This window comes from Perca fluviatilis, chromosome 18, assembly GCF_010015445.1.
Source record: "Perca fluviatilis chromosome 18, GENO_Pfluv_1.0, whole genome shotgun sequence".
Lineage (NCBI taxonomy): Eukaryota > Metazoa > Chordata > Actinopteri > Perciformes > Percidae > Perca > Perca fluviatilis.
The window spans coordinates 1,563,470-1,707,648 of NC_053129.1; the positions used below are offsets into that span (position 1 = coordinate 1,563,470).

At 41.4% G+C, this 144,179-nt stretch overlaps 2 protein-coding genes across 5 annotated transcripts in view; both read right to left on the minus strand.

Annotated features, from left to right (window-relative positions):
* The window catches only part of tube1 (tubulin, epsilon 1), a 37,371-nt gene extending 23,377 nt beyond the window's left edge, over window positions 1–13,994 (minus strand). For all 4 annotated transcript variants that reach the window (XM_039782609.1, XM_039782610.1, XM_039782611.1 and 1 more), the window contains exons 1-9: window positions 13,812–13,994; window positions 13,471–13,544; window positions 11,092–11,144; window positions 10,936–10,993; window positions 9,778–9,893; window positions 8,042–8,163; window positions 6,835–7,022; window positions 4,015–4,187; window positions 92–232 (exon numbers count right to left, since the gene is read on the minus strand). In XM_039782609.1, the coding sequence (XP_039638543.1) occupies window positions 92–232; window positions 4,015–4,187; window positions 6,835–7,022; window positions 8,042–8,163; window positions 9,778–9,893; window positions 10,936–10,993; window positions 11,092–11,144; window positions 13,471–13,544; window positions 13,812–13,836 (950 nt within the window). In that variant the 5' untranslated portion in view covers window positions 13,837–13,994. The remainder of the gene's footprint in view (window positions 1–91; window positions 233–4,014; window positions 4,188–6,834; window positions 7,023–8,041; window positions 8,164–9,777; window positions 9,894–10,935; window positions 10,994–11,091; window positions 11,145–13,470; window positions 13,545–13,811) is intronic.
* A 27,479-nt stretch (window positions 13,995–41,473) lies between these two features.
* lama4 (laminin, alpha 4) lies at window positions 41,474–97,089 on the minus strand. Its single transcript, XM_039782072.1, has 40 exons — window positions 96,766–97,089; window positions 89,817–89,918; window positions 89,374–89,501; window positions 89,197–89,277; window positions 86,561–86,775; window positions 85,427–85,527; window positions 84,756–84,936; window positions 84,213–84,296; window positions 83,946–84,097; window positions 82,988–83,098; window positions 82,553–82,664; window positions 81,057–81,221; window positions 80,034–80,227; window positions 75,529–75,645; window positions 74,770–74,918; window positions 73,789–73,930; window positions 72,531–72,624; window positions 72,313–72,429; window positions 69,922–70,107; window positions 67,114–67,253; window positions 66,118–66,282; window positions 64,111–64,256; window positions 63,059–63,221; window positions 62,821–62,954; window positions 61,768–61,939; window positions 60,748–60,879; window positions 60,526–60,668; window positions 57,978–58,107; window positions 57,591–57,728; window positions 56,476–56,609; window positions 55,820–55,984; window positions 51,296–51,449; window positions 50,709–50,890; window positions 49,389–49,578; window positions 49,117–49,272; window positions 47,564–47,723; window positions 46,443–46,570; window positions 45,712–45,805; window positions 43,977–44,096; window positions 41,474–42,672 (listed from the first exon to the last, which is right to left on the minus strand). Exons 1-40 carry the CDS (start codon window positions 96,865–96,867, stop codon window positions 42,527–42,529), a joined length of 5,625 nt encoding a protein of 1,874 aa, XP_039638006.1. The 5' UTR covers window positions 96,868–97,089; the 3' UTR covers window positions 41,474–42,526.
* Between the last annotated feature and the right edge of the window lie 47,090 nt (window positions 97,090–144,179).

Here is a 144,179-nt window from a genome sequence, read left to right on the forward strand (position 1 = left end):
CCCGGCCCTAATACCCAGGATTCAAAACAACTGTGAGGTAAAAAAAAAATAAAAAATAAAAAATAGCTGCAATGAGAGCCAGAGAGCTGACCTTCTGGTGGGGACACGGACATCTGCCAGTGTGTAGAGGGGGGTGAGGCTGGGCACCAGGTAGTGTAGACGGGGGAAGGGGACCAGGTTCATTGCAATCTCGTTCAGATCCATGTTGAGAGAGCCCTCAAAACGAGCTGAGCTGAAACAAAAAGAAAACTTAAGGTTACTTAAGTCTTAACTCTTTCTGAACATTTCAATATCTTTAGTTTTCTGTACTATTTGGTTTTGCCTTACATTTGCACTGTTTAAAATGTATTACTGTATTGTACATATTACTTATCTTTTTTAATTGTATATATTACTTATCTTTATCTTATTTGTACATAGTACTTATCTTTTTTTATCTTTATTTGTATAAATTTCTTATGTTTTATATTATACTTGTTGGATGTGTCCTTATTGCACCGTGGGTCAGAGAGAAACGTATTTCCAATTGCTCTCTCTGCTGTCTGACACATGTTGCAGAACTGACAATAAAGTCGACTTGACTTGATAAGCAACATTTAAAAAAGGTATGGAAAAACAGTGTTGCGATTTAGCATGAAAAGGAATTTTCGTTATGAGACCCTCACTGTTTAACAATGCAATGCTCAATGAATTGGTAATAACTCCGCACAACTCACTTCACATATGTGAAGAAAGGTTCGGGAGATTTTGATGAATTACACAGAAGCATTTAATGAACACTCAATTGAGGAAAGAATTTAGGCAGGCAGTACAGTTTAACCACCATGTGTCATGCTGTCCAAACTCTCTCAAGTTCCTGTGTATTTAATTTATAATTAATCATTTAATAATAATAATTCATACTGTTTATTGATCCCCAGTGGGGAAATTACAATTTACACTGTGTTAGAAATCACTACACACACAGGCCTGAAATACACACACAAATGCTCAGGACTTATTCATGCACAAATGGTGAGATGTGAGTGAGTGAGTGGGCTGCCAGTGCTGGACCAGCGCCCTGAGCGGTTGGGGGGGTACGGTGCCTTGCTCAAGAGCACTTGGCAGTGCCCAGGAGGTGAACGGGCATCTCTCCAGCTACCAATCCACACTCTGTACTTTGGTCCATACTGGGACTTGAACCAGCGACCCTCTGGTTCCCAACCCAAGAGGCGTTACTTTTAGCTGAACGTTCAAGGTAAACAAAGATATTGCGGGCCCCCCAAATACCTCAGCACAGACATAATGTGTTATGTGTTTACTTTCTCTATGGCCTTGGCAGGCTGAGCAGCACTGTCTTACAGTTTTTCACGATCGCTGTGACAATTTCTTCAATACTTTTAACAACTTTCATAAACTATTAACGCACCAACACACCTACAACACACGATTGGCAAAACAGTTAATTTCATGCTCAAAATCACACATTGTAAACTAAACTCCAACACTGATTTTCAAAATACAATAATTCACTAACACAATACACCATGTTTACCAAAACAATGCAATCATGTCTCAAAATCAAATAATTCTTCCAAAACACTAACACACGTTCTCTCCCAATAGGAACATTTAGTCAATCATAGCACAATGTCATACAAAACACTAACATCCCATGGAATTACAGAAACTGCATTATTTTAAATGCGTCAGTCAGGTCTGCCATTATACAACAGACAAAAGTGATATTGTGTTTTGCACTGCAGTTTCTCTTGAAGCCTCTCTACATTTTTGTTTTGTTGGGTTCAGTAAAAAAAATGTAAAGATTATTTTTGGGGGTTTTCCGCCTTTATTTGACAGGACAGCGAGTTGAGAAAGGGGAGAGAGAGAGGGGGAAGACATGCAGGACATCGTCACAAGTTGGATTTGAACCCTGGACCTCTGCGTCGAGGCACACACCTCCAAGTATATGTTCGCCTGCTCTACCCACTGATCCAACCCGGTCACCAATTTGTTTCTTTTGCTCAATTTAATACAAAAGATTATTGACCCATCTCAGAGTAGCTTTATAGAATGTACAGTTTATGAAAAAAAGGAGACAGAGACAATTGTCCTGGTACTCCTCTTCCTCTCCCTCGTGAAGTCATTTTTCTTATTTTCTGTGTTCATCTACAGTATATTGTTCAAATAGGTCCTCTTTTACTCTACTACCATATGATCATGCGATTGAAAGAACCTCAACACCTGGGTGTGTTTCCTAGAAGGGAATCAGCTGTGATTGATCTATTTGCATAACTTCAATCAGCGGTTTCTCAATAAATGCATGTATAAAATGCAGGGGATATATTTGTGTTTCAATTCACAATATGATCAGAACATTAGGTTATCTGTTCTGACATACAGTGTGAAAGCATTTGTAAATTTGGCAGTAAAGATCCATTGTTTTGGTGGAGTTTGTGTGTAAAAGAAGTTCAAGCATTTTAAATGTGTGTTAACTGTATGCATTTTGTGTCAAAGCAACAATAGATGTGTTAATTGTATAGCCTACACAGACAGACGTTGTGCTAACTGTGTTAAGAGTTTAGGAAAGTTAAAAGTATTGAAAAAAGTGTCATAGCGATCGTAAAAAACTGTATCATCCAGCTGCTATGTCTCCCATCATCTATGGAGGCACAAAGTGAAAGCATTCCTCTGCCTGGAAAGGTTATGAGGTTATGTTGGACACTGACCTGAAGGACACCTGGGTACCACTGTGTCAACTTACATAGCATGAGTTCATAAGCTGGAAATTCCACCCCAAAGCCTTTAAACTGGACTCTGGTTTAAATGTTCATACTGGCAACACAACAACAACGCAGAGCCTTGCTGTAATCTGCCGAGGGCTATAGTCTGAACAGCCCTACCGGCATTCCGGTTGGTCAGTTAGTCAGAAAAGGTAATTGCAATATTCTGCTTTCTTAGTGGGACTCTGTTCTCTCCTGTCTTTCCATCCTTATTGTCTTCATCTACTTCAATCTAAATAGGCAAAACATGACCTAATGAGCAAGCAAAAATGTATGCCAATAAGTATATAATAAGCTGGAAATTCCACAACTAGGGCTGTGTATCGTTCCAAAAATTTCGATACCAATACCGTGACTTTGATACTGGTTCCTAAACGATACCTTTTTCCATACCAATTTTATAAAACAAAAATAAATTGCATTATGCCACACATTCTTTTAAATCTGACTACGTGAGCCATCTCTGTGTAACAGAGTTTTTCCAGCACGCCTCTACGACATGTAACGTTAGACAGCCAATCATAAACATTATTAGATCTTGGTAGAAGCATGCTGCATGATTGCAAACATTTACTCCTTATGTACTGAAATTAGGTATTGAATGACATGCCTTTTTTTTAATACTTTAGAGGCAATTCGGTTGGTGCCTAAAAGTATTGGTATTTGGTACCCAGCCCTATCCACAACAACACTATCCATGTCAGACCAGACTTTAAATTGCTTTCAGGTGATTTACAAAACTGTAAAGGGACACGCCCCTTCCTATTTCCTTAAATCTTATACTCCAATCTGAATTTTCTGCTCTCAGAATACAGGGGTCCCTGTATGTCCCAGAGTTAAAAATAAGTCAGCAGGCCACAGAGCCCTTTCCCCTTTCCTCTGGAATAACCTTCCTATGGACATGAGTCAGTTGAGGCCTTTGAATCCAAACCCAAGACTTATCCGTTTGCTTTTACTTTCAGGTAATTGGGTATTATTTTATTATTGGGCTGGCGGGCCGCTTTCAGCCTCAATGTATCATTAAAGCCTAGTAGTTATAGCTCTTGTTTGTCCTGCCGACTGCTGGACCATGGGACGTCTCTCTGCTTGACATTATCCCGGGATCAATCTTTTTCAGATATGTCCACATTCTGTCTGTTTAGATTAAACTTCACCCAAAACAAACATGTCTAGTGGTGAAATAAACAGGCAGACTCCTGTCTCCCTATGCAGACAGGGGTCTTCTGTATATGAGCAAACAGAAATACTATACCTGGTAATATTGAGCAACAGGTTAGCCACAATGTTATTCATGGCATCAAAGGGCTTCTCTGCCCCACTGAGCCCGCCCTGCCCAGAGATGATGGTGCTGTCTCTCTTGATCGCCGACCCTGGCTTTCCACTGTGAGACATATTTTTAATCTTGTCCACAATGTCGACCAATGACTGAAGGAGGAGAAGTGAGAACAAATACTCGTTAATATTGATTAGGGCTGCCCAATAATATACAGTTTTTTTATCATCATCGCAATATTAACTGGTGCGATAAAGACATGGCGAAAGGCTGCGACATATCGCAAAAAAAATTGCACTTTTAGTGGTGCCTTTTATGTTCAATTTGTTCAATAAAAGAATATTGGAAATGATTTCCTTTGTTTTAAATTTTTAAGATTTTAGCAGAATATTGAAAGCAGCAGAAATGCAGAAGAGTACACTTTACGGGTTTCTGCAGGTTTCAGCAAGTCAAATTTCAGACTTTTTAAGACCTTTTTAAGACCAGTGAAATTTAAGAGCCATATCACGACATCAAAACCAAAGTGGGATGTCAGAGTGCGGAAACATTGTCTGAAACAATTCCCTGCTTTCCTCATTGGTATTATAGGACTGGTGTCTAGATCGGCTGCAACATAAGTTGCACGTTGGTCTCATTTCTAGTCGTAATACAGCAAATTATATTTGGAGTAGCAACAGAAAAAACTACAACACCACAGAATTAATAAAATAAACATTCTAAAGCACTGCAGGAACATTTCAATGAGCATTACAGGTAGCGTTACATGGAGGTTGGAAAATTAAGACCGGTTTAAAAGTATTAAAGATCTAGAACACAAAACGACTTTTTAAGGCATAAAATGTTGACCCCGCAGAAACCCTGCTTTAATATCTGATCATTTATCGCAAGTGATATCATTATCGCAATAATCAGGAACGTTATATGCCATATTTTCCTCATATCGTGCTGCCCTAATATTGATAGGGCTGGGTATCATTCAAAAGTTTTTGATCCGGTGCCAATTTCGATACCTCAGTTTCGATGCCGGTTCCTAACGATACTTTTTTCGATACCATATGTTTTAAAATCCATTTCAACATCAACAAAAATACATTAAACACAAAACTTTTATTTTCCACCTTAACTGTGAATCAAAACAGTTATCAAAAGTAAAACATTCTGGTAAAACTGCTCACTCATTAACAGTACCTAACAGTAACGTTATTAAAAGTGCCTTGCAAGCTCAGCCTGTCAGTCAGTCATCAGGGCAGAGAAACCACCGTTCTGCCTGCTTGTCTTAAAGGAACACGCCGACTTATTGGGAATTTAGCTTATTCACCGTAACCCCCAGAGTTAGACAAGTCGATACATACCCTTCTCATCTCCGTGCGTGCTGTAAGGCTGTCTGACGGCTCCAGCATTAGCTTAGCCTAGCACAGATCCTGCAGGTAACTGGTTCCAACTAGCCTACTGCTCCCAATTGTGACAAAAGTGACAAAATAACGCCAACATGTTCCTATTTACATGTTGGGATGCTGTGACTCTACAAATCACAACATGTAAATAGGAACATGTTTGTCACTTATTTGGAGCAGTAGGATTACTGGAACCATTCACCTGCCTGTTCTGTGATGGGCTGATGCCGCTGGAGCCGTCAGACAGCGTTACAGCATGCACGGAGATGAGAAGGGTATGTATCGACTTGTCTTACTCTGGGAGTTACGGTGAATAAGCTAAATTCCCAATAAGTCGGCGTGTTCCTTTAAGGCCGGGACACATCAGGCCGATTATCGGCCGTTAGACAGTCTGGTGAGGTCAGTGACTCAAATCTGTTCGCTATGTCCCGTGCCGTCGTCCGTCTGGGGGGCTGTCGGCGTTCATTTTGGCCGACCTGACATGTTCGGTCGGCGGCAGGGAAGTCAGGACTCACCCGGAAATGACGAGCGGAATGAGATGACTAGAGTCTCTCAAAATCTGATGAAAATCTTTTAAACTGACCTTTGTTGAGCTGAAATGAAGACAGATTCAGCAACTGCACGGGCTATTTCTCGCTTCAAATGTTTTCAGAAACATGTTTCAGTGAACTATTTTAGTACAATATGAGATCTTATTCTGGACGGCTGCCTTGACAGTCTGGCTTTGAATTTCCGGAGAAAACAAACCCATGTGACGCGTTAGTCCAATCAGCTGCCGGTTTTCATTTCTTGGGCAACATTACAGATTAGCGCCCCCTGCTGTTATGGAGATGTATTACGTCTTGTCTCCTCTCGTCTTTTTGGTCTGTTCTGTGGCAGTTTTTTGGACCTCAGGGACGCGACATGATCATATCGACGGGGTTTTCTGTCAATGGTCGCCCGTCGGCTATATGTGTCTACACCATTAGAGGAAGTGTAACGTCAACAGCACAGCGACCGCTTTCAGCTCGCCATTAATATCATATCACAGCAAACGCTGTCTGCGTGAAGTTTTAAAAAACTGTAACCACACTAAAACCAACCATGACTCTCTGTGACTTCAAAAAAAACTGCAGACAGTTTACTCCGACCGCACCTCTGTGTGTGTGTGTGTGTGTGTGTGTGTGTGTGTGTGTGTGTGTGTGTGTGTGTGTGTCTCGGTCGGAGCTCCGCTCTGTGTCAATATGCAGAGAGGACAGATAAGCTTGCGCTTACGCACTCAGACGCTTTTGGAACCGAAATTTGGCATTTTTCGGTGCCATAAAAGTATCGAATTTCGGTACCCAGCCCTAAATACTGATGAGTTCAATTTGTACATACTGCAGGGATTTTTGTAGAGAGAGGGTAAAAATAAAAATGTACAAACTTGGTTTTCAACAGGGAGGACACAGTCGGCGTGCTCTGTGAGCTCCCTCATGGCCAGAACGCTGTTGTAGGGAGAGGTGATGACATCATCCTCCGCAGACGGATAGATGGAGGTGACAATTCGACACACCTCAGGAAACTCCTCCTCCAGCAGGCTCAACACTCTGGTCCCCAGGCCAGAGCCCGTACCTTCAATTCAGAATTGATGCATTTACTTTCTGCTGTAACTAGATTTCTTCAATGTCATGTAATTGGTGTCTGTAATTATTGTAGAATATTGTCGTGACCTGGTTTTCCCATCTCAATTTCCCCCAGACAAACCACATTTCTTGGGCATGTATACCTATAACAAGGCAGTCGTAAAACTGAGACATATAGATGCTATGAAGAAAACGTGTTAGTCCAAATGCTTGGACATACTCACTCACAAAATATATAAATAAAATCCCAAAGCTGAGTCTCAAACCACTAATACGTTGAGCTCCAACATCTAAAGATCACTGATTTCAAAATAAAGGCTTGTTGGAGCTAAGATTTAATGATTGAATGCAGAGTGATAGGAAAAGCATCCACACACTTCATTCTGTACATGTCATGTATAGGGGCACCAATGCTTCCATGGAGTGAAAAGTGTTTAAAACCATTCCTTCATTCCCTCACTCACTATTCCCTAAATAGTGTTTATTAAATAGTGAACTATATCGGGAATGACCAAACGAGGTTTCGGACCCTAACTGAAAACATCGTCGCATGCGCCAGTTATTTGTGTGACAGAAGAGGGTGCGCCCAGCATCATGTAAACAAACCGAAAAACAAAAATACTTCTAAAACTTCCCTGAAACAAACCGAGCACTCGGGAGAATAATTAAAGGTTGGATATATGTTGCATGTTACATTTCCTCTGTTTAGAAACAAAAGCCCGCTCCATTTTTCCTTTACAGTTTTCGCGGGTCCTTCTGCTTCTTCTTCTTCTCCGGGAAAACACGAGCGCGTTGCATTGTGGTATACGTGGAAAAAAAAAATGTAGGGTACATCGTATGTACACTCAAAATAGCTGTGCATTGTGGGTTTTTATAGTGGACTATATAGTGAATACAATTAACCACGGAGAATTTGGAAACCACTACAAAATGGCGAATGTATAGTAGTACACTATTTCTGTGATAGGGAACGGTCTCCAACCCAGCTCAGGTGTCTTCGTGCCTTACCTCCTCCCATAGAGTGAATGAGAAAGAAGCACTGCAGACAATCACAGTGTTCTGCTGCCTTCCGCAGCTTATCTACTATCTGCTCCCTGTAGGCTGAGCCATACGTCATGTGTCCAACTGCCCTGGAGAAGAAGAGGCATATTAATGAAGGGAAAAATTGTTAAACAATGTCTTTGTTTGGGATGCAGGTAGGGCTGCTCGATTATGGAAAAAAATCATAAACACAATTATTTTGGTCAATATTGAAATCACGATTATTTAATTTAAGTTCACAGCAGACAGATTTTATCCCCCTAACCTTTAAAAATGTTGTGGGAGGATAGGGCTTAAATTGAAGAGAAATGTAGGAGATTTAATTTTGAAAATGTCCTAGAAATGTGGGACCATTGGGCTGTGGGGACATAGGGCTGACCCAGCTGTGTGACTGTTTGAGAGAGAAAGGCATAGTGGAGACTGAAAACATTGGTTTTCTTTCAAACTTGTTTAGTAGGTGTGGTATTTGCAGGATTTTCCGAATATTTATAAAGATATTTTGTATAATATAATTTAAAGGTGCTTCATAATTAGTAAACAAAGAATGACTTCTCAAATTTAATATCAGTTTGTTCGGGCTCACACTTACAAACTAAGCTGGTGGAACCACAGAAAAAATGAAGGTGCCTAAATGTTATGTAACAGAAGATGCAACCAATTGTTGTAAGAATGTAGTCAGTTAGCTGTGCATGTGCACTTCAGAATAAGAGGCTGAACAAGGCCTTTGTTGGAGAGGAAATCAATATGCTGTGATAATCACAGCTCCAACATAGTTAGATAGCGAAGTGGAAAAACATCCATTGTTGAGACTACTAAGCTACTCATCATCATTTGTTATATTGCTGGGAATTTGAAATGTGGTGGCTGTATGAGATAGTAGCTTTTAATCTTCCAGCCAAGGACAACACATATTATTTAGAACTCATGACACAAAGTGTAGCCAAGGCAGCTAGTGTTTTTGCATTTTATTTTTTTACTATAAAACAGCCTTGAGTGTGGTGTTTTTCTTTGGGTTGTTGTATTTTCTCTGCTTGCCTGAGCGCTGAAGACGTCTGGGCAGATTGGTGCACCAGCACTGCACGGACCAGGAAGAGTCGGCTGATACTCCCTGCCTACTGTCAGGGTAGACTGTAGTCCCTTCTTTTGTTGCATTTTATTGTACAGTAAAAGAAAACCATATAGACAATTTTAAAACCATGCGTGTGTGTGTGTGTGTGTGTGTGTGTGTGTGTGTGTGTGTGTGTGTGTGTGTGTGTGAGAGAGTGAGTGAGTGAGTGAGTGTGTGTGTGTGAGTGTGTGAGTGTGTCAGGCCTGGGGATATAAAGTACCTAAATGTCAACTTTGTGACAATTACAGAAAATTACTCTGGCAATCCAATGGACCTTTTTCACAGCAGACATGTTGACTTGTCATAGTAGGAAAAGCACAGCTGAAATTGATAACCTTAACAATGGTTCAATTCCATCAAGTGTCCCAGTAAGCTATTTCAGTGAGTCAGCATGCACAATACCAGGACCTCTCCTAAGTGGAATGCAGCCATCATTAATGGTTTGAATACACCTGTACTTTTCCTACTATGACATGTCAACATGTCTGCCGTGAAAAAGGTCTACTGCATTGAATCCCTGAACACCTCTCCATCACAACAACTTTTTTGCTACCAGCCTTGTGAGCTTGTGTCCTGTGTCTAGTCTGTCTCTCACCAGTTGTTGCCTGAACCTGACACGTCTGTGAGGAGCTGAGTGCTGTCGAACATTTCTCTCAATGGGCCCTGCAGGATCTCGTTGACCACACCCTCCTCCATGTCCACCAGCACTGCCTGTGGATTCAAATGTATGAGTATAACGCCAGCACATACAGTGGCTTTCTTTGTGAATAAATAATGTATCGTAAAAAACCAAACCTAGAGATTGGCATGGGGTACTTTCCATAAGATCATCTCTCAATGCAAATCAAACCAGCTCTCAGGCTAATTGAAACAAAACCATGCCAATATCTAGTTATGGTGAAGGGTATGTGATGATGTGGGGCTATTTTAATTCCAAAGGCCAAGGGAACTTTATCAGGATGCATAGTATCCTGGATCCATGAAATAACTGGCCTTTAAAAATAAAAATCTGCCTGCCTCTATGGGAATTTAACATAGTGGTGTACTTACTTATGCCCCCTGTATTTTAAGGAAGAACATTTATTTATTTACGATACATTATTCATTCACAAAGAAAATTGGTGTCCTTAAAAGGTTGGATTTTTTCAAATTTTTTAATTAAGGCATTAAGATCAATTTCCAAAAGATGTTTTTTTTATTCCTCTTTTTAGTCAACTTTAGCATGGGTGTGTAAACTTATGCAAGCCACTCGATGTTCCAATGCTATATTATACTGAGCACATATGCCTTTGACCCCCTGCCACAATTCCATAACTCCTCTATGTAACTTGAATCGATGAATGCCAAACCTGAAATGCAGAATTCAACTCTGACTTACAATCAGCAGTTACCTCTGTGAAGACCAGAGGATAGAGAATGTTCTCTCAAGCAGATTCCTATTAACCCTTGTGTTGCCCTTCGGGTCCCAGTGACCCGAAGGACAACACAAGGATTATGTACTTCCGTTTACTTTGTTAAGAATTGCTCTCTAAACAAGGGTTAATACAGCACCTTAGTTCTTGTTTGTACAGCATTTTGGTCAGCTTAAACTGTGTCTAGAACTGTGTTCTAGAAATAAACTTTACTTACTTTACAAGAAACAGGGTTTAGAGAGCAATTCTCAACAAAGTAAACGGAAGTACATAATCCTTGTGTTGTCCTTCGGGTCACTGGGACCCAAAGGACAACACAAGGGTTAATGAGCAGAACTTACCCTGGCCTTCAGATGTTGGATTCTCCCACCAACAACGTGGGCTCCCCCATCACTTTCCCTGGAAACAAAATATAACAGAACTACATTCGGGCATCTGTATGGAGGCACATGTCTCAACCCATGGAGCAATAACTGGGTGAAAGCAGGTGTGATTACCTTGAGTCCACATTTCGGAAAAAGCTACTGAGGGCCTCATCGTACAATCCTTTCTGAATAGGAGAGAAACACAGGATATTAGAGATGCCCTAACAAGTCGTGGTAGGTGATTAACATGTCTGTTCTTAGAAGCTGTGTTAGGGCACAACAACAGTGGGCTTCCCTTAGGATAATTCAGATTAAATCATTCCTGTCCATCAGATTTTGTTCTAGCAATTTAGTTGTGTTCGCAGTTCTCAGCAATTATTTTGGTGAGTACAATGGTATCATAACTGATGGGAACAAAGGCAAAAAACAAAAAATTAAAAAGACCCAAGTTGTAATAAACTGGAACCATTAATGTTCTAATGAAAACATTATTTCTTTTGTCTGTGTAATCAAACAATAATTCTGTATAAGAGTGTGTATATGCACTGTCTGTCTGTCTCTCTGCCTGCCTGTCTCTCCATATGTCTCTCTGCCTGTCTGTCTGTCTCTCTCTGCCTGTCTGTCTGTCTGCCTGCCTGCCTGTCTGTCTGTAGTGTAAGGTTCTAAGGATCTAAACTACACTGTTTGAGGGAAAACAATACTTCAGTTAAAACCATGGTGGTTAAAATGGAAAGAAACTTTTGTTTTATTTTATATTATTTATATTTATTTATATTTATATTATATCTATTTTATTATTTTGTTTTTTGTATGTGTTGTTGTTTTAGCTGGTGATATTGTTATACCATTCCTTTATATGTGTGTGTATGTATCCTATTGGCCTTATAACATTTTACATTTGCCATAGTGTAACTAGGACTGCAACTAACCATTCTTGTCATTACTGATGAATCTGTAATGGTTTTTTGACTAACTAAGTAACTAACTGACTGACTTGTTTCAGCCAAATATCCACGAAGTAAGAAATACACAGCAAATTATGTTTCAGAAATTCTCCTAATAATTGTGATATGATTGGAATAATTTATATATATATATATATATATATATATATATATATATATATATATATATATATATATATATATATATAGATATACACACACACACACACACATACACATTATATATATATATATATATATATATATAAATAAAAAAAAGCACAGGTGTAAGTAATTAAACTAATTAATGTTTGCGCCATTCCATTCAAAATCCTAGTCCCAGTAAAAAAGTACATCATCCATCATTATTACTATTAATATTAATTAACGCTACACCTGTGCTTTTCTTGTTATGCCATGTAAAAATGTCTTGTGAAAAAGCCTCTTATTAGGATCCTTCAGTCTTATCAAATACAACGCATTTAAGAGGACAGTGTAATGTTACAGTCCGTAGGATGTATGTATGTGTATGTGTGTGTATGTGTGTGTGTGTGTGTGTGTGTGTGTGTGCTGCATGACACTGGCAGGACGGCATGCTGGGAGCGCAGAGACGAGGCTTTCCCCTGGCAGACACCCGGAGCCCATCATTAGCTCCTTTTGTCAAGAGTCTGGGCGCTCACTCCTCTTCTTCCCCATCTTCCTGTCTATCCATTCAATCCCCCCCGCCCCACACTATAAGCCACTGTTCTTTCTCCTCTGCTCCATGCCCTACTCTTTTGCCCCTGTAATCTTTTTCTATCTCATAACACCATGCATACTGTTAGTTTTCACTAAATGACGTGTTCTTAGATTTCTGAGGATGAAGGAGAGGCTAGGTTCGGATGGAAAGATTAAGCAAGATGGTTTAATAAAACAACATGAAAAACGATAGTCAACAGAAAACACAAATGTTACACTGCAGCTGACAGCGGACTGCTCTCATGCTTCTCTTGTGGAGTCACAGAAGAACAGTCCTGAGATCGTCTCAGGAGCCCCCATTTATCCTGTCCCTCAGGATAAAGACACACCTGAATTTAGGTTTACTCCAGGTCACAGACTAAGGTTGATTATCATGGAAGTGTTGATTGTATTCAAGTTTACAGAGTTTGCATTTCCTTTGTTCTAATCACGTCTAGCGGTTACCTTTCCTGTGGGGACAATGAGTCTCCTACAGTATGCTAAATAACAGCCATGACCTAATTAATTCTTTAGAAGCTAGCTTTTGGGTGAGGCAGTCAAATGCTGATTAGTGTGGTGTGATGAAATCGGTTGATTCAGTGCTTCCTCCAGCTACAGTGTTCATTCAACCAAAAGTACATTTTTATCAGACATCACCAATGCTTTAACTTTTTTTTAAACCTAACAATACCTCTCTCTCTTTTTGTCTTTCTCTATCTCTCTGTCTATTTTGGTGTTCCTCCTGATGAAGGGCACAGCACAGGGACTATAAAGTGAATCATTATTTCAAAATGTGTTGTCGGTGTGTGTGTGTGTGTGTGTGTGTGTGTGTGTGTGTATTAGCACTTACTTTATTGACGTGGGCATGTTCTCGCAAGGCAAGATCCCAAAACCTGCAGCCAACCTGGTTCCCACACTGACCAACTGAAGAACACGAATTCAAAGTGTAACGTTAGTTACAGTAACAACATAGCTAGGTTAGGGAAATGTTTCCACGAGTGAACGTTAATGTTATGTTAATTAAAAGTGTAACGCTAGTAACAGTAACGACGTAGGTTAGGGAAATGTTTCCACGAGTGAACTCTAATGTTACCTAGCTACAATGCCTACCTACCAACACAGCAATTGACAGCTAAGCTAACGTTAGCTAGCTACGTCTATTTAACGAGATGCACTGGAGTTTGAACTCACCTTGGACAACAACTGACTGTGTCATGGCGGCAGCCACACGCAGACCCCTGTATAAGGCGGATTTAAGTCATACGTAATGTTAACATTTGTCCATAACTCTCCATTGAAACTACTTTGTGTAAATAGTTTTGAACGCTTCTTTCATCTCGCGCCTCCCCTGTGTTTGGTCGAGTGCTAATGACGTATTACCATGGAAACAGCGTACACGTAACGTAGCTTCCGCATAAAAAAGCAGCCAAAGCATATTTGGTAATAACGAAGGGAATCATGTACAAAAATGGGAATATTTTAAGTTTAAAATTAGAGAAATAGCAATCAAACGAAGTAATAAAGAAAAATAACTTGGCTAATGAAATAAATATTATGGATAAACTGAATGTTTTAATGACTAAAGATAATATTTCAGAGGAAGAAATAACGTTGAAAAAATTAAAAGAGGAAATAGATAATGTGTATATTGAAATGGCTAAAGGGGCATTTGTAAGGTCTCGAGCAAAATGGTTGGAACAAGGGGAAAGAAATTCAAGCTACTTCTTTGCTTTAGAGAAGCAAAATCGTAAGAGAAATAATTTAACTACTCTTAAAATTAATGATAACATCACTTCTAATTCTTTAGACATTTCAAGATATGTTGGTACATTTTATAGCAATATATATAAGTCAAATATTCAGTTTGATGAATGTGATAGATTTATCGAGTCAGTTAAAGGGGTGATAGAATGATTATATAGGGTATTTCACACTGTTCCTTATGGTCTCCTAATGGGGTATGTAACATTGGTTGGGCTGAAAATGGCCTGGTTGATATTTTATTGGCCCTTATGCATCCCTGTGTTTTGGCCCTATTTGTAACAAGAGCTTTTCTTCCAAATATGGTATGGTCATGAATATTTAGATGAGCTGCGCGGTGATTGGTTGAGCGACTTGCCATACGCAGACATTAGAGACGCGCGCTGATTGGTTGAGCGAATCCCCAATACACATACATTAGAGAAGCGACAGAATCTCATATTCCAGACACTGCAATGTTTCATTACCAAATTCACTTCTGAGACTTTTTTAAGCGAGAAATCAACTATATAAAGCTGAAATATGGGCTGTTTTACAAAAATTGATGGCTAATTGCAAATTTGGTAAGCGCGTTCGGGACTTTAGGAGCTCCACACAGTCTGACGGAGCGACAGCCTGCTGGGCTCCATACCCAGGGCAAAGTCACCCTTTGTGGATACTGCATACGGGGCTCCGCGGCCCGCTGCCGGCATAACTATATCTATAAATAATACATTTACGGTTTTGAATGTCCCAATGTCTTATAAAGCTAACCGTTGTGTCCGATTTGATTTTAAGGTATTTTATGAACGCGGGGCTCTTTGTAGGACAAGCAGCTGCTTGCTATATGTCTCATTCATTACAATGGGGAAATACCGCAGCTAGCTAGGTACACTTTCGCCATAACTAAATTATATTTACTGTTTGAATTTCGTCCGCCACTTATACAACACATTCCCCAATGTCTTATAAAGCTAACCGTTGTGTCCGATTTGATTTTAAGGCATTTTTATGAACGCGGCGTCTTTGTAGGACGAGCAGCTGCTTGCTATATGTCCCATTCATTACAAAGGGGAAATACCGCAGCTAGCTAGCTACATTGTCGTCAACGAAATTATATTTACAGTTTGAATTTCGTCCGCCACTTATACAACATCATTCCCCAATGTCTTATAAAGCTAACCGTTGTGCCCGATTTGATTTTAAGGCATTTTTATGAACGGATGCGCGTCTTTGTAGGACAAGCAGCTGCTTGCTATATGTCCCATTCATTACAATGGGGAAATACCGCAGCTTGCTCACTTTCGCATAACTAAAGTATATTTACAGTTTGAATTTCGTCACGGCATGAATATTACAGGTTCCTCAAGGTCTTACAAAGCTTAGCTAACACTTGTCCGATTTCGGATTCCAATTGAATGTATTTTTGTGAATGTCAGAGTTAGGAGGAGGCTAGCTAGCTCTCATTGATGGACTCCATCTCACCGCGGATCTATCAATGAGACTCGCGGACAAGAGGCGTTTATTTCCCGATTGTTTGTTTAAATAACTCAACACACATACCCATTATAAGATTAACTGGAACCTGCGGGCTGCGGTAAAAGATTGCGGGCGTAACAAGCTCGCTGACACTGCGGTCAGGGTGGCGATGTAGCAACCCAGGCAGCACCAACACCGGCACTAAACTCCGACACACAGTCGGAGAAAATTTGCAATTAGCCATCCATTTTCGTAAAGCGGCCCATATTCGAGCTTTATATGGTTGATTTCTCGCATAAAAAAGTTTCAGAAGTGAATTTTGTAATGGAATAGCAGAGATCTGCGTGACCTAGCTAGATTCAGAAGACTACCTGATCTCAGGTCAGTTGTGTAGCCTATGTAAATGTTGGGGCGTGACTGTTCCTCTTAAGGTTCCGGATTTTGAGACGCTTACGCAAGCAACTCAGCTTTGTTGGGATTCGGTTTTCAGAGGCAGTTTCAAAATATGAGATTTTCATAGTAAAGGGGTGTCAGTGGGATTTTGAGCTTCTATGTATGTCCTATTTACCCACCAAACTGTCGTTATTCAACTATGACAGGGTAAAATCGGTTTTGCATTCTATCACCCCTTTAAAGCATTTACACCAACTATATCTGAACAATTTAAATTGGAATGTGAACGTCCCATTACTAAAGTGGAAATCTCAGAGGCTGTTGGCTCAATGAAAAAAGGGAAATCTCCGGGTAATGATGGGCTTTCAGTCGAATTTTATTTGCATTTTTGGGAAATTATTGAAAATTCTCTATTCGATTTATTCAAAGAATGCATCTTAAAAAAGGAAATGTCCACAAGTATGAAACAACGTTTAATATGTCTTCTCCCTAAACCTGATAAAGATCACTTATTGATAGAAAATTGGAGACCTATTACGCTCTTAAATATTGACTATAAAATGTTATCATTAATTTTTGCTAAACGATTAAAAAGAGGTCTTCATGAGATAATAAGTGAAACACAAACAGGCTTTATGTCTAACCATCATATTAGCTCTAATATAAGACTTGTTCTCGACCTGCTGGACTACTCTGATAACATCAATACTGATGCACTGATAGTATTTCTTGATTTTTATAAAGCATTTGATACGGTAGAACACTATTTTTTACTCAAAGCACTTAAAATTTTTGATTTCAGACAAAATTTTATATCTACAGTTGAAATGTTTTATAAAAATATTGATAGCTCTGTGATATTATATCCTAACACCACAAAAAGATTTCCTGTACTGAGATCAGTTCGCCAGGCCTGCCCTATTTCACCGTTCTTGTTCCTGCTAGTGGTTGAATTACTGTCATTACATATTAGACATAATCATATTATTAAAGGTTTGTCTATTTTTGGTAAGGAAATTAGAGTTACTCAACTAGCGGATGATACGGCTCTCTTTTTGAGTGACAAACATCAGATTGAATATGCTAAATCCCTAATTGACCATTTTTCAGCTGCTTCTGGTTTAACACTTAACAAATCTAAATGTGAAATTTTATGTTTGTATCAGACTGAAGAGGAAAAAATGTTTAATATACCTGTTAAGAAATGTGTTAAATATTTAGGTATTCATATCTGCAAGGATCACAAGGAACGTCAACAACTTAATTTTTCGTCTAAATTGAAGAAGACTAAAACAATACTGAATTTATGGCTTCAAAGAGACATTTCTATTCTAGGTAGGATTCTTTTGACTAAAGCAGAAGGAATTTCAAGATTTGTCTACCCTGCCCTCTCTCTCAATGTCCATGATTCAATGTGTAAAAACATAAATTCCATATTTACGAATTTTGTATGGAAAAACAGACACCATCATTTAAAAAAAGCGGTGCTCTCTGGTTGTAAGGATGAAGGTGGATTTGAACTTCTGGACTTTTTGGACTTGAATTACACCTTTAAGGTGAAATGGTTGAAGGAATGTTTGAGAGCTCCAGAGTCTTTATGGTACTTTATCCCCAATAATATTTTTAATAGTGTAGGAGGTCTTAAATTTGTATTGAAATGTAACTACAATATTACAAGATTGCCGTTAAAACTATGCCAATTTTATCAACAAGCTCTTTTGGCCTGGAAGTTGTGTCATTCTCACAACTTTTCTCCACACAAGTCTATCTTATGGAATAATGAATGCATCACTAAGGGGAACAAGTCACTCTATTTGCAAAATTGGATCAACAGAAATATTATCTTCGTGAAAGATCTTTTTGATTGTAATGGTCATTTACTTAATTATGAATCTTTTCTCAGAGAGAAAGCATTCCCAATAACGTTCAAAGAATATAATTCAGTTTTCAAATCTATACCTAATGGCATTTTAGAATTAATGAAAAGTTATGAAAAACAAAATGAAGTTATTGGTTTTAATTTTACTCTTTATATAAACGGTACGGATATTATGAGCAGCAATTGTACTAATAAGCACATTAGAAAATGCTTTCTAAATTTAAAGAAAATATCACCTTGTGGGAAATTTTTCTGGAATTCTCATTTTACTAACGTTAACTGGCACAGGGCGTGGCTTGTTCCCTTTAGATATTGTATCACGAACAAAGTTAGGGAATTGCATTTGAAAATATTACATAATATATACCCTACAAACTTATTTGTCTCGAAATTCATGCCTGTTGATAACTATTGTAGTTTTTGTAAAACAGAACAAGAGTCGTTAACCCATCTTTTTTATGGTTGCTCATTCTGTATTGTATTCTAAAAAGCTTTGAAGATTATATGGTATCTAAAACAAAATATACAATCACACTTGAAGGGAAACATATTATTACCTATTTTGAATGTAAAGATAGAAAGTTATGTAATATTGTAAATCTTTTTATTTTATTAGGTAAGTTCCATATCCACAAGGCAAAATTTTCCAGTTCAACACCGTGCTTCAAACTATTCCAAGCTGAATTTGACATGTACTTTGAGTCTCTCAAGTTCGCATCCAATAAGAAAGCTATATTAATATCTGATATCTACTCAAATCTCTTTGTTTAAGTGTTCCTGCTGTCTTTAATTTTAACATTCTTGAAAGTCTGTCTCTTTTTGTTTCTTTTATTTATTTAGTTTAGACTATTACGCTATTTATTTTATCTATTATTTGTATACTTTTTTGTATCATATTTGTTCACATACTACGACGATCGAATTTTTGTTAATTGTATTTTGAAATAAAGTTTATATATAAAAAAAAAATAATAATAAAAAAAAACGTAGCTTCCGCATATTGTTTTGGATTGACGTTGTTTATATCAATGGTTTATATATGTCAATGTGACGTTGAGAACTTCATGTATTAATTATTATATTGTGTGGCTCTAAGATCAAATAACAAAGTAGACATGTTATTTTTTTACTAAGAAGGAAATGATTTGGATAAATGCCATGTTTTCGTTTTGAATCTTTTAACTTTATTTGGAAAATGTTATATCCATTAATATAAATAGTCTGAAAGAAAACCGAATATTCACCGATTTAAAAAACGACATGACATTTTATTTTAAAACTTTAAAAGGACTGACAAATAAGAAAGCCGTCCGGACTCTAAACATCTAAAATGCCTTAAAACCTCTTCAATGTAAAGTGTACACCCCTTTTTGTTCATGTTTATCGGTATATATTTACTGTATTCATTGTGCTATTGTATCTTTACTTAAATAATAAAGTAAAATAATAAATAAAAAAACGCAGCTTAATTCCGCATATGTGTCTATGGCTTCCGCACAACTTTACATCATCTCTCCAAATAAATATGAGACTGGTCATTAGTTTAATAGAGAAAGCGTCTTCTGGAAGAGGTATTTTCGTAGAATCAGTCAAATGTAGCCTATATTATAAGAAGAAACACCACTCTGTCTCGACTGTATCACGATGGTTACTTAGGCAACAATATGCCAAACATTGAATGAATCAACGAGTGTAAATAATATGTTGTGGAAATCTACTGTATACACAGTAGAGGGCAGTGTTTAACTATATTTATTTCAAGTAGCAGTCTAACAAGAGACAGACACAAAAAAACTAATATAATAAGCATACATTTTATAACAGAAATAAAATGAACTACTACAATAACTAATTGTCAAGTAAGTAGGCTAAGCAAGTAAGTAACACTTTATTTATATTGTAGCGACCGGCTGCCAATCACCTACGTATGACCCCCCCTGCAAGCTGAGGTTGGCAGCCTGGTGAGAGGGGGGCGGTTCCCGTGGGGTATATAGCCAACGGGTAGAGGAAGTTCGGCCTCTTTGGGAGTTCCGGCCAAGTCTCGGCCCTCTCTGTGTGTTCTAATCAAGGGGGTAAGCTTCGCTTCAGAACTCGAGCCATCTATGGCGCCATTTTGTGGCTACCTGGCCATCACCTCCCGTTAGCATTCCGCTGACCGCCATTTTTTTTTTACGTCACTTGACAGTGAATAACTTTACATCTGAAGCGTTTAAAGACTATTTGTCCATTGTTTATTTCTAAAGAAACACGACAATGTATAAAAGGCTCCATTACCTTGTACCTCACGTTATGGCTCCGTAGCAGACGTTTTTGTAAAAATAGGCTAACAATTGTATTCTGCCCTCACTGTTAGACTCAGACACAGCTATGCAGATAGATAAACTCCTCGACAATTGACAGGTGTGATGTCCTTTTATTGACGTATCCTTCAATTACCGACTACTTGTAAACTACAAAAAGAAACACATAAACAGCATGTAGACTGTATTTTAATGTATGTTAACATGTATCTATGCAAAGTCTGGCTAACATTCATCAAAGCTAAAACTATCAAATATAATCTTGTTTAACATAAATGTTCACGAATATTGTCTTCAAGACTCATATTAAACATAAAATACTCACAAGCAATGCTTTCTGTAAGACAACAAAGAAGGATGGATGTAGATAGCGTCAGAAGTGGATTCTGCTGTCAGCCATATTTCAACTTGTGCTGTGTTTCTAACTCTCATGCTAATAAAGGTTAAACATAACACTAGTAACAACTACAACGCCTCCTGCTGGAGGGAAAGGAAACTACTCCAGCACACTGCAACACCTCCTGCTGGAGGGAAAGGAAACCACTCCAGCACACTCCCCGCCTGACGTCCATAGGATGTCAACCTTAATTCTTAGGACTGTTGGCTACATTCATTGGAGTTGCGCAGCAGAAGTACAGTCTCCGTAACTGGTCTCAAGAAAGTTTTGCACGTACCCCCAGAAGCAACTTTTATCTCTACCTTCCTGACTTTTCCATCTTGACTGGGGAAGGTATTGATCACAACTCCCATGGGCCATTGGCATCTTTTGGCTTGGTTGTCCTTTAGAAGTACAAGATCTCCTACTTGCAGATTTGGCCTGTTTGTCTGCCATTTTCTTCGATCTTGCAATGTTGGCAAGTATTGAGTTCTCCAGTGGTGCCAAAAGACATTAGAAAGATGCTGCACCTGTCTCCACTGGCGTCCGTACAAGTCTGACTTTCCAAAGCTTCCAGGAGGAATAGGTGGAGATCCAGTCTTCTGGGTGAGCAGTGTAGCAGGTGTAAGAATGAAGGGACAGTCGGGATCAGATGAGACGGGAATGAGAGGTCGAGAGTTTACGATGGCGGTTACTTCTGCAAGAAGGGTAACAAGAGGTTGAGCAAGTCATTTGTACTCGTGAGATGGCACGCTGAGACACTGAGACGCCACCAAGGCCAAAAAACCCCTCTTTAAAGGTTATTTACCCACTTAATCTGTAGTCTTTACACAAATATAAGAAACTGGAGTCGTTTGTGCATGAGACAATTGAAAGTTTGGAGTCTTACATCGACGCATATTACGACAAAATGGCAAAACCCGATAACAAGCGTGGTAGACGCGACCTGGGCTCAAGTGGCACGGAGGAGGACTGTTTGCTTACCTCAGAAATGCAAAGTATTAAAGAAGCTTTGGACGGCATGAACAGCAAGCTGCAAAAGCTGGACATGCTAAATCAACTCGAAGTGGAAAGACATGAAGCAATCACTGGAGTTCTATACAGAAATAGTCGACGGCCTCAAACAAGAGAATGCGTCGCTGAGATTAGAGGTGAATAATCTTCAACAACTGACTACCGAACTCCAAGGAAATAACATAAAAATGTCGGAAAGCATTTTGGATATACAGAGTCGGAGTATGCGGGATCATATAATAATCCATGGTGTGCACGGAGACAGCAAAGGAAACTTACCAAGTCACAGAGCAGCTGGTTAAAAAGTTTACACGGAGCAGCTCAAAATGGATCAATCCGTGGGTACAGAACATTCAACTTGCTAGAGTGCAACGGATCGGGAAACCCAAAGGAGCGAAAAGACAAACACAGACCCATCGTGGCTAAACTTGCCGTGTCGGAGGGACAAATCCACTATTATGGCAAGAGGTCGGGAACTGAAAGGATCAACTTTTTCCATCACAGATCAGTTCCCTCCGGAGATTATGAAGAGACGAAGGCTACTCTATCCAGTCATGTCGGAGGCAAGGAAAAGTGGCAAAACGACGCGTCTTATTGTAGATAAGCTTTACATTGATGGAGCTTTATATCGGAATTCCCAGATGACATATTGGTTGTCTGGAGGGGACAACGCTGGCAACTAGCAGTATGACCAGACGATGTAAACATCGCGCGACCTGATGACGTCACACAACTAAATGCACTGTCAACGAGCCTAACATGGAAGAAATTACTTTATGTAGTCATTTAGGTGAAAAAGAGAGTTTTCTGTTTACCATGGACTCTCAATGGATAAGGTGCCTTTTTAGGAGGTCCCAGTCCTTATGGATTGGGCTTAGCTACTCAAAGTGGGAAAATTGAACATAATCAAGAAGTGTGAGGAGGGGGAAGTCAAGTGGTCTGGTTAGTTCTCCCTCTGTTGGGATCAGGCTATGGGAAGAGCATACTTACCCACCATAGAGAAGAAAAAAAGACAATGGAGGACTGTGGCTTTAGTGAGAGGTGGGTTATATTTGCTTGGTTTGTTTTTTTGGTTTGGATTGTATGCTGGTATATGTAGGGGGAGTTGTGTGTGTGGTTTGTGTGTATGTGTGGACAAAGTTTATTTTTTGGTGGGGCACTACACTATATTGATAAAGATTTTACTAGTTAAATGGAAAACCAAAAAAAGTCTATAGGAATTTCTTCATTTAATTGTAATGGTTTAGCAAATATCTCTAAAAGGAATGAAATTTTTACTTGGTTAAATGATAAAAGGGACGTTCAAATTATTTGTATGCAGGAAACGCACTCTAATTCAGAAAACGAGTTAAAATGGAAAACTGAATGGGGAGGAGATATATACTTTAGTCATGGTTTAAAAAATAGTAGAGGTGTTATGATTTTGATTAAAAATAATGTGGATTATACACTGCACTCTGTATCTAAAGATAAGGAGGGTAGATGGATTGTAATAGATATAATGATTAACAACTTGCGTATGATTTTAACAAATATGTACGCTCCTAATGAGGATAACCCACTATTTTTTGGTGAAATTAATACTCATTTAAATTCACTAAAATCGAATCAAATTATAATAACTGGAGATTTTAATACAGTTTTAGATACACATAAGGATCGCAGTGGTCTACATAGATTTAATAATCATCCTCATGCACTTAGGGGAAATTCAAGAAATGGTTGCATCATTGGATCTCGTTGATATCTGGCGTTTACTAAATAAAGATATGATGAGGTATACATGGCGGAGGAGGAAGACAGGCTAGTAGAATCGATTATTTTCTGATTTCCTTTGCATTGGTTCCTAGAGTGCTAAATTGTTGTATTGGGGACAGCTTGAGATCTGATCATAGTTCGGTTACATTGCTGATTGATAATCTGCAATGTTCCAGAGGACGAGGTTACTGGAAGTTTAATGTATCGCTTTTAAATGATGATTCATTTGTTAACATTACCAGGAGATTTATCAAGGAATTTTTCGAAGATAATGAAAATTCCTCTAATCCACATAATGTTTGGGAGGCTTTTATGTAATGCTTTTTTAGAGGAGCACGCGATTAAGATGGGATCAATCAAGAAAAAAGAAACCTAAAACAGGAACAAGAACTTCGGACGAAATAAATGAACTACAACAATTATTAGATAGAAGTTATGCAATTGAAATAGAAATATTAATTAAAAGAAAACAAGATAAATTGGAGAGTCTTTATCAGGAACGGGTAAACGGAGTTATGCTTAGGTCACAAGCTGCTTGGATGGAGAAGGGAGAGAAGTGTACAGCACATTTTTTACGGTTAAACCAAAGAAACTTTGTTAAAAAGAATATTATGAGTTTATATAGAAATGATGTTTTGGTTACAAATCCACAAGAAATATTGCAGGAAGAATTTGAATATTTTAAAGCTTTATATTTTAATGATGCAAGTTCGGAGCCCCTTAATGGTGTGAATGAGCAATATTTCCCTTCAAACAATGTCTCTGTACTTTCTACTTCACAGCAATTAAGCTGTGAAGGCGAAATAACAGAGCAGGAGTTATTGGAAGCAATTAATTCATTTTCAGTTGGTAAATCTCCTGGTATCGATGGAATCCCAACCGAGATGTATAAGATTTTCTTTACAGAAATTAAAAAAACCCTATTAGAATCTTTCAATTTTTCTTTTTTACAAGGTATTCTATCTAACTCACAAAGAGAGGGAGTTATCTCAATACTCTTAAAACAAAATCCTGATGGGAAATATAAAGATCCCAAATAGTTAAAAAATTGGCGGCCATTGACCTTGCTTTGTTGTGATACTCGTATTTTAACTAAATGTATTGCTTTAAGAATAAAAAATATAATTGGAGATCTTATAAAAAATAATCAGACAAGTTTTATTAAGGGAAGATTTATTGGAGACGGTTTGAGACAAATACTGGACACGATAGATTTTTATGAGAACCATCAGGAACCAGGATTATTGTTTGTTGCTGATTTTGAAAAGGCGTTTGATAAAGTACAATGGAAGTTTATAAAACAATGTCTTGGCTTTTTTAATTTTGGGAATAATTTAATACAGTGGTTTGAAACTCTTTATAATCATCCTGTTAGTCGAGTGATCAATAATGGTCATATATCAGACACTTTTGTATTAATGCAAGGAGTCCGTCAGGGGTGTCCTTTGTCGCCATATCTTTTTATTTTATGTATTGAAATTCTGGCTATTAGAATTAGGAATAATCCAGATATACCGGGTTTATTTCCAAATGGGCAAGAGATTAAACTGACAATGTATGCTGATGATGCTACCTTTTTCATAAAACCAACACAATCCACTTTGGAAGGATTAATAAAGGAATTAAATATTTTTTCAAAAATATCTGGATTGAAACCTAATTTTGAGAAATGTAATATTTTGAGAATTGGGACATTAAAAAATACCAATTTTATTTTAAACAGTTCGGCCCCTGTTAAATGGATTAATGGAGAAGTTAATATATTAGGGATTTATTTACCGGACAACTTCAAAGAAATTGTTAAATATAATTATGAGAGAAGGATGGAGAAGGCTGATAGAATTTTACAACCTTGGAGGGGAAACTCTCTGACAATTCAAGGAAAAGTAACTCTGATAAATACATTAGTAATTCCACAATTTGTTCACTTATTAATGCTTCTTCCTTCACCTAGCACAAAATTCTTTAAACAGTTTGAACAAAAAATTTTCAAATTTATATGGAATGATAAACCAGATAAAATTAAAAGGCAATATTTATATAATTCTTATGATAACGGTGGACTGAAGCTAAAAAATCTTCAAATGATGGACTGTTCCTTGAAAGCCTCTTGGGTGACTAAAATTTATCACAACAAACAATGGATTACGAGCCAGAGATTATATTCAGCCCTTTCCTTCTTTTCGAATAATTTGTTTCCTTTTTACCAATTAAAAACAATACATATTGATAAACTATTTCAAAGTAGTTTAAAAGAATTATCACCATTCTTCAAGGATGCACTGAAGGCTTGGTTGAATTTCCAGTACTACCCTCCAGATACAATTCAAGATATTCAGACACAGTTGCTATGGATGAATTCCAAAATTATGGTTGGAGACAGGCCATTGTTGTGGGAGGAATGTGTTAAAAATGGGTTAATTTTTGTCAATGACCTTTTAGACTTATCTGGAGATTTTATTTCTTATGAAAACTTGAAAACATTTTTTAGCATTTCTCTGACGGTTACAATTTAACCAGTTAATTTCTGCAATTCCCCCAAATTTGGAAAAAGAAATTGCAAAATGATAAGAAGAATAAATTAATGGTTTGTCTCCCACCAATAAGATGTTTAAAATGGTTATCTGGTGCAAAGATAAATAAAATAATATATATTTGTGAAAGTAAATATCACAGGCACTGCACTTTTTCCACACAGAACCTGCTTGTTTTGGGAAGACGAATTTAATGAACCAATTTTGTGGAAAGATTACTTTAAAACAATTTATAGAACTACAATTGATTCATATTCCAGAATATTTCAACTTAAAATCTTTTATAAAAATTATTGCAACAAAAAGTCTCTGGTTAAGTGGCAGATAGAAAAAGACCCTTGTTGCAGGTTCTGTGGGGATGAGGAGGAAGACCTGATGCATTTGTTTTATTTTTGCCCGCATGTGGCTAAATTTTGGACCAAGATACAGATATGGTTAAGGTCTATGGATATTGTTTTGCGAATCACACCTCAGAATGTTTTGTTATGTGTATATGAGGGTAAATGTAATCACTTTTTGAATATGATTGTTTTGATAGGTAAAATGTTTATTTTTAAAGCTAAAACTACATCAAATTTATGTATAAAACACTTTAAGAATAGAGTTTATCATCAGCATATGCTGGAAACAATCATAGCAACGAATAACAACAGAATAATTGAACATGAAAAGAAATGGAATGTTTGTTTACTTGAATTAGAGGATTGATTTATATTAATTTTTTTTTTTTCTTTTCTTTGTTGTTTCTTTATTTTGTTTGCTTTGTGCTTTTTTTTATTTTATAGTGTTTTTTTTTTGTTAAAACACTACGAATGTGGAGTTGAATGTGGTGGTGATTGGGGTGTGAATACATGGGAGGGTGGTAGGGGTGGGTGGGGGTGTTTGAAGCTTGTTTTGTCTTTGTAATTCTTAATTTGTTCTATGTATTAGATTCTAAATAAAAAAAATAAATAAAAAAAAAAATAAAATAAAAAGAAGGGTAACAAGAACTTCGTGGGTCAGCAGCTGAACTGAGTAGTCAACATTGAGTCGAGAATACGCTTCACAATCCCAATCATGCGCTCCCAACTTCCACCCATGTAAGGGGCATGAGGTGGGTTAAAGACTCATGTGCATTCATTCTTGTCCAAGAAATCTTTTATCTCCGAGTTACCACACTGGTTTGAGGTTATACCAAGCTCCTTGCATGCACCCAGGAAGTTGGTTCCACAATCCGACCTGAGTTGCTTTACTGGTCCACGAATGGAAATGAACCGTCATAAGGCGTTGATGAAGCTGGATGATTCCATTGACTCGATTACCTCGATATGGATGGCCCTGGTACCTAAGCAGGTAAAAATGACGGCCCAGCGCTTACTATTGGCAAGACCTCCACGTGTTCGACGAAAACTGATAGTCCAGGGTCCGAAGACATCGAAGCCAACGTAAGTAAATGGTGGGCAGACAGTTACGCGATCAATAGGTAGGTCGGACATCTTTTGGGTTTCTGTGTTCCATCTCAGTTTGCGACATTTGACACAGTGGTGAATGATGGAGCTGATGCAATGTTTTCTGCCAACAATCCATAATCCGGCTGTTCTTACAGCGCCCTCTGTGAAATGGCGTCCCTGATGCTGTACTCGTTGGTGATAATGCTGTACCAATAGTGTACTCATGTGGTGCTTTCCTGGGATGATGAAAGGATGTGCTTCATCATTTTGCAGGTCGGCGTGTGAAAGGCGACCTCCAACTCTAAGGCAGTCAGCGTCATCTTTGAAGGGCGACAGGTTTCTGAGTGGATTTTGCTTTGGTAGCTCTTTCTGAGCTTCAATGCATGCAAAGACTTCAGGATAAGTCTTGTGTTGAAGACAGCTCAGAATAACGCCTTTTGCTTTCCCATAGTCCTCTGGGGTGATACCTTTGCAAATATGCCAACCTTGACATTTGCTTCCATAAGCATTTCCCTTGTAGCATCTGGTGATATGAACGAGTCTTGCTATTGCTCTAAGCAGTGAGGTCCAGGTCGAGAAGGACTCGAAGCGACTTGGATCTAGGAAAGAGTCTGTGAGACGAGTAGCAAAGTTCGTCACTGAAGGGCGAATTCCGGGGTCAGAGTCTGGACTGAGTAACTCAAAACAGCACTTGGTCTCTTTTGCGTGCGCTCGTAGCAGGAAATCTGGTCCTTTGAGCCATGTGCTGGACATCAGAGTATTTGCTGGGATGGACCTGGAAGCTACGTCGGCTGGGTTTAAATCTGTCTGCACATAGTTCCATTGTTCTGGGCTGGATGATTTTCTGATCCTTTGAACTCGGTTACACACGTAGACATAGAATCTTCTGGATTCATTTTGTATGTATCCAAGTACTACCTTGCTGTCTGTGAAGAACCTTGTACAATGGAATGGAAATCAAGTCTGCAATCTCGATGGCAAGAACAGCTGCACATAGTTCCAGCCTCGGGATAGTTATCTCTTGTTGTGGGGCAAGTTTAGCTTTGCCAAACACAAATCCAAGTTCGCTCTTGCCTTCTGTATCTGTGACCTTCACATATGCTACAGCAGCAATAGCTTTGGTGGATGCGTCACAGAATATACAGAGCTCCCTTTTGGCTGCACCACAGAAGGATATGGATGTGTACATTCTTGGTATTCGCACTTGTTCAAGATGCTTCAGGGATTCCTTCCATGTACTCCATTCTTCTCGCATTCGTTCTGGAAGTGGGTCGTCCCATTCACCTGCATCAGTTGAAAGCTCTCTCAAAAGGGCCCTGCCTTTGATGCTAACCGGAGCTGCGAAACCTAGAGGGTCATACAGACTGTTAATGATGGAAAGTACCCCTCTACGAGTGTAGGGCTTCTCAGCGGTAGACACCTGGAAGGTGAACTCGTCTGTTGCAATGTCCCAGCTTATTCCAAGACTCCTTTGCATTGGTGGACTGTCCGCTCCTAAGTCGAGATCTTTCAGACCCTTTGCAAGATCCTCCTTGGGGAATGCTTTCATTACTATGATGTCATTAGAGGCGATCTTATGCAGCCTCAAGTTAGATGAAGCCAAGGTTTCTTGAGCCTTTTGAATGACAGAGATGGCCTCTGTACTTGGTGGCAGAGAGACAAGCCCGTCAGACATAAAAATGACGTTCCACAAGGTGTTTTGTTGTGTTGTCTCCTTTCTCTTGATCTTCTGATGCCCTCCTGAGTCCATAAGTTGCTACTGCAGGCGATGGGCTGTTGCTGAAGACGTGTACCGTCATTCGGTACTCCATGATTGGTTGTTCCATGTCGTTGTTCTGGTGCCAGAGAAAAAGCAAAAAGTTCCGATGGTCCTCCCTGACCTCAAAGCAATGGAACATTTGCTTAATATCAACTGTTACAGCTACCTTCTCTTCACGGAGCCGCATGAGCACTCCCAGCAGGCTGTTGTTGAGATTGTAAGAAGGACGTCATTGAGGGACACTCCTTCATATTGCGCGCTAGAGTCGAAAACAACCCTTATTTGGTCCGGCTTGCGGGGGTGATACACTCTGAAGAAGGGGAGGTACCAACACTCTTCTTGTCCAGTGAGGGGTGGCGCTATTTCCGCATGGCCGTTGTCGAGAAGGGTTTGCATGAATTCCTGGAAGTGACTTTTCATGAGAGGATGTTTGTTCAACATGTGATGAACTGAAGCTAGGCGCTGGACGGCTTGCTGCTTGTTGTTGGAAAGGCGTGGCCTTGGTGAACGAAAGGGCAGTGGAGCAACCCAACTATTTGTATTATCCTGATAGACTTCCTAATTCATTATCTGCAGGAAGGCCGTTTCTTCTTGAGAGTAACCAGGTCTCTCATCCAAACTTGTTTGTTGGAACACGGTTTCTCCGATGGACGTGTTCTTGGTATGGTTTGGGAGACTGACCTTGTTGTGGCTTTGTGGGATGATACGTTCCTTTACTTGGACGAAGTTCTTGCATGGAAGGAAGTGACTCGGGCGACCATTGTCCAAAATGTTCGTCTTGAACACGCTTGCCCGTACGGGTTTGTGAGCTCCAGCCAAGCAAATGTTTCCAATAATCACCCATCCTAGAGCTAGCTTCTGAGCAAAGGGTGCATTTGGAGGTCCATTGCGTTGGTCAAGAACTTTGTGTGCTTGAATAACGTCCCTACCAATGAGAAGCAGGATCTTAGCGTCAGGATCAACATCTGGAATGTCGGATGCAATGTCTTGGAGGTGGGAATAGTTACGAGCAGCTTCAGGTCTAGGAATCTCGTTTCGGTTGTCCGGCAGCATGTCACATTCGATAAGTGTTTGGAGCTTTGCGTTTTTGCGACTTGCTATCAACGGATTCGACAATGAAGTTGTATGCTCTCCTCCCGGTAGCTTCTTCCAGGCCTGCACAGGTTCTCAGCTTGTACGGGAAGCAGCCTTTGGTGATGCCAAACGTATCGAAGATTGAAGATCTGGCAAGTGACCTGTTGCTTTGGTCGTCCAAAATAGCATAGGTTTTGAGTTTCTTCTCAGGGGAGCCTTGTGGATAAATGAATACAGGACTGATCTTGCCACATGAGTGACTTTCAACTTCACTCCCACAAACTTGCGTACATGTAGACGTGGCCGTAGGTAAAGCTGTATTGCACTCCCCGCCGTTGTCGGAAGCAGGCTCTGTGGTGGTTGCCCAAGGTGCAGCACCAGGATGAAGAGCAGTAATGTGTGAGTTGGAGTTACATTCTGCACAAAAGGTCTCGGCTTTACACATTTTTGCCTGATGATTGGTGGATGCGCAACATCGGAAACATATCAGATTCCTCTTCAAGTAGACCTTACGCTCCTCCAAAGGCATTTCTCTGCAAAGCTCTGCATTTTTAAGCGGGAGCGGGAGGTTTTTCTTGTGGATTGGGCATTCTTTATTTGGGTCATGGATGTTTGTTCTTGCAGTTGGATTTGGCTCAGTGCTGACCACTTCGGTCCGGATGACTGAGATTGCTTCTCTCTTCCTCTGCTTGTCCTGAAACCTCATCTTATTGGGTACAAAACCGGGTTGCACTGAATGCTTAAAGCTTGGGTCGTTGCGCATTTTTGATTCCCTGCTAATGAAGGTGACAAATGCTGAGAATGGTGGAAATGATACAGAATGCTCCTCTTTGTATTTAGACCCATACGTCACTTTTCTTGCAAACCGAAGGGTAACTTCTCCACAACAGGATGAATGCCCCTTGCAGTGTTGAGGTACAGTAGGCCTGGGATATAGCCTTCTTCCTTTGCAGCCTCTATCTCTAGGAGAAGATCCTGAAGTTCTCTCAAGAGGTATGGGTCTTTGTTGGAGATTCTCGGAAAACGCTCAAGTCTGTCGAGTAGCGCCTTCTCCAGGGCTTCAGGGGAGCCGTAGCACTCATTCAGTCTTTCCCATACTTTGCCCAATCCTTCAGAGGGTCTGTTAATATACAATGCTCTCAGATGTTTTGCATATTGAACGGACTCTGCTCAGAGCCATTTGATCAACAAGTCAAATTCCTCGCTAGCAGACAGGTTCAAATCCTCAATAACGTTGTTAAATGAAGATTTCCATCCCCAATAGTCACCTGGCATGTCACTGAACTTTCTTAGGCCACCAGTGAGCAAATTACGTCGTGCTGGAAACCTGGCTATATCAGTCATATTGCCATCTTGTGGAGTGTGTCCAGTACTTTGATGTGTCGGTAATGCTCCAAATGAAAGTTTCCGCACAGGAATGCTTTGGGAAAGTTGGGGAACATCTTTGCGTTTGTCTGCACTCAGGGGTAGATTGATGTACTCTGTGTCTGTAGACTGGCCTGGTTCTTTTTTTGGTGGTTTGTATGGGACAGTCGTTGCTAGAGTATCATTGTGCTCAGTGTTGCCAAATGGACTTGAATCTGCTTTTAGGATCATTTGGTGTTTTACATAGTTGCGAGTGCGTTCTGTGGAATCTACCTTCACAGGCCCCGATGCAGATTCTTCTTCAAGATCAATGGCCGCTTTCTCAAAGACGTACGCCTCAGCTTGTGAGGCTTCTGCATTACACCGCTGTTGTAGTGCCTGTAGTGTGGCATCCAGGCGCACCTCTTCTACTTTAAGCTCCGCTTTCTTGACTTTCATTTCAATTTCCATTTTTGCAAATTCTGCTCTTGTATGAGCTGCTTCTGCTTTAGCTCGAGCATTGAGAGTGGCTATACTGGCAGATGATTTAACTGAACCTTTAGAGCTCTTGGAGTGATGCGATTTCTTGGAGCAGACGGACGCTGCGCTTTCTCCTCCTTCTTCAGACATTGTTGATTATGCTGGACTGATGTAACATCCACTTGTTGCGAAGATAGGTGCTTTTTCACTATTCTGCCCTCACTGTTAGACTCAGACACAGCTATGTAGATAGATAAACTCCTCGACAATTGACAGGTGTGCTGTCCTTTTATTGACGTATACTTCAATTACCGACAGAGTGAAACTACAAAAAGAAACAAATAAACAGCATGTAGACTGTATTTTAATGTGTGTTCACACAGTCTGGCTAACATTCATCAAAGCTAAAACTATCAAATATAATCTTGTTTAACATAAATGTTCACGAATATTGTCTTCAAGACTCATATTAAACATAAAATACTCACAAGCAATGCTTTCTGTAAGACAACAATGAAGATTTTTTTTTGTTAGCGTCAGAAGTGGATTCTGCTGTCAGCCATATTTCAACTTGTGCTGTGTTTCTAACTCTCATGCTAATAAAGGTTAAACATAACACTAGTAACAACTACAACGCCTCCTGCTGGAGGGAAAAGAAACTACTCCAGCACACTGCAACGCCTCCTGCTGGAGGGAAAGGAAACCACTCCAGCACAGATTGTGTCATAAACACGAGACTTACTGTCGCACAGTAGAGGAATTACCGTATAGTACAGGAGAAGCTCGCAGGCAGTTTCGACTTATGTTAGCTGTTTAGGTTTAATTACTAATGTTAACTAGCATGTTAGTTAGCAATAATTAGCCTGTGCTTATGTTATCTCCTTACATATACCTACACTCTCTATCTCTGTAAGATTGGGAATGATTGAGATTTCTCTTGGCACAGCTACCAGAAGACTTACAACTTTCAGACACGTTGCTCACGTCACATTTACGTTGTCTCTGTCAGTTGGAGGCTGCGCAGTAAAGCTGGCCATCACCGGAAAAGTGCTTCTAATAGCCTTCACTGGTCTCCGTCCAGAGCAACGGGGTCTATTGGTCCATTTTATATATGTCAATGGTTCTAATGCCTGTAGCTCTTGTTGGTAGCTAATAAACGAGTTAACTAGACTCTGACCCGTGTACAAATCATTACATTGGTGTCAGAAGCAGTGTTTAGAATAACGCCGTTTAAAAGAACGGCGTTAGGTAACGGCGTTATTTTTTCAGTAACGGGGTAATCTAACTAATTACTTTTCCCGTCGTTATAACGCCGTTAACGTTACTGGACGTTCAATGCGGTGCGTTACTAGGCATTGATTGAATAAACTGTGTAATCCAAACGCACCCCTGGCTCGCAGCTAGTGAGGAGGTGGGTTAATAACGAGGTAAGCGATTATGATTGGCTAAGGCAGAGTCATGTTTCATGGTAGCCAATCAGAGCCAGTGTTTTTAAACACATGCCAGCACACGCGCCACACACACACACAACAGCTAAACAGATTCAGCAGAGATGGCGAGTCAGGAGCAATCCGATGAAAAGTTGGCGTTTTCAAGGTGGAGATATAAGCACTACTTCTAATCCATTGTGGTCAAAGGCAAGAACGTGCATGTAATGTGTACATTATGTCCAGGAGCGAAGACTTTGTCGACATCCGTTGTAAGCAACTCTAATTTAATGAAGCATCTCACAACGACACACGCATCTACAAAGCTAGTGGCCAAAACCACCGATACCTCCACCACAGATGATAGCTCGCCATCCACTAGCAAAGAAGGACTCAGAGCAAAGTCCTCCAAGCAGCAAAAGCTAGATCTTTCTGCGTCACAACAAAAACCTATGACACAGGCTGAAGTCAACCGTATGATAGGCAGGTATGTTGTTAAAGTATATGTGTCATATAAGTTTATATGGTGTAACTGTTTACTTTTCTTACCAAGATAATACTTGAAGTGCAGGATAAACCTCTTGCTGTCTGTCGACGTGCTATAAATATCGAAGTTATGTACGTTAAACACCTGTCTGTTCTACTCATTTCAACCGACTTGTGAAAACTGCTAAAAAAAATCCAAATTCTTTGACATATAGCAACTTTTTTTTAAAGTAACGCAAATAGTTACTTTCCCTGGTAACGAGTTACTTTTATTATAGAGTAATTCAGTTACTAACTCAGTTACTTTTTTGAACAAGTAGTGAGTAACTATAACTAATTACTTTTTTAAAGTAACGTTCCCAACACTGGTCAGAAGTAAAGCAACGGAAAGGTTAGGGACGCCTGAGGGTGCGCCCTGCACTGTTAGCTAGCTAGTGACCAGTTTAGTTAGCTTAGGTTAGCGTTAGCTGGACCGCGCAGCCACGAACGTGGGGAGAAATGTTCTCATCTGTTGAGACAGCGGGGGAGACGAGCGACGGGTACGTAGCCACCGGATGGACATTTGGTGGCCTGAGTGAGGAGCTACGTCGGCTGGAGGACAGCAGAGCCCACCTTCGGGGCACTGTGGGAGCGATGGCTTCCGAGGCTGGCTTCGGGGGACAAGGACATGCACGCTTTGCTGCTTGCAAGCTAAAGTCGGAGGGGGACGCGGAAGCCTACGTCACCCCCGGCGCGGGAAGCTCGGATGTAAACAAAGATGGCGGCGCCCGTCCCTGGATAACAGCGGTGACAGCTAGCTCCGTGAAAACCCCAAAGTACGACGGGAAGGTGAGCTGGGAAGCTTTTCACGCACAATTCGAACTGCTTGCTAAGTCACAGAACTGGTCACAAGAGACTAAAGCGCTGCAATTGGCTATGTGCCTCACTGACGAGGCTTTAGCATGCTTGCTGCTGTTGGATGCAGACGACAGACAGAGCTATGTTGCACTGGTGGGTGCGCTCCAGCGACGGTTTGGGAATTTTACAGGGGCAGAGCTCCTCTGCAATGAACTGAATAACAGATACAGAAGACATGGGGAACTGCTACGGCAATTAGCCAATGACATTGAGAGCCTCACCCGCAGAGCATACAGCAGCATGCCCCCGGCGGTGCAAAGCGAGTTAGCCCGCGACCGATTCATGCAAAAGGCCTCTCACCACCTGAACTACGTGTGGAGGTACAGCTGACACATCCACGGTCCCTGCATGAGGCGTTGGAGAGGGCATCAGAGAGGGAGACAGCACGCGCCTACGTCATGATGCCCACACTGGAACACAACAGCCCTCATGTCAGGGCAGCAGCTGAGGTCCCACAAACACCAGCATGGGCAGCGGAGCTGACAGAGCTGGGGCGGTCAGCCTCCCTGGGCACTCAACGGCGCCCCGACCGCACTGCCAGACTGTGCTGGGGCTGCGGGAAACCCGGACACCTGGTACGCTCATGCCCGAAAACACCCAGACACCAGGGAAATGACTCGGGGTCCGCGTAGAGGGGACTGCGCGGACTACGACCCAAAGTTCCCCACTTACACCATACGGCCAGCCAGGAGGTGGTTGCGGTGGTGGGCCGGACTTCGATTGGGGACCTCTGCCACATCCCAGTCACTGTGGAGGGAGTGGAGTGTGTGGCGCTGGTTGACACCGGCTCTACGGTGACATTAGTACGGCCAACAGCAGTCCACCTGCGGACAGTGACTGGGGAATTGTCACCCATTAAAGGCAAAGGGACTCTGACATTTGTGGTGGGCGGTAAAACGGTGCACCACCCGGTCTGGGTGGCATCTGTCGAGGACCCCTGCATTCTAGGACTGGACTTTTTGAAGAACACGGGCTGTCGGCTGGACCTGGCGGAGGCCACCCTGTGCTTCCCAGGGGAACGGCCTGTCAACATGACCCCACCCCCCTGGGGAGCGCGTCGGCACGCCCCAGATAACCACTTCGTTGGCAGACGCTGCCGGGGGTTCCAGCGACCCGTTGGGAGACCGGAACGAGACCCACCTACCGAGACCCCCATAGCCCCCTGCCCCCCTCACCCCACCTAGTGGCCCCACCTGCTCCACAGCCAACACACGATGTACAGACCCCTGAGAGCCGGGCCTCGGACCCGTTGGCAGCCCAGCTTCCCCCAGATGGAGAGGAGGGAGGCGTCGTGTCGGCAGTGCGGAGCCTATGGCGACGGAACTGTTCTCATCTGGACCCCCAGCAGGGTGAGGAACTGTGGCAACTGTTGCTACACTTCAAGGACATTTTTGCATTCAAAGATGGTGACATGGGGTGCACACACCTAATACAGCCTGACATAGATACAGCCCGCCTATCAAATCACGCCCACGTCGCCTCCCCCTGGCACACCATGAAGCAGCAGATAAGGTGTTGTGGGAGATGCAGCAGGCGGGTATTGTGGAGCAGTCTGACAGCCCGTGGGCCGCACCCGTTGTCATGGTCCCAAAGAAGAACGGCCAGTGGAGATTCTGTGTTGACTACAGGCATCTCAATGGGGTGACAAGGAAGGACTCCTACCCCCTACCACAGGTTGACGAAACCCTGGACCAGGTGGCAGGGTCAGCCTGGTTCACGTCGCTGGACCTGAGGTCTGGATACTGGCAGGTGCCTCTCTCTCCCTCTGCCAAACCAAAGACTGCATTCTGCACAAGTGGTGGCCACTGGCAGTTCAAAGTCCTTCCATTTGGCCTTTGCAATGCACCAGCCTCACTTGAAAGTGCTGTCAGGAGTCCCTCAGAGTGAGTGCGTGGTGTACTTGGATGACATTCTCACCCATGGCCCCTCCTTTCAGGTAGCTCTCCAGTCTCTGCGGCATGTTTTGGAGCGCATAGAAGCTGCGGGTCTCAAGCTACATCCGGAAAAGTGCCACTTCATGCAGAGAGAGGTGTCATTCCTGGGGCACAGGCTGGGCAGAGATGGCATTGGCACAGTGGACGACAAGATACAAGCGGTCAGAGACTGGCCCACTCCAACTGACCAGCAACAGCTGAAAACTTTTCTGGGCTTAGCCTCTTATTACAGGAGGTTTGTGAGGGGGTTCTCATGCGTGGCTGCACCACTGTTCAAGCTACTGCACAAAGGCCAAGACTATGTGTGGACTGACGAGTGCCAAACAGCATTCACCTCGCTACAGAAGACGCTGGGGGAGGCCCCCGTGTTGGCTCCGGCTAACCTGTATGTGAATACCTGAATGTGATGCGAGTAGCCAGCGAAGGGAGAGCTGAGGTGGCAGTTGGTGGTCCCCAGGCTGGCCGTGCTGAAGGCAGTGCATGGGGCCACGGGAGCCGGTCACTTCGGAGTCACCAAAACTCTCCGTCACCTACGTCAGGGCTTCTACTGGGGGCAGTTCAGGAGGGACATAGAGGACTTCTGCAGGCGGTGTGACAGCTGCACAGCAAAGAAAGGCCCACCTGAACAGTCCCATGCCCAACTCCAACAGTTTCCAGTCGGCACACCCATGGAAAGAATCGGGGGGGACATAGTCGGCCCACTCCCGGTCACCGACAGCGGAAACAAGTACGTGCTGTCAGTCATGGACTACTTTACCAAATGGCCAGAGGCTTACGCCCTCCCTGACCAGGAGGCAGAAACAGTAGCCGAAGCCCTACTGGAGGGCATGGTCTGCCGGTTTGTGACGCCCCAGACCATTCACAGCGACCAGGGGCGGAACTTTGAGTCGCGGGTGTTCGCTGACCTGTGTCACAGACTGGGCATAAACAAAACTCGTACCACCCCTCTACACCCACAGAGTGATGGTTTGGTGGAGCGCTTCAACGGGACCCTGGTCCAACAACTGGCCATCATCACCTCTAAACACCAGCGGGACTGGGACAAGCGCCTCCCACTTGTGCTGATGGCCTGTCGGTCCACCGTCCAAGAGTCGACCGCCTGCACACCAGCTCTGCTAATGCTGGGTAGAGAGCTCCGCACCCCACCAGCATTAGCCTTTGGCCTCCCCCCTGACACCCCAGCTGCAACACCAGGACGTGAGTATGCCCGGAGACTGCAGGACCGCCTGGAGACAGCCCACGACTTTGCGTGTGTGCAGCTGCAGAACGCAGGGGCAAGACAACGCAGAAACTACGACCTGCATCACAAGGGCCGCCACCTGGACTCAGGAGAGCTGGTTTGGGTCTACAGCCCGCAGAGGAAAAAGGGTTGTTGCCCTAAGCTGGACAGTGACTGGGTAGGCCCCTGTAGGGTGTTGGAACGGCTAGGGGAGGTAGTATACAGAGTACAGTTACCCCCCCGCGGCAGACGGTTGGCTGTACACAGAGATAGATTGGCCCCCTATCATGGAGACGCTACCCCCCCAACTTCCACACGGGCCCTCACAGACCCCCACCAACAACCCCCACCAAGATATCCCCACCACGCCCCCTTCCCCAGCGCCACTCTCTCCCACACTCCTGGCGTCGAGGAGTCCCACGCTCGATGTCACAGGCCAGGCACGGCCCCAGAGACAGAGAAGGCCGCCGGCTCATCTGAGAGACTTTGTTTGATGTGGTTAGCCACTCACCTGAAGGACTGTTTACGTTTTTGACTGTTTGACTGTTTAACTGTTTAGCTGTTTAGCTGTTTAACTGTGGGCCAGTTGTTGTTCCCTCGGGGTCGAGGGACTTTGACGGGGTAATGTAGCGACCGGCTGCCAATCACCTACGTATGACCCCCTGCAAGCTGAGGTTGGCAGCCTGGTGAGAGGGGGGCAGTTCCCGTGGGGTATATAGCCAACGGGTAGAGGAAGTTCGGCCTCTTTGGGAGTTCCGGCCAAGTCTCAGCCCTCTCTGTGTGTTCTAATGCCTGTAGCTCTTGTTGGTAGCTAATAAACGAGTTAACTAGACTCTGACCCGTGTACGAATCATTACAATATATAAAGTGGTGGCCGGGTTGGCTCAGTGAGTAGAGCTGGTGCACATGTACTGAGAGGTTTATGCCTCGACGCAGAGGTCCAGGGTTCGAGTCCGACCTTTCTCCCCTAGCTGTCCTATCAATTAAAGGTGGAAAAGCCCCCAAAATAATCTTAAATAAAAAAAAAACACACAAGTGCTTCACACACATGTGCAATAGCCTACATAAGAAAAGAAAAAAGAATAAACATGAGTTACAAAATACAAATTAAACTTAAAATACATCATAAAGGGGGTGCAGCCCTATACACAAAGGCTAATGTCTTAAGATGCACCTATATACATTAGCCTAACCCATGGTACTCAACAGATTATTTTTCCCTGCCATTATAAGGTTTAGGTGCAGCACGTAAACCAAATGAATGGAACTAAAAGACTTTTCTCAGATCTAATGATTTAGTTGAACTTCTTTAGCAAGTTTTGTCTTTAAGCTTTTGAGTGTTATTTATTTATCTAGCTTTTCACCTTTTTATAAACAGATATGGTAATAATAACGGTCCAAAATGATGTGAAAAAGTGACACAAAACGAAGAGAAGCCAAGTGACCACAAAAAACCCAAACCACAAAGAAAACTGAAAATGACCAGAAAGAGACACAAAATTGCAATGATCTTTTATTAAAAATGTAATATTTTCTTCAGGAAGGATGCCTTAACTCCCCACCAAATATGCGGAGAATGTAGCCGACAGGGTTGTTCAATTAAAAATGCCAATGAAAGGAATGGTTTATGTGCTTACTATATAGGTACCTGTCTAATATATATGAAAGCATGGTTGTGTTGCATGAGAGTATGTGTTGAGAGATGCTTATTTCCTGTATTTTGTGTTGTCCTTGTAAAGCTGTGGAACACATAGTCCAAAACATATTTCCCTTCGGGGACAATAAAGTATATCTTATCTTATGCGCACCCAAGTCTTATATGATATGAGACCGGCGACTTGTCTGGCAGCTGCATTTTGTACAAGTTGTAGATGACGTAGAGCAGCTTGACTGAGTCATGAGTAGAGCAGTAACAATTATTAATGCGAGACAAAATGAACGTATGAATTAATAGTTCCAGATGTTAAGGGGACATCATGCACATCGGATTTTTCGCAATGTTTCATAACTGAAGAAAACTAGACTGGATAAGCTTAGTGACATGATGGTCAAAAGACATATATTGATCAAAGATGATACCAAGATTCTTAGCAGTGGGTTTGATATATGATTGAAACAGGGTGATAGATTGATCAACAACGGTGACAAAGTTGTCAGGTCCAATTAAAAGAACCCGTAAATTAGAGCTGGGCGATATGGAAAAAATGTAATATCACGATATTGTTGATCAAATACCTCGATATCGAATATTGCGATGATATTGTAGGGTTGGTGCTTACAAAAAAATATTTACTCAATGACATTTTTGATAAATAATCATCATTAATGTGTATAAAATAACTAAGTGGGTTAAGGCAAATAATAGAAAAGCTAGAACAGTCTGGTAAATTCAAACAATTACATCACTCTACTGTAATTCAGCCATTAAAACCAGGAAAAGACAACACTTATGTCATAGCACGATATTACGATATCCAAAATCTAAGACGATATCCAGTCTCATATAACGATATCGATATAATATTGATATATTGCCAAGCTCTACTGTAAATTATGACTATGGGTCAACAATTTTTTCATATAGCCAATCAACTCTATTTACCTTTCAGTGATGTAACAAAAATCTAACAAACATTTCAATTAACAATAACAATAAATACATTTCTTTGTCAGCACAATTCAATTCACAAATGAAAAGGCTGTATTAGTTAATAATCTATAAAATAAAAAATAAAAATGGAAGGCTGACATGGATGTAAAATATGTTTTATTTATGTAAAATAAAACGGTACAAAAAGGAAATCTTTGAACATGAGCTTGTAAAAGAAAATGTGTCATTGTGATTATACCATTGGGATGGTGGAACATAAAAGCATTTTTCATATTATGCACTGTAAAATGTCTAACTGGTGGATACACTTTAGGTTCCTCAGGATGGTTCTGAACCTGAAATCTGGTCACTGTCTCTTATAAATCTGTTCTGGTTATTTTTATATGTGGACGATTTGGTCGTATTCTTGGCATTTACATGTGAAACAATAAACAAGAAATGACAAATAACAGTAAAAGAAAGAAACAAGGACAACCAATCGGTAGAGAGAAAAAAACAGTTATGGTTATGTTGAACACAATGAGGGTTTTAGGCTACATTTACATTGCTATGTTTTGGTTTAAAAATTAATATATTTTGCTACGTTTCCCCCTCTCCTTCCCCCTGCTCTGGTGTTTCCCCCTCTCATTCCCCCTGCTCTGGTGTTTCCCCCTCTCATTCCCCCTGCTCTGGTGTTCCCCCCCTCTCATTCCCCCTGCTCTGACGTTTCCGAGCCCCTAAACCGGAGACATTTGGAAACACTTCTGACCTGTTTTGGTTTGGAATCTGCGGGGCTGTGTTGCAGTCTCAACGGCTGCAAACGGAGACCTTTGGCAACACCGACACTGACGCTAACGTTTTGCTTGGGTCATGACATCTCGTTCTCTGAGACTAAGTTAAAGTTACCATGGCTGCGTCCGAAATTCTACACTTACATGCTATTTAGTAGCTAAAACGGTATGTGAGAGTTTTTAGTATGTCTAAAACCTTAGTATGAAACCAATAGTATGCAAATTGCATACTATTTCTGGTAAAATATTACAGTATGCAATACTGGACACTACGGCAGAAAAAGTATCCCACAATGCAATGTGTTAGTAATGACAACGTTCATGACAGACAAACGGACAGAAACCACAGAGCTCTGTAATGTCAATAACGCTCTAATTTACATTTCAACATATTTAAACAACTTTTAGTCTAATTATTTATCTATTTCAATAATTTAATAAGTAATTTAACTTCAACGGCAAGGAGGATCTCAGGAAGTGACGTTGAAAATTACAGCTCAGTGCGCCCGAAAAGATACACACTACTGTTTATTTACACAAAAGTATGTTAAACGATAGTATACATGTTGAGTATTCAATTCAATTTTATTTATAGTATCAAATCATAACAGGAGTTATCTCAAGACACTTTACAGATAGAGTAGGTCTAGACCACACTCTATAATTTACAAAGACCCAACAATTCCAGTAATTCCAGCACTCAGTATGTAGTGCAGCGTATGCGATTTCAGACGCAACCCATGGTAACTACCAGCAGCGGGCGGAGTCTCCACGCTGCCTCCTGCTTGTGCCTAGTATACCAGAATGTTGATGAGGTTTTGGCGTGTTAGTTTACACGGAGATTAGTTCTACTACTGGAGCTAAAAACACTTGTGTATTGTACTTGGAGATCGCATTTGGCTCAAAACTCTACTTAAAAACCAAAACGTAGCGGTGCGAATGTAGCCTTAATGGGTTTGGTCAGTGCTGTATTTGGGGAAAGTGATGGCGTTGACAGAAGTGTTATGCTGCTGGACAGGTTCCAACGCTGACCGCTCCGCTGACCAGAACAGCTTTGCTGAAGCTCACTCGGCTGTTATTGATGGTCAGGTTCCTCATGCAGCCCACCCACGCCTTCCTGGTGGCGATGCTCTCTGGCAGGAAAAGATCTGAGAGGTGGAAGAGGGCATCACATCATTAGCAAGGCGCAATATAATACAATTATAGTGCGTTCCATTTGTACTCGGAAGTCAGCTTTTCCAAGGTCAAGAAAGAAGTCAGAAACATGTCCCCTGACTCGGAACTCAGACAACCTCCGAGTAGCCCAAGCTCAAAATGGTCATTTTGGTGCCTAAACTTGACTGCCATCGCTGCATGACGCTCACTTTTTCAGGCTAAACTCCACTACCACGGCCCCTGAAAGGACCGTCATCTGGCGGTGCCTGTAGCTGGCTCACCTATTGGTGGGCGGCTAAACAACTGTCGCTGGTAGCCGGCATCCCGGAGCTCTGTAGCGGCTAAATATAGTCTTGCATTGCCAGACCTTTCTCCACAGCACTGCAGAGGAGGGTCTGGCTAGTCCACACAGCATTCTGGGATGGCAGAAAAACGTTCTCTGGTTTATTAGCATTTCTTTAAACGGAAGTTTAAACGGAAGTGGAACGTCGTGGTATAGACTAGGCTAAATACAACCAGCAACTGCCTCTCGGATTTTATCGTTCTATGGCACTATGTGTTCATGTTACAGTGCTTTACTTAGTTTAGATTACTTCTATTTCAGGTATATAATATATGGTCTATTGGTGAAGTAGCATTTTATCCTTACCGGGGATACAAAATAATTCAGCTGAGGCAGGGATATAGGCAGTGGTGTAGTCTACGTGATACACAGGTATACGCAAACCACTAAGAAAGCTCCAGGATTTCCATACACCCACTTAAAAATGCCCAATGACACACAACAACATACTTTCCATTATAGTTTTGATATATTTTTGTCATTTGTGTTTTTCTTCTTCACATAAGCTAAATAAAGGGATTTCCACCGTAAATTGGTGCATAAAATTGTATCAGAATACAGGAAATGAAGTCATTGATGCTCAAAACTTCCCTGGGGGAGGACACCCAGACCCCCCACTATGATATGCCACCCCCCCCCCCCCAAAAGGCAGATTCTGGGCAATATAAAGTACAGTATACCCACTACAATACATTAGACTACACCACTGGATATAGGCTATAGACCAGAAAAGGGGAAATCCAACGCATCCCCCCCGACAAATCACACCCTGTAGCTAACAAGGTCTAACCTGGCTAGAGCTAACCCCACAATGAAAAATCCGGCTTGTGAATGGAACGCATTCAACCTGGGTGTGTGGTCATTCCCAGCTCCGGCTTCCGAGTTCCGAGATAAATGGAACGCACTATAACGTGTAACAAGAGAAAATCTGAAATATGGAACTTCCTGGTTCACCTGGAGCTCCACCAATAAACACCGGCTTCCTGGTATCTGTAGAGCTGGGGTTCAGAGGTCCCACCACATGGTTGACCTCAGAGTCCACATCAAGCTGGACAACATTGGCATCCCGGATCACTAAGATCAAGCAGAAGAGAGTGCATCAGTTTAGCCAAAAAACCTCTACAGAATCCCTGATCCAACTGTAAAGAATGGCTGTTTTTATTAGGGTTGCACAATATGATTAAAATATGCAATGTGCGATAATGTTGTTGAATATTGCGATGACGGTATAACTTGCAATAAATAAACGGATATTAAAGGAAGACGCCGACTTATTGGGACTTTGTCTTATTCCCCGTATCCCCCTGAGTTACATAAGTCTGCACATACCCTTTTCATCTCTGTGCGTGTTGTAACTCTGTCTGATGCACCCACCGCTAGCGTAGCTTAGCACAGATCCTGGAGGTAACCGGCTCCATCTAGCTTAGCTTAGCACAGATGCTGGAGATAACCGGATCCATCTAGCCTACTGCTCCCAATAAGTGACAAAATAACACCAACATTTTCCTACTTCCATGTTGTGATTTGTATAGTCACAGCGTGTACAAATAACAAGGTCACATGACACACAGCCATCTTCTAACCATATACATACTGGGAACTATATTCTCAGAAGACGAAGCACTGCTACTGCTGCTACTTGGGCGGAGTGATTTGCTCGCAGCCCCGTGGTGAGGAGCAGAGAGTAACAACGGTGCTTTTCAGGTGTTAAGCTAATCCCTCTGCCCAAGTAGCAGTGCTTCGCCTTTCTGAGAATATAGTTCCCAGTATGTATACGGTTAGAAGATGGCTGTGTCTCATGTGACCTTGTTATTTGTACACGCTGTGACTCTACAAATCACAACATGGAAATAGGAACATTTCTCCTTTCTTTCGCGACATCGCAGCCTTTCGCAATGTGTTTATTGTGCCAGTTGATATTGCGATGACGATAAAAAAACGATATATTGTGCAGCCCTAGTTTTTATAATGAAACCAAAGCACTGTGGCTTACTATTGTGAGTCTTTTATTATTTCTATCTCCTTATCCCAGTGGTAGAAAAAGTATTCAGATACTTTACTTTTAAGAAAAGAAGCTATATCAAACTGTGGAAATACTCAGATACAAGTCAAAGTCTTTCATTTAAAAGTTGACTTCAGTAAAAGTACAAAAGTGTAATCACAAAAATATACTTAAGTGCCAAAAGTAAAAGCAGTCACAATGCCGAATGACCCCCTTTCAGTACAGATGGACTGTTTGCAGGATTGTAACTGTAATATTGATGAATTAATGTGTAAACAGAGTTTTAAAGGGGCAGTGTATTTATTTTACACGTTTCTCCAAAAAACAATGGGTAATTGGTAGTGATGCTCAGCCTGTGAAAAACAGCTGTTTAATGTTTTGTCTATGGCACTGAAGGGAGCTTTAAAACCCCTAATGACATAACTATGACATCATCAATGTTATCTTCACTTTGATTTGGATACTGCTAATTTAGATCAGAAAGCCGCCGTTTTAAACTGCGAGCATAGATTTTTTTAAAAGACGTTGTCATTCATGTCAAAAGATTATTGTGGATATGCAGGTCCATTGGCATCGATATTGACCACATGAAGCAAAGACATCAGACCTGAGCAATGCATTAATCAGTGTACTTCTATTTCATTATTTATTTTAATGGCTTTTAAGTGTCAATAAGAAACCTCTCACCTGTGATTCTGTGCCAGTTGCCAGCACACAGACCCTGTACCGGTGACACCTTGGTGAAGAACTCATGAGACCCGTCGTTCACAAGAACCACCACCTGGAAACACACAGCGACACTGGGTCCATACTTTTTAACGGAAGATGCATATTCAACTAACAATATCTGCCCTAAATGCAGTGGTGGAATGAAACATTTCAGAAAGAAATATTGTACTTTTTACTCCACTATGTTAAAGCTATAGTGCGTTTCTGTCGTCCCCATGAGAAATTCTAAGTGATGACAACAAAACTGTCGGCGCGTCCACGTCATACAAGCCTTCCATGATCGAGCCACCTTACTTTAATCTAGTTACTAGTTACTTTACACATTAAGATTTTTGCACACAAAACACATGTAGTTTATAAAATAAGATTTTTTATTCTAAAGTAAACTAGCCAACAATATAACTGCTACAAGTCCAGCTGAGATGGTTAGACCATTAAACACACAACTGGTTGGATCCTTTACTCTTTCTACAATGGGAGGAGAGTTCTGAATTGAGTACTTTTACATTTTCCTGATGATACTTACATATTTTTACCTAAGTATCATTTTCAATGCAGGACTTTAACTTGCAACATAGTATTTTTTACAGTGTGGTATAAGTACTTTTAATTAAGTAAAGGATCTCACTTTTTATGTGTATGTTATTTTTATGTGTATAGTTTTCTGGATTACTGTTCTAAGGACTTACCTCTCCGTGGTGAATGTACATAGTGAAATAGCCCTCTGCTGTGCGCACGTGCAGTAGCACCCCAGATGCCACACGGGGGCGCACCTCCATCACTAGCTCAAACCTTAGCCCGAGGTCAAATGTTTCATCTGACGGAGAGAAGCAGAGAGAAAGAGAGAGAGAGAGAAAGAGAGAGAGAGAGAGAGAGAGAGAGAGAGAAATGAAGTGAGTTCTGGGTAACCTCTTCCACTCTGGGCCTCACGTCTCTGCCACATGAATCAGCCATGTTGCTCTGCGGTGCGTGCACGTGTGAAATGACTCTACTCGTTCGACAGCTGCAGCTCAGTTCCCATGTTCCCTCCACCCAGGCCCCCCCCCCCAGCATAGACACAATTTCACCACAGTTGCACTGAGGGTATCGTGTTCCATCACCCAACCAAACTCTCCCCATGCACATGGGATGGTGAGGGGACCAGAGGGGGCTTATGAGTTTTCCAAAAGGAAATCTAATGAGCCGTGTAATATAACAGATGTTCAGTTTGAAAACAGTTGCAGATCCTGCCCATTGTATGTGGTGTTACATTTGGGGAAAAATGGACCGCACAAAATCTACACCGGGCAAACTTTGCATTTAAAATGTTAGTCTCGCTTTGCCAGACCTTCCTCCACAGCGCTGCGGAGGAGGGTCTGGATAGTCCACACAGCATTCTGGGATGGGAGAACAACGTGCTCTGGTTTATTGGCATTTCTTTAAACCAATCACAATCGTCTTGGGCGGTGCTAAGAGGCGGACGGAGCCACGGTATCGCTGCAAAATAGTCTCGGGAAGGAACTTTTTTTAGATTGTGTGGTCATTCAAAAGTAGTTTTAGTCGTGCAACAGAAAACTCCGATTGGACAGATAGTCTAGCTAGCTGTCTGGATTTACCCTGCAGAGATCTGAGGAGCAGTTAACCATAGTCCTCACTAATTCACCGGAGTTTAAAATTCTAACACAAAGAAAACGCAAGGTAATGGACATCCAAAAAGAATGATATCTGATGATCAGCTACGGAGACATCCCGGAAGTGTAAGGTCGTGGATATAGACTAACAAAAAAATAAACTTTTGCTTTTCACTAAAAAAAGGTTACTACAAATGTACCCAGCACGACATATCCTCCTTCCTCTGAGAAGTATGTTCCCGCCTCAGAGAGTCCCTCGAAGCACGGCGTGACCCCAAAAGTCTCGGCCACAGAGGACAGCCACTGCCCGTCAAGCTGAAGGTTCTTCAGACAGCCGGTGAAGCTGTATGCAGAGTTCCTCTAAAGGGACACACGTGGAGGTTAAATAAACATGAAGAAAAAAAAGAAGAAAAAAAACTCATTTCAATTCCTCTTACAAATCAAAAGTTGAATTCATATGCAATAAAACACATCCTCGCCCAGTTCAACTATTGTAACTTATTCTCGAAGGACCAGTAGCTTGCTGTGGCTAATGTAGTGCATAAAGGCCTCCGTTTGCTGACATGTTCGCAGAAACAACTTTAGGTGGTTGTATGTCAATGTTCTGTGTACAGTTTTCTGCCAATTGGTAAAACAATCTATTAATACTGCTTTAAAAAAAAAAAAAAATCAGGGATGATCTCCTGTTGAGTTCTAAGGGCGAGAGAATCACAATAGTGGTTTCCTGCTGTCTCTGGGAACCAGGGGCGGAGCAGAGGGGGTTCTGCTTCTTCTAACCAAAACAGGTTTCAAGATAAGTAATGCTGTTTATGCCAAATTCATACTTCACCTGTTATGTAAAAAAATAGGGTAACACTTTACTTGAAGGAATTTACATAAGAGTGACATGACACTGTCATTACACATGAAACCTAACACTAGCCTGTCATGACAAAACCGAATGACACTTACTAAAAGAAGTGTTCATAAACGTTTATGACTTGTTTATAATGTTTATGACACGTTCATGACAGTGTCATGTCACGTTTGTGTAGATACCTTCAAGTAAAGTGTAACCAAAAATAGTTACATGAGACCATTTTTGACTCTGAAAACTGCCTCCGTGTCGTGTCTTGTATGGGCTTTCATCGTGGCCTCTGTGCCTGTTCTCTTTTCCCTTGTCTCCTCTGTACTGTTTTTATTGCATGACTTTGCCATCATCTGTGCTTGCTCCAATTGTGTGCAACATGTTTGTATGTCTTTTGCTTAGGCCTGCTGTAATTATAAATGTAATGTCATTTAGTCACTTTATTCAAATGTTTTAACCATTGCATTTTAGGATGCCTATTAAAAACTGGCCAGGGACTACAGCTGGAAATTAGCCATAGAGGCTAAAGCTGCTCCTTTTACAGTGCAGTTAATTAAAGGGGACTGTTCACAACATTATAAACTACTAAACTTAATAGGATGCAGGCTCCGCGTTATGTATTTTTTCCGTGGCAATTATCAGGTTTTTTCCAAATGCTGAGCTCTAAATGTTTAAAACATCCGGCTCTGCCCCTGTTGGGAACAGCGTGCTCAGCTGTCTGCTGGGAAGACCATATAAGTTTCCGGAAGACACCAAAAGGTCATTCATGACAGAGATTTGTCAGAGGTTACTCTTTCATTCTGAGCTACAGACCTTCATATAATATTCATGTGTTTCAAATGACCCGTGCCGTGTATGTTTTATTTTTATTTTTAAATCTCTTCCATATAAGCTTTAAACCCATACCTGAATATTCTTTTGGGCTCTCTCTGGAGGAACTCCTCCGACATAGAGAGGACTGCTGACATGCCAGGAGACGTTGCTTCCTTGAGCTCTGTCTTCCAGCACTGTGAGCCCATCAATTATTAACCGCCCCGTACTCCCGTCACGGATAAATATAACCTTCAGCGGGAGAAGAGAGGAGGTCGTCACTGTAGAAACTGTTGACGCATAACAAAACTGGCATCCACCCATGCATACATACAGTACTGACGGATGGAATAAGTTCATGAACTTACATTGTGCCACGCGCCGTCATTGTACTTCTCCTCGCTCTTGATTTTGACTCTTTGGTCGGCTACGTTGAAGGTGTACACGAGCTTCCCGTGGGCCAGGAAGAGAGCCATGAAGTTGTCCTCTTGGACATCCGATACATAAAAGATGAGGCCAAAGGATGAGTGGGTCTTCAGGGACAAGGAAAAGTGGGACCTGGGAGGTGGTAGGGACATGAAGTCATTCAAGCAGACACAAAGAAACCCTTGAAAGAGCTTTGGTATAGACTTTGGAGCTGCAAAGATGAATTGAATAATCATTTAGTAAAATTAATCAGCCAACTATTTTGATGATCCATTAATCGGTTTGAGTAATTTTATGAGAAAAAAAGGAGGATTCCAGCTCCTTAAATGCAGTGGTGAAATGTAACTAAGTGCATTTACTCAAGTACTGTACTTAAGTACAAATTGGAGTTACTTGTACTTTACTTGAGTCTTTTCTTTTCATGCCACTTTCTACTTCTTCTCCGCTACATTTCAGAGAGAAATATTGGACTTTTTACTCCACTACATTCATCTGTTACAGCTTTAGTTACTAGTTACTTTACATATTAAGATTTGTGTGCACAAAAACACATCTAGTTTATAAAATCTGAAGTTTTATTATAAATTAAACTACTTAACAATATAATGGCCTACAAGTCCAGCTGAGATGATTAGACCATTAAACAGTTGATTGACAGAATTGTTTGGATCGTTTCCAGTTTATAAAATTGGAGGATTTTTTTGCATTGAGTACTTTTACTTTTAATTCTTTAAGTACATTTTCCTGACGATTCCTACATACCTTTACTAAAGTAACATTTTCAATGCAGGACTTTTACTTGTAACACAGTATGTCTACAGTTTGGTATTACTTTTATTGAAGTAAAGGATCCTGAATATTTCTTCAACCACTGCTTACTGTAAATTTTAATATTTTAGTTTATTTACTCCCTTATGACAGTAAACTGAATATATTTGATTTGTAGACAAAACAAGACCTTTGAGGACGTCATTTTAGGCTTTGGGAATAATCGACAGATTAGTCGACAATGAAAATAATCCTTAGTTGCATTCAGGGTCCAAAATTAGCACCATCTACTAGCCAAATGCTGTAAAATTTGCAAGTGGCTGGTAGATTTTCTGCAATCACCAGCCAAAAAACAATGTTAATCTATCAAGTGGGTGTTGAACATTCACTAGCCATTTGGCGGTGGACGATAAAAGTTCATTTTGGACCCTGCTTGCAGCCCTAATAGACTTAACCTTTGAGGTCCCTTGTAAAGGGTTCTTTGCTTGACATACCTCTCAGAGAGGGAGTCGGGAAGGTCTGTGTAGTGCTGCCTGCTGTTGGCAATGCCGCCGTAGTGGAAGGCTTGGCGGGTTGATCTGGGACTTGAGGAGAGGTAGCAGGGCTTGATGTTCAGCTCTGATGGCTCCTGGTCATCACGCTTCAGTTCCATCAGGCCCAGAGGGAGGCTGCTGACCTATGAGAGCGGTTTTCACTGAACGTCAGGATGAGGCAGATCATTGCAACCAACAAACCTGTACACATTAATGGTGTGTGTGTGTATGTGTGTGTGTGTGTGTGTGTTGGGAATTTACACTTGTAAATTAGGTGTAAGCATGTTTGTAAAATTATATATTCTTATGTTTTGTACTTCACTTGCATTAAATATTTATTGTTTTACCTATCTGCCCAATGACTGCGGGCGGAAAATTGCAATTGTGCAACAATTTGGTGCAATGCATCTCTCCTTGTTCTTACACAAGATTAATGTTTAATTGTGCATTGTCCCTGTTTAAATAAAATGACATTACATTACATTACATTACATGTAGAAGGAAAGAGCCCCCTAAAGCCAGTGTTCTCTGCACTCTTTTCAGTTTACCTTCTGTGATTGGCTCTGTTTGGCTCTGGTAGTGTGCTCCCTGTGCCTTGACATCAGAGCAGCAGGGGGGCGCTGGACTGGACAGTCCTGCAGGGAGGTCTGGACCTTCTCAGTGTATCGCTGGAAGTCCTCAGGCTCAATGTCCCTGTCCTGTCTACAGAAATACAGGTAGAAGGGAGTGACAGAGTGCTAAGCATGTGAGAGAGATACAGCACACTTGCATGTCTCCATAGCAACAAACTCCATGTCCTTAACTAGGGGATACCGGGAATAATTGTAACATGGGTCAGTTGTAACGTGTCCAATTTCTCCAATCAGGAACAAATTTCGAATGACCTGATTCACTCTGCACATGCTCTGTTTAGTCCTTACTACACATGTGAAGAAGCAGCACCCTGTGACAGAAACTGCACATTTTAGAAGGAAAAAACAATTTTTTAGGTAGGAAAAGTATTTTTTTAACCTAATTTATTTTTGATTTAATGCCAGCTTTGTAGTTAAACTCAACACACTTAAATCATGTTTATTGTGTGTCTATATGGATATCTTTCATGCAGGTTGTTAGTGCTAATGTTTTTAGCTGTTAGCTGTAAATTAAGCTAGTTCATGGCGACAATAGTCTGGGAAATTGTACTCCTTGTGGTTGAGAGTAGTCTATATCCTTTCCGCCAGATTTCACTTATTTAAGCCGGATATCCGTTGCCTTGGTCTGCCTTTGTGATGGCATTATAACCTCCGGTGGATTTGTGAGGACCAGAGATGGGAAGTAACGAAGTACAAATACTTCGTTACTGTACTTAAGTAGATTTTTCGGATATTTCTACTTTACTTTACTATTTTTTTTTGTGGCGACTTTTTACTTTTACTCCTTACATTTTAACACAAATATCGGTACTTTCTACTCCTTACATTTTAAAAATTGGCTCGTTACTTTAGTTTTGTATACGAGGTCGTAATGTCGGAGAATAGCGGGACACGGTCATCATGGCGCGCGGCGCCACACAGAAAAAGAGAGAGAGACTGCTGTCCGGAGGATAATCAGTTGAGATCGGGTAAAGTGTTTGTCCTTAGAACTGTAAGTCGTATAACTTATGTTGTCAGTTCATTTAAGCCTGTTGTTGTATTGGTCTGTAGTTCCTGCACAGTTAAAGTAGGTTAGCTAGTGATTTAGTTGTTTGTGTTCCTCACCTGTTAGCTAGGTTTCACGTTGCTTGTAAAGCATCAAAAGAGAGAAGTTGTCTCTGTCCGTGTTTTACACACACACCTGGGGGGGAGGGGGGGCGAAGTTGGAAACCAGCATCAGCTTTAAATACGGTCCTAATCTAGTCCTCACTAACAAGTTTCAAATAATTTCACCGGACTTACCGTTATTATTTTTCACGTGATCAATACCGAATTCAATCTAATTGGATGGGAATATACTGTAGGCTACGTTGCATGTAACGCACCACTACAAGACGACTCAACAGATTCGGCCGCATTCTGCATTCATTTGCGGCAAATAATTGCAGCTTGATGGCTGTAACGTTAGCACTAGTAGTATGGACGGCGATATGATTGAAAATGAAGAAAACAGAGATCCCAGAGATTAGGCAGACAAGCAGCAAGACATTCCCAATCATCCCTGGCCTTATCTGAGAGAGATGTTTGAGATGGGCTAGGCCAGGCGTATCGTATGACCCCTGGCCAATGTGCGTGTAACTCTAAAAGTATGGGGAACTTCTTAATTAATCTATGTTTAGTAATTCATATTGGATCTTTTTATTTTCTGGCTGTATTTGAGCACACACACATACATGTAGATGCCTTTAAATGTTAAGTGTACGATTAAAAGAGAAACTGGATCTGTGAATTCTCACAGAATCACAATTTAATTCATATCTTTCTACTCAGTCAGAAATCTTATTTAGCTGGAGTCCCAGTCTCTGTCACAATAATCGTATATGTGATGTTTGGCAGACATCCATTTAACAATGTCGTCAATGGCATATAAAGAGCCTGGTTTTTATGTCCACTGAAGTTTCTCATCTTGCACTCTAGTAACGTGTGTGGTCCAGGTAGCTTTGCATAAAAAGTGGTTGTCATTCGCAAGGCTACTTTTACTTTTATACTTTAAGTACATTTCAAAGCCCGTACTTTGTTACTTTTACTTAAGTAAAGAAGTTAAATCAGTACTTCTACTTTTATCAGAGTATTTTTTAACACAAGTATCTGTACTTCTACTTAAGTATGGGAAGTGAGTACTTTTGCCATCTCTGGTGAGGACTATGGTTAACTACTCCTCAGATGTCTGCAGGGTAAATCCAGACAGCTAGCTAGACTATCTGTCCAATCGGAGTTTTCTGTTGCACGACTAAAGCAACTTTTGAACGTCCACATGTTCCACCAAAACAAGTTCCTTCCCGAGGCTATTTCACAGAAGTGCCGCTGCTCTGTACAGGGCTTAGCGCCTCGCAAGATGATTGTGATTGGTTTAAAGAAATGTCAATAAACCAGAGCACGTTTTTCTCCCATCCCGGAATGCTGTGTGGACTAGCCAGACCCTCCTTCGCAGTGCCACGGTGGAGGAAGGTCTGGCAAAGCGAGACTAGTTTGAGAGTAAACCATGCATGTTCTGTTTGGGTTTTAGAGATAGCAGCTACACAGTTTCATAGCAGTCACATGTATTTAGTTTGTATCACATTTTGAACCCAATGGCTTAAAAGAGCTCCAAGATACAGACAGAAATGTCAAAAATGTTACAACTATGAAGTTTCTATCAACTCTCACAGCTTTAATTGTGAGTCTCTTCCTCGCATAAACTAAGCAGCAAATGGAGCCAAATCCTCGATTAGAAACCTCTGAGTGATGCCGTCGTGAGAGATATGAAGGGAACAATTTTCCCGAGTATAACCCTAGACTGTAATAAAATAGTGGATGTGGCATCCGTGCTGTCACCCATTGGTTTGTGGACTGCCGTTTTGAAGCCTCCAGTTTTGGCTATACAGGCATCGGCATCTTGTTCTTTTTGCAACCGGATGTGACGATTTTTAATGAGAGGATTGAGTTGGGGAGGATGACGTGACCAAGCTAGTGTTGTTTATGGTTGCAGCAGCGCTCCTCTAAGCTAAATGAAGGGGGAAAGTTGCCGATGTTCGCTTGTTAACGTGGACCTCTCAGTACTGGCGGCATTCATCTGCATGTACGGCAGAACAGAAAATCAATCAAGCTTGATTGGCAGAACACTGAATTTTGTATAATTTTTAGGCGACCAAAATGTTCCGATTAATTTGATGGAGTGAAAAAACACAGTGAGAGGGTCAAAGTTTAAGATAAAAACACAGACAAAACCCCAAAACAAGTGCACGTCTATTTTAATGTACACAGCGCCATGGTTAGCATTGCTAAACCTCTGTCCTGATCGACAGGTCGGTGTGTAGCCACGCCCCTAAAGCATCTCCTGCTTTATGATCAATTTGTAAATAAATGGGACCATCATTTACTGAATGAACATCATGCTGTATTAAAGAAGACTTGAAAGTAGCAATTGAGACCATAAACTCATTATGAAAATATTTACTGAGGTAATAAATCAAGTGAGAAGTAGGGTCATTTTCCTATACACTTCTACAGAAACAGACTTCTTTTTGGAGCCAGTGGAGTCACCCCCTGCTGGAAATTAGATAGAGTTCAGGTTTAAGGCACTTCCGCATTAGCTTCACTTTTCAGACATGGAAGCTTTGTCGACTATTTTTACTATTTTTATTTTATTTTTACAGTTCAGACCAAAGATTCGCGACGAGACAAGTTGAAACTTGCAGCTACTTGCAACGCGACGGTCTGCGGCGTTCTAAAACCTGCCAGTTCACACCAACGTGACAAGACGAGACGGTGTATCATCTCCATAGCAACGACTCTTTGTACTTCCGTCCTAACTTCCGACTTCCAGGCTTTTTGTAGCTAAATATATCATTTGTTGCGTTAGTGATAACGTTAGTGATGGTGTGATACTTGCTACAGTTACATTTCTAGTGATGAATCGACGAACACGTGTTTTATTTCACTGATTCATGGCTTTGTTCGAGGCGCTCCCTCTCATCAGTCACTCTGTAGCTCGCTCCACCGTACATGCGCACATTGAGCCTACGTTAACAGTTTGTAAAATAAATGAAATGGATTATGGATCATTTTATTGTAGCTGACTTTACAACAACTTCTCTATTGGCTGTTGAAACAGGAGACGTCTCTTATGTTCTAAAACCAGCCTCTGGAGACTCGACCAGCTGACTTCTCTATTGGCTGTTGAAACAGGAGACGTCTCTTACGTTCTAAAACCAGCCTCTGGAGATTTGACCAGCTGAGTAGCAGCCACACCATCAGCTGATTTGAGTCGAGCTGTGACGAGCAGGTTCAGAAACACGTTCTAAAACAATTTCGTCTCGTCGCCAATCTTTGGTCTGAACTGGGCTTAAGAATAATACCTGTGGTATAAATGAGTTGCATCCCTTACTCTAGGGCTGTAGTGACTGTTTAGTGGTGATTTACCTGTTGATGTAGGCATAGCTGATGCAGCCTGTGAAGTTCTTGAAGCTGCTGCTTGGAGACCCTCCGTAGTAGAAGGTCTTCACAGCAGAACCTGATGAGGATCGTGTGGCAGATGACGGACGTTTCTTCTCCTGCTTGTCTTTGTCGTCCACCACCAGTGAATACCTGGTGTACAGTTCAACCAGTCGGTCATTACATTGTGACACTTAGTGTTTTCTAATTGCGGACTTATTGTACACACCACCCCACATATCATACTATCTGTTGTTTACCAACACACTTTTTTGGCTGTCCGTCTGCAACTAAATTCAAATATGTATCAACAATTTGCTGAACTGAACAGAAAGCTGCTTAGTCAGTGAATAAGTTGCTATACTTTATTTGGCACTGATTTAGATTTCTGAGATCAGCATTTGATGATTATAGGATTCTAGGGATACAGGCCTCTACTTTCTTGGTGCTGAATGGTGCTGAGTTTAATCTCAGAATTCTGACTTATATCTCAGAATTCGTACTTTATTCTCAGAGTTCTGACTTTAAACTCTTCCGTAGAAGTCTAACGTAATACAGTTGAGAGTAAACAGGATGTAGAGCTCACAGTTGTGCATGAAAGCCATTAGTTGGCAGGACTCTGTGAAGCTGAATACTGTACTTACTTCTGACTGTTTACTGTGGCCACTAAGAAGTGTGTCCTTCCATCGTTGTATTGTTTCTTGTGTGATTTAACTCGTGTGCCTCTGGCGTTCATCACCACGGCTCCATTCTCCAGGGAGATGCTGAACTCATCAGACTGAAGTTGGAGAAAACAAGGTTATACCTTTTACATAGCAGCACAACTACAAATGATTAAAAAAAGCATACAAGATCAGTTCTTGATTTGTCTTTTTTTTTATGAATATCTGTTTTGACCCCAAATTCAGTAACATTTTATAATAATGGTACAGGAATTATCATGAATTCATTCATGCAGTACTTTATGAGCTATCAGTAATGTACAAGGATCAATAGTATCTCATGCATGACTTTATGCAGGAACAATATGTTAACTCTGTTGTTGTCTTCGGGTCAAACTTGACCCGTTTTCAAAGTGTCTATTTCAGAGTCTATTTTTGTTTATTTTTAACCGAATTACCCACAAATAACACGAATGGCTCCATAAAACACTCTTCACAAGTAAAATTGAGGATTTGTTTACTACTTTCGTTGACTTTTGGGTGTTTTATTCAATTTTATAGCATCATCCTGACTAAACTTTGACAGTCTGTGATTATCCATCAACATCCTCTGATCTTAAATATTAGTCAAAATAATTCAATTTCTGCTTTTTTAACACAAAAATTACATATAATTCCATATAAATGATGTTTATTGACCATTAACCCCCCCAAAAAGTGTAAAACTAGAGGTAATAAGTTGGTGTTAGTGGTGTATATAGGCTACTGGTGGTAGTGGAAAAAGTGTTCAAAAATATAACATGCACGCGCACGCACACACACACACACACACACGCGCATGCACGCACGCACGCACGCACGCACGCACGCACGCACGCACGTTAGTCTGATAGACTGATAGTTCATGAAGTACTAAATGAGTGAATTCATGCTTTTTCATGCATGGATTCATGCTAATTCATGTACCATTATTATAAAGTGTTACCCCAAATTCTTCAAAACTGCACGAAAAACTGATTTCCCACCCAACCAATTGCAATTTTGCATTTTTTTAATTTTTTAAATGTATCTTAAAAAAAAAATAAAATAGGGCATACCCCGTCACTCAGATAGAACAGGAGTCCGCCGGGCTGCAGCGTTCTGAAGTTGAGTCCTCCCTCAAAGTTGTCGAAGGGTGAAATCTTTGCTGTGGATCCCAGGTAGCTCTCTCCGGTGAAATAGGCTTTACGGGACATCTGTCACAATACAAACACATCTCACTTCCATCAGCTTACAGTACAGTAATCCCCCAGTGGGAATATCAGTTGACTCATGTGAAAGCTGTTGAACTAGAACAGCCAGTTATTGTCTCTCAATTTAGACTGAAAGAGCATGTTTAGATGTGTGTTTTACTGATTGTGAGACACATTTGGTATTGATTTCCAGAGGGACCTACGCAGTGCATTATCACTGAGAGTGTGTGAACTGTTGGAGGGAGCACTCACAAAGGACTCCTCAGGGCAGCCGCTGCTGATGCCGATGGTGCCAGGCTCCTCCAGCAGATTGAAGTCTTTTTTCTGGAACTGGAAACCTTTCACACAGCCTTTCAGACTGACGACAGCAGACAGCTCAGGCCTGTGGTGATACACATACTGTCACCATCTTATAGTGAAATTCTAAGCTGCACTAGACAAGGAATAGATAGTTTTCCCCCAGTGTATTGCTAGAATGGTGGCCCACTGGGCCTAAGTTGCCCCCCTACCAGGCCCTAAGCCACTGGGAATTATTTTATAATATATTTTAAGATGTTTTTAAAACGGTTGGAAACTTAGACATAGTCATATTTTCAAATCTCCAGTTAGTTTTTAGCACTGACTCAATGTAGGGCCCTATGGAATCTGTCTTATAGCTCTTTTAAATTCTCAGTCTGTGACTGGCCCCAGCTGGGCCCTAGTCGAAAAAAAAAGAAGACACTTTCCACAAGACTAAACAACTTTTTTTGGGGAAAACCCTGAAATCCATTCCTGATGATATTTACGTACTTATACTTAAAGGTCCCATGGCATGAAAATTTCACTTTATGAGTTATTTTAACATTAATATGAGTTCCCCCAGCCTGTCTATGGTCCCCCAGTGGCTAGAAATGGTGATAGGTGTAAACCGAGCCCTGGGTATCCTGTTCTGCCTTTGAGAAAATGAAAGCTCAGATGAGACATTTTGGAATCTGCTTGTTATGAGGTCATAACAAGCAAGGTTACCTCCCCTTTCTCTGCTTTGCCCGCCCAGAGAATTTGGCCAACCCATGAGAGAGAGACATCATGGCTTTCAAACGAGAAAAGTGGCAGTTGGTCAAGGCCACACCCCCACCATCCACCTTGCCCCTCCCACTCTCCTCCTCAATAGCTTCAGACACAGAAATGGCACATCCTAAGGAAAGCTCATTGTAGGACTGGCTCTAGTGGCTGTAGTTCTGCACCAAGGCTGAATTTCGGGAAAGAGACTTCAGATACAGTATTAGGGGACCACTAAGGTCTATATAAAAGAGACTTCAGATACAGTATTAGGGGACCACTAAGGTCTATATAAAAGAGACTTCAGATACAGTATTAGGGGACCACTAAGGTCTATATAAAAGAGACTTCAGATACAGTATTAGGGGACCACTAAGGTCTATATAAAAGAGACTTCAGATACAGTATTAGGGGACCACTAAGGTCTATATAAAAGAGACTTCAGATACAGTATTAGGGGACCACTAAGGTCTATATAAAAGAGACTTCAGATACAGTATTAGGGGACCACTAAGGGCTATATAAAAGAGACTTCAGATACAGTATTAGGGGACCACTAAGGTCTATATAAAAGAGACTTCAGATACAGTATTAGGGGACCACTAAGGGCTATATAAAAGCATCCAAAGAGCACCATGTCATGGGACCTTTAAAGGGTAACTACCGTTTAATTAGCAATTTGCTACAACCTGGCACAAGACATCTATTAATGATTTTTGTGCACTGTCCCTCTTACAATGGGAACAGCAATCTTTGCCATGGTTGTGGTTTTCAGTTGTAGTCTTTTTCCTGTTGTGTTAATTCATTCCTTGTTTCCTTGTTGTTTACAGCCTCATGTGTTCTCTGTTGTGTTTTAACGCTTCATGCTTCAGTTTCCTGTTTTTACTTTGTAGGGTCTGTTTCTCCTGTGTCATGTCTTGTCTTACTTCCTGCCTTGTGTATTTCCCCCTTCTGTGATTGTCTGCCCTGCCCTGGTGTGTTCCACTTGGTCATCAGCCCTCATGTCACCTGTCCCTCGTTACTTCCCTCGTTACCTTATGTATTTAGTCTCTGTGCTTTCTTTGCCTCTTGTCGGTTCATCGCCGTTCCTCCCAGTGTCATTCTCTGTGTCTTTGTGGTTTTCTAAGTAGTTTTTGGATTTTGCGTCGGACTCCTTTTGCCAGCCTGTCTGCCTCAGGACACCTTCTGTTGTAATCCTTTTTTATGTTAATAAAACCTCTAAACATTTTTACTGCCTCCTCGCCTCCACACTCTGCACTTTTGGGTCCAAGCCTGCTATTCCCTAGACGTGACAGATGTTTGAATGACAACTGTTTACATAAACGTTAAAGTTAAAGCAATTTAATAAGGTGATACAGTGGGAGAGAAATCTATGACTGCAGCTTCAACAGCAGTGAGCAGCTGTCTCCTCCAGAGAAGTTGGACTCTTGCAAAAATGAAATATGTCGCTCTCAGCTGCCAGTTCCTATATCAAATCTGTGGGTTTCTTGCAACCAAATTGTCAAAAAAAAAATAACGTGGATGGTTCTATACAACGCTTTTCGTAAGTAAAATAAAGGATCAGTTTTATTCAATTTTATAAAATTTGAAAAAATAAGATAAAAGAACGTTGATGTTTTTGACAGAAAAAATCTACAAAAACGGCAAAAAATTTACAGAAATTTTGGAATTTTTTTTTGAATTTTAAATTTTGACCCCAAAAAACTAAAAGTTGCAAGGTTGACAGGAAGACGACACAAGGGTGAAAATGTATTTAACTTACCTGGATTTGAGAATGCTGGAGGGAGCTCCACCTATGTAGATATCTGAGAAAGGAAGCGTGGTTTTTGGATTCTCCATAGATTTGACATGGCTCTTGTCCACCAGTAGGATAACCTTCTTTGACTGATGGTAGATCACTGACACCTGTGCAGAACAGGACAGTTACAGCAACACGTGACTCATTGGTGAGGTTCAAGTTGTAACTGGAGAAGAGGGAATCTACCTCATGGTATCGTGCATCATTTATTTGCAGCTTGGGTAAGTTATTCTCCAAAAGTTCTGGCCCTTTGCTGAAGCCAAAGTCGTACATTAGGCGCAGGAAGCCATTCTTTATCTCTAAAAGGAAGAATTTGTCCTGAAACAAAGAAGTTAAAATAGATTAGGGTTTGCCTGTGACATTTCAGCTACAAAAACTTAAATATGCTTCATAATTTTTATTGTGTCAAAAAAAAAGGAAATGTGATATTAACATGAGAGGTACTGTATATGTGGTGGTAAATATTATTTTGTTGAGAAGTTATACTTATGCTTATATTTCAGTGTGAAAAGGGTTTTATGGGTTTTATTTCTCAGTGGGGTACATTGGCGGGTCTAGTGGGGGGGAAAGGGTGGCCAGGGGTGGCCCCCTCTGCTCCTCTAACTGTTACAAAAATAACACAATTACTGTAAAGTGTTCTGTACAGTGTATCCTTTTTGCTTTAACGCAGTAATATAACGCATTACTAATAAAATGTCAGTAATATTATACCCGTAGCAATCTCAGTAACAGCAGTTACTACGCATTTTAACCCGACATTTAATTGTGTTTGGTTTTTTAAGAATTGTTAAGGGTTGGTGGTATGTAACTCTTTTTAATTATGGTTTTAATGACTTTCTGATCTTTTGCACCTTAGAATGCACAGCATTACACAATGCATTACTTATGTATTTAACTATTTATTCATTTTTCTACCGCATTTGGTACCCCTAAAATCGCATGGGGCCCCAGCCTGGCCCCTCTATTTGAAATGGTCCAGATTGCCACTGGTGGTGCTCAGCCTCTTAGGTTTACATTTGTTCCATACACACACCCCATACACACATCACATACCATCTTTTCCATTCATTATACCTTGAAGTGGACACTTAATATTTAAAAAAATCTTTTTATGGGTTTGTTTACGTTAAAGAAAACTAAAGAAAACTTTGAAAAAAGGTATTTAGGTCTTTAATGTGAGTTTAAAGATAAAGTCGTCAGACTTACCTCATTGACCATGAGGAAAAGGACACCATTGTTTGCGACAGTTCGCACTGAAATATCAAATCTGGTGACAACACCAAATTTGCCCCTCCTCTCGATATTGTTGATGAGTGCGTAGCCCGTTCCATCAAACAGGTAGCTAGCAATACGGCTCTGGGAAAATGCCAACTTGTACCTGAGAATAGCGGGAGAAATGTCATTTGATACATTTTAAACAGTCTATAGATTAAGAATGAAGGTCACATCTGGTTCAGATACATGCTTTATAAGTCAACACAAGAAATTAGAAGGCTAGGAACCAAATGGGAAAAATGGGCAACTCCTACGGGCGCCATGACCCCCAGGGACCCCAAGAAGTCTTGATTGGTAGCTCATTTGTAAGGGAATTTGCACCACTACAGTATAGTATTAATTAGGGATGAACAAATAATTGTTTTCAAATCGAAATCGCGATTTGAACGAATGCGATTAGCTTATCGTGAAGCACTGTCCGGTCCCGCTCCTGTGTTTGTTTTGAGTTCCTTTTATGTTTTCCACTTCCTGTTTTATTTTGATTCTCACCGTCTTGTCTCATTTCAGTTCTGTTCACTTCCTGGTCCTTGTCTGCCTTCCTGCCTGCAAAATTACGAATCCCACTATGGCCACGCCAAGACCCATAGGCGTGGCCATAGTGGTCGATTGGTTGGGGTTAGGCATTTGACCTTGAGTGGTTAAGGTTAGGATAGCTGATTGGTCAGAGGATAGGACCTGAACAAGGTCAGATTTGTTTTTCACGCTCCTGTTGTGTTCCTTAACCCCCTGATGTAGCAAAGTAGACACGGTTCTTGTTTTCAGTTATTTTTTACCTCTTTTGAAGAGTGGGTTGTCTTCTATTTTATTTAAATTTTTGAGGGGGACAATTCTACATCTGCTAAATACTGGGAGTGGGGGACATATCCCCTGCATCCCCCTTGAAATCTACGCCTATGGCAGTGCAAAAACATAATGCCAGTGAGTGATTGGTGGGGAGAGGGGGCCCTATAAAAGGTTAATTTACTCATGCATAGTGTTCTGTACCTGGAGCACGGTGTTGACGTGATGACATCCATTTTGTGAGTCTCTTTGAAATTGTATAGACTGATCACGTCGTTGTTCAGTGAACCCAACTCGATGCAGCCCACAAAAGGTGCTAGACTCAGCGGAGGTGGAAGCTAGTACATTTACAAAGACAAACACATGCCATCATTTAGGAAAAACTGATGATTAGATATGGATTTACTTGTGTCAAGGACTGTGTGTAGGTAAAAGGCATTACCCTGACATCTGCTGGGACGCCGCCAACAAAGAACACTATATCTTTGGGGTCGATGTCAAACAGCAAGTCGGTGCCTGGAGCTTCGCCTTTCTGGATGAACTTCTGCTCGTCTGTGGAGCTCTGGCTGGGGATGGTCAGGAAGACTTTTCCATGTCTGCCCAACCTGCAAGCAAAGAGCACAAAGGAGCATGGGTAATCAAACGATCTGGCTGACACTCCAGAGCGTCCCTTTTATTTAACCCCTTTATTTTAGTTGATTGCAGTATTGAAATTTCAAATTCATAGTTCATAGTTAGGCCGACCTTACACCAAACGACTTTTCAAGCTATTCCACTGTCGCAGACTATTTTCCGATATTGGAATGAAATCCTGAGAGTCTTGCTAGAGTTGGGGCGCGCTCCGGTCGTCTCAATCGTTTGGTGTAAGGTGGTCATAAAACTCAGCCAGAGTTAGTCTTTTCCCGTCTTGACGTTACAACAAAATCCAACATGTTTGATGTTATTGTAAGTTTTAAGTCTTGGTAGTGAAGTTAAATCATGTGAACGTTGTCAACAACCAATGAGTGCGCTCCCTCCAGCACCAAACAGGAAGCAGCAAACAGCTGGAGCCAGTGTTGTTTATGGTTGCTATGGCGCCGCGTTAAGCTACACACTAAAGAGGGAAATTTACAGATTTTCAACCCTTCTGAAGCGTGTCATCTAACGGGAGTTTTACCAGCAGATAAACTCAGACCTCCGGGTACTGGAGACATTCATCTGCATGTACGGCAGAACAGAAAATCTGCAAACTTTACCTTAAATTACCAGCTAACGCTAGCAGTAGCTAGCTAGCTTGGTTAATTTTTTCAAAACAAATCTTTTTTCATGTAATCTTGCAATCTATGACCCTGCAAGAACCCCAGTCTTTACATATTATGAAAGTCTTTAACATTAGTGGTATTGTGAGACGGTGTCAGACCGCAGTCTGTTCAGAGTCTGTTCAGAGTCTTCTAGTGTCTGGTAGGCTTTACTTTAAAAAGTCATTCATGTATAAAGTTCATGAACAGATATTACCTCTCTACTCTGATGTAGTTGAAGACTGCGGGCCATTGGCTGACAGGCTTGGAACCTAATGGGATCTCAACATCTTCCCCCCCGAGGTTGTACACGTACACCAGGTTGTCATTCTTGATAGCCAGTCCCATGTAATCCTTCCTACCCTGTGAGAAAAAACAGCAGAACAACCTCATGGTCAGTGTTCATTTTCCCATCACGGCCCCGAGTACCACTGTGGAATCATTTTCGAAACAGGGACATGCCCTGCGTTCCAATACCCATACTACCATACTCTTTACTATGCCAAAAATATATTTAATATGTCCCAATACTAGGGTTTGTCCTAATCAGCTTTTTTGGTCCCCGATCCCGATCCAGTTTTTTTAATATTGAAAATCTGCCGATACCGAGTCCCGATCCGATACTTATATTTGCTCAGATAATAGAGCTGCACACCGTTCTTTTGTTTACAAAAACAATTAATTAAACAAAGTAACCAAAATACGTCCTAAGCTTAACCCTTGTTTTGTCCTCCCATGTAAAAATTGAAAATTAAGATTTTTTGTTGTCTCTTTTCAACATTTTTTTTTTTCAACATAAGGATTAATACAGTACATTTAACTTAGTGCAGCGAATGAGTCCTTTATCTCATCACCAAAATAGTTCTGTTTAGGATCCCAGCAAACCCCCAACCAAAAAAGAAAGTTCAAGTTCAGCCTCTTGCGCTTGATAGTCAATCTTTGATTTTCTGTGTTCAACTGCGTCTCCAGGGAATAACAGCCTGTAAGCGTGGTTAAGAAGCGTGGAGAATTGGAGTAATCCGCTTCTGTGACTAAGACTTTTGTACTTGTTACCAAGGACTGGCAAGCTACGAGACACTCTCAGGACAGACACTTGGTTTGAAAGTGCCGGCATCAAGGCAGTCTGATGGTGTGTCTGTGGCGCAGCCAGGCGTGTGTGATTAAAGGCGGCGATCATTACAAGCTGATGTAAATGATCAGAATAAGTTAATCAAGGTGAATGCCGATCCCTGATCAGTTAAAAAATGCCCATATCAGCTCTGAACCGAAACTCACGTTCAGAATTGGGACATCCCTACCCAGTAAATAGCAGAATGTCCTACTGAACCAGATGGATTTTGCTGTATTTCTGGCTATTCTGACCCACAATCCTTTGCGCAGCATATATCGGCAAGAGGGTCAAATTTTAAGGCGCAATGGCAAGAAAAAGTAGTATGTCCCAATTACATGCATACTTCATACAAACGTAAGTACTTTGTAAGGGCAGCTGCAAAACATACTAGAAGTAAAAAAAAAAAAGAAGTATGTGAATTGGAACTCAGCCAAAATAATATTTCATGTTATTTAACCTTAAAATATAGTGGTTTGAAATACATAAACATCCTTCATTTGAGACTAGCTCCAGAGCTCATGCTGAGGCTATTATTTCACACTGAAAACACCACTGCATAGTTTACAGTGGCAGCGAAATCACTAACGTGTCATTAAAGGGAACAGAGAGGCCTCACATTGGGTAGCTGCACTGTGCTGGGCGCGGGCTAACGGTATTTATGTTAATGAACTCTAACTTTGAAGGCACACACACATGCACTATTGTCACAGCGTCTCTCGGAGACCTTTTGAAAAGGGGCAACTATGCACTTTCAAAGCCTGTTGTTCCTGCCTCCGTGATCACAACAAACTATTCATGTCCACAAGCTACTCCCTGCCTTTCATCTTTGCCCCAGGCCCCTGGGTGCAAGCTTGTGAAGTTTCAGCAGTAGATGTGGGCCGCATACCCACCATGAAATCTCCTTTCTAACTAGCAGCTATTCCGCACATACAACAGCAAAGAACGGCCAGGTTGTACAGTTCTTGAGAGGTGTGAAATGTATATGCCTAGTTGTTTCCCACAAGTGCTTTTACTTGGTGTAATGGCTCCCATCTGTATCCACTTAGCATACCATGCTTTATAGTAACTGATTACTGGCAAAGCAACCGCATATGTTTTCCATGGTTTGCTCACATTTCTGTCTCCCAGGTATAGGATGAAACGGTCCTCTATGGGATCCTTGTCAGGGTCCACTCTCATGAACAAGCTGATGGACGTCACTGTCTTCAGATCTTCCAGGTTGCTGGGAGGATGAACCTCCACTGAGGACTGACCGTTGAACTTCATGGACACTTGGACCTGGGGCAGAAAACAAACCAGAAAGACTGAGCCATACATTTCAAATTTATGGCACAGAAATATATGCAAATAAGCCTCCCTGTTAGCTTTTAGCATCTTATTACTATTTGGTCCGAGTCCTCGGATATTAATGAAGGACATTTATCAGACACTAAGATCCATGCTGTGGTCATAAGTCTGCATGTGTACTTGGTGACAGCAGCAGAACGATGGCTTTAGATGGGAAATTCATCACATTGTTTTTCTTGTTATATTTTAAAGAAAGAAATGCAAAGAGGCGGAGAGTTATTATAAGTATAGTGTCTGGCAGTAAACAGAAGGAAGTTCACACATGCTAATGTCACAAATATAATATCCAGAAAGAAGAGGATTAGATGTATTTCAGGCTAACGTTACTTGTATGGGGGGCAGGGGGGCTTCAGTGCTCTTAAAGTGAAACTACACTAATTTTCAAAATTCATACATGCTATGGTCTAAGACAGTCAAAAAACACTAGTAAACATTAACAACTCTAGTTGAGTATAGTGTGGAAGTATATTTTCGGTTTCAATAGAAAAAAGAAAACAATTAATTGTCTATGGAGCAGCTCCACACTTTAGACTAGAGACGAACAGATATCTGTCAGTGCAATATGTACAGTAAAAAAAGCTTCGGAAATGCAAAGTTGAAGGCTTCCTAAAAGTAATTTGTTAAGTTGCTACATTTAAAAATATTGAAAATTTCCGTAAATAAGCTATGAGGAGTTTTGTGCAATCTGGTCTGTGTGTGGTAAGTAAATGGGACAGTTCTAAAACTAACTGTCCTTAGTCATCCATATTGTAAGCAACTAACTTTCTTGGCCACACTCCTGGCTTGGGCTATAAGCTCTCTGATCCTCATGATGTTGGTGGTCACGTTGTTGACGGGCTTCTTCTGCTCGACCACCTTCAGCTTGTCCAGCAGCTTAGGAACGAGAACATTCAGGTTGTCCACTAAAAAAGTACATAGAATGAGACGAAAACTAGAATTAAACGTGAAAGTGAACATCAGTTGTTCTGTTATATATATATATATATATATATATATATATATATATATATATATATATATATATATATATATATATATAGGGCTGTCAAAATTAACGCGTTAATTTTTGCGTTAAATTTTAATATTTAACTCGTTAAAAAAAATTAACGAAATTAACGCAGCTGTGTTTGTTTACTTCATGTGGCGGCTGAGAAACGTAATACGTCTCCATAAGAGCAGGCGGCGCTACTCTAGGAGGGATTTACCTGATTGAAGTAGGCCTACGGGCCAGTCAAGAGTTGAAACATGGACCAGTAAGATCCCAAAAGAGAAAAAAGATGATGTGTTAGAATCCAGAAATGAATGAGCACGGGCTATAAACGGGACCGAGTACTAGTTCCGACATGTTGTCTCGTCAGGAGAGATGCGCCACCGTAAGTCTGCTTTGTTTCGCTACATGCGCCGTGCTGTGCTGCCGATATGTACGTGCGCGATTTGTTTGCTTGATAACTGTTACGTTGGTCACGCTGATAAAACCTTATTTGCTGTCTGATGTTTAACGCTGTCACTCGATGGTATCCGTGACTATATTCCAGTAAATGTTTGAAATTGGTGCGTCTCACTGTCACACAAGCTACTTCCTGGTGCGGTGCTGGAAGGGAAATGTAGTCAATCGCTTTACATTGGTAATGGATTGCTGTGCACAGCGTCGCTATCTAAAACTACACTCAATGTTTTCACTTTAGGCCAACATACACCTTTGTGGTTTTGGCTTACTGGTTTAATGTGTAACATTGATATTGATATTGATGTGCATTTCTGTGTTTAGATATATGTGCTTTGCTTAGTCATTCAGATTAAACACTATGTATATTATAATATTTCTGATATTAAGTACTGCCTAGATTGTAATTTATATTCTCTCTCTCTCTCTCTCTCTCTCTCTCTCTCTCTCTCTATATATATATATATATAATATATATATATATATATATATATATATATATATATATATATATATATATATATATATATATATTATTCAGAATATGATATATTAGGTATGTGGCTAATATTGGGGGTGGTGACAAAAATCTGCTCTCAAGTCGGACAGTTTCTAGCCGTTTCAGCAGCCTTCAGCAGGACTAAATAAGCCAAATTGTTGCTGCTGTTGTTCTGAAAAATATTAAACATTCTGAACTTAGCAGAACATTTCCTTGTTTGTTTTTTTCTTCATATTTGCAAAGTTAAGTGATTTAGCATTTAAATATCCATTACTACAAGCTTCAGTCTCAATTTAAAAATGCGATTAATCGCAATTAACTACAGCAAATTGTGCGATTAATTAGTTAATTTTTTTTAATCGATTGACAGCCCTAATATATATATATATATATATATATATATATATATATATATATATATATATATATATATATATATATATATATATATATATATATGGTCCTCCAGGTTACATTATCTGTGTTCTTTACATCTCTCCATTAGCTTCCAGCGTGTTTTAGAATTGATTTTTACAGCCTCCCCAATAATCAAAACTGGCCAGTGCAACCCCGTATGTTTTATTCCTTTCTGATTTTACTGTATGTTTTATTCTTTTCTGATTTAAAGATGCAGTAGGTAAGTCTTATAAAACTAACTTTCTGTCATATTTGCTGAAACTGACCCTATGATCCAGTAGAACTACATGAATTATGTAATATAAAAAAATACAGCTCCTCTGGCACCTCCTACAGCCTGTAGTGCGATTGGCAAAATTCCACCGCTCCCGGTTGATTTTCTCCAATCAGGGCCACAGGGGGTGTCTATCTGCCTGTCAATCACTGCTCAGGCACGCACACGCATATAAGAGCGTTCTCCCCTCCCCCCTCCCTGCGCACGAGCTGCAGAAAGGTTTCCCAAAACTCGGGTGAATATTGGAGTGGCTATTCAGATATTCAGGGATTTTAAAGATCTGAAGAACGATGCAGATGTAGCCACATTTCTTCTCGACAGGTAACATAATTACCATGAATGATTTATCTTTCACTTGGTTATTAGTAGTCAAAGTCCACAAAGCTAGGTTGGTGAGGATGATAGTAACGTTAGCACAGTGGTCGGTCTGATATGATGCTGAAATGGCTAATGCTAGCCTGCTAGTTAGCATCGTTTTACGGTTGGTGAGTAAAGTTAACATTGTGTTAGTGTTTAGTTATTGAAAATGTTGTCGGCCGGCAGTTCTGTCAAACTCCCTTGTGTGGGAGGGGCTTAGGAGACGGTTTGGGCTGCAGCAGAAAGGGGGGAGGGTCTGAGAAGTTGTCCATGTTCAAATTTGTTGGCAAAGTCCTGGATCTTCACAATCTTACCTACAGCAGCTTTAATACCTGTCAAAAGTTTGGACATACTTACCCAAACAAGTATATGAGAAAACGTGTCTAAACCTTTGACTGGTACTGTATATGTTATGTTTTACTGTTGTTACTTCATGTAAAGCACTGGTTGCTGCAAATCGCTATATAAATAAATGCTGATTGATTGATTGATTGAAATGGTATTAAAAATAGTGATTTCCCACTGAGGACCTTAAAAATATGAATGTATGTGCTGTGAACATTGCACCACTTATGATACCTGCTTCTCCGGCAGACTGGATGGCCTGCTCATAAGCAGCTGTGGAGTATTCGTTGTTCCTCATGTTGTTGGCCCACTCCTCCACCTTGCTGCTGATGGGGGTGATGGTTTGAAGGACCTCTGCTGAGCGGTTGAGAGTCCCCTCAGCCACCTCCAGGGTAAACTCCAGTCGACGTGGTGTTCTATCTGTAAATGGATGCAGAGGGGGACTGTCATTGAAACACAATGCTTCAAATGGTCAGTTTATCTAAATGAACAAAAACTGGCACATAGCATATCTTACGCTTTAATTCAAACATTAAAAGAAATGTTCGACAGGAACTACACTTGTTGACACGGAAATAAAGGCAGCACAGAAAATCATTGGCTGAGGGGAGAGCTCCCACTGCCTCAAAAAGGCCAAAACCATCCTGCAGGACTCATCACACCCCGGTCACACACTGTTTGAACTACTGCCGTCAGGCAGGAGATACAGGTCCATGAAATCGAGAACAAACAGACTACGAAACAGCTTTTATCCAACAGCCGTAAGTGCATTGAATAATGCTGCTAAGGTATAGTTTCCACCACTGATCTATATGTCAATAGGGCTAAGTGGAATTTTTAAAAATGGATGCCTGTATGAATGTGCTTTTAGTAATTTTGCAGTAGTAGCATTTTTTATTTATGTATTTATTTAGGCATATATTACCTCATAGATGTTTGGCACTGACAAGGCCTGCACTTAATTTCGTTGTATCTGTTAACATGACAATAAAGATATTCTTTTCTAAATTGCTGACGCTTTCCTCCCTCTCTCTACTTCTCTTCATAGTTTCATCTACCAACCCTTATAGAGCTGGCTCAGGTTTGTCTTGGACCAGCTAATAGTTATGCTGCTATAGATTTAGACTGCCGGGGGACTTCCTTTGACACACTGAGCTCCTCTTTCTTTCCATCCATGAGCATTCATGTCCCAGAAATGCTTGTGACTGCTTCCGTGGTCCTGCTCAACGCCCTGCTACGCCCTGCACTGCTACTACTATTATTTGTAGTCATAGTTCTATTATCTTTATTAGTACTATAATTGCTACTGTTCATCATACATACTGCTATAATTATTATGAAACATATTTCTCTATATCTGTAATAGAGCTGTCAGTCTTCCTCTATAATACCATTCAAATTTCATTTGTTATTTTTTTTAAATATTCAAATAATATTCAAATATTTAATGCTAAAATGCAGCCTGTTATTAATATGTACTACACTTTTCAGGCTTTCAATGCCACTATAAGCATGTGGTTGTTGTTACATGTTCTGTCCACTAGAGGGACTTCCAACATCAGCCTGGCCTTAAAGGGGATCTACGTTCATCTACGGCGCATTGCATTTCTGGCACGCTGCTCTCTGTTTACATTATTCCACCACGAGCACACAGCAACAAACACAAATCAACAGAGAACTCTGTAACGAAACGTTATCTAACAAGTGTAGCTAGCTTGGTTAGCACAATGACATCATGTTAGAAAGCACAGCCGAAACGATTTTATCATAAAGTAAAGTAACAATAGTGTTAGCCACGATGCTAATGGTGCTGTCACTACTATATTAGTAATTTATAAGCAACCTGTTTCTTGCAGATTGTCATGTTACTGAGAATACAGCTGTTAGAAGGTAATCTATGAAGTGGAAGCTAACTCTGACAGCTGTAGGGCAGCCAACATTAACTTTAGCTGTCTCCATGAAGCTCCCAGCTAAGCTCCTATAACTCGCGACACAATTAGGAAACCAGAACGAGCTAACTAATGATAACATAAGTATTTTGGCTCGGTGGATGTCGATTTCAAAGTCATGTTAAAACTATTTCCCATCCTTCTTCCGATTTTCAGCCTGTCACTCCCCCCTGTACTAACGTTACTTGATATGTAACGTTAGCTCACAATGCCTTGTGTTTCTCACTGCCGTAAATAATTGTTCATCAGACGTGACATGAGAAGAGGGTGTTAAGCTAACGTTAGCCAACCTATTTATATAAAAAAAATCACATTCAAATAGTATTGATTTTTTTACTATTCGAATTATATTCGATTTTTGGAATTTGTTCAAACGGTCCTAATCAGTATCAGTCCAGCAGCGTCAGATGCTGCCCACCAAGAGCCGGGGTCTGTCCGTGGTTTCTTCCTGTTTAAAGGAAGTCTTTCCTCGCCACTGTCGCACCAAACGCTCGCTCGTGGGAAATTGTTGGGTCTTTGTAAATTATAGTGTGGTCTAGACCTACTCTATCTGTAACGTGTCCTGAGATAACTCCTGTTGTGATTTGACACTACAAATACAACTGAATTGAAAATTGAATTGAATTGACAGCAAAATGTCAGACTGTTACTTCAAAACAACCACGTATTGTCTTACCTGGATGAATTCCACTGATATCCTCCACTATTTCTGCAAGTTTTTTGTGGTTTTGGTCCATGGTCTCTTTGGTCTCCTCGATGTATTTCAGCTTGTCAATCACTTCAGCTTCAACCTCTATCACAGGGAGATACATTAAATGTCAAAGGGACATTGGACAGTGCACATGTTGCAATTAAAACAAGTATCTGGTATTTAATTCAGTGACAGCCCCATACCAATTTGTTCTGAACGTAATGAAACCGACTCCTTGAAAACGTTGTCGCTCTTTGTTACCAGGTACCCGAGCTGCATATTGATCCCAGCGATGGCCTGAAACACAGAACACATAACTAAGCTACAGCATGTTGACAGGTATTACAGCAAGGGTGTCAAACTCAATTTCACTAAGGGCCAGACTGGAAAATGAGAATCCCGTCAAGGGCCAGACATGTATAGTTTATTGAAATGCTTTTATTTAACAGAAAAAGGCAAATATGTTGACTGTATTATTGCATGGCTCATATAGCTTTCTAACTTACAGTTTGGGCCTCATAAAGCCTTAAAATAGATGGATAAAGGTACTTAGCCTTCATAGAAAAAAGCGCCCAAAACATTGAAAAAATTGCTAAAAAATTTGAAAAAAACAACAAAAAGGGAGGAAAAAGCGACAATGTTGTCTTAAAAAAAGCGCCAATAATGTTGGAAAAAGCACCAAAAACGTTGCAAAAAGTGGCAAAAACATTCAAAGAAGCGTCAAAAAAGCGCCTAAAGCACATGTGTCAAACTCAAGGCCCGCGGGCACGTTCTGATCCGGCCCGCTGATCAATCTAGGTTCACAATATATTTTGGCCCACCTAGTTGTGCGCCAAAACCAAAAACATGGGAAACTGTTTTTCAACTTGCAGTTACGTGACACCCAAAGCAGAATTTGGCAAATTTGCCAACTTTGAAACTCAGAAATTCCCCCCCCAGAAGAAGCAGAGAGTTTGCATATTCAGACTGTGAAAGAGCTTGTCACTGAGTCACCTGTGTGGTAGCCTACTTAGAAAATGTAATCATCGTTTTTGCTGGATTTGGTAAATTCTAGGATGACTTTGGAACTTTTTTGCTAATTTTTTCAGGGCTTTATGTGGACCAAACTGTAAGTGAGAAGACTATATGAGGCATGCAATAATTGAGTCAAAGATATTTTACTTATTCGATGAAATAAAAGCATGTCAAACTATACATGTCTGGCCCTTGGTGTGATTCTCGCTTTCCAGTGTGGCCCTTAGTGACATTGAGTTTGACACCCCTGGCCTAAAGCATCTAACAGAATGCCAAAAACGTTGAAAAAAAATGCAAAAAACTTCGGAAAAAGCAACAAAAACTAGTTGGACCAAAATTTATTGTGAACCTAAATGAATATGCAGGCTGGATTAAAATCTGCGAGGGGCCGGATTTGGCACGTGTATTACAGCGATGTGTGCTGTGTATTTCTGTGATATGACATACATCTTCAGCTCTTTGGGATAAGTTGTGGGTCGTGAGCGAGGTGATATTGGCATCGTGGATGTATTTCACTATGTTGTTGTAGACGTTGGCAGCACTTATGGCTTTCTGCACAAAGCCATTGGCGTCGCTCTCCTTCAGGTCCCTGGTAAAGACAGGATGATAGACGTTACAGTTTCATTTCAGTGTTTCTATATGGTACGTATATATATAACAGCATCACAAATTCCCAATGCTCCTGGAAACCATATTAAATTAAAGCTGCACTAATCAATATTTCTATATTTACAATGCTAGATCAAATGACTGAATGAAATGAATGATACCCACGAGAATTATCATGCAAAAAAAAGTTATTAATCCACGGCTGAAAATAGTCTCCACAAATGCACTATGTACAGTACTCATATACAGTTATCTAAAAACTACAGTGCCCTGCTGTATTTGAATTTTAGTGAGCCGTTAACAAAAAGTACATTTCATTTTTCGCAGATTTATATTTGTCAGTGCCACAGACCAGGTAGAGAAGTCTTGAGATGGACTAATGCATTCTTTTCTTAATAGTAGTTCTAGTCATAGCTCTATTATCTTTATTGGTACTATAATTGCCACAGTTCACCATTACAACTGCCATAATTATTATGAATCACATTTCTCCATATCTGTATGTCTGTGTCTCTGTATATCTGTATCAGTGTCTCCGTGTCCAAACCGGGAGCGGCAGATGCCGCCCACCAAGAGCCTGGGTCAGTCTGAGGTTTCTGTCTGTAAAAAGGAAGTTTTTCCTCATCACTGTCGCTCCAAATGCTTGCTTGTGGGAAATTGTTGGATCTTTGGAAATTATAGAGTGTGGTGTAGACCTACTCTATCTGTAAAGTGTCCTAAGATAACTCCTGTTGTGATTTGACACTATACATTGAAATTGCTCTTTTCATGGGTCTGATTATTTGTAACTAAGAAATTGAATCCAGAATTGTGTCTCACTCCTCCAACTCGTTGGCCAGTCGGTCCAGCTCGTCAGCGTGCTCGTCTGCCCTCTGCACCAGATCTCTGTCAGCCAGCGAGAGACGCTCAGTCTTCTCCATCAGCTTTTGGCTGGCGCCATCGATCGCTGCATGGTATCCGCTCACGTTCTGTACAGATGTACACGTGCATACACAGGCAAACACACGCAAAAACACATAGTTATATAATTTACTATTTCCAAGGACATTCTACTGCTTTGCAATTGTGCCCCATTCTCAGAATCCACAAACATCTCTGTAAAGGTGCAATTCTGTGTTACATCCTCAGAAATTGATTCCTTTTACCCTGTGATTACTCAAAGTCCAGCCCGAGTATGAGAACACACACACACACACACACACACACACACACACACACACACACACACACACACACACACACACACACACACACACACACACACACACACACACACACACACACAGCGCTAACATTGTTACCTCAGGATGCTTGTAATTCCCGACAGAGTAACCCAATAGAGAGCTGCTCGACTAAAAAGGGAGAGCTGTTTGAGCACACAGTTTATTCAATCTATGGCCATCCACAAATTGCTTCCAAATCAAATTGCCCACTTTTAGAATAGAACACAGGCTGCGTCTCAGGAATCCATTTCATGAATAAATTCAATGCTATCACTGATATACAGGAGCCCCATATCACAGTCTATCATACAATCATCATACTCATGGGTCCTCCTAACAGACATGTAGGCCTCACCTGCACCATAGCATCCACCTCAGCCACAGTCCTCTCTGCTTCGGAGACGAAGCCTCTGGCGATTTCCAGTGTATCGTTGACAGCAGCGTGGTCCTCTGTCAGCCTCTGCTGCTTTGCCTGGAGGCACAATGAAATAATAATAATAATAATAGCGCCTTTCACAAAACCCCCCAAAAAAACACATTACTGGGGAAACAGAGCTAAGGGAGGTTGTAGGCTGTGGTGAAAAGGTGGTGTTCGAGGATTTAAAAAAAGAAATAAAATAAAATACAAAATATTCAAGCTTCAGAATTATGATACAGTAGAGATATATATGATATGAGAAGGGGGATCTTCACATTGCAGTAACATGTTTAGAGTCCTTGGGCCTCGGCCATTAAGACACCATTAAACACTATATTTAAGGGGAGACACTACAGGCAAATGCATCATTTTTCAATTTTTAGATTTTTGGGCTATTTTGTTTCTATAATATGTCTCTTTCAAACTAATGGAAAAAAAAACACATACAAAATATATATTTGGGTATTTATTGTACTATACGTTGTCTATTTGCGCTTGTAGGTATCTCCTAAATTAACCAAAGGTTAGCATTAGGTAATGACTTGTTTGCATATTTAAACATAAAAAAAATGTCAGAAAAATTGTAAGTAATCAACTGGGGAAGCTTCATGGTGAAATCTATTAGTTAAAATATTTTTCCTCTTTATATTAACATAGCAAATAGTTATTTTTTGGGCATTTTATGCCTGTATTGATAGGACAGCTGAAGACATGAAATGGGAGAGAGAGAGAGAGAGAGAGAGAGAGAGAGAGAGAGAGACATGAAGCAAAGTGCCACAGGATGGAGTCGAACCCGTGGCTGCTGCGTCAAGTATAAGACACAGTATATGTACTGTATCTCTGTATATGGGTGCACGCTCTACCAGGTGAGCTACCCAGGCACCCAGCCAATAGTTGTTTACTTATATATTAATGTTTTGAATGTCGAGAACAGCCCCTTTAAGTTTGTATTTTACTTTTTTAGCTTTTTAGCTTGTATTGTATTTTTTTTTTTTAATGTAATATGATACCTTAGTATTACTGTTTTTCATACCATATTGCTATTGACAGATAAGAAACTGTGACACTGGGGCGTCCTGGTGACCAAGGGGTTATAACTGCAACATCCCCGGGTTGATTCCAGCCTGGGACTGTTGTTGCATGTCTTATGCCTCTCTTTCTGTACTGTCAACAATCCAATAAAGCCCAAAATAACTGCAGAAATGGATCTACTCTACAGAAGAGTAATTTCAGGCAGACTGTGTGTGCATTGAAGGGTAGACTCCTGAAAACAAGAACAGAAAACTTTTTTCTAGGCAGTTTTGTCATTCTTTATAATAATAGGGCTTTTTATAATACCAATAATATACTGTGTAGCCCTCTGAGGAGATAGGACACGCCCGCACGTCCAAATGATGATTTAGACAACACTCCTACTCAAAAAGCGATATTACAAAATTTCATTTTAGACATTTATTTATATTTAGACATATACTCCACTACTTTTGTGAACCTAAGACTTTGGTCAAGCACCAAAACAAGTTGTCAACACATGAGTAAAAGTTTGTTTTCACAAGATTTGAGGAATTTCAAAATGCAAAGATCAACTTTTCAGCTGTAGGGCCAAAGTAATCTCTTTACACATTGCTCTAGGACAACTTTGGGTTGCACTACACAGAAAGCTGAGTTTGTTCTGAACATTTTGATAGGAAGCATATGGGTATCATTTTATATGCAAATAGCCTAAAAAGGTTTAAGACGATATGTAAAAATTGAGAAAATGCCTTTAGACTTCAAAGGGTTAATAAGCTCTTCTTATAGGAGGTATGTGACAGTAGCCACACCCCTTTAATTTGACATGCATGACTGAGAGGCGGTTTAGAACCGAGACGCCCCAACTCAAGCTAGTTTCCTATATCTGTGTCACGTGGGCCATGCCTCTTTAGGAGACTAGCAGCAGGTCCGAGTGTATTGATTCCAATGGGAGGAGTGAACGTGAACACAGATTATGAGCGATCCTTTCGCCACATAGTCACCAAAGTAGATATTGGACCCAATGCTCACAAGCCACATACCTCCAGAACATTCTGACACCAAAATGGCATTTTCAGGCGGAGCGATCAGGAGAAAATGAACTTTGTTTCTGTCTCAGGACCGATGTTCTCTGGTTCTCTGGCAACACAGAGAAGCTAACGTCAGCTAACGTTGGTGAACGCCCTAACAAAACTAATCTCCATGATGCTAAATGTGTCTTTTAGCTGTGTAAATATCTAACGTTAGCAAAAGAACGTATTAATAAATTAAACAAATATAACTTTTCATTCATCCACATGACGTTCACTACACGCTCAAACGAGGCCACGCCTCTTTAGGAGACAGGAAGTGTGTACCGTTTCATACCATTGGCGATGCTTGAAATGCGCTATCTTTAGTACAAAGGATCTTTGGTATGGCACAATGATGCGACCATTTGATTGGCTGGGTGACCCACACACCGTGGCTGCAGCTGGTGTCGACCGGTCTGCGCTGAGGCGAGGAAGAGCCCCTGGATTAGGAGAGGCTCCGTGTTTGGTTAGTGCACCACTCATGGCATTGATTTACAGCAGAGACCCTGATCATGGAGATCCCCACTCCTGATAACACACGCGCAACCAAAGAATACACAAACACAGCATTGAGCAGCAGTTGTTCCGCTGCTGGACAGCAGACCCATAATGTCAAACGGGGCATGGCGACCAGGGCTGGATCGCAACTTCCTGGATCCAAATGCCAACCACATATGTTTTTTTTTTTTACTTTTAAAACCACATTAAAAGACAGCATATGAACTCAAGGACTGGGAGACTGCCAACCATTTCCCATAGCATATGTTTTCAATTTTTTTGTTTTTTTATGTGTCTGTCTACCTGTCAGACAGCACATGGTTTTTACGACTCACTACAGCATGAACATTCAGAGGCTGGAAACTTGCCTCAGATACTGCAGGTAATCCATCACAGTGAGCATCATGCCTGATAGATTTCTAAGTTTAAAAAAAAGCAGATGCAATACAGTTAATATGCTACAATAGCTTTCTCCATTTCCACAGAGGTCAGCACTAAGAAGATGATTTGCATTTTAAAGTTTACCAAAGTTGAACTCCACTGATTCCACTGAATTACATTAATTCTTCTACAAACAGTCGTGTTAAATACTGGTGTGGCTGGGCCTTTAGGGCGCTACTTCTGTTGCCAGGGAGATTGCAAGACACTTACTAATACAGTGTGTCTACGTTATAGTAGATATATGGCAAATCCTCTTGCACAAAGGAGAGTATATTCTATATAGCTGCATATACCGTCACTTCATATCTACTGCATCTATCATACTGAATAAAGTTTTGCTGAGCAGTTTAAATGATTTTGGTTTGCTCTCGTGGATCTGGGATAGGACGAATCTCCCCTGTACAGTAATGATTCTGTGGGCTGTATCATGGGAAAATAAAGTCATGTTTCTGTGTGTAGGCTCTGGATATTATCATGGGGAAATGTTTTGTGTTGCAGCATTGCTGCTCCCCCTGTGCGGGCCTCCTCCTAATGTAACAGTGCAAAGCTCCCACAGATGGTTTTGTGTTTCTGTTCTCAGCACTTAAATACCCCCAATAATAGACTTCTCTGACGTGTGTCAACAACCAGATCTCTCTCTCTCTCTCAATTTCTGCATGTGCAGTGGATACACAATAAGTGCAGTGCATGCCTACAAGGAAAAGGCCAGATACCTCAGTGTGGTTGAGCAAAACTCAACATTGTTTAAGGAGATAAAGCCAGCCAAAGAATGAGAAGGAACGCCATGCCAGTAGACTCCCTCACAGCAGGGAGGAAGGGCTGTGAGCTCTTTAACAGTTTACTACTCTATTTCAATGACGTTTCATTTCCGGGATTGTTCCGGTGCCACCGGAATTTCCGCCGGATGTCCCTCATTTTTCATCCGGATGTCCGTCACCTTCCTCTTTCTTTGTGTTGGCGTTCTAACCTCCGGTGGATTTGTGAGGACTATGGTTAACTGCTCCTCAGATCTCTGCAGGGTAAATCCAGACAGCTAGCTAGACTATCTGTCCAATCTGAGTTTTCTGTTACACGACTAAAACTACTTTTGAACGTACACATGTTCCACCAAAACAAGTTCCTTCCCGAGGCTTTTCAGCGGAGGCACCATGGCTCCATCCGGCGCTTAGCACCGCCCAAGATGATGGTGATTGGTTTAAAGAAATGCCAATAAACCAGAGCACGTTTTTCTCCCATCCAGGAATGGTGTGTGAACTAGCCAGACCCTCCTCCGCAGCGCTGTGGAGGAAGGTCTGGCAATGCGAGACCATAATTTTATTAATGCATCCATACTGACAAACACAGAAAGAGAAGGGAGGAGTAGAGAGGGCAAAGTGGAGTGACACTCAGCAGGAGCCTCGAGGGTTCATGGGAAATCACCTCATTCCTCTGGAATTTGAGGATGCTGGCTCTGTTCCTGTCCTCCGTCTGCTGGACGGTGCTGGCTGCTAGCTGGAGAGAGCCCTGGGCGTCGGACAGCTTGGTGGAGAAGCGGGACAGGATCTCCCTGACAGGCGGCAGGCGGCCGTCTGTGCTCATCAACTTCTTTTCCATCTGACGGATACGCCTCAGCACTGAAAAACACGGGCCACATGAGCCATTACTTTATCATTAGCGTCACATTTGAGTCGCTCATGAATTGGTTCTGTAGACACACTGGCCAAAGCAATAGAGAGCATTGTGCTTTGATAACTTTATACATGAAAACTTTCTAATGAAAAGACAATTATGTACAGATAACAAGGGGTTCTGACAAGTATTGGATGCTATGACATTAGATACAGATATCTGTGTTTGAATCATGGTTATAATAGTCTTGCATTTTCAATTAGTTTTCATTTTATTTTAGTTTTGACTTTTGGATTTCATTTAATTGTAGTTTTAGTTAGTTTTCAGAGTGTGTTTGCTAGTTTAAGTTTAGTTTCAGAAAGGTTAAGTTTGAGTTATTTGTATGTTATGTTGTCAGAAGTTTGTAGCTACATATACATACATAATCCATTGTTGGAGAATGGCCATGATGTTTAATGGTTAACCTTTGCGCTACCTAAGTGTCAGATGTAAAGCAATTACGGCACAGCGCCAGCTCATGTCAACTCCGTTCAATTTCTGTGATTCAATGTCACAAGAGTTGACGGATATTCATGGTGTCAGTAGTGATATATTATAGCTAAAAAAGGTAAACTAAAATGATTAACTTATATACATTTATTTTTTATTTTTTACCAGGCAATATCATTTCAACTTAGTTTTTCTTCTAGATTTTCTCTATATTTCCCAGCCCTAACAACAAGACCCAAACAAGAGAAAGGCTGAATGCAAAATATGTGGACTCTAGCTCAGAGACTTGAGACTTGACTTGGCCTCTATCTCAGAGACTTGCGAGCATCTCTGATATCTCCTCACAGTCATGGGCTTCAGTCGACTCGTCCGTGGCGATGGGCTCTCGTGGGGACAGGTCCAGTGTCCTCATCCAGGCCACCATTCCCTGGGCCCGCTCAGTGTTCCGCCTGGCCACCTCGGGATCCACGTCCTGGTGAACACTGTACAGCTCCCAGTCATGGATCATCTCTGTGCACATACATTAACACACATAGATGAGTTACATAAGTCAGACTTATGGTTTAAAAAAATGCAGCACTACTAAGATACTGCACATTTAGTGTGTTTCAGAATGACTGTATGCAAATGAATCCTAAGCGGAATAGATATGTACATAAGAAGCTGGAATCAAACTAGTTTAATGATAGCCGGACAGATTCTTTTAAGAGGATGGAGGAATGAAGGGGTGCCGTTAATTCAATAGGGGGCTTGTGAGATGGCTAGATGTGGCGTCGTTTAAAAATATGTCATTTTTCAAGATCAGGAGGGCTCCTAAGAAGCTTTGTGCTGGGGAGAGACGTGCATGATGGGCTACTGGTGTTGTCATTATACATATGTTTATTTGGTTTATGGTTTGTCTATTTTGTTATTATCCTTTTCTATGGTCTTGAATATTGCAGTTAATGTCATGGTGGGTGGTGATGACGGAGGGGAGGGTATGTTCATGTTTCCAGTTGTTGTTAATGTATAATAATATTTTGTTAAATTAAAAAATAAAATGTTATTCATGAAAAAGACTATGCAGCCTGCAAAATCAACTCCTAGTAAGTAATATTTAATCTCTCCAACTCTATACAACTTTATGATTGCAGGAAACACGTGAGACAGTGAGTATGTTTACATGCACCCCTATATTCCACTATATGGAATCAATTCTGAATATTGTCATATTCAGAATTTCATACCGGTCATGTAAACAGCATATTGCCGTTGGATATTCAGAATAAGGCCTTTTTTCGAATATAGCATGATTTGAATTTGAATCACTGAATTGTGATATTCTGGTATTATTTGGGTTTTAGAGGCATTCTTTGGACATGTATACAGCACATTCAGAATATGCGTCTCAATCTGGGTTTTTACCGCAGTTTACGCCCAGTTTCTGGCCTCTTGCCTGTTTATGGCTTATGGACAGCTCTGTGCTATGGTTTCTGTACACAAACCAACCAGCCAACAGTTTGCAAGGCTGAAGACCCGATAAGAAGGAGAATTCACAGCTACTTTTAAACATTATCAAAGACTTGGATATCAACAGGTTTTTGGATATTCACACACATCGCTACGCAACCTTTTCAAGAAGCTGGTTGAAGGAATAAAAGAGGGAGGCTGTGTTCAGCTACATGTAAACGGGAATATTAGTGGAATATTTACTTCATTAGCCATGTAAACATCTTAGTTGGAATATTGTCCTTTTCGAAATAAGGGCAAAAAGCTGAATATTATGTGCATGTAAACGTAGTCCCTGATAGGACAGAGGAGGCCTTAGGAGGCAAGCTGCAGTGACCAGAGCCGTTCGGTACCTTCGATGCGTAGGTTGAGATCCGTGAGGTTTGTGCTGAGCTGCTCAGCCAGAGTGACCGTCTCCAGCGTGTCGTTGTCCAGCTTGTTCCCCAGAGTCTTCACCACACTCTCCTGGAAAATAAAAACCACAAAAACTAATCACTGACACATCAATCAGTGGGTGAAGACCATGCAGGGGTCTATATAAGTCGAAATAACTGGAAGATGTCAAGTCCAACTTTGTAGGCTATGCTATGGTGTTTAAAGAATGTATAGGATTTTATTGCCATATACTGTATAGTAGCATATGGATATAGTGGAATTTTAAACATAGTAGTTCATCTGATTGTCACTGTGATGCACATGTTAAGAACTGATGCTTAAACGTCTAAAGCATTTGAGGCTCTGCTGAAATGGTTAATGTGATTGAAATGAAAGACGATGGCTATGCTGACCGATTCTCCAAGCTGTTTGATGTCCAACACCACAGCGTCTGTGGCCGTCTCTAGCTCCCCAGTCTGGTCCTTCATCACAGAGGACTTGTTTCTCCAGCCAAGAAACTGAGTCTGGGAGCAAAGCACATTTATGAATTTAATAGACCAGCTCACGTAGTGTAAACAACATGTCAAAGAAAAAGAAAACATAAACCCTCAGGCTAAATTTACATTGCTACTTTGGTTTAAAAACCAAATATCTTTTGCTATGTTTCCCCCTCTCATTCCCCATGCCCTGGAGTGTCCCCCTCTCATTCCCACTGCTCTGGTGTTTCCGAGCCCCTAAACCGGAGACATTAGGAAACACTTCTGACCCGTTTTGGTTTGGAATCTGCGGGGTTGTGTTGCAGTCTCAACGGCCGCCAACGGAGACCTTTGGCAACACCGACACTGACGCCAAGTTTTCGGCGCCTGATTGGGTCACGACGTCTCGGTCTCTGAGACTAAGCCACTAACGTTACCATGGCAATGGGTGGAGTATACATGCTGTCTTCTGTTTACCCCGTCACACGCATGCCCAGTATCCTGAGAATGGTGATGAGATATGAGGTTTGGGCGTGTTAGGTTAAACCGAGATAAGTTCTTCTACTGGAGCTAAAACCACTTGTGTGCACGGAGATCGCTTTTGGCTCAAAACTCTGCATAAAAGCCAAAAACGAAAACAATGAGCTAAAAGAGTATCATATCATCTCTAGAGAGCTGAGAGGAACTGCAGAGTCGGCCCCTCGGGTCATAATTATCTGTGGTTTGTTTCTACAAGCGACACCTTTCACATTACACATCGATCGATTGTTCATATAAAAATATTGATTAGTGCAGCTTTAACTTTTCTTTTAATGCATGTGTCATGCTTCAATGCATTTCTTTTTGTCCTTGCATTTATTGTAGTACTGAATTTTTTTTTTATGTGTGTATGTACCTGCAGTCGTTGAGCAGTGTAGTTGTAGTATTTGAGCCTGTCGTTGGCAGCAGCACCAGTGGAGATGTTCAACACTCCGACTTTCAGCTGGTCCAGTGTCTTATTGGACAGCCGCAGGTCCCCAATTAGATGCCAAATGCAATTATCACAACCTAAAACCAAAGGAGATACCTGGATCACAGCATTACAGCACAGTTGTGTTTTATCCTTTTCAGAACAGTACTCTGCTGAAGTGGAGTCTCTGCTACAGCTGTTAAGTCCACTTACTGTTGTTGCACAGGTTGACTGTTGCAGCCTCTGGCAGGCACTCTCCTGTATGCATATCACAGTGGCCGCTCTCACAGTCACACTCTGTAAAAAACAGATGCACTTCATCATCGACTGTAAAACAGACAGTTCTGCACTTCAGCCTAAATGGCTGATCAGCTGGAAACGGCTCAGTGCATTTGCCAAATATATATAAAGACCCAGATGGTAGTTTGGCTTGAGGCCTGCACATCTGTCTTGTGGCCTCTCTTGTGTGGGACTGATGGTTTTGAAAGCTGTGTGTGTATAGATTTGGGCTCTATGGTGATGTCATCCAGCGCTCGGCAGAGAGTCTCCGGCCACAGGGTCACAGCTCTCAGCAGATGTTTCTCTGACATCATGAGCACTACTGTGGTAGTGGGTGTGGGAAAATGAACACTCGGCGCAGCCTTTCTTCTGGGAAAGCGTTATCTGCGGTGAATGTTTGGACAAATGGTCTTGGGGTGTTTTTTTTAAGAGAGCAAGAGAACATTTGACATGTAGTATGACGGACAGATGACTTACTCTGGCAACCGGCAGGGCTGTAGTCCCAGTAGCCCGGCAGGCAACGCTCGCAGTAACGACCTCCGGCCCCCGGGCGGCATGGACAGCTGTGGGTGAGATGATGGCAGGTGGAACGAAGGGAAGCTGGCCCGCATTCACACCTCCGACAGCCCTGACAGCTGGAGAAACCAGAGTAGCCCTCCTAGATTACATGAATGAAAAAAAAACACCATTAGATCCCAGTATCTGGCTGTTCGTGGCCATTTTGAAACATATTGTTCCACACAATTCAAAGGATAATTATGGTCTATTAGCTGGGGTCTTATTTTGGTAGTTTTGGCCATCATCAATTATGCAGCATCATACTCAGTATGATACCCAGTTCCTGAAATGGTCCAGCACTCACCAGTACTGAGTAGAATGCCCCCTTTTCTACTTTCACTCTTTGTGATTTGTCTTCTAAATAATTGTGGCTAACCTGGGTCAGTTTCTTGCCACGTCGTACTTAATTTTTTTTTATGATGTTGCTGCATTGCCAGAAATACTTATTATTATTAACAGGAATGAAAATAAGACCCACGTTGTGATACATTTGAATTATCCTTTTAACGTTGATTCAGATTAAATCCCTGAATCTCCCAGAAGAAACAGCAGTTGGACTTCTGGACGCACAGTTGCATGTTTCCTCTCACCTCACACTGGTCGCAGAGTCGTCCGGTGACACCTGGCTTGCAGTGACACACTCCTCTCCTGTCGTCGCATGAAGAGGTGCCACATTCATTGCACTCGCACTCTGCGAAAGTCACAGGGCACATTCAATGATGAGAACATGAGGGTCAAATGATGTCACAAGCATGGTGGAAAGGGTTATTTTTGGACCTGCAGGGCCTCCCAAGGCATACAGTAATCCTCGATCCTGAATTGTCACCTTGGTGGTATTAGTACTTTTACTTAAAGGTGCAATATGTAATACTGACAGCTAGTGTTTAAAATAGTTACTGCAGTACAAATCCAAAATACTGGAGTGAGTTGTCTCCTCTGCCCCCTCCTCCCCAGACTGAAAGTTCACGTTGGTTGCCAGGCTAAGACCGCAGCATCCACAACAATGTTGCTAGGCGCTTGTCTCACATTGTCAGTCATTACTTCATAGCACAGCAAACTAACTGCAAACTCACGGTCCTCTCTTCCCGATTTACAGGCTCCCCCTCTTAAAATAACTCACAGTTTTTGGGTATGGCCGCTGAACAGGCTACAGGATATAATTCAATGTGAATACACGAATGTTGAAATGACATAAAATGCCCGTCCCTTGTAGCCATGATAAATTAGCCTGAAGCTAATGCTTAGCTACCAGTTCAGGAGGAAATTAGCCAACTCTGCGTCCTTTTGGGCTCTAAACTGTCTCCAACTTTCTTGTTGAACATGGAAGCTCCTCTTAGCATCGTGAGTATTTCAAGCCACAATCAAAGGGAGCGTGCCTGTTACCACAGCCCTATGTTCCCACATTTCTAAGATTTTTTTTCAAAATTAGGGTTAATGTTCCCACAGTTCCCATATTTCTAAGATTTTATTCCAAAATTAGGCCCTATGTTCCCACATTTCCTTTTTCATAAATTTGTATCAGATTTTATCTCCCTAACCCTAACCCCTAACCCTAACCCTTAAAAATGTTGTGGGAGGTTAGGGCTTAAATTGAAGGGAAATGTAGGAACACAAGACCAAATTTTGAAAACGTCCTAGAAATTGGGACCATTGGGCTGTGGGAACATAGGGCTGACCCCAGATCAAACATATCTTGAATGAAGGCGTTTATTCGTTGCCCCCACCTCTGCAGTTCTTGGCACTGATGGCGTCGCCGTAGAAACCTGGGGCACACCTCTCACAGTTGGCCCCGGAGGTGTTTCCCCAGCAGTGCTGGCAGTGGCCCGTCACATTGTGGCACTCGCTGAAGATCAGGTTAGGGTCGGAGTTGCTGTTACAGTCGCATCTCTTACAGGAATTACCAATCGCCATCGGGTTGCCGTAGTAACCTGGAGCACACCTGGATGGGAAAGACTGCAGATTAGCGATGTCCCGATTGGATCGGGAAGTATCGGAATCGGAGTCGATGTGGGCATTTATTTAACTGACAGGGGATCGACAGTCACCCCGATCACCTTAATCCGATCATTTACGTCAGTAAATTCTACACCATTCTAAGTAGAAGTTGATTTTATATGTGAGTTTTACAAAAATGCTAGCTGTACTAAGTGAAATGTATTACGCTGAAGAAATATTTTAGTTACTTTTTTTACTTAAAGGGTAACTACCGTTTTTTTCAACATATGTTCCTAGGTTTCTGTGTCTAAGTGACTGATGGGAACAACAATCTTTGACATTGGTTCAGTATTGAGCGAGATCGCTGCAGTCGGCAGCGGCGAAACAAGCTACAATGTAAATTAATAGGGCAATTGTCCATCTTTAGATTAATATTCTAAGTGTCTGACAACATTATGGAAAGGATCCCTTCAGAGATACTTTAAACATCTTTAAGACCTTTCTGTTTAAGTAGAAACAGCTCGCGCTAGCGCTAAACCAACCAGACTCCATTTTAAAAAAGCAATACTTTTAGCGTGTATAGAGCCAACAAATTTAAATCGGTAAACAATGTGTTTATTTCAACCAAAACTAGAGTTGTGATGGTTGGAAAAGTGGAAAGATGACCCAGTGTTCTTTTGTGATGAAGTCTTTCAATGGAATTTTGAATGACTTTTAATAATCTACAGACAAGGAGCGATTTGTTGGTTCAGCTACATATGTAAGTTTCCACACCAAAATGTCATGTGGCAGCAATGGATTCTGGGGGACTGAGGCTTCCAGTGGAGAGCCAATCACCATCTCTGCATTCACCTATCTCTGCATTCACACTCGATTCTCGATTGTTGAACACTGGTGTAAATTGATGACGTACGGAAAGACTGACGTAACTAACACAGGCACCAAGCATATAATGGGTATAATATGATATTTCTGAAAGTGGCTGAACGGCAAATGGGATGTCGTGTACATGTGGCTAACAGCTGGACAAGTTACAGGTGCTAAGAGAGCTCAACACACTGAAACGTATAAAAACAGGAGAAAACAGACAAAAGACAAAAAGAAACATTGGTTACACTTGACTTGACTTATGGTATCTACATAAGAGTGACATGACACTGTCATGAACGTGTCGTTAAGTCATAAACGTTTATGACATAACGCTTCTTTTAGTAAGTGTCATTCGGTTTTTGTCATGACAAGTTAGGGTTAGGGTTCATGTATTGACTGTGTCATGACAGTGTCATGTCACTCTTATGTAGATACATTAGATATGTAGATATTTTTTGTGTTAGGTTTGTTTGTTTCTGGGTTTACTGGTGCTGCATGCAGCATATTTATGTATTATTTTCTGTTTTTATGTTATACTGAAAATAAATTGAGTGATTGATAAATGCTACATATGTGTTGTCAAAGTGGTACAGATAACAAATGCTACATTTGGATGAGATGGGGAATAAATGGGGAAACTCTACAGAGAGATGTGGCACATTTACATCTTCATCAGAATCGGTGGCTCTAAACTAAAACCTGATGAAGTGTGTTATCTCTTTTCAGCCAGTTGTTGTCGTTGTAGGCGATGTTTTCTTATACTCACACGTGATGTCAATGGTTGCAGGATTTGGGTGGTTGCCAAGAGATTGGCCTGTAATCATAGCCTAGAAAATGTGTGTATGAAAGCGAAAAATGTAGTTCCTGTGTGTATGTCCATGGAAGATACAGTGGTTGCTACATAGATACTACATGTTGCAGGCATTCTATGATTGCTCGCACTGTAACCTACTGCACAGTGGTTGAATGTAACTAAGTACATTTACTCAAGTACTGTACATAAGTACAAATTTGAGGCACTTGTAATTTACTTGTCTTTACTTTTCTTCTTTCCGCTACATTTCAGAGAGAAATATTGTACTTTTTACTCCATTACATTCATCTGACAGCTTTAGTTACTTTACAAATATAGGTTTTTGCACACAAAACACATGTAGTTTATAAAATAAGACGTGTTATTATAAATTAAACTAGCCAACAATATACAGACGTAGAAGTCCAGCTGAAATGATTAGACCATTAATCGCTTAGTTGATTGACAGAACTGTTTGGATCGTTTCCAGTTTCTAAAACGGGAGGATTTTGTAACTCATGATACTTACATTATTTACTTAAGTAACATTTTCAATGCAGGACTTTTACTTGTAACAGAGTATTTTTACAGTGTGCTATTAGTACTTTTACTTGAGTAAAGGATCTGTATTACTTCTTCCACCACTGCTTCTGCATGGATGTTTTTTATATTGCCATGAAGTCAGTAGTTGTTATTGAATGTGCACAGAGAGCATTAATATATACTTCTGGACTGGTTGTTTAAAGCCTGGTCAGCACTGACCTCTCACAGAACTGACCGGCGTAGCCCTCTTGGCACTTGCAGCGCAGAATGGCACCTCCTCTGTCACAGTGCACTGCGAAGCTGGCCGGACACACAGGGGGAAAGTATTTCAGAGATTAGCCACTGCTTGCCAACATGCAGTCTTGCGGGTGCAGGAACAGGAACAGAAGGGCTTACTTATTGGTGGGGACGGAGAGGGGGCAGGCGCAGGGTCGACAGGTGTGGCGTCCGTCCAGGCTGGGAGCCAGCATGTAGCCATCCTCGCACATTTCACAGAAATCACCTGTACTGTGGTCCTTGCAGTTCTGAAAGGGAGATATTAAAAACAGTAATAAAAAGATCTATTGGTTATTGGTATTATACGGAAGAGGATTAGGGCCACATGTGAATGATGTATTTGAGTTCAGAGATAACAGTCGGAAATGTGAGAATAAGTCAGAATTCTGACTTTAAATTTTGAAATCAGAATTCTAAGTGTAAAATCTGACTTCAAACTCAGAACTCAAATACATTTTCCACATTGGCCCTAATCCTTTTCCGTAGTATTAAAATAAAGTGAGCTGAAGTGGTGTGTTCACTCTGATACTTCAGTGAGAGATCATACATGTGGGCAAACTTACAAAACAAACGCCAGTGATGTCTTCACAGTAGTCGGCTTGGCCTTTGCAGTTACATGGCAAGCAAATGTTCTGCTCACTCATGAAAAACCCCTTTGCACACACCTGCAGTGGGAACAGAAATATACATTCTTACTTAAGTAGAACAGCAGTGTAAGCCAGCGACTTCAGTTTCAAGTCTTCTAAACCACAAGAGCCCTGTAAACTGCACGCATATTCTGTCCTCCATCGTTCTCGGTGAAGATGCTCATGTTGAGTAAAATGCCCGTGCTCCTTTTGAAATCAGGGAGTAAAAGTCTTTTTGAATGGTCGCCCCATAACCACGAGGTTGGCAGATCAATCCTAGGCTCCTTCGGCCACATGTCAAAGTGTCCCTGAGTAAGACATTGAACCCCAAGTTTCTCCCCGGACGCTGTATGTTTATCTGTCTACTGCTCCTAATACTTAGAATGGGTTAAATGCAGTAAGATAATGTCTCTACATTGTACTCTGTGTACGTGACCATTAAGGAATAAAGTTTGTTTTGTTTTAAAAAGTTTGTGTTGTAGGACAGAATTGGAGGCAGATTGGCAGACTGACCCACAGACTAACCAACATCACCATCATAAGGTCCCACTCGTAGCTGGCAAAAATACTGCAGCGAAAGCTTGACTGTTTGGCTGAAGACCATCTAGTCAATCTGATAACCAGTTGATATCAGAATGAGGATAAAAAAATAATATACTGTATCGTGCAGCCCTAATTTGGTAAATGAAATGGTAAAGTAAATTCAAGTCAGGTGTAGTCCAAACTCACATACAGTGTCTCTGTAGGTTTATCGGCCTATAACATCAACTGTTCCTGAGTCAGCCTGAGCTCTGTAAGAGTTCTCATGGAATTGATTTATTATCCAGGTTATTATTGTATCTAATTTCTATTTTGTGTAACAGGGGGTGTGGGTGACAGAGGGTAAGCAAGATGTCTGTATGTGTATTTGCAGTGTGTTATTGTTATGTAATGCTGTTTTGTTTGTATGTCTTTTATAACTACAGTATAAGTCAAAAATTTGGACACACTTTCCAGTTCACTTGAATGGGAAAGTGTGTCCTAACTTTTGACTGGTACTGTATATATATGTGTTTATAGGCCCCCCTCGAGGGGGCTACCCTTTCGATACATTTAATTAAAAAAATTCAAATTCAATTCAAGGACGCGGGAAATAATCCTCATATCACACAAGGAAAAAAGTGGAACCTAATGGGAGAGGCAATTCAAGGATAGATTGACTTTTCACAAGCAGATAGGGATGCAAAATTAAACCAAAAACATACTGCAGCATTGATGATCAAGTGAATATCCGCGCAAAAGCTAAACAATATTGTATTTCCAATATTAACAAAGTTACTCTTCAACCCTTGGTATTGCAAATCTCAGCCTCAACTATGAATGACAAGTATGTCTTTTTCTAAATCCATGGTTACAACCTCCTAACATGGTTATTCTCATTAAAGGTGAAAGGATCGACATTGCCACTCATTTTAAATATCTTGGCGTGATACTGGATCGAATTTGAACTTTAAGAAAGACCATAAAAAAAAAGCAAGTACAACTTGTCAAATTGGAGACATATCAGAAACTGTCCCTCTCTGGACTCAGCTAAGATATTAATGCATACTATGATCCTTTCCTATACTGTATATCCTATTGCATTACATGGTGGGGACAGGCTGGAGAAACAGCCATAAACCTCTTCAGTCCTTATACAAAACAAGCTAAAAACATTGGACAAAAAGACGTCACATTCTCATCAGTGTAGGCTACTGGAGAAATACAGTTTACTGAGCTCAATTTTGTGCCTTGTTTATGAAATCTTAAATGGTTTGGCCTCTCTCACACTATTTGACTTTGTGTTTACTCGCTAAGAAAATTGTGTAAGATCTTCAAGAAGATCCTCTCTACAAGATTGTACCATACAATTTCACCACACTGCATTCGGGCAATCAGCTTTTTTGCTGTAAAATCAGTGGAACTCCCTGCCTGACGATGTGAGGAAAACCAACTTTAAAAGGTTGTTAAAAGCTGTTCAGCTCTATACTCACTGACCATAATCTGTGCTATAATGTGCTATTATATTATGGGTAGTAGGGCTGGGCGGTATGGCTGGGTAAGTTTTTTTTTTTTTGCAGTGTAACTTTTCCGTTTGATTTCATTTAGGCATTGACCTTATGATTTCAGCTGTAAGGAAAGTCTTCTGAAAGCCAGCAGCTACCTTCCATTTACAGAATGTGATTTTAAAACCTGCATCCTGTCTGATGTTTGTTCACCACGGTTTCTCAGGATGGTGTGATGTCATAGTTCAGAGACCCCCCCCCCCCAACACACACACACACACACACACACACACACACACACACACACACACACACACACACACACACACACACACAGCCCTTTGAACATTTGAAGCAGCAGCACCATTCATGAGGCCTACTGTACAATAGCAGTCTGTAAGAACTTCATAGCTTGACCTCCTTGTTCCGCTCAGTTAACTGGACATTGATGCATCCAGAACAGCCAGAAGATGGAACATTCCACAGACAAACAGTACTGCATGCCTATTTATGAGTCACATTTTCCTTTGATTTATTCACAGATGGGCTGTGAAACAAAGACGTGCTTCTGTAGCCAGCTAAATGTGAAACAACACGTGAATAGCAGCACTGATTCTTCCTGCGGGTCATTTTCCTGTGGCTTTCCCTGACCCACAGTGAACACTGAGGGTCACATACATCATTACCATGTAAACATTCAATTTGTCGACCTTTCACGTAAACAACACATCCTATGATCGTAAATCCTAAAATGCTGCTAATGATGCAAATGGGTTCGGTGCTCAGAGAAATAAGATACAAGTTTTCGCCCCAAATGGTAGTCCAAGCCATTAGGAGTAATGAACCATAAACCGGTTTATGGGAAAACCACTGAGATCCCGAGCTACTTACCATTTGTAAAGCCACTTAAAAGAGTTTTGAATTGCTTCCGACCTATTAGCTGTGTGACATTCTGTGATGGGTCAAACAGCTGCAGTGTGTATACACAGGGGAGCACAGGGCAGAGGGTTAGAGGATTATGCAGCAGATGGTCTTGAGGTAGGACATGGACTCCTTAGATCTTTCTAAAATGCAACAAAGGAATGCATCTCAAGTATACAACCCAGCAGCTTGTGGAAGAAAAATGTTCTGCCCATGTTTGGATGACTTGGTGTCATAATCATTTGCATTTATAATTTAGGCTCCAGATCTAAATGGAGTAGTTCAACATTTTGACACTTAACCACTTTTTTCTAAGAGTGAGATGCAAAGCTTGATACAAATCCCATCTGAGTATGAAGATTAGGCTAACACATAGCATAGCACTAGATTTAAAGGACGGAACACAGGAATTTCCCCAGTGTGGGATTAATATAGTCTATCTTATCTTATCTTAAAAATATGCCTCCAACTAATCTAAAACTCATCAATTAACATGTGGTATCTTGTTAACTGGAACATAAACAGAAATTTAAGAAGGGGAATTTAGGGGTGTTGGAACTAATTTTTTAATATCATCCTACCCTGCTCAGCAGCAAACGGCAGACGGACAGTGTTAGAGACTAGCTGGTGAACATAGTGGAGCATTTAGCAGCTAAAGAGAAAGATATTTCCCTCAAGAGGTGGAGACCAAAAACATTGATAAAAGTAGTGAATTTTGAACTTACATCCTTTGGGTATTGAGAGACACAACTCTAAATGAATGCTAATGTTGCTCTGTGCCTTTGTTGTGTACGGGGCTAATATAAACTCTAAAGAAAGTTCTTTGCCCAAACTTTTTTTTACACAAAGCTCTCCCACTACATTGACGGTGAACTTGAAAGTAAGATGGCTGTGTCATAATTTAGTTTTGACTAACATGTTTGTTTGATTAGCATTGATTAGCTTAACAAATGCCAAACTTGTTTTTTTGTCTGAACAAATGTTGCTAACCTGAGTCTTTCTAACCAGCACTCATGTTGTTTATTGGTACCCCATTAATCATTCACTCATTTTTTTTCCACATTTTCCCTTCTTGTAATGTCCACCAGTTGGAGAACCATTGGGTGAAACATCATTAATTAACTTCAAAGCTGTTAGTAGCCTTACTTTTAAATATAGGCAGAGCCAGGCTAGCTGTTTCTTTCTCACTTTTTAAGCTAGGCTAACTAGTCTTTTACACTAGCCCAGTGTTTCCCCAACGTTTTACAGTCCCGTATGTCATTTTTATTTTCATGTACCATCTACGTCACTTTGCGTACCCCTGGTTTTGTATACCCCTGGCGTACCCCAGTTTGGGAACTAATGCTCTAGCCCAACTTAACACACAGACATAATGTTGAAATCAATCTTCTCATCTTACTCTCAGAAAAAGAGCAAATAAGTGTATTTGTGAAATCTTAAACTACTTATTTAAGACCCATTTCTCTTGAGGGTAGTCCTGTAATACAACATCTGAAAGTTTGAATAGAATTTAAAACTTTGTGGTTACTTTTTACCTATCATGAGAATTAAAAAAATTGACATTTGCAGCCTTCTGCCAACTACTGTATGAGCACACTCAGTAATGTTAACTATTTCTGTGGCCCTCCCACCGTGCCCACTACAGTGGAGAACAAAGATGACATTCACGTTATATAGCCTCTCTCTGTTTTCATGTGAAGCTACCTCTTAGTATTTATCAGTGTACTTCCTGTGTGTTGACTGAGCGCTTATAGGTTACACGATAAGGCTCTATCTCTGCGATACAGAGCTGAACAAGCAGGTATCAAGCACAAAACAGGATTTGGCTCTACAGATGAGTGCTGTCCAAAGTCAACAAACTCTCTGGTCATGTAGCTTCAAACTGAACTGGATCTCAAGAATTATGTTGTATAAAGATAACTTTTAAATGCCATGTGTTCTGTGTGTTTTTATGTACATCTGCCTGCCGACAGAGTTTTCCCAGACTCGGAGAATTAAGCGGATTAAATGTTAAAGCTTGAAGGTTGTGTCTCATTTCCGCTTTGCCTCCCAACTGGAGCTGCCTGCTGTATTTATATTGACCTTGAAGAGGGGTTCAGACACTGGATTTGGTCATGCTAATTCCTCAGGACGGGACAGATCCCGGGTCATGAGAATCTCATCCTAACTCAATAACTGTGCACAGACAGTCTGGCTGAAGGGGGCGAGGCCTCCTCTCTGGGGACCCTCAACTCAGAAAACTCATAAACACATACAGTAGAAAATAAATAGTTTGAGGATTGAATACCTCTACATTCATTTCCCCAGGATGTTTCTTCATACTAATCAGTTTTGAGCAAAGTCACTAAAGAGCCAAGAATCATGGCTCTCCGGTACAGTTCTATGGGGCCAATGGACACAAATCAACCCCAAAAGCATCCAAAGGAGCCACATAATTACAGTCCAAGTGTAAGGGAAAATGTCTGTAAAAGGATAAAGTTGTGGTTCATCTATGGCCTGACATCTTGTTCTACTCGTTTGCATTTGCAGGCAGCTAGCACATGTACATTATACAAGGGTGTGCAGCAAAGAATGCTGTCAACCAAGCAATCTGATTGTAGATCAAGAAATCAGGACATGCAAACATGCATTGGCTTATTAGAACTTTGTTGCACATCACACAATCTGGCAAGCCAGATGTTGCTCTCTGTAAAGCATTTAGAACAGTTTGCTCAGATTGAGTTCATGATAACAACCCTATTGCTAGACAAGAACTTCAATATTGGTCAACTCTGCAAAAATCAAGATTAAGATAAAGAAAATGTTGTTTTACGTCCAATGCCAGGGCTTTCTACCAAGTCTATGCATGCAACAATGGTAAGGTCAAGGTTAGGGAAAGCATGTGGTTATGGCAAATAAATGATGGCCTCAGTATTATTAGGCAACTAATACACAAAGTCAGGGCTAGGGAAAGTTCACAGTTATTATTCATAAAAACCAAACATAATGTGCAGTTCTGTGACAGTTTCCTGCATGAAAGATGCCAAACACGCACATCCACCACTGCAACCTCAACCCCCTTGTATTCCGCATTACGTGAACTGTGCAGATGCACTGGCATCTTATCCAGTACATGCATCATTTCCTGTGAATCTTTTGTCTGTTGATACACAATTTGAAACGTGGGCTGAAGGCTGAACTACCAGTAACATCTAACTGCTGTATGGGGAGGAAGGCAAATACATTGAATGACGTTTGCGTACATGCATTGCATACACATTACAAAAATGGAAATTTTGAAAAATAAATTATCGAAATCTTACATATTATATAAGTTATAATAGTAATACAGAAAATATAAATATAATATAAATATCAGAAGATACGGAATATACTGTATATATATTTCTGATTCTTTCTCTCTATATATAAAAAGTACAATTTGATCGCCCAGTTGAAAGTTTAGCATCTGAGCTGATCCTTTGGAGCATACTAAGCCAAGGAAACATTGGCCAGTGGTCATGTATTGCTTCACATGCCCTTACTGTCTATTGTGTTCTCTCTTTCTCTCTCTCTGGGGTGTTGCTCAACATTTGGCAGCTGGTTTCCATTAGGAAGCTGCCAGGGAGGGGCAGGGGGTGCATGACAGTGGTGCTGACAGTAATTCAGAGACCATCCGAGCTTTAGCTCTGGGGCACGTCTGACGACACAAACACACACACATGAGTAAACACAAAGCAGGACCATTGTGAAGTCCACACAGACACACAGAAGTCCTCAGAGAGCTCTGCCATAACAAATCACTCCCCAAACACTCCCAAACCTGCCTTATCTTTCACAGTTTTGACCTTAACATTTGTGTACATGATCATCTACCTCATTACATACATACATGTGCAGTGGGTAGAAAAGGTCAGAAACTAAACATAGCATGCACAAAAAAAGATTAAACCATATCTTACTTTCAGCACCGACTGTTGCTGTTCCCCCAGCCTGGCGGCAGAAGCTGGATAGGCAATCCCTGATAGGATGCAGAGAAGGCAGGACAGGGATTTAGCAGCCATATTTGTGTGTTTGCCCAGTAGAGCACTGATCCCCCCTTTCTGTCTGTTTCTCCTGGCTGTAGGAGCGTCTCTGGGCAGCTCCTCTTGCTCGGCTGCACCGTTGGCTTCACTTCTCCGCTGCTCCGACCTCCAGATGCAGCACTGCGTCTTGTCCTGGCCCGGCCAGAGTCCTGTAAAACAAACTTGTGTGGACTTCCTCCCTTTCTCTCGCTCCCTCCCTCCCTGCCCTGATTCCTCTCCCCTAGCGGACTTGCCTCTCCCCTGAGCCTGTGCCTAAATCACATACAGATGGGAAGGCTGAAAACTGAGAGACAGACAGGAGAAGAGAGGGGGGGGGGAAGAGAGAGAGAGAGAGAGAGAGAGAGAGAGAGAGAGAGAGAGAGAGAGAGAAGAGGCAAATGAGTCATAGAGGGCTTCTGTCTGTTGAGCAGAAGGCAAGCAGACAGTCCACCCATCCAAATTGCATATCCCCCCCTCTGACTGGCAGAGTCAGATTAAGTGTTAGCCCCCCGTCTCCATTTGCAGGTCCGTGGCACCCTTTCACCTTGGGCTCAACAGGCAGGCAGCACCCCTCCCTCTGCACTCCCCCTCCCCTCAGTGGGCAGAGGGTCTAAAGCTTCAACACTCACTCTGCACTCGGGCAGGCAGAAAAGAAACAGCTGCTCCGATATCCCGGCCCGTTCTCCAGCTCACAGCCCCAGACATGAGTTGGTTGTCCAAGGTCAGACCATCAAAAAGCTGCTAAATTTATGAATGTTGTGTGAGACTCCAAACAGGAAGAGCCTGAGTGTAACACTTGGAGCACAAAGGATGTATTGTCAGAGGCTAAAAACAGTAGTTCCGTAAGATCTGAATAGCTGGATACTGTGAAGGCCACATGTATGCACGTGATCAAAGCTAACAGGTCCAAAGACTGTTGTGACTTCACCACAAAGACCATGTTGTAAGCAGTTCCAAATACGTCCAAGTTATGTTGTGTTAGCCCATAGGACCATGTGGGAGTTATATGTCTCAAGTGACCAATAAACAGGTTGTCACATTCCAGTTATGTATGGCAGCGATGTCATACAAGATAAAAACAAGGCCACAGGCCGCTCTGTATTAGAGCTGCACAATATGAGGAAAATATGAGATTTGCGATAACGCTGTTGAATATCATGATAACTATATTACTTGTGATAATTAAACAGATATTAAAGTGTACTCAGTTCTGCTGCTTTTAGTATTCTGTAGAATACAATAAATTGCTGGTTGAATTTAAAACAAATGTAAGGTAATTGTTTTCAGCATTCTTTTATTGAACACACTGAACATTGATTTGAATATAAAAGGCACCAACATTAATCCTAACCCTTAGTTTTCTATTGATGTTTTCTTTCAACACACAAAAAAATCTGAGTGTGTTTCGCAATATGTCGCAGCCTTTCACGATGCGTTTATTGCGCCAGTTGATATCGCGATGACGGTAAAAAAACAATAAATAGTGCAGCCCTACTCTATATTTACTATTCCCAACAGAATCAGGGTTATAGTCCAAATGACATATCAATTCTCCTCACCCTTTGTTTAACGAAATTTTAAATAAAGTATTGCTGCAGCTCTTTTTCCCTTTTTAAAGAGAGGATGAGACATATTTGTGGACACATTTGTGGAGACAAGCCTCTGGGATGGCATTTCCCATGAAAGAGGTTGATGGACATCTGTAAGCTGGTATTGCTAGGAGATGTGCTGTAAACCAACTGGAACACATTATAAGCCATTGTACCCTTTGAATGTTGGAATAAGACATTCCCCCCTTTAAAAAAAACCCACATCGCTTTGGTTATACATTCTTTAAGATGTCTGTCCCTTTACAACATTGAACATTGAGAAAACCCATTGTGCAGTTATGTTTGTATTCCACTTGGGAAGTTGAAGCTAGCAAGCTAGGCTACCTAGCCTCTATTTGGAAAGTGGAAGGTGAACCTTGCTAGCAGTGATTCCCACTAGATGTTTCTCTTTGTTCATTCAACACATGCTGAGTCAAGTTTCCATCCAAATGTAACACAAACCTTAGTCTATATCCGCAAAGTTGGACTTCCGTGATTACTCCGGGGCCACCGGAAATTCTGCCGAATGTCCTTTTCGGCTGGATGTCTGCCACCTTCCGCTTTCTTAGTGTTGGCGTTCTAACCTCTGGTGGATTTGTGAGGAATATGGTTAACTGATCCTCAGATCTCTGCAGGGTAAATCCAGACAGCTAGCTAGACTATCTGTCCAATCGGAGTTTTCTGTTGCACGACTAAAACTACTTTTGAACGTACACACGTTCCACCAAAACAAGTTCCTTCCCGAGGCTATTTTGCAGAGGCACCGGAGCTCTGCCCAACAGTATTGTGATTGGTTTAAAGAAATGCCAATAAACCAGAGCATGTTTTTCTCCCATCCCGGAATGCTGTGTGGACTAGCCAGACCCTCTTCCGCAGCTCTGTGAAGGAAGGTCTGGCAATGTGAAACTACACAAACCTTAACAGAATTTCCAGAAAATATGCAAATATAAAACAAGTTTCCATACACTACTGTTATGAGAATATGTTTTACTGTTATATGAGTTGGGTGCATTAAGATAAACAGTTGGTGGAGCTTATACTCCAGTTGGGTGCCATTCAGTTGTTGTAGAAGAAGACGTAGACCCAACAAGATGATGGAATTAAAATAGCTCCAGTCAAACCATTTCTTTTCATCTCATGTCTTATTGTGAGGAGCGTTACAGTCTCTTTGTCAGTCCACACATATCCCTTAAGTCACATGCTTCATGTATGTCATCATTTATTGGCATGTTTGTTTCCATTGCACTTTGTCACATTTTGTTATTATAGATAGATCAACGGTTCCACCTCAGCTAAGTGTTAAAGCTTTTTGGCCATATTTTGACTTTATTTTTAATTTTTGGCATTACCACTTAGGGATTTTTACGCGTAAAATAAAATGTGCATAAAAAATTCACTTATGGGCACCCCCTGCATACTAAGGGTTTTGTTTGTCCCACATGACACAGTAGAAAGGAGGGGGCTAACGTTAGATGGTTCCAGTTGTGGTGGTGGCAACTGACCAGACGGTTCAAACTCACAGTAACGGGTAGTCCAGTCACATCAGCACCCGATACCTTACCCCAAGATTTCAATAACATTAAACAGCAATTGAGGGAGTGCTATAAACACAAATGGGACTGAGTAACTGCTGACGGTGTCAAGCCCCAGCTGGTTGACTGCCAGTCGATCTGTACTAAGAAATCATCATCAATGGATAACTTCTGTCTTCTGTCTTAGCTGAAATTATTTTTTTTTCTTCCATTTCTAAAATGGTCAAAACACAAAAGAATTCTCTCTTTCATTCTGTCTAGTCTTATATTACCGGCATACAGTGAAACTGTGGTACTGTGGTACCATAACAAAGTTAATTGCTCTCTTGGGAGTAACAGTAGCCTTCCGTAATTGCAAGTCTGAGTCCAATTCCACCCTTTATATAACACTTTCAGGCCATGTAAAGAACAGAGAGGCGGCACAAACCACCAGAAAGCTGATGTGAGTCTTTGCTGAACCACAATCTGTTAACTTCACCAGCTCACTGAGACGGAGAGGACTTTGCCTTCTCCATGTTTGGCCCACTTCTCATTGGTATTCTCAGCACAAGCATGGTGTAAACACAGAGATCTCTCACATACCAGGGTCCTATTCAATGATCTCAGAGCAGTGGTAACTTCTCTTCAAAGGGAGGAGTTTGTCCCAGGTGGTCTTCTTTGCCAACCATATTCAGCTAGGGCCATTCATGTGATCAAAGGCCACTGCTGGGTCTGAGTGATACAGCACGCATGGCACAGTGCAACACTGCCCTCTGAGCCAAAAGCATCTGCAGTGCTGCGCTGTGAGTTTCACAAGATCATACTTAACAAGGCTTTGCCATGACCACAGTGTGTTACTGTTACTTGTCATTTTCTGTTGTTTGCCTGATAATATTTTGCATATCAAAAGGGTTCATTGAAGGTTAGTTCCAGTATATAACTTAGGTCTTTTTTTTTAAATTTTCTATTGGAAGTAATATCACGTCACTTATCATGTAATTGCTGAGATTTGGGAAAACACGCTAACATAGCTAAAAAGAACCTAACCTTACCCTTTTGTCAGCTAAACTTAACTGTAACGGCCGCTGAATGGACTGTCATCTGGCAGTGCTCTGTACCCGGCTCACAGTCACCTTTTGTCGGCTAAGACTGCTAAACTTAACTGTCACGTGATCTGTCATCACGTGGTCAACTTATTTCCTAGGATATCATACGAATTGTTGTGCATAAATTTTCGTTCCATGTCATACAAACTAGTGACCTCAATCTCAGATTACAGACCAACTTCCTGGGAATTAACTTTTGAGTAACAAAACAATCTTTTTTTTCAACTGGAAAAGCAAGGAATGAATCACATACTGTATACTTACAGTAGAAGAACGATATATATATCCTGGTCCAGTATATAAGAAAAATCGGTGTCTCTAGGAGACCTACTCACAGCTAACCCACACATGACAAGCACTATCATAACACTAGACATGCCTTTATGGTACGCTCTGCACTCTCTTTAACTAAAACTAATGCGGATTAGTATACTAATTAATGTGGATTAATGTTCTGTTGTTTGTATGGACACTAGTGTACACTGGTACAACGTGTCCATTGGTTACTTGTATCAAACGTTTGTTGAGAAGGAAATGTGACGGTATCAATAGAACTATATTTTATTGATAATGTGGAATTATTAAAGATACGGTATTTATGTATTGTATTCACAATATGGAAGTATTAATGAAACGTAAGACCTTCCTCCACAGCGCTGCGGAGGAGGGTCTGGCAAGTCCACACAGCATTCTGGGATGGAAGAAAAACGTGCTCTGGTTTATTGGCATTTCTTTAAACCAATCACAATCGTCATGGGCGGCGCTAAGTGCTGGACGGAGCCACGGTGTCTCTGCTAAATAGCATCGGGAAGGAACTTGTTTTGGTGGAACATGTGCACGTTCAAAAGTAGTTTTAGTCGTGCAACAGAAAACTCAGATTGGACAGATAGTCTAGCTAGCTGTCTGGATTTACCCTGCAGAGATCTGAGGAGCAGTTAACCATAGTCCTCACAAATCCACCAGAGGTTAGAATGCCACACAAAAGGCCAAAAAGAGTGTCATCCGGCGGAAGTTAAACGTCATGGTATAGACTAATGTAAAGTTAACTGTCTTGTTTTTTTTATCTTTTGTGTGGACCCCAGGAAGAATAGTTGTTGAACGGTAATAACTAATGGGGATCCTAAATAAATAAACTGATTTGGAAAGCAGACTGCCACTAGCTCATGCTGTAGCTGTGGTTCTCCGTCGGATCAGAGCAGAAGGAGAGAGGCCGAGATGGCCGAGAGGTCGCTGAGTACAGCAGGTCAGCCCTACTCCCATCAGCCCACGGTGTCTCTTTACGCTCTCCACACATACCAGAGAAAACTATGACCTGTGTCACAACACACACCTCTGGGGAGAGCAAAAGCACAACTTTCAAAAGTTAAAAATAGCTAGATTGAAATACGTTAAGAAATGGCATGATTCATGCTTTAGAGATTTAGCTGACATGCTCATTGGGATGGACTTGAATGAGAGCAAAATGCTTCAGTTCTTAGATCAGCAGAATCTTTAAAACACTAGTATTAAGTACAGGCCAGGGTTTAATGTCCTGCAAAACTAAAGGTTAACACTGGTTTGTTAGGACTTTAGTAGTTTTGGCCATCATTCCTATCAGTTATGAAAACATTGTCCTCGCCAAAGTCATTGCTGAAATCTGGAAGCACTGATGTTGCTTAACAATACCAGAGCCAGATCTAAACCACTTTATGTAGTGTTGCAAATGTTGGTAATTATCTCTCATATGTTGCAGCATTCATACACCCTGCTACGCCCTGCAGTACCCCGCTACACCATGCAGTGCCCTGCTACACCATGCAGTGCCCTGCTACACCCTGCTACGTCCTGCTATGCCCTGCTACATTCTGCTATGCCCTGCTACGCCCTGCTACATCCTGCTATGCCCTGCTACGCCCTGCTACATCCTGCTATGCCCTGCTACGCCCTGCTTTATTCTGCTATGCCCTGCTACACCCTGCTACATCCTGCGATGCCCTGCAGTGCCCCGCTTTGAATTGAAATTCCCAGATCTGTTTTATTCATTTCGAAGTAGCCTATCCATAAATGGCAAACCCCCTTTTAGATATCACATCTTGTATGCTGAATTATTGTAGTGAGGGTGGAAAGTTCATGGAGTGTCCAAAATGGAAAAGGTTCATCCGATGGTGATAAAAAATGTGCTCTGTAAATTTCATTGCTATTTGTCAAAGAATATTTGAATACTTCTGGTGTACAATTTGCTGGACAATACCACAGCAAAATCGTCAAACATCATTCATTTGGGGACCTTAAAAATCCAAATGGACAACACACAGTTTGGACTGACATTAGGGTTGGGTATCGTTTGGTTTTTTTTCGATTCCGGTGCTAAATCGATACTTTTAAAACGGTGCCGGTGCCTAAACGGTGCCTGAACCGGTACTTTTCAATAAAGTAAAAAAAAAGAAGAAGAAAAAAAATAAGGGTAGTAAACAACAGTCAGTGACTTGTTTATTGCTAAGGCCATGGTCAAAATTAAAGATTTAATAATAATGTAATAACTATAACAATAACAATAACTTATTTCACCAGTATATTGCTGTTGAACCCCAGATGGGAAAAGGGTATTTTACAATTACTGTGAATGCACCACGAGGCTACCTGTTTTAAGTGAACGCACCGTCTGTGTTGTTTAATTCCGACCATATAAACATAGTACTACTAGTACTACTAGTACTACTACTGTATATCTATGAATTGCGACAACGGCAGCTGCTGCGCTGCAGAGCAGACTGTTACATCGCGCTGTTGAAGTCCTCCACAGTGAAATACAGTCACACTTTACACTGTTTAACGTTAGCTGTCAGCATTTTACCGGTGTTTAATCCAGCTGCTAGCTAAAGGTAGGCTAACGTTACATGCTGTCAGGTGTAGTGTAAAGTCAAGCACCGAAATGAGGCACCGAAACTTTCGTTCTTATTCGGTCTCGTTACTACCGTTTACGTCGGCACCGGTTCCCTATTGGCACCGAGTTTCGGTACCCAACCCTAACTGACATACATTGGTCTGGTTAAGTCCTCAGTGTGCTTCAAACGAAGTAGATTGTACACGCTGTTGACATCTAAAGGTAATAGTATAAAGCCTGCCCCTGGCTGCATCCCACTGTCTCCCTTAACTTGCTCCAAGAACAGTTTTTTTTTTCTTTTCTTTTTTTCTCGATATGATGAATGGTTCAAATGGCCATTAGGGCCCACACTATTTGGTGATGCACTCTGTTGTAGTTTTCACTAGAAGTAGTAAAGAAAAAAACAGATCCTGCCAACACCTCTGCACACCAGACTAATCACTGCATAAAGCGGCCGTGGTTATTGAACTGTGCACTTTGACAGTAGAAAATCTGCACTTAATTGATGTCCTAGACTTTATTCACAGTGGACAGTTTGACATGTCCTGGTAGGAAAAGCCCAGATGTATCAGTGTATCAGTGTTGTAAGTATCATTTTCCTGTGGTACTAAATATTTTAGATTTAAAACCACATTATTTGGAACAAATGTCAAATTAATGTAAGCATCCAATGGAGTAAACATTTAGATAGGCATCTTGTGTCGCTTTCTCTGTAAATTCCTCGCATTATCTTAACCGCCATGTGTGTTTTCTCAGTGCATTCTCTTCTGTGGGTTCCTGTTACTCTTACTGTCCACTTTATAGACGGCTTCACAGTTTCTCTGTGTGAGTTGACTCGTCAGGGAATTGCGTATCTCGGACTTGGCATTGAGTGTTGATCAGAAACAGATGGAAGAAGGAGAGGGTGTCAGAGAGAGCGATTTAAAAAATGTAGAGCGGAGGTCTGACTTGGTGGGAAAATGGAATGATTCAATCTCCACTCATGTAAGCTGTCCTCGCCAAAAACTGAACCTACCGGACAGAACAGAGGGCTACAACTCACATGTGTAATTTCTGGCATTGCCTGTGTGTTTCACCGTGCATTTCCCCAATCGTAAGTTTAGCCGATCAATTGGCTCCGAGTCCAGGCTCTTCCCCAGACAACTGATAGAAAAACAGGAACCTGAGGCCAAGAAATTAAATAGATGAACCTTACATGGCTAGACTCCACATATATCCAGGGAACAGATCAGTTGAAATTAAAGCAATTAAAATCTTATATTTAAATGGCATTTTGATTTAAGATTTAACACCATCAAACTTTATTTATTTCTTTACTTTGTAGCAACCCCTTTGGCAATGGCTTGAATGTAACGGACATTCATTAATATCAAAAAGTTACACACTAAAGCTTTAAAAAACTAATAAAACTGTAAAAACTACTGAAAAAGTGGACCAGTGTAGGGTGTCCAGTAAGAACTTGAACCAGAGATGTCTGACTTTGAGGTCCAGGAAGATTTATTAAGATGCCAGATGAATGACAATTCAAACATGAAGTTGACTATGAAGTTACACGTGAAGTTGGATGTGAAGTTGGATGTCGTTCTGAAATATAAGAAAAAATGCACATTAATAAGCATCGGATTTACGATGAACAATACTGACCAAAACTGAATGTTATAGCATATAATTTATTTTTTATTTATTTATATTTTTTGCTGATTTTAAATGTCTTATGTATCCCTGTACGGTGTCCTTGAGTGCCGAGAAAGGCGCCTTTAAATAAAATGTATTATTATTATTATTATTATTATAAAGGCTGAGGTGGAATTAACATAGATGAAATGCAACATAATGCTCATTAATACAAAATGAGAATTAGCTACATCCATTACAACTCACATATCCATTACGAAGCAAAACAGTGAACTACACCTTTAAAAGAGCTACATTTTATATCTGAAAAACAATACTTCAATATAACACTTAGTATATATGGATATGAATAGCATGTCATAGCCCACCTGTTGATGCAGTGGTGAATGTGTATCTTTTGCTGTGTTTCTACACAATCTTCTGGAGCTGTGATATATATTACATCAGACATCCAAACACAGCTGCATCCTCTGGGACTCAGAGCACTCACTAACAGGTTTTCACTGTCAGGCATTCAGTGACATCACGCAGCTTAAATCCGGACTTCTCACAATGTTTTTAATAATGTACCCTCTTTAAAATGTTTAATATCCCAGAACCCCCTGAACCAGCACAAACATTTTGGGTGAAAAAAAAAACAAACCATGCCTATAGCTTTATAAAGAGGCTCAATACATTTTTGATTTACTTAACAATACTGTAACTAAAACACTCAAATGCTACCAATGTTCCGAATCACTTAGTTCATTTATTTTTATGGTGTATAATTATTTTAGGAATTATGCATGACTATTTTTTTTAAATTAACATTTAAAAAAAATCTTAAGCACCCCCTGCAGTACTTCAAACTACCCTCTAGGGGTATGCGTACCCCCATTTGAGAAACACTTGCTTAAAATATAACGCCATCTGTTTTGGACCTGGACCCAGTTCTGTTAGCCTGGGAAAACCCTGACGAACGTCCGGCAAATTTGAGATTTGCTCTGCAAGTCCGTCTGGCCAAGAGTCCATTCAAGCTCATTTCCAAATCGAGGCACCAATCACAACGGTTGAGGCGGGCTTTACACGATGACTATAGCGCAGCGACAGCAGTGATTAGTGACGATTCTCTCCGACCAATCAGTAGTCTGCACGTTTTCACGTCACCTTTTGGTATCGAGAGTCGAGGAGAGTTGAGCAGGTACCATGTGACGGAAAAACAACATAACAGTCCAAGAGTTAATCTTCTGCTCCTCAAACAACTAGCATGGCTGCATGCAAGGGATTTTCATTCTGTGCCACAGCACGAAGATGGTCATACGAAAACCAGACGTATCTAAACTGCTGACGTTACAATACAGAGGATCCGTTGATTCTGTGTGGTTGCACTGTATTTGTTTCACCTGAAAGATTGTGTACTTTTCAACAAAATCATATACAAGAATTACTAGAAATTGAAATAAACACAACTGTATGAATAATTATCCACACATTTTAAATTTATGGCAGAAAGTCCCAGGATTTTCATCAAGCCTAACGGAGTTGACTTGCCAGTAGTACAGCGTTCAGTACTTGCCACATCTTTGTCTTGGATTTCCTGTTGAGGTTTGAATTTCTATGGGCGTCCTTCTGTTAGGTTTGAATGATAAACAGAACCCAAATGCAGACAGACGCAGAGCCAGCAGTGTGAATTTAACAGGTTTTATTCAAAAGAACTCAAATGTCATGTCCAGGTTTCCAGGGTGGAGAACAGGTCAGGTGAAGGAGCGGGTCTGTCAGAGGAAGACAGTAGGCCGGCTAGCGGCGGGGTCCAGTGGTGGTGGTTCAAATGGCAGCTGGAGGCACAAGAGATGGAATCAGGACAGGCAAACATACAAGTAGACTACAGATAAACACATAGGCAAAGGTTTGTCTGGAGCAAAAAATTTAATTGAATTGAATTGAAAGATAAGTTCGCTGCTTCTTGCGGGCCAGTGGATTTTAGACACTGACCTAACATTGACTTTTCCTAAAACATATGAATACTAACAGGCCTACTTAAAACCCATAGCTTGCACACCAATCTTAAATTCCAGAATCCTGCCATGCTCATCAGTCGTGCATTATGAAATGACTCAGAAGAACAGGACGCGGTCCATCAGCACAACACTCAACATATGGAGGTAAGAGAGGAAGTGTTTGGCTGGCTGAGCGTTCCACCGCGGCCTCGGTGTGAAGAGGTACGTGACAGATAGTAGTGTGGATACTGAACAGAGACGTGTAATGCTGAGGGGAACAGGAAAACCCCCTCCTCAACACTGGGACAACACAACTGTGTCCTGTTATCAGACACTGACCGCCACACACTGCAAACACATGCAGACACACTGTATAAAACATGGACTCACATAATCATAACCTCAAATAAACACTACATTTGAGTGAATACAGTTTTCTGCTAAATTATAATTGGAAATACGAAACTCTCTAACTATACTGTAAATATAAGTTCACCCTACTCGTCAAAACAGTGAAAAGCTTGGCCGGTTAGCTCAGTTGGTCGAGTTGCTGAGGTTTATTCCTTTACGCAGAAGGTCCAGGGTTCAAATCTGACCTATGATGGTTTTCCTGCATGTCTTCCCCCCTCTCTCTCCCCTTTCATATCTCAGCTTTCATATCAAATAAAGGCAGAAATGCCCCCAAAAATAAAAAAAATAAAACAGTGAAAGGCAACCTTTTTAAAGCTGATCGTTGTGTGTGTGTGTGTATGTGTGTGTGTTTGTGTGTGTGAAAGAGAGACAGATAGGAATTTTTATTTTTGGCATTGTTGGGCAAAAGTTCCATAATAATCTTTCAGCATATTGTAAGTCAAGTGATCTGAGACAAAACTGGACTTCTGCACCTCCTCCTTTGCTCCACCGGTCACCCCTCAATCACTACAAACATAGTTTGTATTGACAACGTTCCATTTACGGGAACCGGACCGGATGTCCCTGCTTTTCCGGCCGGATGTCCCACACCTTCCTCTTTCTTTGCGTTGGCATTCTAAACTCCTTTCCGTTCGGGAAAGATCCTTAGAGCAAGAACCAACAATCAAATTATATTTATGTTTTTTTTTTTTTTCATCACACACCTGACAGCCATTTTAATCACAGTGTTCAAAGTTCAAAGAGTTTATTGTCATATGCACAGACAGAAAGCATGTTTCCCTGCACAATGAAATCCTTACTTTGCCGTCCACACTAAATATCATACAATGTGCCTCCCTACGTGCACACGTTCAGCCAAAACAAGTTCCTTCCCGAGGCTATTTAGCAGAGGCACCGCTGCTCCATCTGACGCTTAGCGCCGCCCAAGAAGATTGTGATTGGTTTAAAGAAATGCCAATAAACCAGAGCACGTTTTGCTCCCATCCCAGAATGCTGTGTCGACAAGCCAGACCCTCCTCCGCAGCGCTGTGGAGATATGTCTGGCAATGCAAGACTACTACAAACTTACACTTTAAGTCATGAACTTTGAAACGTTGCTTTCGCACTTGATTTACTTCCTGTGGAGTCGCAGTGTGAAAGAAACGAGAGAATGATAAATCAAAAGGGGTTGGCCACAGCGGAGTCTGACTCAAACACATCAGAGAGCTGTCGTCTCCCGAGGACTCTGTATACCTGCTGTCCATCCTCTCTGCTCCGCTGCTGTGAACACAAGACTCCAGGCAGCATCACACCCTGTCTGACACCTCTCCCTGGGAGACAGCCTAAACTATCCATCACCCTGTCACTTTCTCTAGCTCCGTTCCTCTGCCACAAGCTTCATTCATCTCTTTCTATTATGTTATGATACTGGCCTTCAGGACTTTGGGGCGACAAATGCACTTCAGTAATGGACCTTTTTCACAGCAGACATGTTGACTTGTCTTAGTAGGAAAATCACAGCTGAAATTGATAACCTGCAATAAATTGATTGCTCAATTCAATCAAGTGTCCCAGTAAGTTTATACTTGCTGCACACCTAATCGCTCTTCGGGGACACAAATATAGTTGAAGTTGAAGTATGGTTTTGAACACAGCTAATGAGTGGGCTCGGCCGCTCTGTCCACCAAAATGAATACCTGTGCTCCGAGCTGAGTCCCTCTAACAGTCTGGGTTCATCCTCTGTGGGTAAGAAAGTCATTATCACACACTTCAAAAGGATCGACTGGCTGCACATGCAGACTGGAGGACATTATAAAGACAAGGAGAGGAAAAAATAAGACAAGCACAATATAAAATACTTTTATTTAGGCACACATAGGTGAATTGAAATAATTACAGTAGTTCAATATTTTTTGGAAAATATGCTAATTTACTTTTTCCCCAGGAGTAGGATGGGAAAATGTATACCAGTCTCATGTCTGTGCATTAAAGTGATGGTTCGGAGTAATTTACCCTAGGGTCCTTTGCACCATGACCTCGAGCCAAACACCCCCCCAGAAGCTTTTTTCACCTGGGTCTAACATTGGGCGAGTTAGCGTAGCGTAGCGTTAGCCGCTGAATAGCTTAGCGCAGGGCTAATGGACCCACGTTTGTAAGTTCGTAGATAACCCCACAGATAATAAGGCCGAAATGATACCAAAGCTCTACACTAGTATATATAGGTTATGCACTCATAAAACGATGGATTGGAAAGTTTGTAAGTACACCAGAAGTTTATGAACACTTGCCTGCTCTCTTCAGCTCTCTGTTGCTGCTGCTGCTGCTACCTGCAGTTAGACGAGTGCTTAGGGCCATCTACAAATTACTACACCGAAAAGAGATACAACAAAAATATGTATTAATTTAATGATTAAATAAGGTAATGTCTCCAAACTTACCTCAATTATTACTTGTCTCCTGCTAGTTATATTACAGCACTTACTTTAAAAAATAAGTTAAATTAAAAAATATTTTTGTTGCATCTCTTTTCGGTGTTGTAATTTGTAGACGGCCCTAAGCACTCGTCTCACAGCAGCAACAACAACAGCAGAGAGCAGAAGCCAGCAGGCAAGTGTTATTTACATAACCTTCTGGTGTACTTACAAACTTTCCAATCCATCGTTTTATGAGTGCATAACCTATATATACTAGTGTAGAGCTTTGGTATCATTTCGGGCATTATTAGTGGGGTCATTTAAGAGATACAAACGTGGGTCCATTAGCCCCGCGCTAAGCTATTCAGCGGCTAACGCTACTCTACGCTAACTCGCCCAATGTTAGACCCAGGTGAAAAAAGCTTCTGGGGGGGTGTTTGGCTCGAGGTCATGGTGCAAAGGACCCTAGGGTAAATTACTCCGAACCATCACTTTAAGTACGGAACTAGAGTGTGGTTAGCCTAGCGTAGCACAAAGCTAGATAAACAGCTAGCTTGGCTTTTGTCTATCTATACCTCACTCATTAGCAATTTGTACCTTTTTTGTTTAGGCTGTACACAATCAATAATGTAAAAACGTTCCTGTCTTTATTTTAGACTAACCACATGACTCCAGCATCCAACGATAATGTACTTTTATTAATGTGCTTAATTTGTCCCCTTGGGAAAATGTATTTTTTTGCACATAAACCAGAGAGTGGAATCTATAAAAGATCATTAAATAAGGAGTGACCGGTGAACTTAATCAGGTAATTAGGGGTGACAAGGTGAAAGCAAGAACCATTCAGTGATGAAGAAACAAAAGCAGATAGTAGCAGGTAGTTGAAGAAAGAAAGAGCCAGAATAAGGATTCCGTAGTGAATCTGAGTAATTTCCAAATTGTTGAACTGTTCCCTTAGTCAGTGTATAAGCATGTGTATTTGCATCTACAGTATACAACACAAAAACCTCTGACAGCTCCAATATCCTCAATCCCCCTTAAATCCTTCACCTGCTGTCTGGTCTTAAACACTTCCACCGAACCATTCCATGGTTTGCTAAGCAGACACGTCACGCAACTGTTTTCAACAAAACACCCAGTGTACACATCCTGCTCAGCAGCAAACAGCAGACAGACACTAGCTGGCGGACATAGTAGAGAATTATGCAGCGAAAGAGTCAGATATTTCCCTCAGGAGTTGGTGGAGACTAAAAACAGAGCTAAAAGAGAGTGAGTATTGGACATGTATCAGGTGGACACAAACACAAAACTAAATTCAATTCAATTTTATTTATAGTATCAAATCATAACAAGAGTTATCTCAAGACACTTGATCACAGATAGAGTAGGTCTAGACCACACTCTATAATTTACAAAGCCCCAACAATTCCAGTAATTTCCTCAAGAGCAAGCACCAGCAGTGGCTATCGCGACAGTGGCGAGGAAAAACTCCCTTTTAGGAAGAAACCTCGGACAGACCCAGACTCTTGGTAGGCGGTGTCTGACGGGGCCGGTTGGGGGTGTGATGAACAGTGGCAATAATAGTCACAATAAAGATAAATGTGTGTCGGCTGAATGTGTAAATAGGCAAGGCAAGGCAATTTTATTTGTATAGCACATTTCAGCAGGGGTGCAACTCAATGTGCTTTACAGAAAACATTAAAACATAGTTAGAAGTTCAATACAAAATTAAAAATAGTTAATACAGAATTAAAACAATTCATACAAAAAACAATTTAAAACAGATTAAATACAAAAATAAAAGAATAAAATTCCCAATACAGTGCAGTACAAAGACTTAAACATAAGCAGTATCAAAAAGAAACGTCTTCAGCCTTGTTTTAAAAGAGCTGAGCGTGGGTGCCGATCTACAGTTCACCGGAAGTTCATTCCAGATGCGTGGTGCATAGAAACTGAATGCTGCTTCCCCCTTTTTTGTTCTGACTCTGGGGACAGCAAGCAAACCTCTCCCTGATGATCTTAGAGGCCTCTGCGGTTCATAGTTCACAAGTAGATCCGATAGGTAATTTGGCCCTAAACCATTTAGCGAATTTAAACATAAAAAGAAGAATTTTGAAGTCTATTCTTTGGGGTATAGGAAGCCAATGTAGAGACTTTAAAATTGGAGTGATATGATCCACTTTCCTTGTGTTAGTGAGGACTCGAGCAGCTGCATTTTGAATCAGCTGTAGCTGTCTGACGGATTTTTTAGAAAGACCTGTAAGAACACCGTTACAGTAGTCTAGTCTACTGAAAATAAAAGCATGGACAAGCTTTTCTAAGTCCTGTTGACACATAAGTCCTTTTACCCTTGATATATTTTTAAGGTGGTAAAAGGGTGACTTTGTTATCGTCTTAACGTGACTGTTAAAATTCAGGTCAGAGTCCATGATTACACCGAGATTTCTGGCTTTGTCTGTTGTTTTTAACATTACAGGCAACAGTTTGTTGACATGTTAGCTGCAACAGCTTTATATGGTAATACTCAAGCGGCAACTTCCTGGCCTAAAAATTAAAGCCAACGCGGAAGTGCCTTAACTGTGTTGTCTTTGACCAGGCAACGTTTTGTTTTTCTGGGTCAAAATTTAAGATTCAAACTTATTTTTAACATTTTGGTCAACATTTTTTGACACTTTTGTCGCATTTCCTGATGTTTTGGTAACTTTTCCCTACGTTTTTGAAGCTTTTTCTGAAATTTTTTGTCACCTTTTTCAACATTGTTTTATGAATTTATTTTCAAATGCTATAAAATTGAATAAAACACCCAAATTCAATGAAAGTAGTGAACTGATCATTTATTTTACTTGTGGAGAGCATTGTATGAAACCATCCATGTTATTTTTTTTTTTACAATTTGGTTGAAAGAAACTCAAAATTTCTGATACAGAAACTTTGAAAATGGGTCACAGCACATGAGGACAGCGCGAAGGTTAACCCTGCATTCTATCTCATTTCCAGCAGGGGGCGACTCCACTGGCTCCAAAAAGAAGTCCGTTATTAAAGAAGTGTATGGGAAAATGATCCTACTTCTCACTTGATTTATTACCTCAGTAAACATTTTCATAATGAGTTTATGGTCTCAATCGCTAGTTTCAAGTCTTCCTCAATACAGCATGATGTTCATTTAGTAAATTAGGGTCCCATTTATTTTAAAATACACGATAAAGCAGGGGATGCTTTGGGGGCGTGCAGGGTCCAACATAACATGTTTTTCTCACTGGCCCCCCCCACTGGACCAATTTCAAATATTGTTGTTCCCATCAGTCACTTAGACACAAAAACATAGGAACATAGGGTCCAGGTTGAAATAAATGGGAGTTACCCCTTTAACACCGTATATTAGCTGTATTTCTATGGACTTTTCTAACAGTGTACGATATTGAGGTATTTGGCGTATATACATGCCAGAATGTTATCTGCTGTGTCTATGTTACAATGTAATAAATAAAGTAGTTATACTGCAGCAAGCTTACAGAGAAAGATGATTACACTTATACTGATATCAGAAGTCCAAATTCCTCCAGCAGTAACTCACTTACCTAGGAAACTATACATTAGCCACCAATGTTTAAAAACAACAAAAAATTCACATTATTTTTATATAAACTAATATATTACAAACTATGTAAGTTTAATCCATCTATATTTAAATTTATTTAGCTATTTGTGTGAAAAAAGTCCAATATGAAAGATATCATGTGAAAAATATCATGTAACAATCTACTAGCTGAACATCTCTAACCAACTAGCTCTCATTTATAAAATTCCTGACAGAGAGGAAACTGCACTTGAGACAAGTTGAATTACTCAGATCCAAAATGAACCTCTTCATTCCTGAAGAATCTTTATAGTTTTCCAGAGGCACACATACTGTACAACCTTTCCTTGTTTATGGAAAAATAAATCACAAATTCTGAATCTGAGACAAACAGTATTTTTCCATGTGTGAGGGAAAAGTTGTGAACCAGAATGAATACAGTGAGTCTACAACTGTCACCCAATCAGAGAAAATCAGCTTGAGAGCTGAGATTGAAACCCTGAACACAGTTTGAAATTATTTCATGGTGTGTCATCATATCCTTAATTTACAATTACCATCCGAATGCTCGGATCTATGCTAACACACACACACACACACACACACACACACACACACACACACACACACACACACACACACACAAACATACACACACACATACACAAAAATGGTACAGGGCCACAAATATTACAGATGCAGTACAATACATATGCAAACTCATGGACCAGTGGCATGCAGCAGGTTTTCACAATATCACTTAATAAGCACAATACTCAGGTCTTAAGGGTTTAAGCAGCAACGTCTCTGCCATATGTGACGGCTGCCAATAATAGCAGATATAGCACAGTACATTGCAAGCTGTTTAGCTTTTTGGCCATCCCAAGTTGTTGCAGCCCTCTTACTACCAACCTGTGTGTGTGTCCTAGGCTACCAAATATGAAAACAAGTAGTCTGCACCTATAGCCTAGCTCTGAGATGGTATTTAGGAGTGGTTGGTATTTAACTACCTTGGTATAGAAAGTCTCCTCCATGCTGGAATCAAAGCTGCAGCCTACCTCCAAAATGTACACCTCACTGGACTCCACATTGATAATAACAACATCTGGTGTATTGGCAACCAGACGTAAGAAAGTACTAGGGTTACTATTGCAGTGCTTAAACATGGATGGTTTTACCTGAGAATGTTTGTACATTCTTACTGAGGGTCGAAAATGGTTTGATATGTCTTTCACTATGAGGTCTACTATTCTGTTGTGACGTGCTATGTACATTCCTTTGTAGGCATGCCAACCATTTAGGATGTGTGACAGTGTTTCAGTGATATGTTCTGAGGTGTAATGCAAGCAAAGAGGGACCTGACTGGGAAACCAGATAGAGAGGTTGAGTCTGGTAGGGAAGACTTGTAATCTGGCTTTTACTGTAAATGTGAGAATGTCCTCATTGAGTGCAGTGTTCTTGAGGAATGAATGAGACACAGAGTGATCAGCAAAAGGAAGACATGTGCAAGTTTTCCCTGAAGTTTTAGTCCAGTCCAGTGTTGTTGTTGTTGATGTTGGTGTAAGTCCACAAGAGTTCGCCGGGCACCTGCAGATGTTGGCAGGTGGCTGTGACCACCATATGTGGCTGTTGAACTTGACGGCAGTGAGAGGGTCAGTTATAATGTCCTCTGAGACCATCACAGTCCCAGAGTCAGACCGCTTCCACTCCAGTGACACTCCTGTTTCAGATGCAGAGGTCATTCAGATCTGGCCAGTCTGACAAGACCCCAAAAACAGTAGAGTGGGTATCATGTTTTCCGCTGTTTTTTCTTTTGAATCCTAGGAAGTGGGGATCCGACTAACTGGCCAGTGGGACCTTGTGTCTTCTTTGGTCCAGGAACAGGGAGGATCGAGCCAGCTCCCTATCATATTTGTCGTCCCCAGTCCCCCTTCCCACTGAGGGTGAAAGATAATGTCACGGGTGATGTGTGTGTTGAGTCCAAACCATTTTGGCACTAAGCTCACTGTTTTGTTATTCATTTCACTTAGGACTTTCTGCTGGATGTGAGTATTGGAGAACAGATGTTGCACTTTTGACAATGCTACCTGTCTGATAGCCTCCTGTTGTGGTTGTGGACATTTCTGTTGTGGTTGTTCTTATTTCTGTTGCTGTTTTGTATATGTATTGTTGTGATTGTGTATATTTCTGTTCTGTGTAGTATTCTGTGCATTATGTATATTTCTGTTTCCTGTCTTGTCGTCTGTCGTTTTTGTCAGATTGTTTTGTGTCTGTTCGTTTCCTGATCCTGTCAGTTTTTTCAGCGTGTTTTAGCCTGGTGCCTTTTCTTTGGATCCCTTTGTTCTTTGGATTCCTTTTTGTCTTGGTTTTTGTATTGTTTGTCAGGACTCCCTTGGTTATTTTTTGTGTTTTTGCTCCTGATCCCCGGCTAGCTAGCAGCCTCCCAGAATTGCGGCAGGCTAGCAGCCTCCCAGAATTCTGGCTGGCTAGCAGTCTCCCAGATCCACGGCTGGCTAGCAGTCTCCCTGAACCCCGGCTGGACATGAACCGGTTATGACCACTTCTTCAGTGACTTTGTTGGTCTCCGGCGCCCCTGAGACTGCCCCTGAGACCTCCCCAGTGACTTTGCTGGTCTCCAGCGCCCCTGAGACCGCACCTGAGACCTCCCCTGTGACCTCCCCTGTGACCCTGCCAGTCTTCGACGCCCCTGAGACCGCCCCTGAGACCACCCCTGAGACCACCCCTGAGACCGCCCCTGAGACTGCCCCTGAGACTTTGCCGATCTCCGGCTCCCCTGAGACCGCCCCTGAGACTTTGCCGATCTCCGGCTCCCCTGAGACCGCCTTTGAGACCGCCCCAGAGACTTTGCCCTTGTCCTGCCCCCCAGAGACTTTGCCTATGTCGGTCTGACCTTCTCCTGCAGGTCTAAAGGTATCCTGGTTATTTCTAATATCTCAGTGGGAGACGCAGGGGAGTACTGGTGTGTAGTTATGGACCGATATGATGATGATCAGTGTTTGTCAAGAAGCAGAACTCTGTTAGTGTACATGGAGCCCTTTGGGATAACTCCACCTTCTTCAAATGGGATGCTCAGTGTTCTGCTGCTGATGCTCTGTGTTGCTGTAGTCACTGTGAACCTGAGGACACGGAGAGGAGCGCAGCTTTGAGCTGACACACACACTTATTATGCATATCATCATTTCATCATTGGCTTTAATACAGCCTGGTATACACTGGCTTTAAAACAAGGGATGGGACACATTCATACAGAGAAAACATTTAAACTAGAACACGAGAGAGAGAGAGAGAGAGAGAGAGAGAGAGAGAGAGAGAGAGAGAGAGAGAGAGAGATTACAGAAACAACAAACAGAAATGATGGGAAATAAAACATAAATAGCTAAAGTAATAAATACCCAATGATTATGTTGTGTGTGTATGTCTATATATATATATATATATATATATATATATATATATATATATATATAGAGATACGCACACAACATATATAATATATATATATATAGTTATTTCATCTCAGCCCCCCTAAAAATGATAATAATTTTAGTGCTTCAAGTTAGAACTTTCGAACTTGTCTGTTAGTGACTGAGTGCAAACAATTACAGGTTCAAAGAAACAGGTTTAATATCCTGTGTCGCTGTTGCCAATGCTATGCACCTGTAACCCTGTCAAGGAAAGTTTTATTTATTTATTATTTACACCTCATTATCATTTAATTTGATTCTGGTAGTCGATAAAGGGACTTTCATAGTTTTTTATATGTTCAATATTTAGCATTTATGTGTATATATAATAATAAATACATATATCCATTGTTATCCAGTGAAAACTGATTTAGCAGGGGGGGGAGGGGTTAACACTTTTGCAAGGCACGGTATCTGTGTCACATTCTCATTAGGGGCTGAGGCCCCCTTAAAGGTCTGATCCTGGATTCACCCCTGTTCAGTGGGAACAGTGAGGCCGCGCTTTTGATGTGCAGAGGTGTTCGATGCGGGGCGGCACTGCAGAGAGAAATAAACCCAAGTTGTCCTCCACCTGCAGCTTTGATCTCTTGCCCCATCAGTGCATATCCCACAACACCGGCCCTAGTCAAGGCCATTAGCCTCGTAAAAGTTATTCAAGGCCTTGAAAAGTTCATCAGCTGTTGTGCGGGCAGGTAAAAAAACGCAAAACAAAAAATCTTCCCGCAGACTGAGCTCTTTGATAAACCGAACGCACACCGTCAATTGAGCACAGTGTGCGACGTCAGTGGACTCATCTAGCTGAATGGCGTGAAAGGGGCTTTCACGAACAGCGTCCAGGACCTGCTCTTTGACATCACAAGCCATGTCTGATTTCCTACATTTTTTGCTGGGTCCTGTCTCCTCCCTTAATGCTGCCTTCTGTTGACTTGGGACAAGAAAACAATGCATTTTACAGCTAATACACGCACACACAATTACCGATATCAATAGAGCTGCATACAGATTTGTACGGATGTGGACCGTTAATTTTTCTTCATGTGTCGCGCCTCCCCTGTAGGTCTTTGGCGCCCCCCAGGGGAGACGCGCCTCACCTATTGAAAACCACTGATATAAGGCCATTATGCGCCACGTGATGCAAATGTTAAAAAGTTTGTTAAAACAAACCTCAAGAACAGCCTTTTTTCATCTTCGTAACATTGCCAAAATTAGGAATATCCTGTCTCAAAACGACGCTGAAAAACTAGTCCATGCATTTGTTACTTCCAGGCTGGACTATTGTAATTCCCTACTGTCAGGTTGCTCAAATAAGTCTCTTAAGACTCTCCAGCTGATCCAGAATGCTGCAGCGCGTGTTCTCACAAGAACTAAGAAAAGAGATCATATTTCTCCTGTATTAGCTTCTCTGCATTGGCTTCCTGTTGAATCCAGGATTGAGTTTAAAGTCCTTCTCTTGACCTACAAAGCTCTAAATGGTCTAGCACCATCATATCTAGAAGAGCTCCTAATACCCTATTGTCCCACTAGAACACTGCGCGTCCCCCAGAATGCAGAGTTACTGGTGGTACCTAGAGTCTCTAAAAGTAGAATGGGAGCTAGAGCCTTCAGTTATCAGGCTCCTCTCCTATGGAACCAGCGCCTCCGATCTGGGTTCGGGGGCAGAAACTGTCACCTCATTCAAGAATGAACTTAAAACTCTCCTATTTGATAAAGCTTATAGTTAGGGAGTGAGGAGTTGCAGTGTTCACCTAACTGGCCCAACTGCTTCTCTTCATAATTGTTAGATTAATAATACATAACAAAGTAGAGGGAGGCAGGCCAGCCAAGCCAGATCCGGCAGGGGGAGAGTTCTAAGCCCGAAAAAGCTACCTCTCCTTATGACCTGTCTCTCTTAGTTACCTGTTATAGTCTATGTTATAGTCCTAGACTGCCGGGGGACTTCCTTCCTTTGACACACTGAGCTGCTCTCTCCTCTCCCTTTCTATTACTGTTTCTATTACTGTTACTATTACTATTACTATTTGTGTGCAGCCCGCCCCAGAAATGCTTGTTACTAATCCTAGCTTCGGGGAGTTTACTCCCCGGAGTCCTTATGCTTTTTTCCCCAGCGTATTTCCTTGGAGAACGTTGGCACCAAGACCCTGGTTGCAGCTGTCGCCGGGGTCCTGCTGCACTCCCTGCTGAGCTCAGCGATGCCCTGCAATGTCATGCTGCGTCCTGCTGAACCCTGCAGCTTCCCGCTACATCCAGTCACTGTTCCATTATTAATGTGACTACTATCGCCACTGTTCATCACACCCCCAACCGGCTCGTCAGACACCGCCCACCAAGAGCCTGGGTCTGTCCGAGGTTTCTTCCCAAGAGGGAGTTTTTCCTCGCCACTGTCGCACTGCTTGCTCTTGAGGGAATTACTGGAATTGTTGGAATTGTTGGGGCTTTGTAAATTATAGAGTGTGGTCTAGACCTACTCTATCTGTAAAGTGTCTCGAGATAACTTATGTTATGATTTGATACTATAAATAAAATTGAATTGAATTGAAGGCCATTATGCGCCACGTGATGCAAATGTTAAAAGCTGAAGCTGCACATTATTCAAAGCTCAAGTGGATGTTTTTGTTACTATTCACAGGACATCTGTTATTATCTCCATAACTTAACCTAAACTCAGGTGAAGCCTAAGGCGTTCCCTCTCTTTCACATGCGCTGCTCCTTGTGTGAGAACAGAAACAGTGTGACTGGGGGCAAAATAAATCAACACGAGATTGGATGCTATGGAGATTTAATTTGATTTAACTTAACTAATGATGGGCTTATTATGGGATTGATGTGGCCACAACAGGAAAACAAAGAAAAGTTTATTTAGGCTCTTTCTCCAGAGGGACAGCTGAGCCAATCAGGGCAAACAGGTGTTACCCAGGCAACAATAGCCCAGACCCACACACACACACACACACACATACACACACACAGTACGTGCCCCCAACATGCAGACACAGACACAAAGATGCTGTTGCTGCTGCTTAGTCAACATCCGCATGGGAAAACAGAGCACTGAATCACACCCAGCGGGGATAAACAATCTGATTTGTCATCATCAGCAGCCCCCCCGTTCCCCGTCCCCCATCCCCCATCCCCACCACCACCATGGAAGCACACACCAGGCCGACTGCCAGCCAGCCTCCCCACCCCCTCTCCGCAGACACTCTAGAGGGCAGTGTTGCTCTCAGATTGAAGCGAAGGAACCAGCTGCAGTGTCTCCCCAGGCCTCCTGGCGGGGAGGAAGGGGGCTCTCTTCCTCTTTTGTTTCCCAGTTGCTGCAGGACGGGGCCCTTGCCAGACTGCCGTTGAAATACGGCGTGAAAAAAAAAAGTGTGTGGCAGAGCAGACAGATCTGCAGATTTGTGATCTGACACGGCTCACTTATTGAGTATTATGGCTGCAGCTACACAGCAATTATGGCCCCGGGCCAGTCAATACAGAAGCATTTTATTTCCTCTCAGGGTGTCGTGTGGGGAAAAGGCACACTAAGGTTAACTGCCATAATCATGCTTTATATGAAGAAGGCCTGCTGCGTTTAGTCACAGGGAGGCCAGCCAGCCGAGTGTATTCAAACTATGAATTATGTATTGTGTTTTCTTAGAGATGTCCTTTTTCCCTGAGGTGCCGGTTTTTGTTAAAGCATCAGAACGGATCACCTTAACTGTAGGAGACAGCAAAATGGTAACACATCATAACAAATTAACAAACAAAGTATTTCTCTACACTCAAGGTGTTTTTCACATTCTGGATGCAAAACTAAATAATTGTGAATCTTGGAGGACTGCAGAGTTAGAGGACTATATGGATGTATTCTAGATTTTAAAGGCCTTCAAGCATGTATTCTGGTTTCATGAGGACTGTAAAGATTCTGGAGATATTGTGGAGGTTATTGACGTGTATTTTCCTGGTCCTGTAAGATGTGTTCCTGATCCACATCCACTATAATCATGCATTCTGGATCCTGTAATGGTATGTGTCCATATAGGCATTGTTTTCACGGCAGGGATCGCCCCGCTTCCCAGCATTGCACGTTAGTGAGTTTGCTACCAGCAGTTGCTACAACCGCGATGGCTGCACCCGATTGGATGAACGCATCACGTGGGGCTGTCTGCTCCCAAATTTCAAAACAGACCATATAGGCGGCTCGTTTGGAATAAGATCTCTCATTTTACAGAAATAGTTCACCAAAACCTGTTTCTGAAAACATGTTAGGGGTATGCAGTTGCTGAATCTGTCTTCATTTCCATGTGATGAAGGTGCTGAAGAGGCTGGTCTTGACCTAACTGAGGCAGCAGGTGAGAACTTCTCTGGACCCTCTACAGCTTGCCTACCAGCCTGGTCTGGGAGTGGACGATGCTGTCATCTATCTGCTGCAGTGAGCTCATTTGCACCTGCACTGTGAGAATCCCATTTTGTGATTTCTGCGGTGCATTCAACACCATCCAGCCACTGCTACTAGGTGAGAAGCTGCGGCTGATGGGTGTCGGTGACCGTGTTGTGTCTGATGTGGTGGTGAGTGGTACAGGGGCTCCACAGGGGACGGTGCTGTTTCATTTCCTGTTCACCTTATACATCATGTCACTTACAGAATTTTTCTGCAGTTGTTGGGTGTATAAGGGATGGACAGGAGGGGGAGTACAGAGCGCTGGTGACTGACGACTTTGTGGAGTGGTCTGGTAAGAATCACCTGCTACTGAACGTGGATAAGACCAGAGAGATGGTGATTGGCTCCACAGCCCCTTTGCATTCTGGGTGGTAATGTGGATATGGTTGAGGACAGGACACATTTGAAGCTGTGGTGGAGAGGAGGTCACTGAACAAACTGTTATCCATCATGGATGCTACTTGCACACTGGTCACTTCATATTTAATATCTAATATTATCTATCTATCTATCTATCTATCTATCTATCTATCTATCTATCTATCTATCTATCTATCTATCTATCTATCTATCTATCTATCTATCTATCTATCTATCTATCTATCTATCTATCATTTCAGATCGATAAAAGAGCTTTGAGAGGCCTCGAGCCGAGTTGCCCGTTCCTCATTTGCATAAAGTTGCCTGGATTAAATTTTATGCAAAACAGAAGTGGGCGATTCAACGCCCTGCTTCTCCAAAGTCCCTGCGATGCTACCAGAATGCATTGCAACGCTGCTCTCATAGAAATTAATGGGAAGTGTGAAAATTACGCTGACAGTGGAAATGTACTATAAGAGAGCTGTATTGTATTAACAGGTATTTCAGCCAATAAAGCAATGAATGTGATGGATCTTGATATATGTGTATATATATATATATATATATATATATATATATATATATATATATATATATATATATATATATATATATATGTATTATATATATATATATATATATATATTGTATATATATATATATTATATATATATATATATATATATATATATTATGTATATGTGTTGTAGAATAGTACACCATACATAGAGATTGTAGGTAGTTGTATATGATTTTTGGATGTATAATGGATGTATTGTTTCCATAATGGAAGTTCTTCGTATTGATTCTGGAGTAGCATCGAGTGCTGTCTATGTGTAAATACCAGGATTCTGGACTGTAGGTGTAAGGTATATTGTAGATTTTGAAAAACTCTAAATGTATATTCTGGTTCAATGAGAACTGTAAAAGTGTCAGATTCTTGGGGAATAATTCATTTGGATCCTGAAATACTATCTATGGATAATTATCAAGTATGTACTAACACAATAATCACTTCCGGGTAGACACTTGGCTGTTGATTTGAAACTTGTTTATTTCTGTTGTCATTTTCAGCAATAATTGTAAGGTTTAAAGACATATAGTTAAACATGGCGGTCCGACCTATGTGACGTTTTTACGGCGCTTATATTCTGTACTCGAGGCATGGATTGGCCATCGGGAGTACCGGGAGATTTCCCAGTGGGCCAGTATATTTGCGTGGGCTGAATGGGATGCACTCCGGTCGAAAACTTTTTATTTATTTTTATCGGCCCATAGAGAGAGTCCCATGATTGGCCCACTTCATGTGTTAGCTAGCTAAAAAAACAAGATTTAAGCATGTCAAATGATGATTTTAGCACCATTGTCTACCAGAGAGGACAAGTTAGCTGTTAGTAAGCTAATGTTAGTTATGTATTAGCAAGCTAAGGCACTTGCAAACATAGTACTATAGCTTTCTGATTTATCAACATTTCACAATAACACAAGTGTTACATACTGTGTACAAAATGCAGCTTTAGCTTAATTTACAGACTTATCACTTGTTAACTAACGTTATACAAGACATCTTGATGACAGCCATGCTCCACCCTCAACCTTTAGCCATCTTGCCATCAAGAGCCAGGCAGCCTTTTTGACTCAGTGAGTACATTATCATACTCTCTTACTTAGCCTACCATTCAGCTAAGTGAGGGGCTGGTATACAGTGTTCAACATTAACTTTTTGCCCACCAGCTAAATGATCAGTGAATGTTATAATTTAACTTTCTTTTTTATTTTACCAGCATTTGGCTAGCAGATGGTGCTAATTGTGAACTCTGCTCGTATGTTCATGTGTTGAAGGAGACTGCAAGGAGGGTTGGTGTCCATCCGATTGTGGTGGGTGGTCTGGGTCTCAAAGTCTTTAGGGCTGATTTTTTTACCCCAGTCCAGCTCTGCTGTACTGTGTTGCTTTGCTAGCGTTTTCGATAAACCAAATCTAACATTACGAACAGCAACATGTCACCGCCGGTCAGACTGACTGCTAGTTTGGGTGGTGTTATTTTCTTTAGTCTGTGGCCCAACAGGTAAATTAGCTCTCCAAGCTAACGTTAGTGAAAGTATTGACCTATGAAAGAATCAAACATGCATTTTAGATGAATGAGATGAGAGTATATCCAGTTGTTCCTCACCCGTTTGCTCAGCGCCGTTAAAGTCTAATGTATGTACGGGACGCAGGAGTTTTCTACCTGGAAGTTACTGTAAACAAACATTGTGATTGGGTCAATCGGGGATCCATTTAGGTCTTTAAACACCGGGGGCGTAACGAATAAACGACACGAAAATGCAAAATAATCTCTGAGCGAATATTTCGCATGAAAACTATTGATACCGGCAGCAATGCAAATTTGTTGTTTAATAAAATAGAATATTCACGGCAGCTCATCTACCATAGAGACAGAGCGCATTGCGTCATACTGCAAAAGCCATGGCCACCTGAGGAGAAAACAACTCTCCGCTGATTCCTGACGTCTGTATCCACTTTTGTCTTCCTAAAGCTCTGTTTTTTGGGTCCACAAAGAATGAAGAACTTAACTTATGGGTTCTTTACATTATTTGTAGTGTATATCACCACACAGCAGCCTTTAGGCATTTTTCTGTTGTTTACTAGCAGACGGAAGTGACGAGAAGTCACATTCACATAATACAAGTCAATGGATCTAGGTCTGGGGAAGTTTGGAGATGCTGGTGAAGCGAGAGAGCAAGTGACGGGTGATGTGGGGTGAGCGGACCGAAGCGATCGGAGAGTTAACGTTTAGCGGTGAAGCGGCTGGGCAGGGCTATCCTCATGTGATGAGGCTGTAATTTACAATCAATCTTGTAAGTTAGCCATCACTGTTACTCCTCAGATCCCCTGAGTTGTAAGTCAAGCTCCTCCAGGTCACAGACCCCACACTAAAGAAAATGTCCATCTCAAATATCCAAGCGAGTGATTTTATCCAATGGTGAGTGTGAAACTCTGATTTATGGAGAAGCCCTCAGAGAGCTCCCAGTGGTAATAAAGGTGGACATTTTCTGCAGTGTCCAACTACCTCTGACGTGTAATGATCAATACATCCCTCAACGTCACTCCTGTCTAATCTGTATTCTAGTACTTTGCAAGCAGAATGGAGAAGAGGTCAAGGTTGACTTGAAAGCAAGCGCTGTGAAATATTAACTGGGATAATGAAAATATTCAAATTCTGAAGCATCAGTCACATTCAGACAGTTTTGTTGAAGACCATTGGTGCAAAAAAACCACAAACATCAGCAAAAAAGCACGCTCACGCCAATAACGAATTGACTGCTGTGTACATTTGTGCTTACTGTGTCGGACATGTGAGAGGAGATTTAATCTTTTCCCTTCAGAGACCCACCCCCCCTAGCCCCTCACCCCTCTCCTATGACTGCAGAGGTCATGGGTGCAAATCAGCCACGGTGATCATAGACACACAACTGCTGCCATCGTACACACACACACACACACACGCACGCACACACACACAGAATGAATAGCATTAGGTATCCTGCTCTCACTCTCCAGCAACATCCATCATATTTTTCAGACCTGTAAAAGACCCACACCGCTGTCCTCAGAGTTTGAGAGAGACGGAATAAAAAGAAAAAAATAATATAAAGACACATAAACACTGCAGGCTTGGGATCAGAAGTCTCCTCAGGTGCAGGATCATTATGCAATATTTGCCGTCATAATTGCCCGAGCAGCGCTGCAGTGCGTACCCTCTCAAGGCGTAGTAATAACAGTCAATCAAAGGTCCACTGAAAACCTCATTCTCTGTTTTTGTTTGAACCCATCTGGAACATTTCCAGGTTATTCTATCTGCCGAGCTTGTTTTTTTTTTTAAAGAGTGAGAAATGATTGGTTTTTCTCTCAGGGACTGAGGCGTTCCCTCTACTTCTGCAGTTTCAGACTTTCTGCCCCGGTGTATTCATTACAGTGTTACACAACTGAAAGCTTGTGTTAATGTGTGAATATATACCGCTTAATTCCTTCATGGTTATACCAAACTCACTAAGAGTCGTGGCAATGCAACTGTACGTATATGTATCTACGTAAATGTTGACTCTTAATCTAGAGTACAGCATTAGTTAGCTTGTGGGATGTTGTTAAGGCCTCATTAGTAGTGGGTCCCTGCTTTCACACTAAACGTGCAACTTCCTGCAAATGTCACACCAAGCTGGAAAGCCATGGTTGGACAAATCTGCAAAACCCTGCATTATGTTCAACGGCAGCATTATTTAACCAAATGACCTCACACAGGGGATCAATGGGTTAATCCATCTATGTATGTGACAGTTTATTGAATAGCCATTAGTGGAAAATTGGAAGCACTGCGTTAAGCGAGAAAGGCATTTCTCTATAAATGCATTTCTCTATAAATGCATTATGTGGAGTTGAAACAATCATAACTTGAAGTGCATTTGTGAATCTGTGCATTATGGAAGCCCCTAACGCAGCATAAACTGACCCGTGTGTGCACCTTCTGTCCATGTCATTTTGAGGGTTGGGGTCTGAAGTGCTTCTTTCCATTTTCCAAATACAGATACTTGTGCAGGAATGTGAAAGTAATCTGGAGGATTGCAAACATATTTTATGGTTTTACAAGCAATAAGAAGTCAACATGAATGCATCGTTTGTCAGTCACTTTTATTCTCATTTACCGCAGTTTGTTTTTGCCCCAGTATGCTGATCTCCAGAGGAGGCAGGCTATAAAATGTTTTTGTGCAGCGTTGACATTATTACATAATACCCACAAAATACGAATTTATGGAACTGTTATTTAATTAAGTATGTTTGGAAACAAGGTCAGTTCCCTTCAAACTGCTGCGATCTCTAGTTTGTGTAACACTGGTTTTGTACAAGAGCAGCACATATGATATTACACTGTAAATCACCAGAGATGGGACAAAGTTTACCATTCACTCCCACTCCAAATGGAAAATCCATTCAACTTTAACAACAAAAAAAACTAAAAAAAAAGACAAGGTAATGTTCAATAAATTCCAGTCTTCGCTGACAATTGAATGACTTAAATGTATTCAATACATCACACACTCAAATTCTCAGACTTTTCAATTTGAAACTTTGGGCTGGGAAGCCTAAGTAGCAGAACTTTCCAATATTGAGCCAAACTCAAACTTAAGGGCTTTGATCATGCAGCCTTGAACAAAATATTTCAGTCTCCCACACACAACAAGGGCCCTCTAGTAATTACGAATAAAGCACTTCCTCCAAAAAACTCTAAACGCTTTTGTCAATCAACCCAGTACAGCCAGCTGTTGTGTAGACTGACCAGAGGCCACTGCAGTGTTCTGTACACTGGGGCATGATCAACACATACACAGCTGTTTCTGGTTCTAACCTCACGGTCTCTGAACAAACATTAACCCTGTTTTATGGCATGAAGAGTTTTGTTCCAAAATAAGGTATTATCCTTCATTTGAAAATAGTACCGCCTGCAGTTACACAGTAACAAGTTATGGCTCACTGTGGTAGCAGCTGATCTTAATCCTTGGGTGGTAAAATTACATCAGCTACTGTAGCTGTATATTTACTGTATAGACATGAGAGTGTTGCTCTTCTCATTTAATTCTGGGAAAGAAAACGAGTAAACGTATTTACCAAAACATCAAATTATTTTTAAGTATTCACAGGTTCACAGTTATGATTTCAGTATAATACTGTATAACGTTTAGGATTATTTGTCTTTTCACAGATTTACCTTCTCTTGACTTGTGTTTTTAACGTCCCTCTGAGGACATGCTGCTGCAGCTATGACTGTGCCCCAAAACCTGAATCAAATAATGCCATGGATGTCTAGAGAAATCACCACCATGCTGCCCTTGACATTAAATAGCATGGACTCCTGCTCAACCAATTCATGTGCTCAGTGGCCCTGTAATAAGATTATTTTACAAGTGTGCTCAGATAAGCTGGATCCTCGTATGACTCCTGGCAGGAAGCCTGAGGTTATTATCCTGAGCTGAGAGGGACAGTGGTGATTAGCCCACATTTAACGCCATACCCTTGGTGCCCATATGTGAACTCTTAACTACCCCACCAGGGGGAAGGCAAATGGAGGAAAAGCTGGTTGATGATTTGAAATCCAACCAGTGCTGGTGTTTCACAGGCAGGAAGAGTAGGAGGCAACAACTGTAATCAGTCAGGGCCCTGTGGAATAGATGACAGTGCAGCTGTGCTTGGGCTTTGTAAGTTGTGCTGTTGTGTAGCAGGGACAATAAAGACACAAGATCTATTTTAAAAATCCTTGGAATCACAGTGATTACAGTCATCTTCGAAACACACACAAGGGCCTAGCACTAAAAGTACAGTATATACCCTGTTAGTGGCTACAGAGGAAGCTGTGTTGGTGACGGGCAGGGCCAACAACATACTGATGACTGAATTATTCATCAAGATGCAGCATTTAATGTTCATATGAACAACATGTCAAGTGACTTAGTGTAATATGAAAAGTGTTACTCATAGTAATGGACCCACAGAGAATTATCACCCAACTCTGGAGTTCCCCTCAGCGCTCACCAACCCTGTTTCCAGCAGCAGGCAGCTGTTTGCAGCGAAAAAGCTCTGATGAACCCACAATGCATTACCTGCTCAACCCTTACCCTAGTCTCCCATTGCCAGACCTTCCTCCACATCGCTGCTGAGGAAGGTCTGGCTAGTCCACATAGCAGTCCGGGATGGGAGAAAAACGTGATCTGATTTATTGGCATTTCTTTCAACCAAACTTAATCGTCTTGGGTGGCGCTAAGCCCCGGACGCAATAACGGTGCCGCTGCAAAATAGCCTCGGGAAGGAACTTGTTTTGGTGGAACATGTGTACATTCAAAAGTAGTTTTAGTCGTGCAACAGAAAACTCAGATTGGACAGATAGTCTAGCTAGCTGTCTGGATTTACCCTGCAGAGATCTGAGGAGCAGTTAACCATAGTCCTCACAAATCCACCGGAGGTTAGAACGCCAACACAAAGAAAGAGGAAGGTGATGGACATCCGGCGGCACCGGAGCAATCCCCTATCCCCTAATGAATCGTCGTCGATATAGACAACCCTAGCCCTAAGTAACAGACACAGTTAGAGAATAGCCAATCTTGGAACCCATCGGCTCTGTCTGATGATGATGATGTAGCCTCTGGAGGCAACAGCCAACATTTCTGGGGTTCCAGTGTAGCCAGCGGATATCCAGGCCAAGACTTGCTCTTCCATGCACCGGTCATTGTTTACAGTCCGAGTCGATAGTTGTAGATGTTGTAGATATCTGCATTTGAATACAGATTTTAGCTTATTAAAATCTAAAATTGGCGAGATTGCATTTTGGCAATAAATTCCGCCTCTTTTGCTTTTCACACGCACTGTTTACCTGCATGCAACCAAAGCCCCCTCAAATGTGATTGGTCAATACTACACTACTCGGACTACAAACCGAAACCAGAATGCTTACTATACCAAAATCTTGTCCCATTGCCTACAGATTCATTCACATGCAGATCTACTATCTATTTCTGTTTATAGAGATTAGCAACTAGCTGGTGAACATAGTGGAGCATTTATCATTTATCAGGAGTCCATGGGAATAAACCAGAGCTAAAAGGAGTGAATGTTGCACTTAAATTCAAACTCCAATCAAATGTGAATGTTGCTCTTTGTTAGTTGGATGTGTAAATAGGCAACCGTTTCCTAACACTTTCGCCATAACTTTATGATATGCCAATGTTGTGTTTATAGCTTGTCTAGTTGTTCCCATGCTGCCAAGAAAAGTCCATTAGAATTGCTTTAAGGTGTGCTCAGTTTATATGTGAAGTCTTTTTCTTTTTGTCCTGTTCCTCCAAACCCTCTGCATGTCCTCTTGTCTCTCCCACTTTCATCTTTCAGTTGACTTTGTATGTAACTGTACTGTTTCAAAGATTCACTATGCATCTAGTCTGGACACACTTTCAGAAGTCTTTATTTTAGAATTTAATGTTACTCGAATACAAGTAGAATATTTTTAGATGTATTATTGCATTATAAGAAAGGCCAGGGGATCACCAAAAATAGTTGTTCCATGATAAAGAAACTTTATCATGGAACAAGCCACTTCAAAATGACACTAGATGAAAGGAACTGGGTAAATTAATACCTAATGTTATGACTTATTGGCTGAGATTTCTTGCTCTGGATGAAAGTGTTGGGCGCATGAATGGACCAAATTGTGCAACCAACAACACCATCCATAGCATCTGCCTCTCTCAGGGCATTTGGGGAAAATCAATACCTAATATTATGACTTATTGACTGAGATTTCTTGCTGTGGATGAAAGTGTTGCATGGATGGATCAAACTGCAACCAACAACGCCATCCATAGCATCTGCCTCTCTCTCAAAAAGAGTATCTTTGTGTGTAATCTGAAAAAAAACCATGCTCAGTGCATTCAGTGATACAGCATAATTACTTTTCACAGGACAGTATCATGGCCGTCTTTCAGGATTCTTAGCAAGAAACCCTCGCATCCACCTCTGCCTTCTCCTTCGCCATGTCCTTCCACAGACGTGATTGTACAGTAAGTGGCAGTTGGTGCAGCAGTGTGCAGGAGTACTAATGCCAGGACCCCACATGAATAATGGGAACCCTGTGCAGCGGCCCAGCTGCTCCTGTCAGGCCCCGGCGCAGCCAAAGCCAAACAGCGGGCCCCTCACACTCTGCTCTGATAACACACTCTGTCATCGTCCAGCCACACAGGAACGTGGCCAATCACAACTGACCGCAGCATGTGGCGATATCTCAGACCCCTGCCCATCTGCTTCCTGACCAGCCTGAACTTGGAGGTCACTCAGACAACAAATGTTGGGCCAAGGATGAGGCCAGTGGCATTGAGATGATAACCTCTGAGCTAATGATAGACCTTTGCTTAGGAAAAGAAATGAAAAACTTGCGCCTTTGTAGCTCAACTCTTTTAAAAGGTTTTACCCCAAAAAATGAAATACATCTAGAAGAAATAAATGTTTCTATCAAAAGCATTATTTGAAGATGACGAAGAAGAAGACATTACAGTTAATGTTACCTAATGTAAACATTTTTTTATTTTATTATATAGGATAAATACATACATACATATAGGGCTGGGTTTAAAAAATGGATATTCCGATTTAAATAAATTTTTATTCAAATCATCCAAAATCAATTAATGAAATGGCATGCCCATTTTAAAAGGGGTCCTTCTATGGAGTTTTGTTCCTATCTTTATTCAAGAGCATGTTCGAGCGTGTTTGAGAGCATTTATTATTGATTTCACGTTCTGATTTTGTAATAATTTCACTTAAAACCTTGCTCTCACACTCAAATAGCCACTGCTCACGCTTGGATTTGCTCTGCTTCTGCTCAAACTTTCTGCTTGGACTCAGATATGTTGTTGCTTGGACATATTTCCTGCTCTCAGCGCTGGCCCTTCTCCTCGCACCCAGGATGCTTCTGTGCGCTTGCAAATCTTCACGCTCTCTCATTTTTGGTTTTGAAGGATCCAGAGAGTGGTGGTCGAGCGAGCTAGAGAATGAATGAAAAGAGGGAGAGCCGAACAAAACAGTGAATCAGAAGAATAAACGTTATTTTCTGATTGTTGCACGGCAGTTACTTCCTAAAGCACAAATAAACACACCCACACCCATGGCGGCTCGTTTGGAAATGTTTGCTTATTTTAAGAAAATAGTTTTACAGAAATGTTTCTGAAACTTTTTCTGCGAAAAAATAGGCTGTGCAGTTGCTGTCTCTGTCTTCATTTTATATTGACAACAGTCAGATTAAAATATGTTAATGAATTTTCGAGCGGGCAACTCGATCTCTGGAAAGTTGCTGCACCACTACAAGAATGCATGAAAAACTTGCACCGGGTACTTCGACTTTGTAGCTAAACTCCTTTAAAAGTTTTTACCCAAAAAATGAAGTAAATCAAAAGAAATAAATGTTTCTATCAAAAGTATTTTGTGAAGAAGATGACGATGAAGAAGACAGTAGGGTGCTGTTCTATTTGACTCGCCTCAACGGCCTCAATGACCTGAGCAATTACCCTTTCAACATGTCAGCTAATTCTTCATATGAAAACACACAGACATTTTACAGTAAATGCCTATAATTTACTTTTTCTCTTCAATTGAGTGGAACCCACCAACACAAACATATTACGTTAATACAGTCTTTGGAGGTCTACAAGAATTTATGGCAGCTCAAGGTTATACTTAAGGGTTCATATTTTTTCCACTTTTGCACTTGGAGGAAGTGGAACTAGCTCAAAAACACATCCTTGACATATATGGAGAATTCGTTGCCCGTTTACACAACCAGGAGACATTTCTGGTCATGTGTCCCATGTTTTTTCTATTTCTGTTTTGGGTGTTTCACATCCTGACCAAAATATGTCACTATTTACCTGCCTGATGTTCCATTATGTTCCCGAGCTAATCACTAACTTTTTCAAGAGTTTTTTTTTTCTGAAAATACCCGCCTGCTGTTGCTTAAAACAAGGTTAATGAGCATTGAAGTTTAAGAGGCTAAAAAGCTACATAGAGCTGAGTGGTTATAACCTGACAGACCAGATGTTGTTTTCCCCCCACAGAACCATTTGAGATGCCTTCTTTGGAAAGTGTTTGAAAAAGGGCAGGCACTTTCCAAAAAAATACGTGGCAGGTGATTGGATGAACCATCTGTCTACTACACCCGCCATTGTTGTTTTGAACGAACAGTCACAGCCGTCACACACACCTAAACAACACCCATAGCTCCGCACTGGATGCTGATTGGTTCGGTTAGCTAGTAGTTTATAAATGAAAGCATTATGCCTGCCTTACACCAAACAACTTTTCAAGCGATTCCACTCTTGCAGACTTATTTCCAATATCGGAATGAAATCCTGAGAGTCTTGCTAGAGTTGGGGCGCTCCCGTCATCGCAATCGTTCAGTGTAAGATGGTCGTAAAACTCAGTCAGAGTCTTTTTCCCGTCTTGACGTTCCAACAAAATCAAACGTGTTTGATATTATTGTGAGTTATAAGTCTTGATAGTGACGTTAAATCATGTGAACATTGTCAACAACCAATGGGTGCGCTCCCTCCAGCACCAAACAGGAAGCAACCAATGGCTAGAGAGTGTTGTTTATGGTTGCTATGGCGCCGCGCTAAACGCTAAAGAGGGAAAGCTGCCGAGTTTTTCCAGCAGATAAACACAGACCTCCGGCTACTGGAGACATTCATCTGCATGTGTGACAGAACAGAACCGTTATCGTTCCCAAGCATTATCAGAGTATAGGTTTCCAAAGTCACTTTAGCCTGGGCTGAAAGCAGCACTGGTACATCGGGGCTGTTGCCTTGGAAATTACATCCGGTATCAGAATGTGAAAAAAAACTACCTTTTTTCGTTTGTTTTCTAGTGATTTTAGTATATGCATATTTTAAATTTCTTTTACTACCTTTTGACGATGAAAATGGAAAAAAAACACCTATTTAAATTTCAAATTTTGTATTACAAAACAAAAATCAAAGAACCACTCGTTTTTTTGTTTTTTAATACCAAGGAAAATCGAATGACCAAAGGATACACTGACTGGGAGCTCACTGTGGGAAGCAGACAGCAGAGGGGGGGGTCGGCTGGGGAATGTACCACTCGGCAACTTTACTGACAGGAAGCGGCTCGGCTCTGTCCCCACATTCCTCCAACAGATGTTTGACAGAGAAAATATTTTCACAGCTGGAGTGAGAAGCGAGGGAAAATATATGTTTTACGATACATCACGCTGGAGGTGGCCAAAACCACATGCATGATATTTTACTGTACATGCGTACTGACTGTCCTCAAGGCTGGTCCTGGGAAATCCAAATGGATGTTCAGTCCCTGTCTTCCCCTCAAAATTTCCCATAACTCCCTGGGTTCACGTCCCTGTGTTGGTGATAGGAAATGTATCCATCAATCATTCACTCTCTAAGGAATGTGGGCTTGTCTGTCTAATGATTAATGTAAGAAAACAGCACCTGGTCTCTATCAGTAACACACTGATGTAAGTGGTGGTATATATGGTGTTAATGATGATTAGGCTACAGGGACTACAAAAGTACATTTTCTGTAGAAAAAGAGGAAATAGGAGGATGTGTAGCTATTTCTACATTAGTGTATATCGACGACGATTCATTTAGGGGATTGTTCGGGTCCGAAGATCCGCCGGATGTCCCTCACCTTCTGCTTTCTTTGTGTTGCCGTTTTAAACTCTGGTGGATTTGTGAGGACTCTGGTTAACTGCTCCTCAGATCTCTGCAGGGTAAATCCAGACAGCTAGCTAGACTATCTGTCCAATCGGAGTTTTCTGTTGCACGACTACAACAACCTTTGAACGTTCCATCAAAATACAGTGCCTTGCGAAAGTATTCGGCCCCCTTGAACGTTTCGACCTTTTGCCACATTTCAGGCCTCAAACGTAAAGATATAAAACTGTAATTTTTTGTGAAGAATCAACAACAAGTGGGTCCCAATTATGAAGTGGAACGAAATTCATTGGCTATTTCAAACTTTTTTAACAAATAAAAAACTGAAAAAGTGGGCGTGCAAAATTATTCAGCCCCTTTACTTGCAGTGCAGCAAACTCTCTCCAGAAGTTCAGTGAGGATCTCTGAATGATCCAATGTTGACCTAAATGACTAATGATGATAAATAGAATCCAGCTGTGTGTAATCAAGTCTCCGTATAAATGCACCTGCTCTGTGATAGTCTCAGAGGTCCGTGTAAAGCGCAGAGAGCATCATGAAGAACAAGGAACACACCAGGCAGGTCCGAGATATTGTTGTAGAAGTTTAAAGCCGGATTTGGATACAAAAAGATTTCCCAAGCTTTAAACATCCCAAGGAGCACTGTGCAAGCGATAATATTGAAATGGAAGGAGTATCAGACCACTACAAATCTACGAAGACCCGGCCGTCCCTCTAAACTTTCAGCTCATACAATGAGAAGACTGATCAGAGATGCAGCCAAGAGGCCCATGATCACTCTGGATGAACAGCAGAGATCTACAGCTGAGCTGGGAGACTCTGTCCATAGGACAACAATCAGTCGTATACTGCACAAATCTGGCCTTTATGGAAGAGTGGCAAGAAGAAAGCCATTTCTTAAAGATATCCATAAAAGTGTCGTTTAAAGTTTGCCAAAAGCCACCTGGGAGACACACCAAACATGTGGAAGAAGGTGCTGTGGTCAGATGAAACCAAAATCGAACTTTTTGGCAACAATGCAAAACGTTATGTTTGGCGTAAAAAGCAACACAGCTCATCACCCTGAACACACCATCCCCACTGTCAAACATGGTGGTGGCAGCATCATGGTTTGGGCCTGATTTTCTTCAGCAGGGACAGGGAAGATGGTTCAAATTGATGGGGAAGATGGATGGAGCCAAATACAGGACCATTCTGGGAGAAAAACCTGATGGAGTCTGCAAAAGACCTGAGACTGGGACGGAGATTTGTCTTCCAACAAGACAATGATCCAAAACATAAAGCAAAATCTACAATGGAATGGTTCACAAATAAACATATCCAGGTGTTAGAATGGCCAAGTCAAAGTCCAGACCTGAATCCAATCGAGAATCTGTGGAAAGAACTGAAAACTGCTGTTCACAAACGCTCTCCATCCAACCTCACTGAGCTCGAGCTGTTTTGCAAGGAGGAATGGGCAAAAATGTCAGTCTGTCGATGTGCAAAACTGATAGAGACATACCCCAAGCGACTTACAGCTGTAATCGCAGCAAAAGGTGGCGCACAAAGTATTAACTTAAGGGGGCTGAATAATTTTGCGCGCAATATCGCCTTCAGTTTTTATTTGTTTAAAAGGTTTGAAATATCCAATAAATTTCGTTCCACTTCATTATTGTGTCCCACTTGTTGTTGATTCTTCACAAAAAATTACAGTTTTATATCTTTATGTTTGAGGCCTGAAATGTGGCAAAAGGTCGAAAAGTTCAAGGGGGCCGAATACTTTCGCAAGGCACTGTAAGTTCCTTCCCGAGGCTATTTTGGGGCGATTGTGATTGGTTTAATGAAATGTGAATAAACGAAAGCACGTTTTTCTCCTACCCAGGAATGCTGGGTGGACTAGCCAGACCCTATGGAGATCTCTACATTAATAACCCAAACAGAAAGAAAATTGTCTGTATTGTATTGAAGCACTGTGCCAAAAGTGTTGACAAGAAGCAGCGGTTTCACATCTCTCTTTTATGGCCAAGTCAGATGTTAGAAAGTGAGAAGTGGTCAACATTGACTCACAGCACACAGACTTCCAGCTGGAGTCGACTGTATGAGCCGCTGTCTCCCTGGAGACACACTCCCCGGCTGTCTGAGCTCTGATGCTATACTCACCAGAGAGCAATTATTCTCTCCTTCCTAGGCTCGTCCTGAAACTGTAAGAGATGACAATTTATCATTCCTCTGCAGTCCTCCCCTCAAACAGTTCAATAAAAAGCTTGTTGGCAGACAGTTCCCTGCTTGACGTATGTAGCAGCAGCTAAACAGTATGTTCTCTTCAGCAGAAAACCTGCATCATATCACTGAGTTTGAGTTTTGAGAGAAATCCAAAGGGTAATTTTATAAGGCAATATTGTCGTTCTGGAGGGATGACTTTGTTCGTCAGTGCCTTCCAAATTGACCCGTATTTTCTGATCCACCACCTCCATGGTTAAAGCTTTAGTGCGTAACTTTTTGATATTAATGAACGTCTGTTACATTCAAGCCATTGCCAAATGATACAAAGCTAATTAAGACTATCAGCTCCACACAACTCTCTCTGGATTTCTCAGTATGTCTATGTTCAGAACATGGTGTCATCTGGAAACTTTCGCACGCAGAACCTTGAGTGAAGATAATGACCTCTTCTGAAGAGTCCATCATGTTTTTTTTTTTAATCCTCCGTGTCCTCCTTGGCTACTAGCAACTACGTGGAGGAGGCTTGTATCATGTGGATGCGCCGACAGTTTTGTTGTCATTACTTAACATTCCTCATGGGAGAAACTATGCACTAGCGCTTTAAATTACAAATATTAATATGCTGTTTAAAGATTTTGAACAAACAGCATACTGATGTATTTCTGGGAAGTACAGTCTCACCTTGCTCAAAGTCACTGGGACATCAGCTTATACTGTCCATTTACCTCAGTCTGAACTCTCCTCAATCCCCCCCTGTTGTGACAGCTGTGGGGGCTATGTTTGAAGATCCTCTCAGTGGAAGGAAAACACGGCCTGGGAGAGGATCACTATCCCTCCTTTTATTATTGCTGGTGTGGCCTGGATGGTTGTGGAGTCTAGCCGTGGGCCAGCAGGATGCTGTCACTCACAGACCACCTGAGAAGACCTCTGCCTCTGAGAGTGGAAGGTTGAGGATGAAAACACAGGGGCTTGTTGAGGAAATAGCAGCCTTAGACCCAAAATGCAGAGTACAGACGAGGAGGCAGCAGAAAGGAATTTGAAGATTTAATAAAAGAAAACAACGGCTTAAAACCAAAAGGTGTCCTGGCAGTTTTATACATCAGTGTTTCACATTTGTTTAAAATAACGCTACATATCTTGTCCAGCGTTTTTTTTTTATTCATTTTTGCATTTCATTTTTTGCAAGTGTCTGTCGTTAGTTGACATGTCTGTAATGATTGCAGGATAGTCGCATACTATCTGGTAAAGTAAGTTTAACGGGTGAAGATCACGTTGTCGGTAGCAGACAAACTTGGTGTTCAACGCCCGTTATTTGTTTATGTGAGCTAGAAAGAGAAATATTCGCTTGAAACAGATTGGTGATGCATTTTACCCTCATTGTTCTCCCTGAAGTTAGCTGGAAGTGAAGTAAGCCCGGTGTGTTTTATGTGCAGCGACTGCATCGGACTCCCTTTACAAAATAGCCTTTTAAATGTTACATTTGTCAGCACCCGGTCATATGGTAACTTAGGAGGCAGTTTGGCCTTGTGTGCTCTGATTACTTTTGGCATGCAGTTAACACACCAGTCATAATTTTGTTGTAATGAAAACTCAACTCCTGGCAATTACTCCTGGTGTGCTGTGTTGTGGATAGAGACTTTAAAGTGGCAAGAATCTTTAAAAAAAGATAAACTTGCGAATGGAATTTGATCTTAGGGTTTCCCCACCTGCTGGCCTGGCAATGCGAGACTAGTCCAGTATTAATGATTTTATCTTTAGTGCATTGAAGACAATAATCCCCTTGAGACTGAATGTGAGTCAAACAGGGATAAAAGTGATGAAGGCAATAACCGAGACAGATCACAGCACGGCTTACCTGATAGCTCACTCATTGTGAAAACGTGCTGATGAGTGTATTCCCTGTTTTTCTAGAGCTCTCTGATTACAGCGTCATTGCTTACACAGGTGCATGACCGACAGCACCATTCATCTGTGTCGCTACAATGACTTTGAACTGAAGACCTGTCAGAGAGCAGGAGAACTTTGCCCATTTTTGGGATTTGATTCAAAACAGGCAAGGGATGATCTTCCTGCTGCACCCAGCCGGCCACGCTGTTTGGCTGGACTCCGCTCTGGCTAGTCTCCGGCTCAGGCTGGCCAGCACAGGGCTCTGACCCTGTGACCGCACAGCTCAGATTGCAGCGCCAGGCTGTGTGGTTAAAGGTTGATATACCAGGAAGTCAATGCTTAACACTTGGCCACAGCAAATGTTGGTTTAAAGCAGCCCTTATCAGCTGCTATCAGGGACCGGGGGGGAAGTAACACAACTGATGAAACTCCTGCACTTTGACAGAGACATATTCTCGACATGAAAGTCTAAATGTCTTCCCAGCTGGTGACTTTACCCTAAAAATATATCCACGGCATTACACTTCCGGGATTGCTCCGGTGCCGCTGGATGTCACTCTTTGTGGCCAGATGTCCGGTACCTTCCTTTTTCTTTGTGTTGTAATTTTAAACTTCGGTGGATTTCAGAGGACTGTGGTTAACTGCTCCTCAGATCTCTGCAGGGTAAATCCAGACAACTGCAGAAGCACCGTGACTCCGTCTGGTGCTTAGCACCGCCAAACACAATTGTGATTGGTTTAAAGAAATGCCAATAAACCAGAGCACGTTTTTCTCCCATCCCGGAATGCTGTGTGGACTAGCCAGACCTTCCTCAGCAGCGCTGTGGAGGCAATATAGTCCAGTGTGAGTTATGTTGACTACTACTGGCCAGATTGTCATGTAATTTGATATGGATATAGATGGTCCCCAGAGGATGACTGCTAATCATTCTGCTGACCTTTCCTGTAGTGCAACCGACAGGTCAACATTTCTCAATGACCAACGGTTTGCTCTCTCAAATGGTTAGACTTTTTATTGAGTTTGCTATGCACTGTCATGATGCCCAGACGATGATTTCTGATGTGTTTATGACCCCTGACAAGTCCAAAATGTCACCTTCAAGACAAGATATACATAACCCCATAACTAAACACATATTCATGTTTCCAAGGGGATACACTCTTTTGACTTTACTGGACATAATGCTTTTTCTCTGGTGCAGTAGTTCCGAAACTGGGGGGCGTTACGACAGTTGGGGGCCCTCTAAAGTAAATCATCTGTTGAGTGTTTGATTGGTATTAATTTGTGCTTTAGAACAGGGCTCTTCAAGGTTTTTTAGGCAAAGGACCCCTTAGGTGAAAGAGAGACAGAGCAGTAACCCTGACTACATATGTTTTGAAATTAAGTTGCATATAAACTGGGAGTGTAGGGTGGCCTAAAGCCTTCACACATACCTTTTTGTGGTGCATACAATATATTAAAATAATTATTGACATTCATATATATATACATGTTTTAATGTTAAACATACAGTACATGTAGCACAGTGAATCCTTTAGCTTAACTGTATCTATGGATGGCTACCTTAGTGGCCAATAAGCCTGTCATCAATGTTGTGCAAATTTAAAAACAAATCACAAATAGGCCAACTTATCTTTGATAATAATATTTGGGACTCATGGTTATGTATATTTTCAGACATATTAACTTTTGAACTTTTTTTTAATTAATAAACAATAACTTGGGGCCCCACTGCAGTAGCTCTGAGGACCAAGAGTGGTAGAGCAGGTAGGTTGCCTGCCAATTGGAAGGTTGGTGGTTCGATCCCTGGCCCTGCAGTTCCATGCCAAAGTGTCCTTGGGCCAGACACTGAACCCCGAGTTGCCCCCGATGCTGCGCCATCAGAGTGTAAATGTGTGTGAGTGTTTATCTGATGAGCAGGTGGCACCTTGTACAGCAGCCTCGGCCACAGTGTGTGAATGTGTGTGAATGGTGAATGGTTCCTGTACTATGTTAAAGCGCTCTGAGTAGTCGTTAAGACTAGAAAAGCTAGAGTCAGGAGGCCGACAGCAAAGCTGTTAATACAAACGTTACTTTTAATGTTTGATGTAACAATGTTTAATGTTTGGTTGGTTTTGGTTTGCGCACTAACGAACTATACATGACATAACTACGACCTGTTGTCATCACATACGTGAGCAGTGTCTCCCAATAGTAGTAATTGATTGGTTTGTAGATGGGCTTCCCCATCCTCTCTCTGGCATCAGATTTTTTCTGAGTTTTTTTCTGGCTGACTCCTGCTCTCCCCATGGTACTGCGGCTCTTTTTGATTTGTTGTTAAGAAGCAAGGAAGACAGGAACTTTACTTGGGTTTTGAGGAGCTGCAGCATTTATTCAGAGACAAACTGAAACCTATTCTCTGCTCCGATTGCTCTGAGCGCATCCACCGTGAACACTCTCTCAGGTGCACACTAAGCTCTGAGCTGTTCTTAAAGGTCCCATTGCATGAAAATGTCACTTTATGAGAACCGGACCATGGTTCAGCTTGATCTGGACCGAGACTACCTCTAATGGTCAGAGCAAATTTCGTCTGTTTGGTCCTGACTGAGACTGCCTTTTTTGGTTAGACCAAATTTGGGTTGTTTGGTCCGGACCGTGGTCCAGGGGAGGGTTCACACCTGTAATTTTGGTTTGGATCAAACTGAAAAGTCCGGAAATCCAGACCAAACCGAGGTAGGTTTGAAAAGCCCCTTAAAATCCCTTTTGATGAAGTCAAACACATGATGATGATCAAACTAAAACAGCAGTAGTACATCTTGGTTGGCCAGGACATATAGAAAACTAAATGAACAGTGAATAATGGTCAAATGGGAATATAATTTCATAATTCAACAATAAAAAAAACAAATATGTATTTAAAGGGGTGATAGAATGATTATATAGGGTATTTTACACTGTTCCTTAAGGTCTCCTAATAGGGTATGTAACATTGGTTGGGCTGAAAATTGCCCGAATGCTATTTTATTAGGCCCTTAACTACCCTGTGAATATGGCTCTATTTGGAACAAGAGCTTTTCTTCCAAATATGGTATGCTCATTAATATTCCGAATGAGCTACGTGCTGATTGGTTTGAGCAAACTACATAGAAACACATAGGAGACTCTCATATTTCAAAATTCACTTCTGAAACTTTTTTATGCGAGAAATAAACTATGTAAAGCTCAAATATGGGCTGCTTTTATGAAAATGGATGGCTAATTGCAAATTTTGTCCGACTGTGTGTCGGAGTTCAGGGCCGGTGCTGCCTGTGTTGCTGCCTCGCCGCCCGGCCTGCTTTCCTTCACAGACCCCGGCCTGCTGTGAGGTACTTGGAGCTCCGTCACGACTGGCAGCCCACAGCACTCCATACCCGCGCAAAGTCACCGTCTCTTGGGCTAATGACAACCAAATGCCCCTGCCCTGACAGAACTCCTGGGCCTGCAACTCCCCTCTTCCTGCTAGCTAAATGCCCGGTGTATGTGAGTGAGAGCACGGTCAGCGAGCTTGTTACGCCAGCAATCTCTTACCACAGGTTTCAGTTAATCTTTTAATGTGTGTAATTATAATGTGTTGAGTTATTTAAACAAACGATTGGGGAAATAAACGCCGCTTGTCCGCGAGTCCCATTGATAGAGCCTGCGGCTGGATTCACTCACATACACCGGGCATTTAGCTAGCAGGAAGAGGGGAGTTGCAGGCCCTGGAGCTCTGTCAGGGCAGGGGCATTTGTTTGTCATTAGCCCAAGAGACGGTGACTTTGCGCGGGTATGGAGTGCTGTGGGCTGCCAGTCGTGACGGAGCTCCAAGTACCTCACAGCAGGCCCGGGGTCTGTGAAGGAAAGCAGGCCGGGCGGAGGGCAGCTACACAGGCAGCACCGGCGCTGAACTCCGACACACAGTCGGACAAAATTTGCAAATTAGCCATCCATTTTCGATAGCGGCCCGTATTTGAGCTTTACATAGTTGATTTCTCGCATAAAAAAGTTTCAGAAGTGAATTTTGTAATGGAATAGCAGAGATCTGCGTGACCTAGCTAGATTCAGAAGACTACCTGATCTCAGGTCAGTTGTGTAGCCTATGTATATGTTGGGGCGTGACTGTTCTCTTAATACACCCATGGCTGTGACAAAGGTTCCGGTTTTTGGGAGGTTGACGTCAACTTCCAGCTTTGTTGAGATTCGCCCGTTTTCAGCGGCAGTTTCAAAATATGAGATTTTCATAGTAAAGGGGTGTCAATAGGATTTTGAGCTTCTATGTATGTCCTATTTACCCACCGAACTGTCGTTATTCAACTATGACAGGGTAAAATCGGTTTTGCATCACCCCTTTAACACACTGCAGTTAAACACAATGACTGCCTATCCATCAGCAGTTAGCTATTCTGCTTGTTTTCTGTTAGTAGGTAGTAGGTATTTCCCTTCTTTTTATGATATTGCCTAAAACAATCCCTGCAGCCCGGCCTGCGCTTGTTTAACATTTTAGTTGTAGACTGCTGGTTTAAGTTTATTTTTAATTTACTTCCTGTTAATATTCCAGTTACACTAAGAACTTTACCACGTGTAAACAAGGCTTAAACACATTCCACACAAACGCACACGCAAGCCATAGCATGTCAAACCATGCTCATAGAAAAAACTGGCGTATCTTACCCCCGTTTTTTTATTTGACACATTAATGTACGTGTTGAACCAGATCCTTAGTACACAGAACAGCATGTGGCTAAATATTGCACACATGGATTGGAAAGTAGGATGGTGATTCCTCTTGTCTTTGGGCTCTGACTTGCAGATCAATATGTGCTATGTAAGTTTAATTGTACAATGATAACTGTAAGAAATGCATTATAAATTCCAGCAGTGGCAGAGCTGTTAGAGCATGATCACCATCTGACCTGAGGCCAAAGGGGAATATAGCTATTTGATTACAGTATATAATGTCTCTGGGGCCCTGGGAAGAATCTGCTGTACAATACAGCTCAGGATGAGGGGATGAAATGAAGTGGTAGTTCAGGTTGGCTCAGATTCAAACGAAAAGTGAAACTAGAAGCCCTGGCAGGGGCTGACTTGAGTCTGGGAGACAGTTTCTTGTAACTGTCGAGCTCTTTTAACTGCTCCACAGGCGCAGCCTGGACCACAGTCTCCCAGAGATAAAGACAAAGGGGACACATCGCCTCTCTTCCCCTGAGAGCAACCCCCCAGCCGCACAATGATAGCGGACAATGGGATGATGTGATCTTTTGGCCTCACCGGATGTGTCATCTAGCGCTGCTGTGCACAACTTCCCAGCATTGTGTGCGGGCCTCTGTCATTGTGGAAGGGCAATACTAATACTTTGCAGATATTTCACAGTGGGTGAGTGCTTTCTTTCCGCCCAGGCAGCCTGGAGTTCCATCGCTGCCTGGGTCAGGAAACAGGGAGGCCCCGGGACCGACTAGCCTGCAGAACTACAACTGGGGTAGGAGGAAGCCAATGACCTGTTATCTCTCTCCGTCTCTCTACCATGTTTGGAAATCTTCTTGAACACCTTGCTAAAACTCCGGTCCTCCTCTAACTGAGAAACCCTTTCAGAGTCCAATCCAAACAAGTATCAGTCTGGGTTT

What these genes read in the sequence shown, in the direction of transcription:
- lama4 (XM_039782072.1), bottom strand. Translation starts at nt 96,867, where the DNA reads ATGGCTGCTAAATCCCTGTCCTGCCTTCTCTGCATCCTATCAGGGATT. An exon ending in TTTTCCTCATGGTCAATGAG is followed by an intron (nt 60,880 to 61,767) that starts GTAAGTCTGACG and finishes TCTTTGTTTCAG; the next exon opens with GACAAATTCTTCCTTTTAGA. An exon ending in GCTGCCCTGAGGAGTCCTTT is followed by an intron (nt 57,729 to 57,977) that starts GTGAGTGCTCCC and finishes GTATTGTGACAG; the next exon opens with ATGTCCCGTAAAGCCTATTT.